The 144,179-nt window shown below is 41.3% G+C and overlaps 1 protein-coding gene across 3 annotated transcripts; it reads right to left on the bottom strand.

Moving 5' to 3' along the window:
* Positions 1 to 56,453: 56,453 nt before the first annotated feature.
* LOC138632083 (BMP/retinoic acid-inducible neural-specific protein 3-like) lies at positions 56,454 to 107,310 on the bottom strand. Of its 3 annotated transcripts, none has more exons than XM_069717361.1 (8): positions 107,187 to 107,310; positions 106,627 to 106,937; positions 88,482 to 88,672; positions 86,506 to 86,690; positions 69,826 to 69,931; positions 69,139 to 69,375; positions 64,566 to 64,788; positions 56,454 to 58,392 (listed from the first exon to the last, which is right to left on the bottom strand). In XM_069717361.1, exons 2-8 carry the CDS (start codon positions 106,878 to 106,880, stop codon positions 57,276 to 57,278), a joined length of 2,313 nt encoding a protein of 770 aa, XP_069573462.1. In that variant the 5' UTR covers positions 106,881 to 106,937; positions 107,187 to 107,310; the 3' UTR covers positions 56,454 to 57,275. The 3 variants fall into 3 exon arrangements, with proteins under 3 accessions (XP_069573462.1, XP_069573464.1, XP_069573463.1); XM_069717363.1 differs by having other exon boundaries at positions 56,454 to 58,344; XM_069717362.1 differs by having other exon boundaries at positions 106,627 to 106,934.
* Positions 107,311 to 144,179: the final 36,869 nt, after the last annotated feature.

Raw genomic sequence — 144,179 nt, 5'->3', positions numbered from 1 at the left:
ATAGCTTCCGTGCCTGGAAAATGAGGTCAATGTTGAAGTGCCTTAAGCTGCAATACCACCGAGGGCCACTAGAGGTTGGCTCCAAAAAGCCTCGGGCTCCAACGACTCCGATTCATCGAGTCTCATATCATTCTAAATCACCACTTTTTTCTACGTGTTATTTCGGTTTTGCTTGCTGAAGTCACTCCTTAATATTTTTCTGTCTGTCCATCTTTTAATGACAAAAAAAAAAGCCTCAATAAGCCACGCTTTTAAGGGCGTGCCTGTTTGATTGACAGGCCTGTGGAGCAGTCAGGTTACGGCTATCGGTGGGCAGGACGTAGTATCGTCGGGCTTCCAATCAGATCGAGTCAGATCCACCGCTGGCTCCTCCCACAGCTCGTCCAAATATGGTCACTTCCTGATCCAGACTGCTCCGAACTGGCAAGATGGTGACGGACAGAATCCGAACCAACGGGTGACATCACTGTTGGTGTCCGCTTGGTTTGGACCCTAAAATGTATGTGTGAGTATATCTTGCTGTGGGACAGGTTATATATTCTTCATATTTTCACATTCTCTAATGGGATCTTGATTTCTTTATGAATTGCTGCATACAAAAATTACTTGGAAAAGTGACTTTGTGTTACTTTACAAGTCTTCTTCACAGATACCAATCTGATAGCAATAGCAATCTACAAAAACGTTTTCCAAATCCTCAAAGGAAAGTTTACGCGAAAACTTGCCCGATTTTTGTCGTTACAAGTTGCACCATTGAGGTTTTTGCACGTTTAATGCAATGTGTGTTAATAATCAAATCTTAAACAGAACCCATCTGAACCGTCGGTACGTCGCGAAATATGTTCACAAATTCAAATCTAAACTTTTACACGTGTAAAGCACCCATCCTGGTAGTGTTCTGCAGAGGGAGACAGATGCATATTAATGAGATAACTAACAGGGTCGCCTGGCTCATTGTCTCTTAATGTATGATTCATAATGACCTAAAGTGACATGGAACCTCGATCTTCTCTGACAGCTAAGGAAGTGGTTGTGGCGTATCCCAGGGAAAGACAGTGAGCCCAGTAACTTGGACAGGGATTGGCAGCGCACACTTCCCAAGGTCGACAGAGCACTAGAGCAACAGCAAAGGCTATTTCATTGTGTTTAGCCACACTGACTACACCGCGTCTCACACAGGCTCTAGGCTGCTTTTAGCGAGCCTGTCCTGCCGCATTCCTTTTGAAGCATTTTTCCAACGCTCTGGCATTTTGTTATTTTCTCTGGGAATTTAATGGTATTTCCTTTTTTTTTTTTTTTTTTTCACGACCACAAGTGTCTTGTGTAGATTAGAAAAGAAGCGCAGGCTAAAAAAAACAACAACTCAAAAAGCCACTCAAGTCTAAAATGTAAGGGGCGAAATTCTCCATCACTTCCAACCATTGTGCTTGTCACTTTGACAGGCCATAATACTTATTAAGCTGACAATGCCATGATGACTTGAGCCTCAAAGAGAGAGAAGAAAAAAAAGAAGCATTTTATAAGAGCCCGAGCTTCGGCATTGGTCAGAGCAGTCATGGAGATAGTGAGACGGAGCTTTTTTCCTGACCTTGTGAGCAGTTTTATGAACAGAGGCGGTGATGAGAGGTGTTTTTTTTTTTGTCAGCATAAAGTCATTGTGCTTGCTGCTGTAACAGGATAATATCCTGACTCTGCACTGTCTGGAATCCACACCCTCTTCCCTGGTAAATTTCATCTCTTTATCCCTTTGGAGGGAAAGGGAGGGGGGTCGGTTGCAGCCCAGAACACACTCCCCGAGGGCGAAGAAAGCGAGGAGGATTACGGGAGCTCCTCGTGCGCACAGCTGTATGTTTGGAAGTTGCTTTTCTCTTATGCTGATAGAGTGAGACAATTTTTGTCTAGAAGTATGACCTTATCCTTTTTGGCACTCGCTTTCCATCAGAGCGGAGAGCACTGATGGAGTGATGGATTCCAAAATGTGCTTTGTGAGGAGGCCACCGGCTGACATCGAGCAGAGGAAAAATAAAAAAAACATGAACGTTGCATCATCTCCTCTATCACTCAAAAGGCATTTGAAGCTCTTAAATCATGCGGCAGTGCACCAAATTGGACTGACAACCACCGGAAAATTGCTGGTGAGCTCTAACTGGATTAACATGTGTAAGAATTGCTCTTTTCCTGCTTGTTTGGCAAAGGCCTCGCGACTAAGAAAAAATGGCTTTCTCTTTTGAAGGGGACCCCGTCTAACAAGGACATTTAAAAAAAAAAAAAAAGTTTTGTTGTGAAATCTACAAAAAAGTACAGTTGTGCCTCTTTCAACTTTTAAGACTCTTCTGTGGACTTATTTGCTGTTAATGAGGCGTAACAGTCAGATCAACCTGGGTAGCGGCTCTCTCTCTCTCCGTGGCTGACAGTGAAAATAACTTGTTCAAACCGCAGTCATTGCACAGCAAGTAGTGGAAATGAAATGTGAAATGATGTTTTACGAGGCTAGATAGCTTTTTGACTTCACAGAGGCAACTCAGGATGATGTGTTTTAGTACTATAGGTCATCAGCTCATATTATTTATGGTGTAGCGTGTCACTAACAGCGTGGAGAAAGTTTTTAATTCCTTCTTCAGGCCACAACATCAGTTTTAGACTGAAGTTACTTGAAAAAAATCATATTACTGAGAGACGTATCCACATGCTACTTTAGCTTTATTCAGCATGTGCAGGAAGCTGAAAGGTGATAAAACGGTTTAAGACTCAAACACGGCTCAGCCGCAATTACGGCATATCGGTCCTGTCCTTTCAGCAAAGCAGGAGGACGACTTGACATGAAGGGAGGCTAACCATTGACTACCATTGGTTAGTTAGCGAACAACATACGATAAGACAACTTTTAGAGCGTCTCAGAGCTCATTTGGTCGAGGCCATCCTTCACTGCGAACCTCCAACCGCTGTATCAACAGAACCTGTACATATAAACCCTTTAATCTCAGTTCAGAACAAAACTGGTGTCGCCTGCTACTCAGTATGTAGATTCCAAATTCTCGACCCTCTTATTTTTTTCTCATCTTTGCCGTTTCATCACTATTAAATATGCAAAAATGTGTAAAAAAAACAACAACAACAACAGCTTTTAAAGCGGACGTGCACAAATGTTGCTGTGGGGCGGCGGATTCTGAGTAGTCGCGAGTTTCAGATAATCTAAATCTTTGTTCTGAACTGGCCCTTCCACGACTGTCAAAAATTAGAACTGTTCTTATCTTTTACTCACGAGAGAAAGAATAACTAAACCAACCCGCGTTCACTGTATCAATCTACAAGTGTGAGTATTATAGTTGTCCGTGCGAGAAACACTAATCAGACAAAGATCTGGAGGAAAAAAAACACCAGCATGCTTCCAGTCCTTTAAGGCTAATTCACAAACAACATATCAGAGTCACACTGGCAATTATTTCCAACCTTAAAGGGGCTGCTGATATATCTCCATGTGTTGTATAATTCATGAAACAGGCCAGTGGTCAAAACACTCTTTTCATTCAATGTTTTCCTGTTATTGGAACCGGCCGGTGAGGAATCATAAGGGTTTCCAACCCGACCAAGTAAATCTACAGTCGGTGTGTCGGCGCCGCTCGCTTCTATCTGACCCTTCCTGGGCAGGTTTAAAGGTCACGTACTTGCAGGGTCACAGTCAGCTCAACTTCACCGCTTCAGTGGACTCCTCATGTCGGCTGCTACAGCCCAAAGCTCTGCATGACACACAGTCAGCAACCCCCCCTCTCTCCTCCCCCCATCCTCCCCCTTCTCTCACTATCCTCACAGCACTCCCCTGCACAGTTAAAAAAAAAAAAAGATGCATGCTTCGAAACACACCTGCCACTTCTGACATCCCGTCTGGAATAAAATGAGCATATTTATCTTACGAGCTGAGTTTATCTCATGCTTGCTGCTACATTCAATTCCGATGTGTCTCTTCTTCCACTCGGAGTGACAAATGAGACGGAAAAATTATTGCGTCCAAAAAACGCACACTCGCTGAAAGCTCTCACGCTGCCGTCCTACGCGGCGGCGGCGGCGGAGACTGACGAGAGCAGAGAAGAGAAGAGAAGAGAAGAGAAGAGATGCTGTATAAAAAATTAAAAAAAAGTGAGAGGTTGAAGTTGTCACAGAACGGTGACATTTTGTGTTGAGCGTCATTATGATAATGAACATTCATTTTCTATCGTCAGCGCCTCTCGGGCACCCTTCCCTTTAATGTACTCCTCTGAAGGTAACGGTCTCTGACAGTCTTATTTATTGCATTGCAACTCAGGGCTATTTGTGGAAATCACTTTAAAAAAATAAATAAAATAAACCAGCTTCACAGAATATCTGTGAAAATCTAAATGAAAGCAGCTTCCCACAATGTATGATTTGGTGTTATGGGAAATAAACTCTTGTGTTGAAAGTAATAACGTCTACCCGTGTCCGCCTGCTCGACCCTGTTTGCCGGCTCTGAATATGCATGATTACATGATTGAAAGATGATGAAACTTGAAAATTAAAAGCAAAAAAAAAAAAAAAAAAAAACTCCATTTGTGCACATCTTAAAAATGAGCTTAAACAGCCTGCTTAATTCTAGCATGAAATAATGTGTTCAGTCACTGATTGCATATCTTCCCATACAAAAGGGCGATCGAGGGCCCACTGCACCTTAACAACCCTGTAATGATCCAAAACCGCTGCAATCTTATAGCACTGATGCATGATAATAATATAATTTAAAAAGCCTGTTGAGTCTCTGTGCACTTGTCTTAACCAAGAACAAATGACAGCTACTTTCATCTCTGGAGCTATAAGAATTCATAGAATTCACACTCAGAGACTTTGAACAAAAGCTGCTCTGCTGTAGCCGAGCGTGCCAAAAGATTTCAAGAAAGATGATTGAATGACTTTCATTTAACGTGTTTTTTTAATTTTTTTTTTTAACTTAAGTGTACAGTATGTGCAAATGTGCCGTCCTCTGAGACCGGCTCGGTAAAAGCTTTTCTCTGTCGCTACATTTTTGTCTTCTTCTGCAAAACTGATCCCACAGCACATTCTTCACCTGCAGACACTCTCACGAAACACACACAGGCACACGTATACTATGTGCATTTGCAACCTGCCACTCACCTGCCTACCCCGGTTGCTCCAGTTTGCCATAGTTGCCATAGCAACCCATACCAAAGACACAACATACATTATTATGTATTTCTTCCCCTGATCACATCATTGACTACGCCACGGCCAGCAGAAAATTCGGTATCTTAGCAACACTTTACAGAGACTTTAAAGAAGAGTGTTGTTTTTATTGATCATATGTCAACATTTTATTTTGTTTCTTCAAAAATGGAGACCAGCTCATCAATTCGGTTTGCTCGGTTCGGCGGCTACTTTTGAGCAAAAACATTTTCCTCGCACTGAGATTAAAGAAAAAAAAAATAAAGTAAGAAAAGCTGAGCACAACACTAAATATCCAGGGTTTGATTTCTTCAAGTTAAGAGCATCAGTGCAGCTGTGGCTGAAAAATGAGAGTTCTGAAAGATGGTGTCAGGGGCTGCACCTGCACAGTGAGCCTGAATAATGCACCCAGACCACGAGGACACCTGCTGTAGCCTGTGCATCTGTGGCATCAAATACACGCACACACACACAAAAGAAAACGCACATACAGATGCACCTTAAACACCACACAGATGTGCGTTAAAGCCTGCGTGCAAACGCACACACGCACCGACCTGCTGTGCCAAGATAAATGCTCTTAATTGGAGTTGAGAGGCAAAACAGCCAATCATCTGTCAGACTGAGAAGGAAAAACAATCTTATTTCTTCATTGCTTCTCTCCGGCTCTCAATTTCCATGATCGAGATGAATGCCATTCTTCATTCAGTATTCATATAGAACCCACACTATTCAAGAAGTGCTGCTGCTACTCTCCGGAGACGGGACTGGTATACGGAGAGAGCAGAGGGTTTATTTGATCAGAACAGACCCTCAACATTAGCAGGTTTCCACGGCGATGTACACATCCCCTGTGCCGTAATGACGCCGGACAAAGTGGAAACAAATAAACAAGCTTATTCTACTCATTTTATGAATCATGTCATCTCAGCCGCAAGAACAAAACATTTAAAAAAAAAAAATCCCCAAAGCAGCCACAGCTTCAATTATTGATAGCTTCCCCTGTTGAGCAGTCATCAGATGGCTGTCAGGCAAAGGTTGAGAGATTGGAGGGAGGGAGGGAGGGAGGCTCTGTCTTACTTTTCTGCTGACAATTTGAAAGCAATTACGTGAGAGACAGCCTCGTTTGAGTGAGTGAAAGGGAATGTGTAAAATCTGCTTCTTATTATACGATTCCTTGGACGGATGCTTCCTGTGATGTATCGGAGTTCGAAGCAGAAGCAGCAGCGAGTATCGGGAAGTGAACCGAGGGTGAGGTGGAGGATGAGAAAAGAATAGCAAAATAGCCCGTGCCATTATTTGTTTTTTGGGCATATTTCTGCACTGAGTTTCTGGCGTCCTGCGTGAGAGAGCATCGCGGAGTCCGACTCATCAATACTGGATGAGCTCTCTCTCTCCGCAGTGTGGGAGCTGTCAGTCTGAGGTAGCACATGCTTCCACTGCCAACAGACAAGAGATTCACCTTACTGTTGCACCTGTGTTCTGTTGTACTGCCATTATCTCAATATCCCTCAGCCAGATCGAATGTGACGTGTCGAATGTGTTGCCGCGCGGAAAGACAGGACTCGGGTTTTATTCAATTATACGTCGGAAGAACGCTCGGCCTCGGGAGGTTTTCACCACAGCTCTCACAACAGTTTGAGTACAAGTTCTCTTTGTGCTAGATGAACGATTCGACAGAACCATCACAGCACAAATAAATAACTGAATTCACAAAGAAATCAAATACTCTCAATTTATAGTTTTTATATCTTGGAAATTTCATTCTTGCCAATAGTTATATAAAAGATTGATACCGATGTAGCAGGCTTGCTCCTTACAGCTGTAATTAATTGCTAAGCTATCATGCTGTTAGCCAGACAGATATGAAAGAGGCATCCATCTAACTCTCAGCAAGAAAGCAGACATAAATTTCTCCCAAAATAATGAACTGTTCCTTTAAAAACACGAACCAAACCAGAATCAGCGCCTGCCGCTTGTAAGCCTCCGCTAACCTAGTTGTAGTGTATTTGCATGTTTGTGCCATATTTGTAAAGGTTTTAAGGCATTTCTGATATATTGTGTTCATAGTGGGAAACAGATGTCATTGTAACCTTGAGCTTTGGCCTTTGATAACCAAAATCGTACCGGTTCCTCGTTGGCACCAAGAGAGAACGAGACAGACGTACGAGAGGGACATTAGATCATGGAGACCTTCAACTTTGACCCTTGAACACCAAACTCTAATCACTTTGTCCGTTAGGTCAAGTGAATGATGGTGCCACATTTGAGGAAATTCCATCTAGGCGTTCCCCAGATATCACCTTAACGTGAATGTGTAGAATCGAGGGCACGGTGGCCGTGAACTTCAAACTTGGGCCCCTCAAAATGTAATCAGCACATCCGTGGCATCAAGTGAGCGTTTTTGCCAGGTTTGAAGAAATTCCCCTCAAGGCATTCTTGAGATGTCGTTTTTACAAGAACGGCACGAACAACCCGAAAAACATAATGCCTCCATGCCTATACGTCCATCTCCGGCGAGGAGGTGTAAAGAAAGAGCACAATAAAAAAAAAAAACTGGCTAATTGTGGTCACGTTTCGGGCCAAACACTTGCATTCTCCGCATTCAGTACTCCGGCTATAAGGTAACCAATTGAATACAGCCAATCCACCAAAGGTGTGGAGGTCCCAGCATGCACTGCTGCCCCGAGAGCACAGCGTTTCTGCTCGGCTGAGCTGATGAGTTTCAGACCGACACCCACTTCTCCTGCAGGTCAACTGCTCTGGAAAAACAGGTGTCGTTCTTCCACTGGGGAGCAACCCTGTGTGTGTGTGTGTGTGTGTGTGTGTGTGTGACCATACATATGTGTGGGCCTGTGAATGCGTATGTACATGCTTCCCCCCCTTAGGAGCGTTGTCGGGAGCAAAAGCTGGAATGTCGTGCAACACCTGGAACCAGGCTTGCTTGACCTCATTTGCGGCGCAGCCTCTCGGATTGGTCAGCCTCCTCTGCATTGTCAATGCGTGTTAAAAAAAAAAAAAAAAAAAAGATGGAGGGAAGCCTTCCGCTCTTTAAATCTTCTATATTTGAATGTGTTTATGATTTTTTTTTTGTGTGTATATTCTTCAGCTGAAGGTAGGTAGGTAGGTAGGTAGTTACTTTATTAATCCCCGAGGGGATTTTTTTTTTTGCTACAGCAGCATACAGAAGCAATAAGATAATAATAGAATAATAGAAAAGCAATAAAATAGCAGTAAAATAGCAGTACAAAATATGAAATATAAATATAAAATATAAAATGCACAGTATATACAGTAGATACAGTACAGTATATATATCTATATATATTATAGACAAACAACCAAGAAACACAGTCAATAGTGTTTATTTTCCTTTTTGCTGGATTTAGGAGCAGCTCCTGTTGTCGAGGAATGCTCTTTGTGTGTGTGTGTGTGTGTGTGTGTGTGTGTGTGTGTGTGTGTGTGTGTGTGTGTGTGTGTGTGTGTGTGTGTGTGTGTGTGTGTGTGTGTGTCTTCTGTGAACTGTTTGTACAAATTAGTACAGCTATTGCAAGAAGATGGACAGGTGATGGTTTTGCAGGAGAGAGATAGATGTCTTCGCAGAAAAAAAAACGATGGAGACAAACAGAGAATCCCTCGAGCACCATTTCTCTATTTCAGCACACAACGAAGACTGGCTGATGTTTCAGAGAGCGCGAGCCAAAACCAACACGGCAACATGCAATTAAGACGGGTAAATTAGGGCATGGTTAACAGCGACAGCATGTCAACACTGCCCGGGATGGGGGGGGGTGTGTGTGCTACGAGTGACATATCAAGGATGTTGGAAACGCATTAATGGGAGGCAATTCGAGGTTGGCCCAAGATATAATTACCGTCCCCACCTCTCCTGTTCAATGAGGCCTGAGGCCTCCTGGGAGAGGCCTATTTCAGGCAGGTAATGGAGAGCCCAGGCCTGGGAGCAGATGATCAAATTGTCTGCAGCAATCTGCTTTTTTTTTTTTTTTGCTCTCCTGATTGTCCCCAAAGACATGAACAGCTGACCCAAGGATTTCCTTACTTTTTATTAGAGCCAAGCCAGCTTTGGGAGCAACCAATCGCAGTTGTTGTATGGTGGTGCTGTGTGTGTGTGTTTGCGCGAAAGGGATCGCGTTGGAGATGGTAGCCCAACTTCACCGTGATTTATGTGTTGTCATGCTAACAGGCCGGTAATGAAGTAGCTCTTGAAAACACATGTTTGGGCTCTGAGGGGCTATCTTTGCTGCTGGGAGAGGAGCACTTAAACAAGATGGACTAAGAGAGAAACAGAGCGGGCATAAATCCATATGATAATCATCAAATTCATGTGTTTTTGTAGGTTGTTTTTTTTTTTTTGTGAGGAGAACATCTTAAGGGTTGCACTCAATCATAAAAAAAAAAAAATCCCTTCATTCAGAGCTGAAAAAAAAAAAGTTCTTCGTCTTCGTTAGTGTCGAAAGTAGGCAATATAGACACCACTTAAATAAAACAGAAACACAGGTGAATCCATTTAAGATAACAAGGACGGCAACCGAGCACACAAGCAGTTACCCACAATCATAAATGCCTAAAACATAAGTGAAGGCCGGTGCAGTATAAAAATGCATACACAGTTTTCAGTATACACAAATGTTTAAAAAGATAGATATATTTTCACATGTAATAAATAAGGAAAGTGACAACTCTTTTTCTCTCTCCTTTGTTCTTCTTTTTGCTGTCTTTGCCTCATTTCGAAGTTTTCAATCTGGATCTTCTTCCGCCTTTTGGACCAAGGCAGTTTGAGAGCCGGTTCGGAGTCGGTGCTTAAGCCCGAACCAGTTCTTTGCGTCTCATCTGCAATAGATGTGATTATCGGCCAGGAAAGTTGGTTCCAGAGAGGCGTCGACACCTGGTTGGTTGAAGACCTAGAGCTGCTTTTATCTTGGGGCTGGAGATGGGATTATCCTGAACAGTGAAGACCAACGAAAAACATGGGGGCATACATTTGTAAAGACGGACATCTTGGTCCTTGGAGGAGACTAACTGTGTCCTTGTTCTTGGGTTCCTTGACGGGAATCCAAAATAAACTTACTGCAATCCACCACTGTTGTTGTTGTGCTGACAAAGCAGAAACGTAAACAGACTGTCATGGAAATCGTAAAGTCCGATGCTGGTCAAAGCTCAGGAGACCGGTGAGATTTATTGACCGACTCGATCGAAGAGAGAGACTGAAAAGTGTGCAGGTGTCGAACCAATCCATCTCCGAGTTCTTCCTCTCCTCGGTCCAGGGGATTTGCCTCCCCTCGAATGTTTTACATTTCCAGAAGAGGAGACGTGCCTGACATCCTTTAAACTTGAAACACCAGACTATCTCTGTCTCTATCCCTAACAGACCAATTCCTCAATGGAAACCCAGAGTTCAGGAGGACGTAGTGACATCATGAGCTTGGGAAACCTGATGAGACAAGGGAGACCCAACGATGAATGAAAATTCCTTCACAGATATATTCAGAGATGCAATGATATGACTCTCTCGCCTTGGGAAAATCAAGCCAGTTCTTAGTGGCGGTTCACAGTTAGTTTACTTTTGAAACCCTTCTACCACCAGCCGAGAACCAGAACTCATTTTGCAGCGGTGGAAAAGGAGGTATGTGTGAGTGTTTCCTTGCGTTTTGCATCTGTGTTTATGTGTAGTCTATCTCTTTACAAGTCCTTGTGATATTGTGTGGTTCTAATTCTTCTTGTTTTAGTGGTGGATATCTTCCCGTACCACCATTGCTCTTCCCGGAGCTTCTTGCTTATTCTTTCCCCATTTTTTCCTTATCTGAAAAAAAAAAAGACAAGTTTTTGTGGTTGTGGCTGCTTGAATAAAATTGACTTGATGATAAGAGATGCTGTATGCTTCTCAAACTACAAGTTGACTTTACCTTCAAAACACGTATGATAAAAGCACTCTCAACCTAGAAAAGTAATAAAAGATGTGAGATAGACAAACACTCAAAATATCGGACTTTAAAAAAAAAAAAACCGCATAAATAGGTACTGAAGCAATGAAGGATTGCATGTCCATAGTTTGGACTCTCATAAGAGATTTCCTTCAAAAACTGATCCTACATTTACTATCATACAACCCGGTTTCCAAAAAAGTTGAGACACTGTGTAGAACGTAAATAAAAAGAGAATGTGATGATTTGCAAATCATGTAAACCCTTATTTAATTGAAAATAGACCAAAGATAACGTATCAACTGTTGAAACTATGAAATTTGATTGTTTTATCAAAAAATATCTGCTCATTTTGAATTTGATGCCATTTACATTTACATTTACACAGCGTCCTAACTTTTTTGGAAATGTGGTTGTACTAGCATCTTCTTTAAATTTATTTTAAAGCTTCCATGCTATATAAATTAGGATTTCAATTTCTTTTTTTTAATTATTATTAACTGGGTCGAGGTGCTGTATAGAAACTGTGAAAGTGCCGTCACGCTCAGTCCACAGAAAAATGGACATAGCCGTTTGGATGAGTCTAGACCTCTCTAACTTTGTGATGTCACAAACTCAAGCATATGTCATATATGTACCCTCAGCACGTCCCGTTCTCCAACCTTTTATGAGAAAAACACTGAGCAATCATTCTATCATGGAGCAAGCAAACTACAATACCAAAGAATACCTGTGGGTGGTCGCTCAGATCATAGTCAGCCAATCAGAGGAGAGCATCATTAATACCAATTTGTATTAAACATACAGACAAAAAAAAAGGTCTGTTCTTGGCAGAGAAATAATACAAAAAAAATACAACTATATTGTGTTTATATTTGGTGCTTTACACATGTCACAAAAACATCTCCTCATGGTTGTGTAGACCACAAATAAAACACCAGCAAAGTGGGACCTTTAAGTTATTTGACAGTCAAGATATCATATTCGACCCTCCCTCCCCGGGGAATGACCGTGACTTTCATATTCGGAGCTCCCAGTTAGTAACACGGGCTTCCTGTTATGATGTGTCGTGTCCGAGCCGAGGACGCAATGACCCCCACGATAACATCAACCACAGCTATTTTGTCTTTTCACCAGAAAGATCTCTGCAGAAGCACAGACGGTATTATTCAATTGTTTAAACCAGCTGAGTAATACTCCCATTGAACTGGGCTGCATGTGTTTACCTTCAAGTATTGACAATTGAACCTAAATTACTGTGAACAAACCAGAATACTGAAAATATATAGTTTTCTTAATTTGTAGCTAATTTTTTAGTCAAAAATTGACCGAGAATCAAACTAATTCGTGAGCTGTCTGTATTTCTTCCACTCCTCTTGGGGAAAACCAAAATCCCTTTTCCATCACAAATCAAGACTTGTAGGGAAATGTGAATGTTCGCTTTGAAGAACACCTAGTGATGCATGTAGTCACTTTATCCTGCAGGGATTTAAAAATCAAGAATCATTGACAATACAATATCTCTCAAACCCACTGATTAGGATGAGAGAATAAAAACAAGGACGACCCCTCCTTTGCCCTCCCACAGCACTACAAGTACTTCAACAAAAAAAAGAAAGAAAGAAAGGACAGAGTAGGGTAGATAAATCCACGCCACACAACTATTACATTGTTTGCTATAATTAAACTCTGGGATCCCCGGCTGATGGTGAAAGAGACTTCAGTCCGTTGAAACATGTCACAAGGTCCCAGCGGGCTGCATGTTTTGTCAGTGATGGTTTATCAATATGGTTGATCTTAATCTTTCACTGGCACGCTGTGGTGTCCGGACCGTTCTGCATCGACCTTTGTGAAACTGGCATTAGAGTGTGAATGAACGACTTCTGGTGTGGAGAGAGATTGTCTTTTAAATCCCCATGGAAATTAACCTCAACGCCAATGTTTTTCTTCCTATATCCACTTTAATGGTTTTTTAATGAAACCGTAAAAGGAAGCCCTTAAATTTAGCAATTACCCGTAAAACTTTAATGTTCAGACAATGAGTCACTTCAGCCGTAGTTTTTTTTGGTATTGCGGTAGTCGAGCGAGTGGCCTTTCAGACACTTGAGGTCACAACTGATTTAAAGCTATACATCCATGAAATAATGTGAAAAACGGATATGGCGGATGATTCGTTTTGATGGAAAACAGTCCATTGAGGGTTTATCATTTTTGGCAAATTTTGGCCGTTTCTGCCCTTAAACCACAACAATGGCGGCCATATTGGAAATGAGCAGCCATTTGGAGGCATTTTATCAAAATCATAAACTCTCTCCCTCGGGGTGAGCCCGCACTTCTTCATCGGGGCCTTGACACCAGAGGTTAGTGAGAGGTGAGTGTCTCTCTATCTTGAGCATATAGAAGAATGGACTCCCGCGTGTCCCCGCCGGCCCTGAATGCTATCAGGTTCATGCATCTATACCTTGAAATTTCTCCCCGTCCAGTGTCCCCTTTCATTCATCATCACCCTTATAATGTCCAGAAGAAATATGCTGCTGTAAGTATCATCATTCATGGATGTCACAGGTTGAGTCCCCCATTTGTTCTGGAGCCATAAAGTTCCTGTAATTCTTGTGGGCAGCCCCTGCAGGCCGAGGAGTTAAGTCTGTAAAAACAAAAAGACAATAGGGTTGGTTGGGGGGGGGGGGGGTAAGAGTGAGATTTTAGTATTCTATTTAGTTTTGGTTCAATAAAAAGGTTATATTGAACAATTCCAGCTGTCCTTTTCAGGTATGTAATAGATGGGGCATAACATCGCATTAAACACACAGCATTTCATGGGATTTTTATCGTTTCATCATAAAGGAACACTTTCCTTCACTGATTTAATTTATTTGGCTCCAAAACAACCCTTTTTTTCCCGTCACAAACAAGAGAGCCCAGTTTCACTTTTTTTCCCCATCAAAGCAAAGCAGAAGAAAATGGAACAAATTAATTACATTTTACCCCAAGAGTAAGTCAGATGTTTTTTCTAAATAAGTAACTGTGAAACCAATCTAGCCCTGAAAAGGGCAATTTTGTAGTAGAAATATGATTTTTTTTTTTAAAATTTTAAAGAGTCATAAATAAACAGGAACATTATTTGTTGATGTATTCTGGTTAAAATGAATTACCCACTCCACTACCTTTGCTGCTCTTACAATTTTTTTGTCTTGATGGTCTGAGATTAATAGTCTCGTGTTATGCTTCTGCCAAAAAGCTCTTTCCTTCCACCTGTATGTGACACAGATTTTAAATTCAAGCTTTACTTTGGAGTTCACACAAGTTAGGTTTTACAAAAGCCTTAACACCTTGCTACGAGTAACATCAATAGGTATTTATCCACTAAAAAACTGCTGGGGTGGGTAAGCTAGTCACCCTGCTAAGACCAGTAATGTGCTCCTCGGCTAACTGCTTTTGGCCGTCGCTAATAACGAACATCATTGAATAACCAAAGAGGAAACATCACCGTGCCTGGACAAGACATTTTCACTGGAATCATCAAAATCTATCTTCCTTTGTACTACAACCAGCTTTGCAACCAAGGACAATACATGTAAAAGACTAATAGATAGGGCTTGTTCCAGTGCTATTGAATGAGAGAATCATTTCAAACTAAATTAGAACCAAAGTGCTGCACACACTCCATATTAATACGTTTAGAAAAGTTAGCGGGCCGATCTTCTTTGTTGAAACTCAATGTGGAACTCTCGAACTGGACGAGCCATAATCTGTTATGATGTGATGCAAGAAAAAAAAAAAACACGTGCAAAGGTCAGAAAAGGAAATTACATTTTGTTTTAATCAATTTGCTCAATCCATGAAAAAATGTTCTATTGTTGTGCATTTGTTCGGAAAATTTCGTCACGCTCTTGGAAAAAAAAAAAAAAAACGCCAAAGTGGCAGCAGACTGACACCAGAATGACTCAGACATCTCTTCTCAACACAAAGTCGGAGACACATTTGGAGCACTTTTTGCACTGGTGGTTGCACTGCCACAAAAATAAGGGCTCTTCTCTTTAATCCCTCCATGGCCATGTCACTTCACACTAAAAATTGAATTCAAAATTCTCTCGCACTGAAAACTGTTGTTACACCCATGAAGTCCACGAGAAATGTTCATCCCTGCCAGCTCATAAACATCCTGTCAAGAATGAACCATACACGTCTCTAAATACACCACGAGGCGACGAGTTTCATCGGCCTGCCTGTGCAATGACGAATCCTCGAATCATCCAGAAGACTGAACCCGTGAAGTCTGCGATACATTCATCATATGAAGAAGTTGTGCTGTTGGCGTCATCAACCTCCAGATGGGCTCAAGTAATGGGCGCTATGTTGTTAGAAGCTGATGGATGTGATAATTAGCTCAGCGTCTCCAAAATGTTGTCTACGGTTGATGCATCGTCGTGTCACTCAGTTGACTGGCCAAAGGTTTCTCCAAGAATAGGACTGAATATCACCTCAGACGTGTCAGGTAATAAATTAGGGACACCGTTTCCCTTATGTTAATTTGTTGACATGACAACAGTCGGCAAGTTGCTCATTGCCTTAATTTGTCGTTCTGTGCAGTTCATTAGTGCTCACGGGTCGTTTTTAATCATCTTGTCAGATACTTAACACACATACAATTGTAATATTTCCATTGTTCGAACCATGTAACAGCTGCCATCAAAAAAATAAAAATTCTACTGGATAAGTAAATATCACATGCGACGCAACATCCAAATTTAGATTTTCAGTTCGAGAAATAAAGCTCCTTTCCACACTTAACTTTTTTTTATTTGTTTTTATTTTTTTATTACAGGGGTCAACTGCTATATATCTGATTTGTTGTTTATGTATTCCAGCTCATATTTTCTGGTGTTTTATCCATTCATGTGAAAAACAGCATAAGCTTCATGATCAGACTTCATTGAGAGTGAGAGATGGAAATATATTCAGAAATTGCATACCACACTTTTAAAGCTGGTGTAGAAACTACGCTTGCATTATATATATATTTTTTTCCTTTTACCTGTCAGGCAAATATGCCAATCATAAATTTGATCTGTTACACAAAATGTGATGCTAGGTAAGTGACTAAAAGATATTGCAGGGAAAGTAATTGGAATGTGCATTTTGTTTTCCATATGCAGCTCTTTTCTCCACAAATAAATACATTTTGAAATATATCACATCATAAATCACAAAGGGTAGTTAAAGCTCAGGCTGGGTCAGGAACTGCACATTGCGAGTGAACTACAGAAAAAAACATTTACGTAACTATTATTCCTCCATTTAAAATCACCTCAGTTTTCCCGTGTCTGTGAAATGTGCCAAACAAATGAACGTTCATTTGATATGATTTAAATACTCTGTAGACTTGCATTTGTATAATCTTTGAAAATTGCATCAGCAAAGCAGGAGCTGAAATACTGCTAGTAACTCAATTATACCAATGTGGCATAGTGGCACTGTCACCTCACAGCGAGTAGGATGTGTATTTATTCCCTCTCAGAAGTATTTGCATGCTGTACTCTTCTTCCTTCACAGTAGCTTGCAAACATTTTTTTTTTTTAAACATGCAAGTGAATCACCGAGAGGTGTGAATTTTAGATGGAAATAACTGTGCAAGCCTCATGATGGTCTGGAAATCTGCACAATCAGTTCCCCTGCCTACATTCCACAAAATAAATAATATACGGCATTTCACCGGTTTTGACCCAACCTGGTATCACGGCAAAGCGTGAAACAGCCACGCTTTGGGCTGTCTACGCGTGAAAGTTACACACTTTATTGTAGTGGACGAATGCATGCTTTGAGCCATGTGATTTACAGGAAAATGAAACGTTTTGCAAAACACATGGTTGGGCGTGTAGTGGTTAGGATTTGGAAAAAGAACAGGGTTGGGGTTAAAAAAACAAAAAACAACTCAAGTACTCAAGTCACCAAGTTCGCTGTCGTGGACGGGCGTGTCTATTTCACACTCTGCCGTGATACTGGGTTGTATGACCACCCCTTGAGTGGAAGAGGGCTTGGTTAGTGGTTAGGATTAAACTGTGATAAAAGTGACCTAATACTACAATGGGTTGCCTTCGTTTGTCCATAGTGGTCAGATAACTCTCAGGGATGTGCGTCAGTTGATTGTCTTAATGCAATTATGTGTAAATTCATTTGGAAATGTCCACTGATAAAACTCAAAGAGGATGTCTGGATTATTATATGGTTGAATGCTTGTTCAGTTTATATTGCTTACATGTACCTATCCAAATAACTCTGTGTTATAGTCAAATTATCAATAAGTCATTTACACTCAGGAAACCTGGGGCCAGTAATATCCCAGCATCAGAGTGCTACTCAGTTTCTGAGGGCTGTAGGTGAAATATAATGAGGCTGCCATGTATTGTCGGTTGTGAATTGCACTTGATCACAACCTGAAGGTAACATTGTTTGAATACGGTAATGCACAAATAATTGAGGGGAATAAGGACTCGCAGCTAAATTCTTGTCAGTGAAAGCAGAGCAGATGAAACTCAAAAAAAATCTGAGGACTTTCTTGTTGTATGTAATGATGCTAACTAAGCTGCTAACTTTGGCCACAGCACAGCTGTTATTAAAAGGGAGTTGAAACAATGTCAATAGTAACTTTAGCTATGACAAGATTAATGTCAGACATGCATTGAAAACTTTTTCTTTGACAATTAGTTCGAAGCAGAAACGAGTTGTGAACACCACATTGGCATGCTATCACCTCTTCAGTTAATTATTTACATATCCAGCAGCTTTGTAGCATCATTATTTATTTTGCACTGTTTATGGTCTTCTTTTTTGGCTGATAAATGCTCCAACAATGTTCACAATCTAGTTGCAAATTGCGTGAATCTGCTCTTTACTGTCTACCTTACTTATTTTTTATTTTTATGTTATTATTTAATGTAGTTTTACCTGGTATTTCGATAGCCTAATGTTGCGTAACGTAACAGAGAAACTTCATCATTTCACTAGATGAGGAACAGATTAGGACACAAAAAAATGCTCCCAAATTTGATCCTAAGGTTTTCATGCTGGTTTTTTGGGTCTTTTTTTTTTTTTAAGGTCAGGAACAAAAAAAGAATGATGCTCTTCCTACTCAAGTAACATTTTCTTATTTTATTCAGAAGCTGTCTGAAAGAATGTGATATGTAGTTCCTTAATTGATTCATTTAGCATAATTTCCTTCCAAGGATGACATTCCTCTATCCTGGTCCCTAATGCATAAATACTGCTCGTACATAAATCCCAAGTACTTAGAACGGTACATTTGGCCGCTGTCTTTCGCCGTTCTTTTTTTAAACCGGTCTACGAGGGATGCTTGAATTACCGGTCAAAAGACATCTTGTCTCTAAATGGAGAGCATGATTTGTAGGGAACAATGTGTTTACTTCTGCCTTGTTTATATTTACAAAAGAAAACTATATTTCTGTGTTTATACAATGTGATGAACAACCACTTTAAGAACGTCAGCAGCTGGGGAGATATCTTTGGCACAGAAACCTGCCGTTGACTTTCTGTACTTCGAAAACTATTAATCACACTGTCAAGAAAGTCCTTTCTGCTGTCGCAAGCATTAACAATTATAAATCCAAGTTTGGTGATTGCTGAAGTTTGCATCTTATTATTATTTTTTTCACATTGATGTGTCTACTAGTCTTATTCCTCGGCGGTATAAACATTAATTCTCGTGTTACGGCAAATTATTTTTATCATCGCTGCCATTGTTACCATCAGTCATGTTAGAGTCTTCCGGTGAAGACGCTGGACCACTTTCGTTACCTGCCGTTCGTTTCACCTGATGCGAGCCATTTTTAGAGTGACTGGAACAGCTCTAATTATAAAGCTGACACAGCTTCACAAACCAGCCGAGACGCGGCAAACGTTTTGATGTTCGTTGCTCATTCTTTGTGAACTCGCTTTGCATTTTCCCGGGTAAAAGCTGGATGTCAGTCTGGCTGTCTGTCAAATTAAGAGAGTCCTGATGTGAAAATTAGGCTGTTGAGTCTGGTGTCGTTCGCAATACTCATGCAACGTTAGGATCTCTGCAGCACTCAGGATTTTCTGATATAATTTTCAAAAATAATATTAACATCGAGGGAACGGCGTCGTCTGTAATCTAATTGCATCGTGTCAATAGTCCGAGGCGAGCGTCGGCGCCCGAGGCCAGAATGACGAATGACTTCCTTCATCATCTTTGCACGTTAGAACGATGAGACCACTCAACAGATCAATGATCAGAAGAATCTTTAAATGTCAGCTCGTAATGTATTAGAATCAAATAACCATTATCATCTCAAGAAAATATGTATCTATTGGTTTTATTAGTATTTGTAGCTAAAAGGATGCAAAATTGGTAACTTTTCGTAATGTGTGCACTAGTATACCCTCAGGACTAATTGAAATACTAAAGATGGACAACTAATATGTTGGGAATATTACAAAAGGGCACTTGAAAAGGAGCCTTGCTAACCAGTGATTGTCCATGACTGACATCCTTATACAAGTCCACATAACACGTGTAATTTTTTATTTTTTTTCAAGTCCATTCACTTTATGGTGGAAATTCATTCATTTGATTAAGAAATAGCCAGTCCTATGAAATGAGAAATTCCTTCACCGACCCAGTGATGATCTGACCTTTTCCTTAGCGACTTGCAAATGGTCAGTAATTACCGTGGCTGACTTGGTGAGTGAAATACGTTCAATTCCATCATTCGGTTAGTGCCGCTCCGAGGCTCACTCCCCGAAGTCAACAATCCATCATGCTGAGACAATCTGGCATGTGCTTGTTACATGTAGCTGACAGCTCAGCGACTATACATGTAAAAGCAGAGAAGCCCTTTTTTCGAAGGCTTTCGAAAAGGTCACATGCTGAAAAACACTATTAGACGCTGAGAGGTATTGTGAATTGTGAATGTCGGGTCATTTGTTTCACATACAGACTGTTAGTGGAAGAATCCTGGGATCGAGATGGTTAATACATTCTTTTGTGTTGTTTACGCCAAATTCTGAGCCGACCATTTGAATGTCGCAACAGAAATCGAGATTGATCGGACCAGGCAACGTTTATCCAACCCTCCATTGACCATATTTTGGTGTGTTCGTGCCCAATAGAGCGTTCAAGCCACATTTCTAATAAAATTCAGGGTTTTTTTTGGTGGTATTTTTCTTGTTTCCCAGCATATTGAATAGATATCAGCTTCTTTAGATATTTCGTGGATGTAATTGTCACAAGGACAGATACAGGAGATCATTCCTGCCCACTGCCATAAGACTTTACAATAACTCACCTCTGGCAAAATCCATCACAGTACAATAACACTGTTGACTGTGTTTATTGGTTGCTTGTATATTATATATATAGATATATACTGTACTGTATGTATATATATACATATATATATATGTTGACTGTGTTTATTGGTTTGTTGTATATAATATATATAGATATATAATGTACTGTATATATACTGTATATACTGTGCATTTTATATTTATATTTTTTACTGCTATTTTATTTGATTGCTTTTCTATTATATTATTCTATTCTATTATTTTATTCTATTGTTTCTATTATTGCTTCTGTATGTATGCTGCTGTGGCGACAAAATTTCCCCTCGGGGATTAATAAAGTATATACCTACCTACCTACCTACCTACCTAATTGGCCATTACCGTTGGACCTCTGACTGTTTCTCGTTTTTTCAGTTTCATCAGCTATACTGACATTTTAAATTATTCTAAAGCCCAGCTGCTGTCATTAACCTGTAATTCAGTTAATTTGGCCAGGAACAAATTTGACTATTAGCAGCACACCACCTTGGAAATGAGTACAATGGGAGCCTATTAATGATCCATGATCCTAGTTCTCAATGGATTTGCCATCAAACAATAGGAACAGACCAACATGTGACTATCATGAATTATATACGATATTTTGCTATGTATGAATTTTCCAAATCCTCCGTCTTCCTCTGAGTTTTGTGTTTTTCTTTCTCTTTCAGTATTGACAGACACTAAATAATTGATTTCTTTATATTTTAAAGTAAAATCAGTCAATGTAGTATTAGAAATTAATATAAAAGTCAATTGTAGCTAGATAGAGAATTTTTTTTTCTACACTCACGAGCACATTTCATCTTTTAGATACTCGAGTCAGTCGAGCAGAAATAAACCGCGCACCTACAGAAAAAAAAGTGTGACTGACATCTTTTGGCACAAGAGGCCTTAACAAGGTGCAAATGGAGGGTTCCCTGTGAAAACCATGCGACTTCCCGGTCAAATGTTTGTCTCTTTTAACAATGGTGATGACCCTTACCTAAAAATGTCTTCAGTGAGGGAAGTCTATAACAAAGAAAGTTGAAAAAAACTTACTTCAAAGAACCATAATATCGACAGCCGAAGCAGTCAGTTTGAGAAAAAGTTGCAATAATCAAATTCAAGTCATTAATCTTAAATTCCACATTTATTTAAAACACTACTGAATGATATTTTGGAGAAACACTCAACCCTGATTTTGGTCTTGACAAAGCCCACACTTTGTGTCATTACTGCAGATTTGCATCAAGAGTACTCAAACACAAGTGGAAATATCTTATTTTTTATGCTTCGGTTTTCATCATGAAAACATCAACTAGACTCACAGATTCAACCCCCATTCAAGCACTCGAGTGAGGATACTCAGAGTGGATGTCAGCACTCATAAATACTATTTTTGACTTTTAATATACTGCAACAAGACAGGACGAACTCATTTCAGCGCTTTACCTTTGTCAGCAATTTTCTCTCCTTCTGTGTTCAGCCATTGTCTTATATGTAAGGAAATAGAGTGAGGTTGGCTGATGCTTTATTCTCTGCCGACAGGGTTTTTTTTTTTTTTTTTTTTTGCATGCCTATCCTCTGGAGAGGGATCTCTCTCTCTCTCCCCCCATCTCACTGGGAGGTGCTTTACAGGCTTTACAACAGAACAGCTCTGCCCTCCAGGGACTCTCAAACAGACACAAATCACTTTAAACACGTCTTTCATATAGACATTCAGTAGAAATGCCGATGCTGCACATCACAACCACTAGCATTCCAATAATAAGTGATGACTTTGAGAATCGCACATAAACATTTTGCTATCAAGTCAAAGTGGGATTAAATGTTCAGACTTTCACTTACAGAAATTAGGCATCGCTTGAAGGTGAAATGCAACATTTTGTGAGCGGCGTTCAGTTCCCTTGGTTCCCTTGGGTCCGTTGGGTCCCTTGGGTCCACTTTAGTTCAGTTTCTGTGTCATACAGAGACTTCCCAATAGCAATACTGCAAATACCAAAAAAAAGAAAAAAAAACCTTCCAGATCGCATCAGTAATTTGGGATTCAGTGTCGTGATTGGAGCTAGAAAGAGAGGGAGATTAATGGAAAGAAATCAAGCTGTAAGCAGTGGGGTAGGGGGTAGGGAGACATAACACTGAGTGCTCTTTATGTTGTAAAGGCTTGCTTAGTTCAATGGTGTTTCTTAATGTCACCACTCTCTTCCTGACCGGAGCTTTAACTAGCACGAATACCGGACTATCAGAATGACCTTTCACAAAATATTACATTTGCAATAATTCAAGCCCACTTGTAGGCAGAGCACCGTTCTTTCTCATGTTTTTTCCTCTCCATCTCTTTATCTTGTTTTTTTTTTTCCCCATCTGGTGATTCATCCCTCTGTATAAACATAGCCTGGTGATCCGTACACCTGTTGTGCTTTAGAGGAAAACGTGTTCGCATGAAATCAGAAATGGCCCAGGCTATCTTGTCTTTGTAATTTACAGCAGTTCGCGTACGTGGTAAAAAAAAAAAAAATCATTTTCAGGTAATAAGTGGAGAGTAGGGTTCACACGGCGGACCTCAATAGGAATAATTTACATTATCATTTTGATACATTTTTCAAGGATATGGCAGCATTTTAGAAAGGAAATATAGGACATGTAGGGTTCAAAGTCTTTTCAAGAAATAGTTTCACAGGAGAATTCCAGTAACATAAAGCTGTATATGAGACTGTATATGTATCCCGACACTAACAAGTCCTCCTCTGTGGAAATCCTCTTTAAAACATATGTTAATCTTTGGCTCTATAATTAGAGGACACCAAAAACTGTTGACTTTAAGGCTACCCTTAATCCCTTTTTCTTTGGAATTACATTAACAAATGTGTTGAATCGACAGCTACAACATGCAAAATAATGCAGACAAACACAATGCTTCCAATTCACAACTTTTGATGTGGCAGTTAAGGGGTAAGTTAAGGCGACCTTAAATTACAATATTAACAATCCTGCATACCGATGGCTTCTGGCTTTCTTATTGTTGGGAAGGAGTGTTTTGGCATTAGTTAAACTGTTTAAAACCCACTTTCACATTGTCAAAACTTTATCTTGTCTATGATGGGAAAACACATTTTTTTTCCAGCATTTTCTTCATCCACATCACACTCGTCCTACTCTAGCTAAAAACAGAATAAACCTGAGGCCTATACTACACTGCTACTATTATACGCTCTCCATTATTTGGCCTAATTGAGCCTGACAAACATGACAGTGGTTATCATTAATTAACGCAGGGTTTTAGTTCTAGCTACGTGCATGTTCACATAAAAGAAACGTGACCAATCACAAACATGGACAAGTGTACTGCCAGCACAGCGCCATATTTTACAAACGAAGAGCAAATGATATTGATAAAAAAAAATACAAAGAAGTTAAACTCACAATCAAGGTTAAAAGCAACACAGTTGCAGCAGGAAAAAAGACAGTGTGAACGTGTTAGTTAAAAGGCTTTGAATCTGACTGCTCCATCACTAAGGCACGAGTACCTCTGACTGTAATTACAATGTTTACCATTAAATTAATGTGTTGCTTGGATGAATTGTTACGGCTCGCATGACACATTTAGCTGTTTTGTTTTAGCTGCAAACCCGGTGGTGTCAAAAAGACTGTGGAGAGAAATAAGAATATAAACATATATCAAAGCTGTAAGCAGGCTTCCTTTCATATCTTATAAGTACAACAAGTGCAAGGATTTAGTATCTGAATTAGTCTCTGTTGATATAAGTACATAAAAGTACAATAAAATGGGATCAAGAACTGACATAAAAATTGTCAGGGGAAGCCAAAGAGTTTTTTGGACTCTGGACTCTCTTCTTCTCCCAAGAGACCCTCGACCTCCACGGGATCTTCTACCTTTGGTTATTTTCCATGGGTATCGATTGGTCAGCAGCTGTGCATCATAAGTTACCATGGAGATGTATTCCAGTAAGAAATTAATCACCGAAATAACCCTGAAAACTCGGGGTTGAACACAAAATCGTACTTTCATTGCTTGCTTTTTAATTTTTAATTTTTTTTTATCTTCCAGAAGACACCAGACGGCCCTGACACCACATGAGAAAGCTTCCTTTTCCCAGCTCCCACAAACCACCAGCAACTACAGATATCAGCTCTTTAATTTTTTATTACTCATTTTTTTTGTGTGTGCGAGAGACTCTGACTTTGGGGTGAGAGTTAAAAAAAAAAGAAAAAAACTGATCAAAAATAAATGGGTAACTTCATTTGACCTACAACCAAAAATAAAAAGTGTTAAACCAACCTAAATACACACGTTTCATGTATAAGATTCCTCTTAGGTCATTACGTAGAACGGATTACAGTTAACAGACGTGCCTCATTAATATTTACCAAGTGGAATTTGTTGCCTTTTGAATAATTTGTTTTTAAAGGGAATCATTTGTGTTTAGCCGAGGAGGTGTTGGTATACAACTAATAACCCGACTTGATTGCTGTAGTGATCCATATTATGGAAAGAACTGCTCAACCAGAGGACAATAACGGGCCATCATTACTGGAAGAGACTTGAAAATCAGTCAGTTGGAATTACAAGTCTCAGAAATTGACAATTAAAAGCAGTTCAGATCGGAGCCCAGATCAATACTTCCCAGAGTTCAAGCAGCAGACGCATCTCAGCATCAGCTGTTGGGAGACCGAGTGAATCTTCATGGTTGAGCTGCTGCGAAGAAACCACTGCTGAAGGAGACTAATATGAAGGAGAGAATTGTTCGGTTCAAGAAACACAAGGAATGGACATTATTTCTTGAAGGTGAACAGATGGTATGTGTATGTTGTTGTTCACCCTGCAAATAATGGAAAAGTTGTGATGGTGTCAAGTCCATTTCTGGTGACTTTGTTATTCAGAATTTGAGGCAACGTGTAACCAGCATTGGCTCCCGACACTGCAGTGACTCCAGACTGTATATAAAAGTAGACGTAGCTTCCGAATCGAAAAGATTAGACTGATGCAAAAGTGCCTTAAACTGCAATACCGCAGAGGGCCACCAGAGGTTGGCTCCAAAAAGACGCCGGCTCCATAGACTCCCATTCAATTTCTCTCATGAAATTCGAAGTCATTAAATGTTTTCCATGAGTTATTTCGGTGTTGTTAGCTAAAGTCGCTCCTTCTTATTAGTTTTCTGAAGGTCCATCTGAAAATAATCCCGTCATTAATTTTGAAATAAGCCTCAAAAAGATGTGTTTGGGGGACGTGTCTGTTTGATTGACAGGCCTGTGGTTCAGTCAGGTTACAACTATCGGTGGGCGGGTCGCAGCATCATTGGGTTTTCAACCAGATCGAGTCAGATCCACCGCCGGCTTCCTCCCCAGCTCGTCCAAATATGGTCACGACCGGCTCCAAACCGCGCCGAACTAGCAAAGATGTCCGAACACAAAATACGAACTCGGGGCTTCATAACGGCCGTTCACAAACCAACCTGTGACATCATCGTTGGTTGTCGCTTAGCAGCGACATGCTATCCCACCTTTAGTTTGACCATTGATCATTTCTTTTTCAAGGGCAATGACCCAATAAACACCTCCAGATGATTTAAGGGCCACTTGACCAAGAAGGAGAAGGAGAGTGAAGGAGTGCTGCGCCAGAAGACCTGACCTCCACAATCACCTGACCTCCACCCAAATGAAACAGTTTTGGGATGAGTTGGACTGCAGAGTGAAAGTAAAGCAGCCAGCATGTGCTCGGTGTAAACTCCTTAAGATTACACTTGTCGAGTTCGGACTCGTCACAAATTAACAGCTACTGAATCCAGAGATCGTGGAAGGTAACACTGTCAGTTCACCAGCACAAAATAGCTATAGGCACCGATGGCTATTCTGAAACCAGCATGCCAGTTATGCTAATTGTCTACCTCCACAGGGTTTTGTAAAGTGACACAATACCTTGCATTTTTCAAAAGGGACCACACTTTAATTAGCACCTTCCTTTTACTAATTTGCAAAGAAAAATAAACGTTTCTCACTTCCTACAGAGACTTGAGTGTTGAACAGTTTCAAGTCGCCGAGAAGTTTTTTTTATAGTCGGACCAAAACTCGTTGGTTCGTCATTTGCAGTATTGTGATTTTCCTTTTTCCTCATTTACTTTATAAAACAGTAGACGAGTGAGCCGTGAAAGCATTTTGTTTAATTCACTTTGAGCGGAGTGGGTGGTCAGAGGTGGACGCTACAGAGACTCCGCTGCTCTTTTATTCTGCTCGATCTCTTACTTGCTTCCACTCTGATTGCTCATTATGCAAAGTGACCCATTCCATCAGGATGTTTGTAAGGCATAACTAAAGTGAATGCAATACTGGTGAAGGCAGAAATTGTAAGTAGCAAACCTGACAAGCATGAACGCATCACCAACTAATGTTTCAGATGTCATTTTTTTTTTAATCTCAATGCAGATGTTAACATTTGCTGCTCCTCAGCAGATTTAAATCATCATCGAACCACCGTCTCTCATTTGCATATTGTACAAGCAGATTTTGAGTGACTTGTTTTTGTCAGAAGCTAAAATATTATTGCCTTCACATCATTTTCATCAGCCATTAAGACGATGACCTTGATGAAGTATGATGCTTCATCCCAGAAAAGCAAAATGAATTACTTTCCCTTCAATTTAGGCCCTTTTTTTTTTTTTTTCTCATCTCAGGACGCACAACAACACGGCAAATAAGCGCAGATGCGCTGTCAGAGCTTTCATTTTCTTGTCATCTCCGATCCCCTGCAGGGAGCTCAGGAGGAGACGCGGCAATTAATGACTTTTTTTGGTCATTTAGACGAGGATGCGGTAGAATTTGTGTTGCTCAGTGGGTTGACAAGTGTGTCTCTGCATGCCGTAGTTACTTTAGCCTATTACTCGTGATATGAGAAAAATAAAATGTAATACCATAGTGACAGCGAAGCCCAGTCAGTTCAAATTTGTCTGCAGGCTGGGCTTTGAAAAAGTGTCGTGTAAGTGGACCGTTACAGTTCTTATCCAGCTGTCGGTAGCAGCGGTTAGAGAGCGACTCAGCACATTTTACTCAAGTACTGGTGCAAGTTTGACGTACTTAAACTTGACTATTCCCATTTTGTGCCAATTTACGCAGCATTATTCTAAAGGGAAGCACAGTATTCGAAGAGACACAGAGCAAATGTTAGCACTGTTTTAAGTCATGTTTCTGGTCACATGATAAATTGAAGTCCAATATTTCGCCTCTCCTTGGAGGATCTGGTCGAGTCTCAACCAACTCCTGAGATATCTGACTCTTCTATGTAAGTAAGTGAATACACAAACAATATCTATCAACAACTTTGTGAACTTCCCATTCTGAATCGTCTCCATCGATGACTGAATCCGTAGCTTTTAGCAGTGAAGTTCGTCTCAGTGACGACCGTGAGAGATGTTGTCAGCTCAGCTGTTTCACAGTACATTACTTCTTCTTTTAATACCACAGAAAGAATCATAATAAATGTTTTATTAGTGCCTCTATAGGCCTGTTTTTAAAGTGAACTGAACATGGCTGGATGGTCTACATGGCCTAAATGAACTACTTAGCTGAGCACAGACTGAATTAGCTATGCTGACAACAACAATGCGTTTGCTGACTGTTGTGTGTGCTGAAATCCCTTTGAGCGGCGATATGTTGACCTGCTGAGGTGCTTAGTCAAGTGCATTTGGAGTGTGATATGTGCACACCCATGCATGAATGGAGATAGCGTCAAGGATAGTCAAGTCACGCCACATCTTCTAATTTGAAGCGATGCGAGTAAAACGTGATTTGTTACGTGTTATGTGCTGCTGTTGCTGGAATCGCAGTTGATGATAGAGAGTGTGAAAATTAAAACGTGAACCATAAAACCAAAAACAAGGAGTTCCCGACTGCTGAGGGTGAATCATCACTGTGAGCCTCAGATTTTTTTTACAGTGCATCAAATTGAATCATCGGATCCATTGTCGATATAAAGATGTTGCTTAAAGAAGTTTGAAGTCAAATTTGAAATGCACTACTTTTACATAAAATGAACTATTGTTACATACATTTTTTTTTTTTGCTTTTAGTTGAGTGAAAGTCTGCCACCATTATTCTCAAAGTAACAGTCGACGCTGACCTTGTCACGTAACCCATACAATTATGAGATATGTGAAATATTCAGCTTCTTTTTCTATGTCGGATACAGTCAAAAGGCTTTCATCAGAAATATGCAGATGGTTTTACAATATGTCAAATCATGCTTTCTATAGATGTGGAAACGACCGAAGGAGCACGTGTGGTCACATCCTGTATGCAGATCATCATTATGGAGGAAGCTGCTGTTTTACTGTAAATGTGATGCTTCTTTGTTCTCTGCTTTAAATTTGAATGTCTGTGTGAAAGAATGCTGTTAAACCCCAAATCACGCAAATGTCCTTTAATGTACGGTGGCCACAGCACTTTGTTCACTCCTTGTAAGTCGGCCCATATGAAACAGTGGAGTGCTCTATAAATATAACCTGTGACTACACTGGAATTTAGGAGAAAGCTTTGGCATCAAAAACAGGTAACGTACTTGTAGATACATTAGCTGTGTAATTTTTTTTTCCTGGTTTCTTCCGTCCCATTTATCAAGGCACCTTCTCGTCTTTTATCTTTCAGCGTACTCCTTTATTTTCTACTTGGTATTAAACACGTCGAACGCTTGCCGTAAGGCAGAAGATAAAGCACGGTGGTGTCTCTTTACAAGTGGTCTCCCCCGAACTGGTTAGAAGTAACACTTGTATTACTCAGTCTCATAAATAAAAGAAATAATCAGAAGGAGGTTCATATAGACTCTGTCAATAATGCAAGAATGTGAACTGCAAATGAAAAGTTAGAGGCTTACAGTAAATATGACACCTTTCAAAACACCACATTCTCTAAAATAATTAGACCCCAAAAGACCATTTCTAAGGTTACTGAGAGGATTTTGTCATCTTTCTCTTGGAAGATAAATCATAATAAAATCGGTAAAAAAAAATTCAGAGTGATTAAAGACGTATAATGCTTCGTGTTTAACTGCAATATCTTATCAAACCACTGAATTATTCTTTGAACAGTTCGGTTGAAAATCAGAGGTGGAAAGTACAAAAAGTAGTGGAGTCATTCAGGTACTATTTTAAATGTACTTTATTTCACCTCACCACAACAGTACCGTATCTTTGGAAGGTAAAGTAATTGCCAAATTAAGATGCTGCATACAAAACAACATCTTATAAAATATGACATATTGTCATGCAGTGGATTAATCGTACTTTTAATTAGCTTCAACTTAACCCTCTAAAAATGAACATGCTGCTTCCATGTTATGGCATCAGTTCATCAGCAGTAATATCATGTGATGCTAAAAATATACATACATTACGCACAATACATACAAAATAAGCACATTTTAGTCTTTATATCATTGAGCATTTACTTAAATTTACACGAACTGATGTTTTATTTCCACTTTAGTCGCACAACTCTGACATTCAGTATTCTAACCTAAAAATAGCTTGACATAGTAAATGTGTTATCCTGTCATCTCTGGTTTGGTCTCTACTAACTCCTTAGGGACATATCCATACAATTTAATTTTATATATACACAGCGCCACAACAGTTGTTTCAGGGCACTAAACATGGTAAAGTCCTTACATCACAACGATTCCCACGAGCAGCTGAGAGGAAGAAAAAAAAAAGCATTGAAGAAGAGGGTGCCCATGTAGGTAAAAGAAAATCATCTTTTCTGGGTTCCTACTTAGCAGTAGTGGTTGTTTTACTGGCTCTGCCTCTTCTCTGCTAAAGGTTTTTGTAGCACTTACGCTTTAAACAGTTGCCTGCTGCTGCTGCTGCTTATGAGAGCAGTGAGACTGCACCAAAGCAATCAAGTTGCGAGGCCAGAGACAATAATGACACTATCACAGTCCACAGAGCTGAAGGGAACTGCAGAGACACTTGGTCATTTTTTTTGACAGAGTAAACCTTCTCATTTTGACTCGAGTAAAAGATCTGAGAACATCTTTCCCTCTTTCTGATGGAAAGTTTCTTTGCCTGAAAAAAACGTGCGCTCTCGTCTGGTGGAAAATGAAACCTAGATTCTTCTGAGTGTCTACAAACAAACTTGGGTTGTACGTTTGTATTCCTGATGTAGACGTACCAGCGCACTGTACTGAACTGTGGCTCTGCACGAATGAAATGGAGTGCATGTTTTATTCATACGGCATATTACATTTCCTCAACATAATGGTGGAGGAAAAAGTACATGCTGTCGACAAAATAACTTCATACCATCGAGCTGGTAATGTTAAAATACTGGCAAATTACATCTACTTGACTGAAGTAGGTGTTCATTTTTTCTGAATTATTTAAAAGTAATATTTACCTGGAGTAGATCACCCAAAAAAAAACGACCCCGGTACAAATGGACATACCAACCCTATTTTTGCGAAATATTTTACATGAAACTTGACTGCAACCAAGATAATGTTCACTGCAATAATTTTTACAATTCAGGAAGCGTGACATGCAGAGATGTCCGTGAGGAGGTCAGGGAGTTTGGTTTGGCATACAAACCACTGGACACTAAAACAGTAGACTCTGGTTTGTGTCCTGCATCCAACATGTTGCCAGGTTTAGGCTACGAAAACAGCTGGTTAAGGTTCGGTCAGGATTATTATTTTGGCAGAATATGTTGAATAAAAAGGTTTTCTGATTAGTGCCTTCCTCATCATCCTACCACTGTAGAAAGTGGTGCAGCTGTTGCATTGAGAGTTTGTGAGGAATAAACATTAAGTGCAACCCAGAGTTCAAATCTGTGCACATAATGTCATGGAAATTCCCTTTTTTTTTTTCTTTTTTTTTTGCACCCTTTAGGTCATTTTCATTCTCAGGCAGAAAACCACCCACAACTTCCTGGTAAGGACAGTATCTTCTGGTAAAAGTTGAAGAAAGTAAGTCTGAAAGTTAATGTTTTTAACTAACACCATCACAAGTATTATTCAAAGAAAAGAGCAGACAAATTCTGAAACTTTTTCTGAACTTGAACTGTTCTCCTTCTGTCGCTCTGGCTCTTCTTTTATCACAGTGGAGTTTCTCTGTAGTGCTGCTGGCTGTAATGTGGACTGTCAATGAAACATTTGAAATTGTTGGAGGCCATTACTTCCAAGTCATTAGTTAAAGGTGGGTGGACTGTGCAGTCTCATGAAATAATCTGCGCGGCTCTGCAAGTCATTCTCCTTGCCGGGGAATGGGTCACTGCAGCACAGTTGTGAGCGATTGCCTTACAAGACAACCATGCGCTAATATGAATTAGTATGAATAGGAAAGAGAGGCGGTACTTGAAATGTAGCAGCGGGAACAAGTAGCTCTGAAGCTCTGAAATAGGTCACTTAGGGGGGGAATAATATTGTACGAAATCTTCATTTCGTGCACATAAAAAAAAAAAAAGTGCAGTTAAGTGCCCAATTCTCTCGAGTTAAACTAAAGATGATCTTTAGTCGGTTCCATAGAAAAGATCGAGTGCACATCCAAAACAGAGAAAAATAAAAACTTTAAAGATGTATTTAACCAAACCGCACTTATGTCAAAATAATTTTATGAATGCAAAGAATCGAGGGATGGTGGCTCGAACACCTGCATGTCCCTGCAGTTAATGTTTTCTAGTCGTGTTTGTTCTCGTGACAGTTTGGACGGTTCATTGTTCCCAAGGCCACAGGTATCAAGCTATGAGTTCACAGGCTTCATAACCACCAAATGAGTGTCACCTGAACTCCATTAACCCTGTTCTGTAAGATGTCTTTGGTGTGTGTCAGTTGGTGGATACATGCTGCTGATGAAACCCAATAACTTAAAAATCTTTAATGTTCGATGTGATTGAGTAAAATGTATTTGTACAGGGACTTTCAAGGACCAAAGTTACAAAGCGAGAGCATAACAGTGTAAAAGAGCACTGAAAATACACAATACATAGTAAGAAATACGTGAAACACAGTAAGTTAAACAACAGAAAGCATAACATGCAGACTTGTGCATGCAAATTACCCGAAAGCCCTTTCACTGCTAGGTGCTATACGGCCTCAAAACCTCGAGAGCTGCAGGTCTGGAAGACCCGCCGGCTGATTGTGACCCTTTAAGGTTAGATAACAGACGCGCTTCTCTTGATTGTGTAGTCAGTCGTGCTGGAGGAGCGGGAGGTCTCATGTTCAAGAGATTGTATGAAATTATGAGTCACGGGGGTCAATTAAACCGTCAAACTTTGTTGACACTGCAACATGGCGAGGAGCGGTAAGGCAGCTTGATTTTGTATAAATAAATGCTCCAGATAAGACCTCGGTTCTCCCACAACAGAATAAATGGCATAACCTGAATTAAAAGAAAAATCCAAAGAACACGTCGTTGTGGCAAAATTATAGCAGTTTCACAATGTTTGGATAGGAACCAGTAATTAGGGATAAATAATTAAATCATCTCACGTCAACTCTCCACCAGACAGGAGGCCACTGCAGAGATGCTGGAAGTGCAGTGATGTGTTCAACCACACACTGCATCGTATCAGCAGTCGTGTTGACAGACAGCAATTTGTTGTTTTATCCTGTGAAGCATGTCACTTCGAACAACAGCTGATTTTGCATTTATGAATGCCTGTTCTTGCCAGGTTTGTCATACACGTCATGTAAAACTAAACCCCGCTGTCAGACAAGAGCACCGTCGTGTAGCCCCTGCCACATTTCAAAGACATTTATTTATGTTTTTTTTGAACAATCGTGAGATTTTTCTACAGTTTCTATGAATAGAAACTAGAATTTGGTAAAACAAATAATATGAACAACTACTCTTTACTCAATAGTGTATTAATAATGGATCAAATACTCAGTGGAGATAAAAGCGCTCACTCAGTTGACCCCACAGAGTTCTCAGCTCTCTTGTCTGCAATGTTTCCAGCAGCAGCAGCAGCAGCTTGAATAAACTCATTGTACACCACCTGGCCAACACAAACAGCAGACGGACGAGGTTAGTGACTAGCTGGTGGACATAGTGGAGCATTTAGCAGCTAAAGGGACAGATATTTCCCTCAGGAGTCGGGGCAGAGACCAGAGCAGAGTGAATAATGGACTTATAATCAGGTGGACACAACCATGACTCCAAATGAATGGTAATGTTGTTCCATATCTGCTGTCTGTAAGGAGAAAAAAGAAAACGCCAACGCCCTTGGTCTTATCAGTGGCAGAAGTAGCCACAAAGTCAATTAATGCAAGTTTGAGGTGGAGATTAGATAACACTTGGATCGGACTTGGAAAAGATCAACAAAAAGGTGAACAAAGCTAAATCTTCGTTGAGGCCCGGGGCGGGAGGTAGGCTGGCTCCGTCAGACTCTCGCTCAAAGCTTCAGTGTTCTGCTGTGATTATAGCCTGGACATCCTGTTCACATTAACATTCCCTCAGCCAATCGGAAGGTCGGACCAATCAGAAACCAGCGTTCACTTAATCTCTTAATGTAGTTGCATCGGTGGGAGAGTTTCGGCCGGTCTTAGCGCGATCGGTTAAAGCTGCTCCGATAGTTTCCAAATTCTCCCGAGGTTCATGTGGCCGTTACATCCTTCTGGGAAAATGATTCCTTGTGCAGCGTACCCAGACCCATTTATCAACACAGTGAATTTGGGTCTGAGAACACCAGGCCAGGCGGGAACGATGGTCTTTTTGGATAATTGTCTCAGGCTTTATGGCCAGTCCAAAACATCAGAACTTACCAACCTCCTTGCACCAGCGCTGAAAGTTGGTGTTGGAGATTAATCCTGAAACACCTGAAGTCAGCAAACCAGACATTCACTACATCTAGCACGGACAGACAAGAATCTGGACAATCCAACATACCGTATATCGCCGTCTCTTGACTTTTACAGTGCGCGTTTCGTAAAGTTTGCATGGCTCTGCAAATTCAGAGAAGTCATAAATATTCAGTGACATCTTGTCTGAACAAATGCTAAACAAAAACACTTTAAGTCACCACAGCGGGACGTAAATCCTCCCTCCCGAAAGTATTCATTTAAAGACTCATAAATTCAGCATTTAGTCAGACAAAAGCAGCCAGTGCGTCACGCTGTGCATTGTGGTAGTGGGGTGGTGGGTGGTGGGGGTGGTGGTGGTGGTGAAGGCAGCACAGCGACAGGCTGTCGCTGTTTCTTTTCCTCCCTAATTGTGGTTTACTAACTGATATGTACAATAGGTGTCTCTTGCTCTGCCTTGCTTTTGTCTTTCAAAGAGGGAGGGCAGAGAGCTCTATCAATCTACTGACGTCTGTGCAAAGCTGTTCAAAGTCTCTTAATGGGAAAAAGAAACAACATCGTGAGGTAACGCGAGTGCTGCACGGGGAAATGCATTTCAATAAAAGCCACAGTTAAATTCTCAATATAACAATTAAACGTTAAAAGTATGTACAGTTGGATGTTTGTTCTGAAGGTGTGACGCGCCGACCCAGCATCACAGCGAAGGGTGAAATAAGACAGGACGCCTGCCTAGGCATGACAGTTACACCTTTTGAAAAGCGTGAAACGTACAAAGGACATTTTTCGGCAGCATTGGCATCGGTCACAGACTGCAATGTGGGACGAGGTTTGACTCCATCAAATGACGTTTTCCATAAATAGTTTTTTGTTTTCTAACCTCAACAATTATGTAAATGTATTTGTCCTTAATCCCAATCATGTAGTTTTGCTAAACATTTTCCAGTAAATCACACGGCTCTAACATGCAGTAGGTCTCATTTTCGTCCACTACGGGAAAACGTGTAACTTTCACGCCTAAACAGCCCAAAGCGTGACTATCTCACGTTTTTGCTGTCGTGGACCAGCGTGTCTATATTTCACGTTTTGCCGTGATACTGGGTTGGCTGCACATAGTCGTGTCAGTGTGGTATTTTGAGCAGTATTTGTATTATTATTATTATTATTATTAAACATCTAACAAGAAGACTTCAAAAGGTGGAGAGGTGTGGAGCTGGGAGGTTTCATGATCTTCCTGGGTCCCCCTCAGGCATAACAGAATAAGAGCCTACACAGGCGAAGCCAGCGTATCATCGTGGCTTTTAAGGAAACCGTCATCTTTCTGATGATTAATCAGGCAGATTTTGCAAGTCTTTGAAATATGCGCAAAAAGGAGCAAAAGAACTGACAGATCCCTGCTTTGCCTTTTTCCCATCAGGGGATCGTAAATTGTTTACAATGAAAAAGGCTCGAGTTTGATTTTGAAGGCGCTTATGTGGGCACGAATTCACACTTTATTAGGGTTTATTCTGAACTCTCGTCTGACGGAGGAACAGAGAAGGAAGGGCCCCGAAGGTTGATTTTCTTCTGACACCTCTTCATCTCTGATCTCAGTGCAGCTCCAGCCTTTGGGGTATCTCTTCGGAGGGCTTTTGCCGCCACGGCAACGAGACAGATGGGCGAAGGGATGCATATAATAATTACAGTTTTTAACTTGTTAGTAATTAAACCCCCATACACCTCAACGCGAGTCTGAGTGGAATAACTGGATTCCGAAGACTCACACTTGAAGAAGCTTTTCTCTTTTTTTTTCTTCGAGTGTGAAGGTGAAGGGGGGAAAATATTCTTCAAACGCTGTTGCAGAATATGTCAGCATTTGAGAGTCAGCACAGCAGTACTCGCTTGGAGAGGGAAATAATTGGCTGCACTGTGCAAAGGCATACACGTCTTTGTCTGTCATCGTCGGTGCAGCCATGGATGTGATAACGCCGGTGAATTGTGCATCTTCCGAACACCCCGGCTCTGTTTAGATGGATGTGCATATGCAATAAATATCCCTTAATGAAAAATCCATAATCAAACATTTTCCCGTTGTCTTTTTTATTTCGTACCCACGTCGCAACTTTTTCCGTTTCATCAACGCTCGTCCTTGTTTGTGTGCGTTACTTACTAATGGCTGCTCAGCGTTTTGATTTGCACGACTGCCATTACACATTTCTATTACGTTAATTAACCGGGATTTCATGCCTCTGAGAGGACATCAAAGGACAATGCCAGAAGAGTAGCCGAACACGGGGAGGGGAGCGGGGGGGTGACAGGTGGTAGTATTTTGATCCCGGCTGGTGAATCGGCCCTTTCCTCACGCGCTTCCTCTGAAGTTGTTTCACGCCTCCATGATGGTTTTCACTTTAGGGGAGAAAAGAGGGAGAATGACTGATAAAAAAAATTCTATGCAAAGCTACAACACAAAGTGTACCTGTGTGTGTGTGTGTGTGTGTGTGTGTGTGTGTGTGTGTGTGTGTGTGTGTGTGTGTGTGTATTCTGTGGAAGCTTTCCGACTCCTGTTTTTGCTTTAGAAGAAAGAAAGAAAGAGACAGATGTTTTGTAGAGAAGACACTAATTTTCAAAACTGTAACTTTTCTGTTTCTTATTACATCAACCTGAAGTATGGATTTAACCAGCCTTCTGCTTCTTCCCGGTAAATCGTCAGTGGATACCATTTTTTACACACACATTAATAATACAAATTACATTAAGCAGTGTGTTGAAGCATCAATAAAGATTTGGCCCCAAAGGTTTCAGTAAAAATAGAATTTATTATTTTCCCACATCGTTCCCATCACTCCTCGATGACACGTACTCACCTAAAACTGCCCGGTGGCTTTCGACAACTTGTCATATATGGAAAGTTCCCACAGCAGCGGCAGGACAGGAAGACACTAATAAGGTGACAAAATACAGAGCCAAGCATTTTTCTAGGGAAAACGCTGTCGCCAAGATTTCATATGGAAAAAGAAAATGAATGTACCGCACTACTCAAACCCTGAATCTTATCTGTCCCCTCAGAATTTTTTTCAGTAGTTATTGCCGCCAAAACTGTTGGATTTCTCTGGGCTTTTTAGAAAGAAAGAAAACAAGTGGGTGTGATAATGCTCTCTATTTGCAGCAAATGCATAATGATTGAGAAAAATGCTGGCGCAGCAATATAATCACCTTCTCTTGACCAATGTGTGTTTTTTCCCCAGTGGTTTATTTCTGAATTAGACTGCTAAGCTACACAGAAAACTGCTCGTGAATGGAATGTGTATTCAATCATTGTAAATAAAAATCACATTCATACCGTTCATTTAAATGTACAACCGTACGAGCAAAGTGTGAAAGCAGATTTTAAAGTGCCAATGTTAAAAGCCAGAGTGGAAACTTTAATTGCTGCTCGGCGGTCGCTGTCGTCGACTTTGAATCCCAGATGGAGTCGGTTGTTTTTGAAACGTGTTCATCAGAACAAAACTGACACTGAAGTTGCTGATCTCTCTCTTTTTTGTTTTTTTGTTCTTGTTGTGTTGAGGTGCTCGGGTGTTGCTAACGAACCCGTTTTCTCTCTCGGCTCAACATCCACGGGAGAATCTTTCCCAAAAAGACGGACTTCAACCCCCGTAACTGTCACTTTTGATTCACAGCAAGTCGCCGAAGAAACAAAGCGCTCTCATTGTTGGGGATCCAGAAGCAGCCGAGGCGGTCCGTACACAGGAAGGGGACTTCAGGGAAAACTTCTCTAAAGGCGATCTGAAACACCTGCACACACTCCTGCACCATCCATTAGATACAAACTAGTCTCAGATGGCCTATTCTCAATTGGATGAGATCATTAGTTTTGCTTGAGCCCCTATCACCACATAGACTTAACTGTTATCTCACCAGGGACTCCCACCTGCAGCCTTGTGCATCGCTTCTGCCTCCCTGCGCCTCCTTTTGCTTCTCACATTTCTCCTCCCGACGATGCCCCGCCATCCATTACCTCACGCTCTTCATCTCGATCACATTTCCTTCTCCTCTCTCTCTCTCTCTTTTAAGAAACACACAATTGTTGTTGTTTTTTCTCTCTCTCTCATCTTCAGCTTTGTTTTTCTTTATTTCCCACTCTCCACCAACTTGCCGCATTCACTCCGTCCACTTTTCCCTCGCTTTATCACCCCCCCCCCCACCTCCTCCTCCCCCCACCCCCCAGCCTTCCCTTTCCGAACCCATCCACTATTTTCTCCTGTCCTCTCCGCCTTGCTAAACAGAGTCCCACATTATCCCCCTCCTGCTTCTATCGGGGGTAGCTAGCCTGTCAGCCCCGAGCCTTAGTTAATCACTCAGGCAGTCGGGCAGCTCGCTGCTAGCTCCCTGGACACTAATAGCAAGACAAGCAGAGAGCAAGAGCAGGGTGGGGAGGGGCGGGTGGACTCATTAGGAATACAGGTATTTAAGGAAATGGTCCATTTCAAATCAAAAGATAATTTGTCTTCCGCTCGAGCAAAGGCTTTTTGTTGGACAGACCCCGGAGTTGTGCGGAGTTGCCGGGTTGCGCTGCCGGCTGTGTGCTGAGGCCGGCTGTTGACATTATCAATTTGAGGGCTTGATAAATACTTCCTGTGTTCGGATGGCATATTTTATCCCCAAAAGAGGAGGTTGGCTTTGCTACCCGAAGGCGTTTTTTTTTGTTTTTTATGCTGACTCCATGTTGCTGCCGCACCGTTGGCACAGGACTCAATAAAGTTGAAACATGACCTCCATTTGCACAATGACATTGCTTCAAATATATATATATTAAAAAAAAAAGGTTGCCGTCAGGCCTCCGAGGTGATCAATGCCTTATAACAAATCCCTCATTACCCATTTTTTTGGGGTTTTCATGGTCAAATCGATAGCGGTGCAAATAAAAAATGCATTCCTAACAGGCAAATGAAACCGCGAGGTGAATGACAATACTTTTTATGCAATAAAACATGTTCCACAAGGCAACTTCTGGCCTCACTTTTTATGGATGTGTTCTCCAATGTTTCGAAGAGTGAACGCCAACAACGTCTGAACTGGGTTATAGAAGTGAAAGTTTTAAGTTCACGATCAGTCGACAGACAGAAACACTTTTACAATAAAACGCACTCCTGCTCACTCTGATCCACTCACTTCAAATACAGGTACTTTGTCCACATTGTGACTTGTTCGCGTTGCCTGAACCCTCTTTATTTTCTCTTTTGGATTTTATTCTAATAGCCAGGCCATCGACTCGATGGGTTTGCTGCAGTTGGATTTGACCACTTTTGCAAGTCTGCCATGCGACGTTGGCCAAACGAATTCTAAAAAAAACACACCACCATCTCAGATTCCTTTGTAACTAGAAGACAGGATCTATTCCGGTGACCTTGCAGTCGTCGTGAGAAAAAAATAAGATAAGGTTGATAATTGTTGTTATGATTAGTCAGAAAATACTTTTACCATTCTGCCCGTTGTAAAAAAGAAGTCTGTACAACAATAAATACATTCATTAATGTATCTTAATCGGAGTCATTAGCATAGGTGTAGTGCTACAGACGCTCTGCTACTTTTTTGTCCAAATGAGGAAATAAAATGTTCTCGATCTGCTTGAAATTCATGAACATGTTTTGAGTGTTTGAAGATCTAAATTCTATATCGTGCAAGAGAACCAATAAAAACAAATGAAACGGTGTATTAATTGATTCACCACGTGAACATAAGGCCTCGTTTTGATCACCGACCCTTTGCGCTGTCAATACAAACGCAACACTTCCTGTGTGATTTCAAATTAAAAGCCATCTAATGGTCTAATCGGACTCAAACCCTTCTAAAAAGGCTTTTATTGTGAAACGTTTGCAGGAATGTTTTATGACTGAAATTGAAGTCACATTTTAGGTCAGTAATTCAGAACAAACTTTAAAAATAGTAGTTTTTAATTGTTAAAATTATTCATTTAAAGCTATATATTTGACTTGGCGCCATAGCAACGGTGGCTACACCTTTGAAACGACCCGAAACTACTGATGCCTAAAGAACTCTCTAAGTATACGAACACCGCGCACAACTTTCAAAAGATGTGAAGATGGAACATGATGTCGTGCTGTGGCTCTCCTTCCATGCACTGTCAAGCTGCTGACCTAATGACGATGTCTTTAAAGCAGCCGACTCGTTAAAATCTCGGGAGACAAAGGGAATTTCCATGTGGCGAACGTTCGGCAAAGGTATCGGTACGCTAAATAAAAACAAAAAATTACCGCCGACTTGTTTGGTTGCTCAGGTGTTTCAGCTGCTGTCTATTATCAATTAAATAGAGGAAGACTTGCTGTATAAAAAAAAAGAAGAAAAAAGAACAGTGTTTCTTTGGGAAGTGGACCCGTCACCATGTTGACATCCCTGCTATTAGAGAAACATTCACAGGTGCAGTGGCTGGCAGTCTCCAGTGTTTACCGAGGAGCATCATTAGCCGGGCATCTCACAGCCTTAAAATGTCATATATCCACAGTAATGAACTGTGAGAGCACGCACTATTCCCAAACTTCCCTGCTGCGGCACCCACATTAATCCAAATGCTCAAACTCCGCAACCGGAGTCCCTCCACTCATTAACAGTGGCAGATATCAAGATAGGAATAATGAGGAAGTGCCCGCAAGTCAGGGCATATATTAAAGAAACAGAAAGTGCAGGAGAGGGAGAGAGAAAGAGGGAATAAATCCTGTCATAAATGGGGAAAATACCCCGGAGAAATGGCCCGGGCTTGGATGACTAACTGCATGCATTCATATTGTTTGGAGACGGTGACAGCTTCTTCTTCTCGTGCCAGAAACATAATCATAACGATGTACAGCTCCATGTGTAGTCAGACAAAAATGTACAATTTCAACAGCTTTCAGACAGTTTGTAAAGAGTTTTCCTAAATAGTCACGCCCCGGCCTTTTCTTCTTTTCATTTTATTTTTTGCTGTTTTACAGTGCGGAAAAAAAACAACAACTGTGTGCTGTCCTCGTTATATGTTCAGAATATCACTTAATACTCTGAAGACCGTCGGCTTCTTGTCCGCAGGTTCATTGACATTAAAGAAAGGCGAAACTAAAACATACAAAAAAAACCAACCCAAAATGAATTCTCTTTAACATGTACGGATTCACACAATGTAAACACATCAACTCAATCTCTAACATTACTTCAAGTTTTTTTTTTTTTTTTTTTACTTATTCTTAGATGAACTTTCACTGGTTTAAGAGCAGTGCGGTCATTAGCAACAGTAATTCAGCAAAACCTCCATCCTAAACTTCACAAAATGCAATATTGTCCAAGAATGATGCTCTGAAGCTGTAGATGAGAACAAAACAACACAATGCAGACCAACGATGCAACCATAAGGCGTGTGATGTATGCAGATGGCGCCGGATTAACTCCCATACAAAAAATGATGACTGCTCTCGGTGCCGTGCTTTTCTTACTTCCTCATTACGGGCCTATAAATTCCTGCTACTGTCCTCCTGTTATTCTTAAAATGATCACAACAAACTACAAAATCCTTTAGAAAACACACAAGATTTCTAACTGAACTGTAACAGAACAAACTCTATAAAAATGCATTTCTGTGAAAGTTCTGGGATACAAATAATAATATGAAGGTTAGAACTGCATATCAATAGTCAGTAGCACTGAATCACACATACAGTAAATAGAGTTGTTCCACCACTCCTCCATGGAAACCAATTTACTTATATATAATTTCATTTGAGCAGATATTTATTAATACAGTATGCGTGCAAACCTACTGAGAATATTGCAGCAACAGTCCAGGACATAAATAAATTACAGCGTTGTGTTCAGAGAATGAAGCCGATGCAAGAAGGGCCGTTCCTTTCAGAGCAAGTAGTTGTATTATTATTACCGGCCTGGTCGTCAGCATTACTCTGCCACTGTCGCTGTTTTATTTTTTTTAGCTGTCATCCAGCAGCGAGTCGGGATGACAAATGTGCTGCATCTTTGTAAAACTTCACAGAGAAATGCTTTGTTTCTACTTGACAAACTGAGATCACTAATCGGTGCACCTTTCGTCCTCGGGCTAGTTTAGCCGACTTAAAACCCACCTGACATGTTCCGCTCAGACGTCTGCAGGTTTTGAACAAGAACGTGCTCAGATCATTTATAAAGATTTATAAAAAACAAAATGTTTTCATATTATAGGGCAATTCGCTCTCAAAATATAAAACTCTTTGTTTATGTGATCTCCATTTCCATGGCAATGCATTGGGGTATGACTGACAACTGGAAAACAATCAGTCGCGTCAGTAGACTCTTACGTAATGTGTGTAATGTTTACCACTCCAGGAAGTAGGCCGACCCCAAGCAACGACCCTGGCAACGGAGACGAGATGTAATCCGTTTTAATGTTTCTCAAACTGAATAAATGCACCATATAGAAACACTAAACTTCTCAGCTAGCTCAGTCTGGTTGTAAGCAAGATACCCGCTGAAAAAAAAATGATCGATGGAGTCATGCATTTTTAAGATTTCACTCTAGCCACCGCTAGGATTTTAAGTGAGCGACAAAAAAAGAGACCCGATTTCGCCAAATGGGTCACATTCACTTATCAAGTAAAAACAACATCATATTGCATATTGTATGAAATACATTTCTAATTCTACATTCCACTGAGAAGACGGTGATATTTTCCAGTGATGAACAGGGTGTGTTGTCATGGTGATTTGAGCACGTTCCAAATTTTACATTTGACCTACATATAATACGTATAATACAACATGCATGAAACATTTTGTTGAAGATATCAAAAGGTAGGTCAGTCACAAACGTGCAGTTTACGCTCAGACCTTTTTTTTCCTGTACATCTTCAGAATCTCTCAGACTCCGTGTGACCTACAGATCTATGAGAAGGAAATGAATGCCTTTCCATCGTGAATAATTATCTATGAATTTCTAAGTGTCATCAGCCACACGGAGCACTTCTTATCACACATCCATCCATCAACAGATGAGCTCACATCAATATTAAATTCCTGCCAAAGCATCACTGCGAAAGTATTGACTGAATATTGTTTTCAATTTGGGAGCATCACAATATATTGCAAGTCATTACACCTCCTCCTCTGTCAAGATAATTCGCCTCACCGCTCTGCTTTATGATAAATATGAAAGCCAAATGGCCGGAGTCCATCTGACTCAGATTTATCGTGAGTCCATCCTGTGCAAAAAAGTTAAGTGCACTCTCTTAAATTTCACTTTGTCACCTTTTACTGGGCTTCAACTTCGACCAAGCAGAACCATATGAATTAAAATACCAGAGTTTCATGTTCTTCTTCTTTCTGGCTGACAAGTTATGGGCCTCCTTTTTTATATTCAAGTTGAGGATTATATTCAGGTCAATACAAAAAACCTGGAGGTGCGACGTTGTAGGTAGTACTTGCAAGTTTTCCGAAAGAACTGACATCAGAACATTGATTTCATACTTAAAAGAAAGAGCAAAAACTAATTGATGAATATGTCATTTGCCAATCTGCTAAATCTACGAACCATTAATTCTCACGGCTGTTTCCCTCGAGTCTTTCTCCTTTTTCTACCTCATCTTTTACAAATAAGGAAACATGTTAATTTTTTTCTCTCCATTCAAATCCTTTTTCAACATGTCTTTGTGTCAGTTCATGCCAGCGATGTCTAATTGTGTCTTTCCATTGACTTTCATGACTTTTTGCACTTATAATTCCGAATTCACAGCTAGATATCCGGTTGCATGTCGAGTAAAAGCCAATTTTCCACACAAAAAAAAGCTATTCCGGGCACGTCTCGAGACGAGATGTGCGCTCTGACGTTTTTTTTTTTCCAGTTCTCGGTGCTAAATCATAAAATTGTGAGTGAAATTTTCATGCTGATGTCATGCTGCTCTACATTGTTTACAGGAAGTGAAGTGCACGTTAGCGGTGACTGGGCAGGACATGGAGCTCAAGTGGTTCAGTACATCTTCCAAACTGTTTGGCCAAAGTTTAATGATGACATCTACTATATATGTGTATTTTGTTACTTTTTCTACTAGTTTTCCCAACATAAGAGTTGAACATTTGGCAATGTTTTCCCCCAGTTGTTAATAAAAACTTGTTGGTAATCATTAAAAAAAACTAACTGTTCCGTGCAGATGAAAGTCGGGTGCAGCAGCAGTGCTGCAGGTGTCGACTTTTGAAGCAGGGTTTGTAGTTTCACCGTCTCTGATCTGCGTGCTTGCTGAGAGGTGAGGGCCGGTGGAAAAATACACAAAGCACAACACAGCATGCTTTCATATAGAAGACGAGTAAGTAAGTAAGTAAGTTGAAAAAGCTAAAGAATCTCGAATTACTGCCCTGAGGTTGTTTGCCTTCACCAAGCAGTCAAGATACAGCTTACATCCGTGTCTGTCCAGACTCATTTAAAATTTATCGTCGAGACTTTGAAGGAATGTGATCAAAATAAATATCAGGTGCATTTTTCTTGCTGTTGTTTTGCAGTACTGTCAAATTCTTTGCGTGGGTTCAAGTGCTCGACCAACAAAGTTGACGGTTGACGATGCGTCAATCAAGGACGTTGCTGCGAAGACGCTTCGGATTCAAAATGTGGATGCTTCTCGCACATTTTACACCCAACAGCATCTCGCTTCCCGTTTCTGAGTTAAGATGTTAAATGTGGTTATTTTTTTGCAGAACATCGCACTGTGGTGAAGTTAACCTTTAACCTTTTGGATATAACATGTCATCTTTTAGTACTATTATAGTTGTGTGAAACTTTGGCATAGTCAGCATTTGAATTCTTGAGTTTTTGGAACAAATGTGTTTGACCTTTGATGTACAAGTGAATAGTTTTTGTTAAATTTGAGGAAATCCTCTGAAGGTCTTTCTGAGATATGGAGTTCATAAGATTGGGACGGAAGACTGGACGGACGTCGCTGTCACCGGTGTGGAGGCGTAAAAATGACCGTCATCCAACACGATCTACGTTCCCCAGCTGCAGATCCCTCATCAATGTGTGTGTCTGTGGAGCTGTTTATTAATAAACTACAATTCCCATTTTTATTGATGTGAAGAAACATGCTTGAAAGAAACTGTTTGTCTCAGTCATGTTTTTTTTTTGTATGGGATTTGCCCGCATTTAGAAATTCAGAAAGGTTCAAATGTTTCAAATTAAAACGTCTGATCGGACATGAAGGCGTCTGACAATTAGAACACTAATAAGATTACAGACAAGATATTTAAATTCAAAGTCAGCAAGATTTATGGAAGAAAGTCTTAATCTCCCAGACAAAGATAAAATGTAATGATATTATTTACTGATCCAGACCCCTGGTACACCATTATGATTGTCGGAGTTGGATGTCATGTCAAAGGCAGGAGAGACTCGCATGCAAACAACGTGCCGAGAAGACCAGAGACGTTAAGCACAAAGTGTTTGGGTTTTCATTCATGTGGTCTGACTGATGCTCAATGACGTGAACTACTTATGCAGGCCGTTCTTACACCCAATCTCGACTCCAATCAGTTTTATCTCCCGGCCGCTCCACACACTGACAACTCGTTCTCTTATCTTCTCGACACTCAATCTCCCGTGTCTCATGTGGCTGCAGCAAAAAAAAAAAAAAAAAAGAAAGAAGACTTTACAGAGAATTTACATCCAGGACGGCGCTCATCAGTTAGCTTGTTTTGATCACTGAGCTGGATTATTGTGATTTGCAGGAGAAATGCAGCCCCGAAAGTGGCTTCAAGTTAAAGTGACATTTTTCTTCTTTCTCTGATTTTAGATCCATCTCAGTTTGACTTTGCTGCCCTGACTCCGTGTGAGTCTGTCTGTACGAACAGAGCGCTCTTGTTGGGTGATTCTACCCGGAGCAGAATTTTTTTTTTTGTAATGTCACAGCGTCTATACTCACTTTCTGTCTCATACTCAAGATTCCTCCATTGTGCCTAGGAACGTATTTAGTAACAATAAATGATGGCAAGATGCTGAGGCAGAGAGCGCACAGGAAGCAGGAGATTTGGTGAGAAGGGGTAATTACCGACAGGGTCTGGCAGCATGCTGAAATTAATTCCTCTATATTTTCATGTTTGGATTTGTGCAGATGGAAAGTGCACATCCCAAAATGGATGGCAATGAAGATGTTATAAAATGCTGGAACGTCAAATATAACCTTTACGTCTTGTAAATTACCTGTTCTTTTTTTCCCCCGCGTTGACGCAGAACCGCCAGATAAAAAAGAACAGACATTTTCAAGAAGAGTTTGATCATTTCTCGTTTTTGTTTTACTTTTTAGAAGAGATTAATTTCTACATGTAAATGCCAACGGGCAAAAAAAAAACGTCTAATTTGGGGAATGCAAATAGTGTGTTGGATGTCTATGAAGTTTGATTTTTCTTCATAAATAAACTCATCATTCTCTTTTTGTTTTGTCTAATCTTTTCATCTAAAACACTGGACGAATTGAGATTCTTCTGTCTTTGAGCGTTTCAGATTGGAGCTGCAGGAGAGGCGTCAGCTTTGATTGGTCTTTGGCCCGGAGTGGAGCAGCTCCGGAGCTGCGGGCCCGCACACACACACACACACACACACACACACACACACACACACACACACACACACACACACACACACACACACACACACACACACACACACACACACACACACACACACACACAGCAGCAGCAGCAGGCAGGTGCAGAAAAAAAAAAAAAAGGCCCTGGTAATTGGCTGGCTAGTGTGGCCAGGCCTCCGGTGGGGCTGGGCTGTGACTCCTGAGGAAGACACACAAAATGAGCTACTGCATCAAAAATTGAGGTTGGCAACCTCCATGCACGTCTGGGCGATTTTTCAAATGAGCATTTCTCGGCCCCAGAGGAAAGCACGGCGCTCCTGCTATCATAAGCAATTGGAATAGAAATGGACACAAAATACTTTTTTTTTTTTTTTTCCTGGCATGCATAAGTAGGTTGGGCAAGAGGGCAAGCTGTGATGTTCAAAGTGTGGTGGGTAAAGAGAGCCGGGAACAAAAAGAGACATGTGTTTTATTTTCTAAAAGAAATGAGGTTAGCATATTTTTCCTTTTAAGCCTTGCATTTCCTCTTCCTGTTCTTTAAAGAGTGAAAGGAGATCAGAGAAATGAGCTTTGAGTCCCTAATAAGAACTATAAGAGCTGCGTGGTGCGTTTTGCTGCCACTGACAGAGCTTTGAAAGCCCAGAGCGGAAATAGCTCTGTTTTCACATCAGAGGTTTTAAAGCTCTTTTTTTTTTTAAAACTTTGATTTGAAATGTTACTCTGGACGTGTGGTTTCAGCTGACTTTAATCCAAAGCAGCTACAGCACAATAACATTGCATTGTTTTTGCATATTTAAAGATTCACTGTTTAGCTTGTGTAGAATGACGAATCTTAAAGACGATAAATCTGAATATATTTGAAGTGGGCTTTCATCAAATTGTTTACAGATTTGATTTAATCCCTCAAAGGTGGGTGTGTTCAAGCAGCCGTGGAGTCTCTGGAGAACCACACTTTCACCCACACCACACAAGCTCATCAAAAAAAGACAAAGACAGCTTCAGTGCTTAGAAATGAAGAAAACAAGTTTTGGTAAAAAAAAAAAAAAAAAAAAAAACTGATATTCAAAACACAACTTGAACAAACACTGAGAGCCAGAAATAATGTTTATGTACAACTAAATAGCAACAGCAAATTCATATGGAAGGAAATGGGAAGTCACAGATTGGTTCACTCTGGACATATCAGTAATATGTGTAATGATCATATATTATATTTATTTCTCACTATTGATACCCAGTCCTGCAGTGCAATATAAATTTGTATGGCCGTGTTCAGGCGCCACCAGCACTTCGTGGTCTGATCGTGTTTTTCTCAGATGCAGAAAAAGCATTCGCTCCACCGCAATCTTTGCTTAACTAAAGTGTCTCAACCTGACTGCAGACATTGAGTCTGAATGCATCGTACAATCTCTGGTATGAGAGTCAAGGGTTTGTGTATCTGTGATCCACTCGAACCGCCTCGTGCCCAATGTGATGCTTCATTCATTAAAATAATACTTTGTGAAGGGTGAATATTATTTCTTGGTTTCAGACGGCCACGCTTTGCCCGTCTTGAAACGTGACTATCACTCAAAACACATCACCCAGCTCATTGCTTCATTGCCGTACACTTTCTCAAATATTTACAGGGTCTTCATTGTTGATTTCCTGAGTTTGACACAAAATTGGAGGTGCGCCCTCTGGTCCGGTCCGCGGCAGACGCACTCGAACCAGCGCTCGCAAAAACATTATATAACTCGGGCGCCGATGACGATCGAGCCGTGAAACTCGGAATACTTTCTCAAAAAGGTCACAGCTTCTTCCTGCTCCTTGCGTGTCCCGCTACTACTTACCGTTCACGTGCAACAGGAGCAGTCTCTGAACTTTTTTTGGGATCGAGCCGCCTACTTATTATCGGAGGCAAGGTAAGTTATCTCAAACTAAACTGTGGCCACTTTATCATGCCGATGTGGAGCAGAGACGGAGATCACGGTGTGTGACCACAACCATCGAATAGATGATGTCACAAGTCATCGGCTGCACTATGATTACTGTGAAAGTTGAGTGAATGGGCGGGAGTTTAAAGTAGTCTGCGTGAGGATGAACATTTGTACGGCCCTTTAATGCAATAACGGCATGAAGTCTACGACCAAAAGACTGAATATTTAGTATTTCCTAGAAAAATGCTTTTCCAGGCCCTCAAATCTCCTGCCAGCAGTTCATGTTTTTTAGGGGGACTTTCTGTCATCAGTCTCAGCAGGTAAAATACATGCTCAGTTGGGTTTAAATCTGGTAAGTGCCTCGGCCAGCCCGAGACCTTTAATGTCTCCATCACTGATAAAAGCCTCGGTCGCGCAGGCGATGTGTTTGGGGTCATTATCTTGTTGCTGGGAGGAACGTTTGAACTTTTCCTTTGCTCGCCTTACAGATGAGTTGTCAGTCATTCTCTGGTCTTCGTGCTGCTGCGTGGCTTCCCGGCTCCAGTTTGCTGAATGATGAAAGGACGGCACGAAGGCCAGGCGCCCACGACCCTTTTTATGTGTCCGGTCGTTAACTCAGTTTTTGCTCAGTTGAAAGTGCGAAGGGAAGCCAACACAGCACGGCTATTTCTGTAAATTAGTCAAATGCATCTGAAGACCGGTAAATGAAAGCTGATAATCACTCCTTTTATTTAACATCTTAGGTTATTGGCAAACAATATCTAATTTCACTCCGCTGCTACTGTAGCTTACTCATGGAGCAGACTGTACTCCGTCTGCTTGCTGGGCAGGTAGCATGAAATGGGTTTTTCAGAAGACAATGGTCTGCCTGAGAGTGCTGTGAGTGAACTAAAACAGTAAAAATTGTGGTCTGTCAGGCTTTTCAGTAACTATGTTTGACTTCTTCACCGGGTTGTTCTGTCCCTCCAGGAAATCACGATCTTGGGATTCTTTTTTCTAATTCAACAGAAGCTGTGCCAAAAAGTATTAACAGCAGACAAAACTGACTTTATTAACAAAAATAACTCCTCGTTTACAATCAGAAAGGCTCCGCTCCTGCTTTCTCATCACCAAATAAAACTCGGTGCACCGGAGGAAACCGGAACAAGAGGAAAAATCGGAAGTGACCGGGTTTGTGGGAAATGTGGACTTCACATTAAAATTGTCTAAATAAATGCTTATTGTCAATGGAAGACATTACACATTACTCTATGCTGCAATATTTGTATACCCATGTGGAGTTGTAAGAGCCTGTACTTTGTTTGCGTGCATACAGTAGGCCTGTGTGTTGAATTAACATGAATTAAACTGCATCTAAAGCTCTTATTTTGACGGCTGATGTAGTCACAAACTATATGTTCTGTAAGCTTAATTTTTTTAAAAATCAAGTATTTTTGATGGCAACAATCACAAAACACTCTTGCTGCTTGGTTTTGGATTCATCACATCTTGTTAGTTAAAAGCTGCTGGCAATTAGAAATAAGGTTGCTGAGATGAGAGTTTGTGAGACTCGAAAAATGACCCTGAATTGATGATCGTCTGTGGGTCCATTCACCTTTCTCACTTATGCAACTTTAAAGGCAACTAGTGGGGCAGGATAAACACAACTGCAGTAGGTAACTTCTCAAAGCTGCAGTTGTCGTCTTTCTCCTCCATTATCCAAAATATTCCATTCTTTTTCCCCCCAAATCTCATGATTTGGGGGAAAAAAACCGCCTCAGATCCAGTTTTCACGTCACGCCTGAACACAACTTGGCGGAGTTGATTGAGGAACACATTTGCATTTGGCCGACCAAATCACTATTTTTATAGACCTCTTTCGCAATTACATATTCTCCGTGTTAATGTTACTTTCAGACGGAATTAGTTCTTTATGTGCTCCGACGCTTGTAGTCCATTAATTTAGTTTTATTGCCGCTAAATTAGATTCACTTACTCCCCCTGGCAAGGAGGCGTAATGTGCATAAAAATAACTTATACCCCTAAACATTTGTTCTCCAAATATTCATTTCAAGCGCACTGTTGGTAGGCCGCACGCATGTCAATAACCTTCAAAGCTCCTTCATGTTTCTGACGCTTATTATGATATGAACTGAATAACTTTTTTCTTTTTCCAATTGGGTTCCTCTAAAAGTCACAGGCTGCCTCCGCCAAGCTAGGACATCATGTATCACCGCCTACTCCGAGTTTCTGAGGGAATCTTTTTCTCTGAGGATCTGGCATTGAGGTAATGATAATATTGTCACCTTCACCCACCGCATTCAGTGCAGACGGCGCTCTTTCCCTTTTATCCTTTAACATTACGCTTTAGTGCCACTATTAAGGCATTATGAGTTTGCAGGAGTGTTTTTTTTTTTTCCTTCTGCGGGAGAACGAGCTCCCGAGGTCACTTTGGGAATTGTGTGTGATTGCAGCTTGTGTGTGGTGAACTATGAAGTGCATTTTTCAAAGAGCCGAGTGGATTGTTCTGCAGTTTGGACCGAGCTGCCTTGAAACAAAACACGTACAGAATTAAACTGAACTCACTGAGTTTCAATAAAAGAAAGACCAACATTTTCTGACATGACAAACTAGATCGACCAAACATTTTGAAAAAGAAAAAGATGGTTCTCAAATTTGCTGCTATATAAATAACTAATAATGCCAAATATAATCACAGTAAACTCTGCTTAAATGTCAACAAGATGTTTGATTTGGTAACGTTTTAAGTCATCTTTACATAACCAAGACAGTATAGTATACTTTTGGAGCCTATCCCGGCTGACTTTGGGCAATTTTGCACATTGGGAAACTTAAAATAAAAAAATAAAAATCTTGCGGGAAATATTCATCGCGCATGTTCTGCACATGGAAAACGTGGTTTTGGACCACTTTCATGGTGTAATGTGTGAAGCCCACGTAGATTCCCATGTGAAAAATCTTGTTGCACAATGTGCTAAAAAAGTGTAAAACGTGATCACGTGTAGAAAACATGAAAAACTTGTTGTTTTTCTACAAGGGGCTTATTTTTCACGCATAGATAAGGAATCTTACTTGGTGAATGTTTTTAAACTGATGTCATTAAACTTAACATTATGAAATCAAATATGATGACCTTACTTGAAGCTACCCTGTCAAGTTTTCGATCACTAAAGGTTCTGTGGAGAAATGGTTTTAGAAGTGGATGCCAGTTTTGTTTGGAAGCTGAATATCCATAAGAAATGTTCCAACAATGGTAAAGTAGACAAAGTCTGTAAACCAGCAGTTGAGAATTTAAAATATTGAACAAAAAACTATTTTGCAAACGTTTTATGAGGAGCGAAATACTTTCAGCACATTTGTGACGCTTTACATTCAGCTTCTCAAACACAAAACAGACTTTTTGTTTGTCTACAGGAAGAAATACGCAGAGCGCTGCCTAAAACGTGTGTTTGTATCGGTAAAGTTTTGCTTTCGGTTAGTAAAAGATAAAAAAGAATATTGCTTGCCAGTACAGCCTATTCATTTTCCGGGGGGGAAGATTTTTCTCTGCGTGAAAGCGTAGCCAAATTACATGAAAATTCAAACATCCCACACCCACAGAAAAGTGTTTGTGAATTTTGATAATTTTCATTAGAAGAATTTTGTATTCGGCTTATTTTCTTCCTCTAATCTTCCAAGCGAGACCCAAGATGAAGAGAAATTATTTTCTTTTGAAGACTGAAGACAAAGCTTTGAACACAATTCAGACTAAAAGTGCCGGAACTTTTCTTATTAAATGTGACCACAGCAGAGTCTCCCTCAGAGCATCGTCTCCGAGGCATGGAGGGGAGCATATATCATGCAGTCTTGGGATTCATTTTTTCTATACTCTCTACATGTCAAATGGAATAAATGTATATTTTATTTTTAATGATGATAAGTGCTGTACAAATTAAGATTTTTCAAAATAAAGAGTTGAAAAATAGGAGCAACAAAGCCAAGAATGGCCTCAAGATATGAAACATGTCTCTGTGCTTTGAATAAAATCGCTTTTAATGTGAACGAGCGGGATCACTGCGTGTCGGCTGAATCATGTTTTATAACCGATTCCAGTTCAAGGCCGAGATCTGACTCTCTTTCAGCACAGACAGAAACATCGCGTCCGAAGCATCACAGGGCTGCTGTCAGTGCGCTGAACGTCTGATGATAGAAATGAGAGTACGGAGACCAAATCAGCAACAAACTCAAAGAAAAAAATCAAGACTTTCTAAAGGCTTTGTAGAGATACTCCCGTGATCGTTTATTTGTTTATTTGCTTTTATTACCGCTTTTATTACCACCTGCCTTAAGCTCGGTGCTCTCATTATGGCTTAGAGGGAATGTTTCATTTTCATAATCTGTTTCCCTGCTCTTGTATAAGAAATCAAAGTGATTTCTTATTTTCTTGCAATGGCCTTAGCTATGTTTCATCTGTTTCAAGTAAAACTGTCCCCAGGCCCACAGGAGGGCCCCCAAATTGCTAAGCTTTGGTAGATGATAGCAGGGTCTGTCAATCAAAAGACCGCTATATATTTAACATCCCACCGTGTCCACTTATGGTTTTGAGTCACAGCTCATTTTGTGTAGGCTAAATAAAAATCTATTGTTTGCTGAAATATTCCAACATAGCATGTTTTATCAAGAATGATGTAGATAATTTCTACCAATCACCAACATCTACTTAACTTAATTGCTTTATTCCCACAGGATCGGGGCATGCTGGGTAATGGCAGGGAGAGGAGTCCAAAGGGGGACTCCGGGGAGTTACCCAGTGGTGTGCTCTTGTCACTTTCATTTCATGTGAGCAATAAGAATGACCACAGTGGCATATTGTCATATTAAATGTTGGGTGAAAATAAAATTGATAGGGCCCCCGCATTAGCTTTTGAAAACGGGCCCCCAGGTGCTTAAAGCCGGCTCTGAATATAACATTTTGATTTCAAGTCAAATAAAAATGTTGCTTCGCTCCAATTTAGCAAAAACAAAAACAAAAACTTTTTTTGGTTGTTGTAATGCGGGGATCATCTCAAACCAAATCACTTTGCAGAAAAATAATGACAAAAAGCAAAAACACCAGACGCTGAGGTGCATGATGGGGCTTACGCTACGTTCCATTAAATCTTGGAAGGGGCAGAAATTCCCGGCTGGCACTGCGTAATTACACCGGGGTTTAGCTCGGATACGAGAAGAAATGAGTGAAACATCTGTGAGATTTAATTTAACCAGCAAATAAGTTTTTCATGCAAATGTTTTTTTGCCAGCTTCACATCCCAGTGTTTTTTTTTTTTTTTAATAAATTCCATTCATCCAGCAATCCATTCTCTGTACTTCTCTTGTTCAGGATCAAAGGATGCCACAGCCTATCCCAGCATGCACTGGGCCATAGCCAACGTTAAAGTGAATACATTTTGTAATTTATCACATTTTCTTCGATTTTTTTTTTTGTTGAGAAAATACAAAAAAAAAAAGTAAATTTTTTAAAAATAAAAAAGATGTCAAAGATGGTAAAAGTAAGTCTGAGCAGTTAGTTTTTCCAACTGTCAGTTATAACGATTTTGGAAAAAACTTGGCTGTTGAGAAATCTTTCACACTCTACTCGCAATTTCCACTTGATCCATTCTTTCATTATTCCAGCAGGAAGGAGTCATTTACATTTTCCCTCTGACATCTCTGGCATAAAACATCACTGCCGTCTAAACGTGTGACGGAGAATACTCCAGGCGACGGCAGCCTCTGAAACCTGCATTTCCACATCGACTGCTTTCATCATAGGAAATGGTTAAACATCAGAGAGGCGTGAGAGAAAGTGCCGCGTGTAGTTACGAAGCCCCCCCGACTGCACCTGGAGGACTTTGCGGAGTGTGATGCTTTTATTTCACGGCTCGGAGTAAGACATAAACCCCTGCAAATTACAACAGACTGGGAACCAGCGGGAGGGGCACCTGAGACAGCGGCCTTTGATGCTGCGTCTTCCCGACCGCCTCAAGCAGCCATCCATCAGCACGAATCCACAGCTCAGAAGTGAAAGTCTTCTTTCATTACTGTGAAACATTATTTGAATTGTTGCCTATGATTAAAAAAACAAAAAAAAGCCAAGCATCAGTTGCAGCTATGAACATCACAAATTACAGACATGTATTAAATTGTTATTGTATGATAATGGATTGTTTCATGTCTTGGATTGGTGTCCAAAGCAGTAAATGACCACTTAATGAGCCGGAGTTCACCGGATTTTATATTTAAACACGAGCTGCCGGTTTAATTTTCTGACCTCTTAACAAAGCAATAGTTAATACTTAAATTGCATACTGACATATTAAATGGGCATCGATTTATTGTATTCAAATTTGAAAGTCTGTATTAATGATGCGAGCATTGTTCATGAATGTTAGGATTTAAATGGCAACAGCAGCTGGCAGTAACATTAATGGTTCTATTGAAGTGGAGCAGCGGTGGCGACGAGCCAGCAAGCACCAAAGGAAAAGAAAGGACAAATTCCCATGACAACTGCATATGATAGTTAAATGTCCTGATTTCTGCTTCCCTTGTTAATCACTCAGGACACTTGGTTGTGTTCTTTTTTTTTTTTTAGATACATAGTGTGTATCTCATTTTAAAGTGGTACATGTCACCAAAAAATGATTTCTTCATCTTACATGTCAGAAATGGGTTTTTTTTTTTGGTGTCAGCAAATGATGTTAAATTTGCGGAGACATTTTGTTTAATGCTAAAATGTGGATAAACCTGCACGTTTGTAGGTTTGGCCTCATGAATTTGGTGCTCCGACAACTACCTTTGAACTTTTAAGCTCCCTTTGAAAAACTGAAGAACAGAAATGGTAAGTCAACAATCCACAAATGAGCAACGTGGTCCAGAACATTTTCACTGCGTGAACTTGAAGGGTCTGGACACCCTCCATATGGAATCATTTGCCCGGCTCTGGCTATTTCACCTAAATACTTTTCTTCTTTTCACCACAAATGCTGTCACGTAAAATCTTCTACTCAGAGTTCCTAAACAACGGCCACTTTTCTTGTGGGATATTCCAGTTTTGTCAGGTGTTCAGGTGTATTTTCTAAAGCTGGAGTGAATCAGACCCATTTTCAGTGTGAACATACAGGTCTGGCTACGCTACATAGAGAATCGTCTGCAGTCTTTTCATCCTACTGGGCGTAGACCTCGGGTTGATTTCAACCAATCAGCATATACCGAAACCAGCCACCTCTGCTACTACCTACGGCCCTTCTCCATCAAATATTCTTTTTGTTCTGAGTGTAACATATTTTAAAAATTGTTTTAATGAGCAGCTTGACGAGGTGCTGAATGTTGGCTGATTTTTTTTTTTTCAGTTGAAAAATATTTACGCTGCCCTCGTCTCTGTCATCAGCCGTCCAATCACAGTGTAGGAAGGGCGGGACAAATGCGGTTAACCACCGACACAGGTCTCTGATTGGTCCGCCCTACTGTGGCGTGCAAACGCTTAATACGAGCCGAGTTTCCAGACTGTTATCACAGCGAATGTGAGCGACGGTCGGTGCATCCGACATGTCGTTGCAGAGAAAACGTGTTATTAATAACCAAAATTAAAGCTGCCCAAACGTAACGGAGTCCTTGTCAGTGATACTATATTATTTATATGACAATGCATGACAAGCACACCATCTATAGACCACACATAAAAATGTATTTTATTTAGTGTATTAACAAATTGTATTATACATTTTATAGACAGTGTTTTTGTAACTTTTGTTTCACAAACAACAGCATTATAAAAATAAAAGCACATGTAACATATATTGTGATGATGGTACTTTTTTTTTTCTCTGCAAATCTGGAGTAATACTGCATCTAATTTTTTTCCACTTGATTTCATTTACTCTTTTCTTACAAAAAACTGTCGTAGAGCTTAAAAAAAATGAGTGACTGTATGGAAAGCTTAAAACGGATGTGAGGTGTAGAAAATAATAAGTACTTGTGTCTATTTTTGCACTTGAAAATAAATGTGATGAGGCAAAAAAATAGAAACAAAAAACAAAACAACATGCTGGTGTTGAGATGTTTGTGAGATGATTACATTGCTTAAGGGTAATAATATATCCGCAAAAAGCTTTTGTTTACGTATGCGAGTGATTCAGGTTTGTGCAAATCTACAAACATCAGCACACTGGCAACATATCAGAGACGGCAGAGGTTTAAATTTATATCATTAACTGTCAAAGTTGTCCTTTTTATCAGAAGAGGGAAAAAAAAAAAGAAAAGCTATGAGGCAAGTATGGTGAAATCCTCCTTACTTCTAAGATGTTATACAAATTTAATAGGAAAAGCTGACATGAGGATCTCTAATACGTCTTGAGATCCATGAAGACGATGGAAAATGTCCCCCGATTGTCCCCTTTGCACGGCTCCAGGATTGCTCTTCACCGTCATCGGGCCCCTGCGCGATAACCGCCCGTCCATCTGTGCTGCCCAGCCGCCGGTCCGCCTATTAGCTACATAATTTGGTTGTTTCGTATTCCATGGAGTTGGGCTGTTTGGCGCTGAACGTCTGCAGCGCCGCCTGGATCCTGGCGACGTCGGTGGTGGAGAGCTTGAGCCGGTGCCGCAGCAGGCAGGAGAACAGGTCCAGAGGCTGGGCTCCGGGCGGCGACAGCCTGTTGACCCGGTCCCGGATCTCCAGCAGCTGCAGCAGGGCCGAGTCCTGCGATCCCTGAGTGTATGGGTAGTCCAGCTGTAAGATCAGGTCCTGGATCGCCTCCGGGTCGAAGTGCATACTGTAGCCGTACACCTGGATGCTGTTGATCTTCATGTAGCCCAGATTGCGCCCCGGTTCCAGGTACTCCAAGGGTTCGTAGTACACGGTTCCATTTCCGCTCGTCGACGGGCCCCTGATCCGGCTCCGTAGGTAAAAGTGGACTGTCTCAAAAAAGGTTTTCCACTTGTTGCCTAAAGTCAAAGTCCAGTTGTAACAGTCATAGGGAAGGTCTAATTTAGTCCTCTCCCAGTCTGGGTAGTTGCTCTGCTCAATGGGCATGATCCAGCTCTCCGAGTGGCTCCCCCCGAACGGATTGATGTAGACTGACAGCATGGGGTCCAGAGTGCTGTTCTTGGTAAGGCAGATCTGCAGAGACATCCCCAGGAGCATGTGGACGTGGTTGGACTTGTACTTGTTGCTCTTGAGCGTCAGCAGCATCCTCTTCCTCCACGACGGGTCGAACCAGTTGTTGAGCCGCACGTCGTTGCTGACGAAGATGCCGTGGATGCCGATGCGGTTGTCGCGCTTCTGCAGGAGGTAGCGCAGCTCCAGGTCCTGCAGGTCGGTCTCGAAGCCGATGTAGTGGTCGGTGGAGTCGGGCACCTCGTTGCGGCACGCGCCCTGGCTCAGCATGTAGCCCTGGTTGCAGGTGGCGCAGCGGGAGCGGTTCTCGTAGGAGCAGGAGGCGCAGGAGGTGCCCTCGCCCACCGTGCAGGGGATGACGCCCTGGCAGGGGGGGTGCTCGTAGGGGCACGAGCAGCTCCGGGTCTCCTCCAGGTACGAGCCGATGTGGTTGTTCTCGCTGCAGTAAATGATGGAGAGGATGTAGTTGAGCCAGTAGCCGAAGGGCCTGCGATGAAGAGACGGAACACAACGTGAGATTCACCGCAGGCATGAATACGAAATACTGCAGATATTTACATCAAATTTTCAATTTTGTTCGGAAGAAAAAATTACTGTCACGTGGGGACTGAGCGAGTTTTAATGTACTTGAAAAATGAAATGGATGATTTTTTCTTTTATGGGGTTCATATTCAGAAACGATGGGTAGAAGTGATCATTTTTGATGAATTGTAATGTTACGGCGGAAAACCTAGTTAAAAATTGTTCAAAAATATTTGCCATTTTTATTATTATTTGTCAATTCTTCTTTATTAATTCACTTTGTCTTTGTAATTTCTTTTCTTTTCTTTTTTTTTTTTATGCTGTCCTTGGTTTTTGTTGGTTAAATTAATTGTATGAATTTAAAAGTCTCAAAAAAGAAATGGATGATTTGAGGTCAAAGCAATAAAATATGAGGAACAAAGGAGGAACAGAGGTTTTTTTTAAGTGAATAGTTTTAGATTTTTTTTTGCCTTTCAAGAATATCATGAGGCTACAATGTGGCCCTTAATAAAAGTTCATATAAAAAATTCCTCTCCTCTCTCCATGTCAAACATCGATACATTTTTGATGATACAACCCCGCAGTGGGAAACATATGTATCGATGTGATTCCTGGAGACCAACTAAACCAACCCGTTATATGAAACGTGGGTCATTATAGCAGTAAGCAGATGGATATGTTTTCAGTGTTTCAATGGCGATATCAAAAGACATGGCTGAGTTCAAGCATCTCATCTGCTTCCTGATGTAAAAGTGTGGGTGAAAGTCAACACTCCCCTCATGCTCACAATCCCTTCATATCCTCCAGAGAGTCTCGCTTTCTGAAGAAATGACCACGTTTAAGATATCTACTGGAATCCCTGAGCAGTTTTATCATATGCTTCTCGAAAGGATATCCTGTCCACATATTTGGTTTCAGTACATTCGTGCCTTTATAGAAGCTGAAATTGCTTCTCTTTCACTCCCTCTTGAATATAGTTGAAAATGTGACTTCATATTTAGCACTAATTGGCGTCCTCGGGTGATTGGCAGGAGTTTCTCCCTTTTCTGAGAAAAGCTAACACGAGAACAACTTTCATCTGATTCTGATGAGCATGTTTTTGTTCTTCCCATTCACACTTTAAAAGCAGGAAGAAAAAGCACAAACAAAAATACAAAACCAGAAAATGTCTCGTGGGAAGTATTATTCAACACTTCTTTATACAAACAAAATGAACAAAGTTTTTTCAAAACCACATATATAACCGTTGGACAGTACCAGTGACGGGCGTTACCGGGCCTTCGTCGTTATGGTAACGATAATAAACGCATGGTTAATGTTTGGAGATGGTCGCAGTTTGGTTATGTTCACCAGAACTACTTGGGTAGATTTTAAGAGAAGATCATGTTTTAGAGGCATTCACACTACCATTTTTTTGGTAAGTGTGCAGTTTGAGACGACACTTGTTAAAATTCACACACTTAAAGTCCTAGTGGCGGCTGGCTTGACCGGTTTGGTCTTAACATACGACACGGTGCTAAAATCTTCAAAACACAAATCCATCGATATCTTTTTTCAGCAGATATCTTGGTTCTAACCAGACTGAGCTAGCTGAGCAGTTTAGTGTTTCTATGTGCTGTATTTATTCAGTTTGAGAAACCATCTCCAGAAAGCAATAAAACGGACAAGAAATCCTGTTGCTGGAGTGGTTGCTAAGGGTCGGACTACTCCCCGGAGAGGTAAACATTGCATACATTACATTCCCTTCCCCTGACGCGACTGATTGTTTTCCAGTTGTTAGTCATACACCATGTATTGCCATGGAAACGATCGCACTAACACAAAGTTTTGTATTTTGAGAGCGAATTGCCCCACAATATGAATACACTGCGATTACATATTTTATTTACATGGTTACTTGTTGTATAATTGCAATATTACAGCCCCCACTCAATATTGCTTAAAGGAAGAACACAAATTGAGACACAGCAATTGTCACTCTTAGTGCCAAGTAATCCGACTTCCTCATTTGCTCCCGTCACAATTAAAACAGCCTCTAGAGGTCGCAATAAACGTAAATGGTTCTGTTATTGGTTGTTATTGCTCCAACTATGAAAAAAAAACCATCACGTTTTTCCTGTACAATTCTATTATTTTAGAAAGAAGCAGATAAAGAATACGTGTCCTCTGGGAAACAAAAGTCGGATTTTAAAAACACCACAAATATGTGATGCTGATATGTTCTTCACTCCAGAGCAAAGATGTGGAGTCACTGAATGGAACCATCGGTAACAAATCTTTTATGTATTACGAGTCACGAAAAAGATTCCTGATTTTCCTTGTGAACAACAGGGCAGATGGACCTCGTGACAAGAATATAATGTTGTAAATCAACCTTTTCAATTGTTCGCTCCCACATCTGTCACCTCCCTGAATTCCTTTTTGTTCTATGGCTTTATGTCGTGAGGCTTCACATTAAGGGGGAATGCGGCAACATAAGCGTGTCACTGCTTTGGTAATTTGGAAGTGCAAAAGCAGGAAAAACGCTCAAAACACTTCATTCCACCGTAATCAAACAAGCAAATATATGTGATAGAAAGAAAAAAGAAGGCTAATACAAATTGAATAAATAAAACTGTGACAGGTTTCTTTCTGGGAATTTATTCAACAGCATTTTGTTTTGTTCCATCCAGTGTACTTACACTTGGAAATGTTAAGCATGAAAAAGTAACTATTATCAACAGAAGTGATTACACATCACTGTATGTTAAAATACTTTTATACACAGGTCAAGTTGTAAGAGCACTTTGTATTTGTGCATCCAGCAGGTCTGTGTGTTGAATCAACATGAATTAAACAGCATCTAAAGCTCTTATTTTGACAGCTGATGTAGTCGTTTGTAACGTATTCTATGTTAATCACAGACTGTCCGTTTTATATGTACGTCACATTCAATAAATCTGGTAGTGCTTAAAAAAATAAAAATGTTCTTCCTCGACCTGCACATTTTTTTTGAATTCCCACAAAACTCACCTAAAACCTAAAAAGCTTTGAGAAAATCCGCCCAGAAAAATCGAACACTCACAAAGCGTGGACATTTTATCACAACGTCTATCGAAGGTTGTGATGTTTGGCAGCTTCAAATCAGTGCTTTGAACGTTTGTATTACAACATCAGCGAGTGGAGTCAGTGTGACGCGGAGGGAAATGGAAAAGCGCAAAGAAAGGACATTTTCTCACATCATAAGATTTCAAAATCGGGTGACATTTTGTCAAAAGACTTAGCCGCCGTAAGGTGTCGACGGTCCTAACAGCGAAAGCCCGGCTCCTCTGGAAACTCATCAGTTGGAGTCGGTTGTGCATATCTCACCTTCAGAGCGGCGGCTGTGCGGCGCAGCGAGAGAGAGGAAGCCGTCTCGCCACCGTGAAGCGCTTTGTGTCAGCAGGACGTGTAAACTGTCACGGAGACGCAGCGTGCCGTTCGGGCCAAAGAGAAGCCGGGTGGTTCGCTCTGCAATCTGTTCATTGTCTGTCAGTTCATCTCACACGGATCAATGCCACATACCGACTCTCTCCGTCTGCCGGAAAACTTTTTTTTTTTTTTTCTCCCCATAGAAGATTTTCTTCCATTAGAGACATATTTATTTTCTTGGTGTATCCACACAAAAAAAAGGAAATAGAGAAAGGGAAAAAAAAACAAAAACAGTTGTTCTGTGCGGCTCCATTACGGCTTTCCCATTCGAAAAAACTGATAAAAAAAACCAAAACCTGCATACTGTAGTTATCTCAAGAAAGTTTCAAAAGAAACTCCAAAATGGATCCGTGCCACACAAAGCAATACAATATTTTTCTATTTACTTTGTCTTCATCTGGCAAAAACCCTGATGCTTCACGATATGAATAATAGCCACGGAGGTGCATGAATATTCTCTTTTGTAGAAAATGGGAAGAAAAAAAAACAAAGCCTCCATGAACTAGGTCATTACACAAGAGGCGTCACGAGATGACTTTGTGGAAAAGAAGATTATTTTTTAAATATTGTTTGGGGGGTTGGATAAGAAGATTTTATTTCTGATTACGTCCGATTTTGTATTACGCAAATGTCTATTCGGGCAGATTTTTAAAAGCAGAATTTATGAAGTGTATCTGAAGATTAAAAGACTTGGATATCGAGAGAAATGCAGTATTTAAACTGAGAAAGATACTGTGATCTTAACTGCACGGCTTTGAACTGTGTTAACATGAACCAACAGCCTCCTCCTCAGATCGTTGAAGAGCACCAGGTTATATCACAGCGGGATCCAAAATATCCACTTTGAGCATTTTTTTTATTTCATCACTCCCACTCCATCTCATTACTGCATTTACCGCTCTCCCAAAATTCACCCCACATAGTGTCCGGCTTAAGTGTTGAGGAAAGATACCGCATATTAGATTCAGTGCACGCGATGCCGATTTCACTGTGTGAATATATAAGTCTGGCGACCCTCCATAGAGAATCGTCTGCAGTTGTTCCATCCCACTGGGCGTAGACCTCGGCTTAAGTTTGACCAATCAGCACGCGCCGAACTGTAACTACCGACGGCCAGAGTCCACTAAAGTGTTTTTAACTAAATACAGTGTATTCATTAAATAGTTTTAATGGTTGCCAGCAGCTTGACGAGGTGCTGAGTGTTTTATTCTGCGACATTTTTTTTTCCAGGTCAGCGAGAGTTATAAAACATTAACAACACTGTCACCAGCCGTCTAATCACAGTGAAGGAGGGGCGGGACAAACGCGGTTTGTCAAAACGGTTTGTTCGATTGGTCAGAGCGGCTGTGCTAGTACCAATACGAGCCGAGTTTCCAGACAGCTACGAAAACTGAAGCTGTGAGCGACCGTCGGCGCAGTCAGGCTAAGTTGCTTCAAAAATCATCACCTGAAAGAAACAGAAATGTAAAATTGTGGCTCCTTTGTCTCGTGTTAAGTGATGAAACTGAAGTAACTTTGATGCCTCTTTTAAATTTGCTTTCCTTGCTCTCCCTCAGTGAACCTTAAAATTCTGAATTGCAGTTCCCAGCGGTCTGCGATGATAAATCGGGGAGACTAACTATCTGTAAAGCCACTTTCCTCCACTGTATTTCACAAATCGTAAGAAAAACAAAACACCTTCCAATAGATATGGAACTGGACCAAATTCAAAGTTAACAGTTGTGGCCATTTCATCCATTATACAGTAACTTCCACAGTGTGCATCAACTGGCAATGTGATGCTGAAACTTAAAATCAAAATAACAAAGGTAACAATACATACTGCACATGTATGTATGGTCTGATAAGATCTTGTAGGTGGATGATATCCTGTTTAAATGAACTGGAATTATTTTCCCTTATTTAGCAGAAAGAGAAGGCAGAAGCATTGTGAGACTGTGGCTCCAGTTTAAATTCACACAGCAGAGGATGAATATTTGGTTTCTCACCTGAAATGGATCCTAAAATAAGCTCCATCAGCTGCGGCAGCAGAATCACATTTCTTTTTCATAAACTCGTCTTCCAGACTATAAGACCGACTTTTTGGTGAAAAAAACACCGAAATAGATGGAAATGATTTACTGAAGATCCAAGGAGAACTTTTTTTGTTTTGTTCTTTCCCAGTATGATTTCATCACAGCCTAGTTAACCAACAGGAACATCTCCCAAACTTAGCATATTCCTTTAAAACACTGGCAAACTTTAATTTCACAGTAGGATAGCTTTGATTTCCTGAATGTAAAGGAGGCCCCGGACTGGGAGTGCAGCCAAAGTCATCAGGTGTGACACTATAGCTCACTTCGGGCGGGACCTCCGTTGAATATCAAAGCGCTGATGTATTGTCTGTATTATTACCATAATGCCTAGTTCAGGGGATAACAAAGCGATGTGCACAGAAGTCGGCTGGAGAAAATAAATGGGCACCGCCGCTCACAGCTTGCTTGAAAGGACTTATGATGTGGCCTGCAGGCTCTGGAATTTTTGCTTATTTTCCACACAGGCACACACACACACACACACACACACACACACACACACACACACACACACACACACACACACACACACACACACACACACACACACACACGCGCGCGCGCGCGCCCGAGTCAACAGAAAGGTCAGCAGGAATACTTATCAGTGTCTCACCTCTCCCTCAGCATAATAATTTTGGGCTGAGTTTGACACCTCTTGCTGAGGGTGAAGAGCTTGTTGACGATGCGTCGGGCTTTGCTCAGGAGCTGCTGCGCGCCGAGCTCCAGCTGCTTGTAGCGCTGGTGGACAGCGGGCTCTATCTTCCAGAAGTACTGGATGGCGGACGTGTTCAGGGCGTAGAACGTGGGCAGCCTCCGAACGAAGTTCTGAAACTCCTCTGAAAGGCAGAGAGAGAGAGAGAGAGAGAAATGAGATGAGAGAGGCGAAACCATCCATTTCCTTCTCCGGCGTGGTCCAAAACAAAACAAAAACCTCTCACCCCTCTCCAACTATATTTGTCTAATTTAGTCGGACCAAATGAGAGAGTCACTGGGCGGAGGCCACAAGGGCTTCGAGAGCTGCGGGGCAAACTGGAAGTGATATTGTTTGACGAATATGCTAATAGAGAAAGGCAGAGCTAAATACAAGGAGAGGGTGGGATTTTTCTTTTCTTTTTTCTTTCATTAATGAACAGCCAGCAGCTTTTCCCCGGCTTATTTGGCAAGTCTGCCGGAGAGAAATAAGGATGGACACGGGAGTTCAGAGGATAATATCTGTCAGTAACCTCAGAGCTACTTGTTTGCCGCGTGCACAATCCCCAGTAAACAGATGCCATTTCCGGGTCATTCAATAACAATATCATCTTCGGCCATAATCGTGATTGGTGTTATGGAAAATCGAAGCGTGCGCAAGGCTGATTAGAAAATGACCGTACTTCTGTTTTGTAATTAGTTAACGTTACGTTGATAATGAAATATCTGATTAGAAAACCAATTAAGTGTCAATGGCTTCCCCAGTGATTATGCAAGGTGTATTACATGTCCCTGTGAAATTAATAAGTTGCTTAAACAGGTTGTAATAAAATATATTAAAGGCTATTTGGGGGTTCGCTTTTCATGGCTTAGATTTTTTTTTTTTTAAATTAGAGATTGTCCTGAGGAGAAGACGGATTACACGCTACAGCTTCCACATTTTTCCACTTAATTACACGAAATCAGTAGATTGCTGCCTTTGTATTCATTTTTCTTATATATTGTAAAAATAAATTTGAAGGATAAGTTCATTGTTAACATCACATCACAGGACAAGACCAAAAAACCAAAACCTTCCCCGTCTGTGTTCATTATAACATCCATTACTTTTTATCATGGAGCTCTGAGTCATAGAGGAAATACCATACGTGTTAGGCTGTGGGTACACACGTCTTTCAACGGCTTTCATCATCTCCATTTCTTTGAAATATTGAAACGTCATTCCTCGCGACATAAAACAAAATTACAAAAAACTCAATGGGTGAATGCATATCTGACAAGCCAATGCAAATAAAAGTGACAGTGAAAAATATATTAGTAAAATTACAACTAAAAATAAAAGAAAGAAATTACACCTTCAGCAGATTACACCCAAAAATGTTGATGTTTAAAAAAAAAAATAAAAAAAAGACATAACATGGTATAAAAAAAAAATGCTGCAAGCGCTTGAACTTGGTGATAACTATCTTAAATAGACCAGGCTATGATTTCCTCCAGGTGTCAGGATGCATGAAATTTATTATTTGTGATTATCGCCAACTGATTGTGTGTATTTCATTGTCAACTTTTTCATAATCAAAAACTAGCAAAAAAATGAAACCTTTACCCCTAATTGTTCAGATTTATTTCATACTGTGTATCTCTGCATCTGGACTAGCAAAAAAAACATACTGTATGTTTTGGATACTTGCAAGTCAATAAAAGTAAATAAATACAAGAGATCACCAAATATTAAAATCATGGTGTCTGGGTGAGGGTGGACACATCCGGTGCCATCTGAACCAGACCATTATCTTATCACCGAGACAACAATATCTCATCCCTGGAAACTGGCTCTTTATAACCACCATTATTATCTTGTCAGCCACTGAGACTCAAGAAGGAAACAGCGCTTCCCTTTTGTATCCCTTTAAAAATAGAAGTCGCTGTCAGATTTGGGCGAAGCATAAGTACAGACGCTGTGTTGGCATTATTAAAACATCACGGCGAGGTTGGCGGGTAACCATAGGAACCGGGGAGGTTACTCCTTAAATTGATAAATTATGAGGGTACAATTAATAAATGATGTGTTTTAGTAGCGGGGGTTAATTTGCAACATCTTGGAATATATTTTGGACCAAGACCTCTTGGATTCGTTGTTTCACCCTGAGACTCTCTCCGAACAAAAAAGGTCACCAGGGAAATAAATCAGCGCCTCTATTAAGACTCACGATATTGATCCAGCTATAGCATATATAATATCTTGATTAAACCATATTCCACTCGGAGGGAGGCCAAAGCAAATCATGTCTGCCATCAGACTGACTGTAGAAACCTCATTTTACAATCAGAGTTATGATTATTAATCTCTCTCTCCGCTACCGATGTCAGTTGTTCTCTATTAGATCAACGACACAAGTAGGTCCACGGGGGTTTTGCGTCCAACTTTATTTTTATTTATTTAATACAGCCCCCATGCCGCCGCGGCTCTCGGGGCACCACGCTGCTTAAAGTTATTGCCGACTGTGCGGTAATCAAGTTGCCCGGAGTACAGGTTAAAACACTCAGCCAGCGAGGTGCGTGGAAAACATCTTCAGGTGGAGCTGGAAACCGCCGAAGCAGCGCGATGCCCTTCGAGCCGGTTGGTGCAGCTTGGTTTGACTAACGGCACGGAAACGCAGGGACGCAGCCATGTTGGAGGAGGCCGTAAAATATATGTGGCACACAACACTAAGAGGGAATCAACATTTGACTGTTGTCTCTATTATTTTGTCTTATTTATTATTTAAGGCAAGCTACTATAGATTAATAGAATACAAGTTTTAACTAATAGATATTTCCTTTTAACTTCCCCTGGTGATAACTTTTAATAAGACAATTATTTCTTTTGTATCATAACTTTTCTGAATTTGTATGCTTGATTATGCAAATGACCATTAGCTAATTCATTTTGATTTGCATACATTTTCAGAACAAAAGTCGGAGCACTACAGTCGAGGTTCAAATTCCCCGTTTAATTTCTGCTGTCATTGGAGTTAAAGGTTTCTCACTGGGAAAATTATGTTTTGTCACTCCATGAATGAGAAACTTCTGTCAACAATCATTAAAAAGCCATCATTGCCTTGTTTTTGGGGAATAACATGTCATTAATCAGTAAGTGTATGTTAATTGTTTTTGGTGAATTTTGGAGCTCTAACTTTGCAAAAAGACTAAATCATTTTGGATGTTTTCTTTTAGTCTAAGAAAAGACATGTTATGGAAGCAAATTTCGCCCAAAACTTCAAAATTGACTCGTGCATGAAAAAACATAAACAAAAACATGAGTTTTCTAGCTTTGTGTAAATTTGTTGATTCTACTTGGTTTTTTCCCGTGTTAATCGGTTCAGTAAGGTTAAGTGATGAAACGGCAATAACTGCGTACTTTATCATCAGACAAATGATAGCTGGTGGAGTTTGTCTGAGGGCTGTGACAGCTCCTCTGGACGCTACTGACGAGGCTTCATGTGACTGAATTACTATTCACCCAGTCACATCTGTAAATACTCCGCTTTCATTTTCTGGACACTGAAAATTTGAAACCTGCAATTTCCACACACACACACACACACACACACACACACACACACACACACACACACACACACACACACACACACACACACACACACACACACACACACACACACATACAATCAAATGGCAGAAAAAGGTGGTCGTTTGAATGCCGGAGAAGATGGTTTGGATGTTTTTGACACCCTCCACTGTGGGATGTCAGATTTGTGAAGTCTCTGAGATGTTTCGGTGTTGGTTCTCCTGAGTTTAGTTCTCCCTTTGATATCTCTGGCTGTTTTTAGGCCAGTGGAGGGCAAACGTTGCTAATCAATAGGCAGCACTGCTTTACGGCCCGCGTTGGATTTACAGGATTTTTTTGCATCAATGAAGTGATGCGGTACCTTCATTTGTCTAGCATTTAATTTAGCTGATTGTTTATGGACACGTTTGTCCTACAAACACTTTAAGTGAATTTGCGGAAATTGAACAAAACCAGTGATTAAAAGACATATTTGATGACATTTTCAGCCATGGACTGCAAAAACATTTTGATGATGTTTCTCACGATCGAGTGTTTTGACCGAGAGAGATCGAGTGGGATAACGACACAGATTAGCTTTTTGGTGTTCAAATTTTAGAGGTTCTGATTGCGTCTGTGAAAATCCATCAAACTGAAATTGTTTCAATGAATAGAGATGAAATACTCTTCTCAGTTGTTTTCATTTTATGTATGCAATTTTGCAAGATGCTGCTCTAAAAATTGCTCCTCTGTGTTGTGATGGATTCCCATTACATGGACTGGATGTAATTTTCCCTTTTTGTTCATGGCCTGTCTGACTTTGTTTTCTTTACCGATCAGCCCCTATAACAATAGGGTGTAATTTGCTGTCAGCAGGAGGGCCACCGCCATTGAATGAATGAAAAAACAAAAAAAAAGAAGAAAGAAAAGAAAGGAAAACACTGACCTGACTCCTCGAAGTCTTGGTTGGCCAAATTCCAGGAATCTCGGATTTGCAGCAAACTGGCTTCCATGGCCCTCAGTTCCACCTCAGGGCAATTACACTGTGGATAGTCGACGGCACACTGGCACCAGCAGTCACTGTCGCGGCACACAAACTGGCCCTCCTCATTACAGCCAATGTAGCTGAGAGCCGCCTGCACAAACCTGGCCCTCAGATACTCTGGCAGTACGGCCTGGAGGCCTGACGCGAGGACAAAAAACAGGACAAGAATGTCACATGGATGAATGAAGAGCGAGCGGTAAATGCTTTCGGTTTATGCAGAAGATGTCTTTAGAAAGCTGTTGTACGCTAGATCTGTAAAATCACGGAAGGCTGGCACTCATTTTCTTTTTCTTTGTCACCACGCTTGACATACGCTTGGCGTCACATGCAATATGCTGAGATTCACTTAAAGTTGTGTTTTTACTGTTCTGCTGCTTTTGTTCTGAATCATTACTGCCTGGGATTCAGTTCAGAAATCCGCGAGCATGCATGAAAAAATAAATAAATAAATAAATAAAAAAAAGCAAAAAGAGTGATTGAAGCTAAATTCATTGTGACAATCTCGTGCTGCAGTTATAAGCCTGCCAGAGAACAGACACTGTGACAATTCCATCCGAAATTGGGGGAGTTCAATTATGGATGGCCAACCTTGCAAATGAATCTTGTTTTCAGGGCTCTGAACCAAAACGGAGCTGACAGAGTCGAGGTTGTCATAGTTACTGCATCCGAGAGGGCCCGTCCTTGTTTCGGTCACCTAAAGGGAAGAAAACAGAGGCACATAACAATAATCCATACTGAGAAAGAAAGCAAGCCACTAATGGCATTAAATATTACAGACAGACAGACAGACAGACAGAGGAAAACAAAGGAATGGGGAAAGAGGGCACGTGACCGAATGCCACACAGAATAAGATTAACAGTCGTTCCCTCAACAGTCTCTCACAAAATATATGACACGTTATTTAGCCCTTCTCCATTGTACAAATCAAATTTAGGATAATGACTTTGAGCTAGTGGGCTGGAAATTGGTTGATAAGGATCCCTGGTGGAAAGCATAATGAGTAAGTTGTGGTGTCATCTGTCAAATTCATCTCTACGTTGCGTTTACCCATTACGATGCCCACCAACACTCATAACACGCCAAAATCCATTGTATTGCCGGTGTAAGCGTGTCCTCTTCAATTATACATGCACCAGAGGATTTGTGTAATATTGTTTGGGGCAAAGTTTTACATGAGGTAAGCGCTGCTGCTGCAGGACTACACAGGCTGAGATGGGTTGTGAGGTTTGGCAGCACACCACTAGACTGGATATAAAAGTGTTCGTAGCTTCCGGGTCTGAAAAATGAGGCTGATTTGGAAGCGCCACTAGAGGTCGGATCCAAAACCAAAACTCCGGCTCCATAGATTCACACGCAACTGGTCTCCAAAAAGTCAATGCATTTTTTCCATTAATTATCTCGGTGCTGTTGGCTAAAGTCGCTCCTTTTTATTTGTTTTCTGGCGATTCATCTGAAAATAATCCCGTCATTAGTTTGAAAATAAGCTTCCAGAGAGCCGGGTTTCTGGGGGTGTGTCTGTTGGATTGGTGGGCGGGACGTAGTATCGCCCGGTTACCGATGGAGAGTCAAATCCACAGCTCGCTTCCACCCACTTCGTCCTAATATGGTCACTTCCTGCTCCAAACCGCGCCGAACTAACAAGAGGGTGACGGCCAAAATCAGGACCGGAGGCTTCATAACGGCCGTTCACAAACCGACGGGCGACGTCGCTGCTGCTTGCAGCGCACTCATCACAGTAAACATCCTCCAAATGCGGCTCATCTAATTCAGACTTTGAGGATAGAAAGATAAACAGCTTCTTTTTTTCATTTAAATATTTTATAGCAAAATGACATGAATTTCAGATGTTCCAAACACAAACATTAGCTCCGATGTAGCTGGAGGATTGATTTATTAATTATGAATAAAGTAACCTTAAGTACTCTTTTTTTTTTTTTTTTTTTACAAGATGCGGGGCCATGCAGGAGGCTCTGAGAGACCGTGAGCACAGCAGGGCTTTGAGCTAAATGAAAATGTCAGCATGCTCACAATGACAATGCTAACATGCTAACGCTTGCCAACTGGCACACGAAAAGATACAGCTGGGAATGTCACTGCCGGTATTTGGTCAAAGCACCATCACGTAGCACGACGATGCCGCTAAATAGAAAAGTCTGGGCACCAAAGTCAGTAGATTTCATCTTGAGGGGGGGGACACGATCCGATCGTTTTCTTCTAAAAACGATGAAGGCCCCCTAAATTTCACTGAAACTTTATCCAGCCGCGCTACGACGGCTAAATAACAAAATAACGAGGCAACAGCGACAAAGAATACGTGTGAATAACCTCGAAAGCACCTTCAAGTTTCAGTTTTAAGACCTCTTTGCTCTCACATCGACGGATCAATTACGAATCATTTCTGGAGGACGTCGGCAACAATCGAGTTAAATGAAGTGAAATGTGCGAGCTGAAATGAAGGTTGTGTTCTGGGTGATTAGAATCATCATTCTGTCACTTACAGAAACGCAGCGAGAAGCAAAGGGCTGATTGGGAGTTTGTTTTCAAAAATCAATACAATAATCAACTAGAAGGGCCCTCGGAGTGCACAGACCTCCGCCAAGGCCAACAATGCACTCTTCTATGCAAATCTGCCACTGCTGGGTGTATTTACAATCGTGGCGATTGTTACAGTTCTCCCCTCTGAAATCTCCAGGGACCAAATTTTCTCTCCCCCAACTGGTCGAGGCAGATGGCCGCCCACATCTGAGCCCGGTTTTGTCGGAGGTTAAAAGAGACTTTTTCCTCCCCTCTGTTGGAGTTTTTTTTCTTTTCTCCGAGCTGAAATGGCAACTGTCGAATTGTTGGGTTCCTCTGTTTAATGTCGTGAAGTTCTGTTGTAAGGACTTTACCGTGTGCCTTGAAATAACCTGCGTTGTTCATTGGTGCCATGTAAATAAAAATGGAATTGCATTGAAAAGAACATATGCATCCCAGAAAATGTTTGCTGGTAACCCCTTGAATGCGGATTGTAATATGGAGTCATCATATTTCTGGCATGGCCTATGTTTTTTTTTTTTGTCACGTTTGAACTTTTTCTCAATAAACGTGAAAAATAATGCGTGGATCTAGCCTCCGTGGTTCACTTTAAAATTAACGGCTTCTACAAACTTCCACCAAGTTTTATGAAAATAGAGGTAATTGTGTTTGTAAGATATCAACATTCCGTAGTTACATAGTGAAGACCGTCAAAGCACGATCACGGACAGCATCATTTTTTGGACTCTAGTTTCTCTTATTTCATTATTCTCTTGTTTTTAATAATCGCTGACACACAATGCAAAGCTCTGTCAAAGGTGTAAAATGCGAGTGTTCATGGTGTAACAGAACTTCTAGGTGCTCCCACGGGGGAGCTGACAAGAGAACTATAGGATGATATTGTCAGCAGGAGTGATTTCCTTCAGTCATCGCCAAATGGAGTGGACTTTTTTTGTCCCTTCTTTTTCCCCCAATTCCCTTGAAATAAGCGCAGTTTGCTCAATGGCAGTCTGACAGTTCGGTGACTGAACGAAGGCAGCGGGGAAGGTTTTCGCCACAGAAAATTCACTCAGTGGAAACTGATATGGCTGTGTGGGTGTAAAAGTCTTCATAAGAGAATAAATTACACCCCAAATAGGCTACTGGCAGTTTGAGGATATTGAATTACAGCAGCTTGAAGGGAGTAACACAAGTTTTTTTTCATGGTCCCTGGGGGACTCTTGTACAAATCAAGGAAACGGTACAGTGACATGAAGTGAGCTGCCAAACAAGTTGGCGGATTTTGTTGGTTTGGCTCTGACAGGGAGGTCATTCACAAACTAAGTCTACGGAGGATACGACCACCTCGTTCGCACCCCGGCGGTGCGTCATGTCTGTATTGTCTGGATATCGCACAAACTAGTGATAAAAAAAACTCTTTCAAGTTTGAGGATTCATATTTAAATATAAAACAGCTCTGACAGATGCAAAAATCACTGGAAACAAGATGTGACAGCGTTGGGACGTGCCAGCTGGAGGCGGTGAGGAAATTTTGATTCAACACCTGTTCCAAGTCGGGTTAATAGACTCGAGATCAGGTTCAAGCACGTAAGGAGGAGGAAAAAGAAAACATCAAGACAATTCTTTACGAATGTGAAGTGGGCAAAGGGGCTGAGTGTTCATTGGAGGACAGATGTACAAACAAAGACCCCGTGGACAGTTAAGTAGTGAGTTGTGTGTGCAAGGATCGTCTAGATTGTCAGAACGCCGCTGTTTGTCTGAATAAACAGTCTGTGTAGTCATCATCGCTGGGTCCTTTTTGTCTGCAATGGAGAGCCAAATAAAATAACTTTGCTTGGTAAAATACATGAAAACTGCACCTGTGATCGGTAATCGGGGGCTTTACATCTCGTCTGTGACAGAAAGCTAAATTGCTGTAACTCTTTAACAACATAATGGAAAGAAGAAGCAATGTTGTTTTTGTAACAGATGTGATTATGAGCAGGGTCCAGCTCTAATGCAACATTTAGAAAAAACAAGAACTAAATGACAGCAGGTCTAACAGAGTGTGGAAGATTAGACAATAACTCTCGTCTTGTATCTGTTGCTTCGCTTGTATTTACTTACAAACGAGTGGAGTGAGCTAGTCCTCGCCCCGTTTTTAATATTTTACAATTTTTATACATTTTTTTAACCCCCCCCCCCCTCCTGTGCGCCAAGAGGAAACGATTCTCAGGGACAAATGAGGCTTTTCAAGCTGTTTAGGCAGATAACTGATCCACTGCTCCACTCGTGCTGAATGCGTTTATTTCTTTTCACCGGGTGGATCATCTATTAAAAGTCACCACTGATTCTCTGCTGCAAGACAAAAAGCTAACTATTTTGATGGAGACTGCTTCCATTTTCTGGTCCCATTAGGCCGTTGTCTGCTGTCAAAATTAATCACAGACTCATGCGTTAAGGTACATTGTAGACAAATGGGTTTTAAAACGAGGTAACTAAGTGCAAGCATGTGGAGCGGACTGATTAGAGGAGTGTCATTCCTTTTGTACATCGAATACGGTGAAAATCTCGCCAAACTAAAGTCTTTTTCACATAAAGTTACTACTAATTATTGTGGATAAAAAGGCCGAGGATTTCCACTGTTCGTTTGAAAGGGGCCCTGTGGTGACATTGTACTTTTAAAACTTCAGCATTATTTGGTAAAGTGGTCTGGGTCTGAGTCCGCAGGTTCATGCAAACTCAGGTGAGATCTGTCATCACCGACCCCCTCCACGATTGGAGAGTAAAACCTTTCAGTTGCTTGTTTCTTAATGTACTCGGTTCCTTAGAAAAAAAAACATGGTGTGGTGTTTTTTTTCATGCAGGCTAATCCACTCACAGTCGAGCATGAGTGTATCTAATATTTTCATAGAAGAACATGAAAATATCTCTAGAAGAGGAGAACATACTTTTTTGATGATGCTGCAGGTTTAATACGACTTGTTTGTAAAAAGAACAAAAGAAGTGACACGAATTGGTAAATACAGAAAGGAGCTGCTACCATTCATTCAAAAGTGCACAACGTAATGAAGTTTTTAACATTAGTTCAATAAGGAAGATCTGTAACCTCGCGTCACGGTTTATCTCCAACTCTGTGAATTAATCCTGCTGCGCTATCTTGTGCGTCACTTCCGATTTCCCTCGCTGTCAAATCACTCATTCGTGATCTTGTTGTCACCATTTTTGCCCAGTGAGCTCTCTGCCCAATCAGTCACTCCACAGGTGAAAACAATCCTTCAATGATTCAGCGGGGTTAATGGATGTGAACTTGAAGAGGGAAGCCAAAGCTGTGACAACAAATGCTGTGATGCAGCCCAGGGTGGTCACACATGAGAACATTTCCTCAGAAAAAACAGTGACATACAGCCTTTAATAATCACCCTGACGATGGAAAGTAGGCTAAATTAAGCAGAAAATTTACTTAAAGGTCAGAGAGACTTGTTTTTTTACAGAGTATGAGGTGAAAAGGACACACTGAATAAACCCAATACAAAATATTATTTACAAATTGGATGAAGTGACTGCTGAATCCTCTGAAGATGGGTAGAAAACAAAAAACAAACCTGGGAGCCCAAAAAAAGTTAAAGGGAAAAACAGAGTAACTTTTGGGACGTGCATAAAAAAAGATTTCACAACTTCTGCCGCGAGTCTCGAAAGATGCAACCGGATCCACGCCTTCAAAGACACAACGCCAGATTTGTTGCTGACAGAAACAGAGACACGCATAAAAAAAAACACAGCGTAGCATCTCGGCTGTCCTTTGAGCTCGTAGTTAGATTGTTCACAATCTCGACTCAATCATCCTTGACAAAAGCTTGATTTAGCGCATACATGTATTCGGGCTCTGCGGGCAGCAAAGATAAACTGCCAACCTGAAGGGAAATCCATCTCCCTCGCTGTCACTGGCGAATTATTGCCAAACACCATGACGGTGTCTTCTTTTAATATTTTCCCAAAGGTCCAATAAGAGCAACCACATCTCCTTGCTAGATTAATGACAGCAACCGTGGTATCCAGCCAGGAGGGAAAAAAAGGAAGATTTTTGCCGCTGTGGGCAGGAAAAGTTGTCTGTCTTTTGAAAACTACTTTTGACAACTACAAAGTTAAAGAGGAACAGCGTGTACAGAGAGACATGAGGTGGAATAAATGCTGGGAGCTCTGTATCTACAGTGCAGCCGGTGCCTCTGCCTGTAGCCCACTAAAACAACCCTTAACCCAGCAAAAAGGTTTGTGGTTTTTTTCAAGCTACACTTACAGGAACATCATCTTTTGAATACAAAGACATCCTCACTTTACCCAGGAGAGAAATACAGAGCTAGAAAAACAGTGAGAAGGACAGACACCGACTTCCATTCTTGTTTTTTATTATTGATGTGTTAACACAATTAATTAAAAACCGAGCAGCCTCCGTAGGGACCCGCAGATTAATTTCCAACACAGACAGATGTCCAACTTAAAGGGGAAAATTGACCAAATGCAAATCTAAAGATGGCTTTTCTATGCATAGCAATGAGACCATCTGCAAAAAGAACCCAGTGGAGCAGAGCATGTGTGCACAGTCAGCCTTCTCTATTAGAAAGTGACCCCGAGAAGAAAAAAAAAATACATCATCCGGTTTTTTTTGTTTTTTTTTATTTCACTACTTTCAAGACTTCATTCAGATTTTTTTGCTTAAAGGGAGAAAACAAGTTATTCTAAAAATATGATATGCAAATGACACGGATCAGTTGGCAGGGGAATTATTAATGTGCCATAATTGAGAACAAGATAATTGTGCTGACTGTTGGAATAACTAACAGCTGCATTTAATGGAACATTTAATTGCACTTAAAGGGTTTCCTAGAATAAGCAGTTTGCGATGCTCATACATGCTGCGGACGTGACTTGTTTATCTAATCACGATGAGTTTAACTTTGTCCTCTAGGCAGGCCTTTTGATGTCTGTTGAAATTCTCCTTTTGGAATTTATTAAGCCTGAAAACATCCCTTGTGTAAATTCAGAAAATATATATATATATTTTTGTTTGTCTCTAGGGCTGACATTAATATTACCGTGGTAATTGGAGTATTTCTTATCAAAATATGGCAAATCTTTCATTAAAAAAAAAAAAAAATAGAGAACTAAAACACAACATAACATGATCACATCCTCATCATACAATCCCAGTGGAATTTAAATGACAATACTGAAATTTCACCCTGTAGCAGAAGTGATTCACAAACATAAGTAATAATTTGCAACCTGTTGAAAAACAAGTCACGGCAGCAGAGCGGTATAACAGACACTTGTCAGATTTTACAAGCTCATGCTGAAATGATTCCACTCCTACAAAAAACTAAAGCCTGGTTCAATGTTCCATTAAGCTGTGAATTCTGACCTTTTTAAAGTAACTTTTCTCCTGCTGCATCTGCCTGTTTTGCACCAATTAGAGCTGAGTACAGACTTCACCAACCTGCAGCCTTTTTCAGGTGGCAAGTAAACACTCATCGGATCAGTGCAACATTTCACAAGTAGGAATCATCACACACTCAGTGGCCACTTCGTTAGATTCACCTGGACAATGCACACAACTCTGCCATGATTCCACTTTTACAAACTTCATAGTGTTCGCTTTTTGTTGACTCTTTTGGAAATGTGCCAGTTGAATTCTGTTTATCATTGCAGTCATATGATGTTTGACTGGACTGCATTAGGTTGAGAAGTGTTTCTAAAATTCTTTGGCCAGGATATTAACATAATATCATGATGTTACATTTTACACCGTTTAACGAGGAGGAAGAGCTGAACACACGACACCGAGGCAGATAGTCAAAGCAAAAGTGAGCTTTACTGTCAAAGACCAAGCACTGAAACAGGCAAAAGTCATCTGAGGAAAACTTACGAAAAGGAATTTTGCGTTCAAATTGAACTTGTAGTTACAACACAGGAAGCTGGGCGCACCACTTGCTTGGCGTTTAAGTTGTTAAGTCGTAAAAACACAGTTGCCAGATAACAGCCGCACGGACGGTGTCTAGAAGCCACCGAGGCTAACAATTTATCAAGCTAACAGGCGGACAACGTAATGCAGGAAATGCAAAGACACGGAGGAAAAAGATGAGGCCGTCGAGAAGATAAACATTTTACAAGTTACAAAGACAAACTCGACATGACTAAAATTACAATATACTCGCTTAATATCCAACAAAAAAAAAATATATTTCTACGGCGTCTGGCATTTCCGTAAACGTCAGAAAACACGTCACAACTTGTGACCTCAAAGGTTGATATACATTTTAGACACACGACAAGACAGGAAGTGAAAGAAACAAGACAGAAGAGGTGAGGGAGTTCAAATTGAAACAGGAAACCGCACTTTAACTAACTTTAACTAATATTAAACGTCTAACCTACTTATTTCCAACAGTGTCACAAACACTAGAGGAATTCTGAAAGAGCTGCATTACAAAAAAAAAAAAAAAAAATACTAAATTTAAGAAAGTAATAACCAGGAAATCAGCTACAGATAGAAAATTAACAGAATATTCCTGGTTGCAGTAAAATGTTTGACAACCACAAGCTTCGGTGCTCATTAGCAAAGATTATCCAAGTTTCTGGAACTGTATTAGAAGTATAAACATCATTCTTTCCAAATATATTTTCCTGTGCATTGTATCTGAAATCTCCCATAGGTACTTAACTGAGTCGAGATGTGCATATGCAATGCATATGCGATTCATATATTTTTTTTTACCATTCGGTGAAGCTGCATGAAACTGTTGACAGTTGTTGTGTCCCCGCCCCCTTCTTGTTTATTCATGATTTTCCTTTTAATTTGACTGTATTGTCAAGCAAGCAAGCACTCCCAAGCGAGCCCCTGAAGGCATCCTTCTCAACTCCACCTCGCACTGTGTCTATAAAAACGTAGCCGTCTGCCGGCGCACATATTAGTTGCGGGGAGCAGTGCAGCTTGTAAAGTCGACACCGCTCCCCTCTGAGACGGCACGGCGGCCCGGCAACACAAGTGCAGCGGCTCAGAACGAATCATTTGAACTTTTCTTTTTTTCCCGAGCAGGTGAGACCCAGAGCCGGTAAGTTGGCATCGTAACCGGATTGAACGCTTGCACTGCTGCTGGTTTTACTCAGCGTCTGCAGCGGAGGGAGATGTATAAGTTGAGCTCGGGTTTATTTTCTCCTGCAGAGAGGTTACGCAACACCTGTAGAAAAAAAAGGCGCCTCAATTTCTCCCTCACGTTCAAATGCGTTTTATTGGCTACGGCAGTAGAGTGTTGGTGCCAAAGCAAGTATATGATGCAGCAACCGGACCCAGCTACTATCATAATGAAAAGCAACAACATGTAGGTTAATTATTCAGTAGGAAGGATACAATATATTTTCTCTCGCAAATCTGAATTAGCAGGATTATATACAGTTGTAACTGCTGGATAACCAATTGAATGAAGTGAACTTGATAAAAAGAAATTAGCCTATAAGATGGCCTTTAAATACCTGTTTTATCCAAATCAGATTATGTCTCGCACAATTTGTAGATGGATGATAGCCTATGTGCTATTGGTGCGGAGCGACGGCAGGCCAATGCAGCACTTAGCCTGTTAACATGGTCCACTGATACAGATGGCTCTGAGGCACATTCATTATTTAGAAATGTAAGGCTTTAATATTATTATAAGACCAGTTAGACGAGAGCATTTCACTGATGAAGATTCATCACTGCTGCGAAATCCCTCGTATGAATAATTCCACAAAACTGCATAAAATGTCACTTAGCGAGCTTGTGTTGTCAGATGTTTGAGCAACAATGGACTTTAAATGGCTGCACTTTCTGCTTGCTGAAAGAAAAGGAAAAAAAAATGTACAAGACAGCATTAATGTTTCATGAAAATCATCACTCATCTCAAAATTGCTTCATTCGCTGCACCTTCAAGAGTCGTCATTCGCTTAATCACCGCGGCACAGGAGACGCACAAATCCACATTTGCATCTGAGATACGTTTCCGCCTGTTTATTCAGTCTTTGAGGATTTCAATGCATGTTTTAAGACCACTTTGTTGCACTGGCTTACACTCTAATGTCAACGAGAGAGGGATAAGCTTATAAAGTATAAGCAAGAAAAAAGGGGGAAGAAGAGGGAAAATAGCATCAGAATGAGATTATTGTGTGCCTCCAGACAGGAGGGGGGAAAAAAGAAAAAAGAAGCCCCTGAAAAGCCACAGGGGAGCAGAGAAGGGACCTTTGGTAGAAAGAAAGTGCAATTTAACACTGTATGTGGTGTTATGTTCACTGAGGGAAACCAAGCTACGCTATTTTACAGGAAGTACCAGTCACTTAAAGAGGGGCAGAGGGAGCGAATTTGATTTGGTGCGTTTTGTTATTTGTCTCCCCAGGCTTCACTTCTTCTAAACCAGCCGCAGTTTAAAACAAGAAATAGCTGAAAGAGCATGAAATTCTTAAAAAATCTTGACATCAAAAGTCAGATATCAGACTCGAGCAGAGAGCTATCGTGCACTCTATTTATATCACACTATTATCAGAAGCCTCTTTATGTGCAACATATCAAGGGTGGGAAACTTGTTAAAATTTAAAGGGGTTGAAGACGTGGTGAGATGAGAAAATGTGGGACATTTATCATCCGTCTTGATAATGAAGATGCAAAAAGAGTCGAATGAATAATTCATCCGCGCTAGTGATAAGAGGGCAAGGTACTTTTTTTTTATCAAATGTATTTGTTTTATTAGTTTTTGTTTTGTTTATCCTGTCATCAAAAACTGCCCCGAACTTCGAGGAGCCGTGTTCTCCGTAAACTGTTGCTCCGCCATCTGATTCGGGACGCTTCAGCCTCAACTTGTGTTCTCTCGCTCTCTGCTCGGACGAATGAAGCGTAACGCGACGTTACCGACTCGAAGCGTAGGCTGGCGCCGCAAAATGGGTCAAACGTTCCTTATCGCTCCTCCTCCCCTTGTCAACGATATTATCCTTTCCACTTTGCTTTAATGAATCTTCAATACAGAGCGGCCCGTGCTGCAAATAAAAAGTAAGCGCGACGATTGATGCAGCTTATTTTTACCCCCTGTACATGCTGGCACCTCCATCCCTGGACTAAAAAGGCCCTTCTGTCCTCCTCTCATCTCCGCTCAGTCGCATCTGACACCTTAACTCATACCACAAAATGTTTGACAAATGACGGAGGCTCTCAAAGGAAATTACTGAAATGGAAGGGCTGATTCATCACACTGTGTAACAGCGGAGACTGTTTTTTTTTTTTTTTCGCACTCCTATCTCATTTTCCCCGTCTTTGATTATTTTCCAGCGGCGCTGTGTTCAGTCCTACAGGCCTTCAGGCCAGGCATTTCTACCATTTAAATATGTTATCTATTTAAACCAGGGGACCAGTGCTCTTCTTGAAGGCAGCTTTGTTTTGGCATCCGTCTTCATCGGGGTGAGGTAATAACCCATGTTTGGAATTAAAGGCTGCTGGCGCTGTGAATATTTTACATCAGTCACCTGAAAATGTCTCGCAAACAAACGCACACCCAGAGGGCTTTTTCTTTATTCATCTCAATCAGAGGGGTTTTTAGCAGCACTTTGTTTCAGCGGTGGCTGCCAAATCAGCTCGACGTCTTCTTGCCAATTCACTTTAGAGAATGTACAGTTGCGTCTCTGATGGACTGTATGGTGGGGCATCGCTAAGGACAAGTCAATGAAAAAGGGGCCCGGCTCTCGGGACAAGAAGACGAGGCAATTTGTGTATTTTTTTTTTTAAGCGGCAGCTGCACAGTCAGAATGAAGGAAATAGGCCGTCATGTTTCTGTCTTGGAGCTCCCGTTGGCGCCGTGCTGCTCACTGACAACTACTTAAGGTTTGTTTACCACCTGGGACACGAAGTGACATCCACCTTTCCCAACAAAGTACAAAGCAGCCAAGCAGATTAATGTAAAATGTAGACCAGGAATCAAAAGAACATCAAAACATTTTGGCTGGTGAAAAATCTGTCCTGCGTGACCTAAATGCATCCTGGGAAATTGAATATCTGAGTATCGGAGGGTTGTTTGTAAAACACATGATCATTCTTAACTTTTGAACGATTGGTTTGACATTATGAATGAATTGTCAAATCGATCGTTCGAAAATCATTTGAAATCTCAGCAGATGCAGATGATGAAATAGCTGCTATACAGCATTCACACTAGTTTTTTTTAAACTGGTCTTGTTATACTTTATCATGTAATTTTCGGAGGGTACACCTTCACAGGAGCAGATAATAATATAGTATTGGTTGAAAAACAATGCAAAGTCTTTCAACAAATAAATAATTTGAATGTCAAATTCGGCGTGAGTCATTGTCAAACAAAAAAAAATGCCAAAGGTGCTAGCGCTGCCCCTCCCAATGTGAGGATTTGTTGTTCATTTTCTGTTTTCTTATCATTGCAATATGGTCTGTTAGTCAGAACAAGTCATTTGAATACGTCACCTTGGGCTCTACACAAAATAGTTCATCGAAAAAATGTTTATGTCACTAAAAAATGAATGCTTTTGTTTTCTCTCCCATTGTTATGATTCTCAGTAAAAAAAAAAAAATCTAAGACTTCTTCTATGCACACAAAAGCTTAATTTCTCTCAAACGTATTCAAATCTGTGAGTAAGCCTTCACCTTTGACGAGCTTCATCTACTTGACAGGTGTAACAAATCATAAGGCTGGATAAAATGCTTGAATATTGCATAAGAGCATTTCTCGACAACAAAACGGTCCCTTCTAAAATGTGCAGTGTTATCATACAACACAATGCCACAGATGCCACTAGTTTTGAGAGAACGTGCAGTTCTGACCGTCCACCAGAGCCGCTGCCAGCGATGTGAATGTTTGTTTTACTCCTTTAATATAAACCGACTTCCACTGTCGTTTCCAAGAATTTGTCGGCGCATCCAAACAGACTATGTGTAACCACGCCAGCCGAGGACCGCCACATCTGGTCGTGAGTGGGCAAACGCTCTCCTTCCATGGCATGTGGCACTTTGAAGTGCTCTCTTCATGGATGAATTCTGGTTTACCACTACTGGTGGGTAGATTCAATGAACAATAAACACAGGCGCATTTTAGAGATGGAAATTTCAACGTACAGAGATACTGTGACGAGATCCCGAGGCCCACAGTTGTGGCGTTGGTCCACCGCCATCGCTTTCGTGTTTCAGATTGATAATTCACGGCCCGCTGTTCCAAGGATCTGTGCAAAAATTACTGGAAGCTAAAAAAAAAAAAAAACATCCCGGTTCTTGCGTCTCACCCGTTGAGCCGGTTTGGGATTCTCAAGATTGGCTTACGGGACAGCGTGCTCCAATTCCTGCCAAGATCAAGCAATTTCGCAACTTCACCGTTGAAAAGGATTGGAGTAGCACACCGCAGTTTACAACCAACAACCTGAGGAGCTCTCTGCGAAGGAGATGTGTCACATCACACGAGGCAAATTCTGGTTTCCTGGCCCCTCCACAACCCCCCCCCCCCAAAAAAAAGAGGAATATCTGTGAAGAAAAAAATGATAATTGAAGAATATAAAACTGCCCGTTAGAGTGGCCTTTTACGGTGGCGAGCACATCTGTGCAACATTCATGCTGTTTAATCGGCGTCACATCTGTCAGGTGGATGAATTATCTTGAATTGCAACAAAAGAAAATGTTTCAGAAGAAAAGTCTTTGAAGTTTTACTTCAACTCCTGAAGAATGGGAGCGGAAACAAAAGTGTTTACATTCAGTTCAACATAATACATTGCTATGGTGACAAAGATATTAACACGAATATAACATGAGAATAATGGTAGTGCATTTTGTAAAAATCTGTACCCTGTTTGTGAAGTCTTTGACCTTTGCATTGGTCATATGATGACACCTGGATCAACTACTTTTACTGACGAAGACTAGGTTCAAGTTTTCCAAATGCATGCGAGTAAAGTTTTTAAATTGAGTTTGGTTTTACTTTTCTTTTTTTAAATCAACTGAATGTACTACTTCATTTCAGTGTTCACTTTGTCGTCCCTCTGTACTTTCTTACCGTTGAGTGCTCCCTCATGTAATCCCAATTGAATTTCATTTTAGATTATGTCACATTAGCTCATTATTTCAAGACAATACATGTTAAAATATAAATATACAAATGTTAGAGCCAAGACCCGTGGATCCGTATAATTCAGAGGTGTCCGCTTCAGTTGCCATCTCTGCAGAAACCGGTGTAATCACATGACAAACACACCAAAGAGCCTGACGGTAGTCTCAGATCGGTGTTTTTGCAGGTTGCAGTTATTACCGACATTGTTTGACGTTAATCTCTTGTTTACCCCGAGCAAGAGTAAACATTAAAGCCACGTGAGGGAACAGACTCCTCGGAAAGCAGAGCGAAATCTATGCGAAGGGCAAACTCAGCCGATTCAATTGTGTCAGCTTGATAACAACTGACAGAGTGATGAATGAACACCCCCCGAAGGCATTAAAGCAGTGAGAGATGCATGGTGATATTTACATCATAAGTACATCTTGATATGCACGGCATGCTGTTCCCTATACAAGCTCGTGAATACACACATGAAAGAGCAAGAAGGAGGGAAGCAAACAATGCCGCTCGCTTCATCTCCTCTCTTGCTTGAACTCTCTCCTGCTCATCCAGCGTGCCTGTTTACTCAAATGTCACATCAAAACACCTTAAAGCGCTTCCAACACAATGCTGGCGAGGAAACGTGCATAGTTATAATCAAACCAGCTAAATAATGTCAGTCAATTATTCATTTTAACTGCTGGAAAGCAAGTTATTTTCTTTTACGAATAACGACATATTTGACTTAAATAGTCAGTAAGTGTGACCGTGATGATCTTACTTCACCCAAAATCCTGATCTTTCCCCAAATCTATCGAGAAACTTTCACGCCTAACCCGAGACAAATCCTAACTTCTAGAGCATCACGTCGGAAAATTGTGAGAGTTTTGAAACAGTGATTTGTTTTTCAGTCGCTCAGGAAATTGAATAAAACTGAAATGCATAGTATTTAAAGTAAATTTTAAAGCACCCCTTCTTTCAAATAGGGTATTTATTTTTTAAGTTTGAAGCCATTGTTGTTTAAGTTCATCAAATATAGAAAAAAACAGAGAACTAAAATATTCCCAGCTATTTCTGTATGTTTGATATGTTTCTTATCATCATAAAGTAAGTATTTTTTTCCTAGACTCCCAATTTTTCAACAATTCTCACAATTTACAGCAAACAAATTGAATAAAACTCCAGAAATTTAATCATTTTTGGGAAAAATATGCCAAAAAAGTTGTTTATCGCAGCAATCACAAAAAAACAACAAACAATGATGGATTGAGGCAAAACTCTCGTCGCCAACAAAGCTATTAAACACTTGTAGCAACAGAATCTATTGCATGCTGTGTTGTTGAGAAAACATTAGCTAATGAACTTTTAAGCAAACGGAAATAAATGTATTTGATCCATTTAACTGATTGGAATATTTCCAATCTGACATCTGGATGGTCGTATATGAGCCCTGATGAATTCATGAAGCCTATCTTGGCAATGAGGAGCGGAAATGAGGAAAAGGAAATGTTTGATTTTTTTTTTTTTTTGTAAAAGGGTGTTGGCATCCACTGCGGTAGAATACACTTAGTTCAACTGTTTTGTGAAGTAAATCTATTAAGTATTAAAGAGGTTGTATCATTCAGAGCATTCTCTCTGTATAATTTTACTTTGAAGCACTGTGGAAATATCAAAATGGCTGCCACGGGATTTTGCCTAGAACATGAGGTGAGCTGTTCCAGTGCATTCCCTCTTAATGGTCCATTAATTAAAAATTGTAACAAAAGGAGGTGACGTTAATAGGCCATGAAGAGATCTTTGAAATATGTTTTAATAATGATATTCTGCATTTGAAAAAGGCCAAGACCGTGACCATCGAGGATGTATTCAAGGGTAATAAACTGCATACAGTAATTGGTAATGTGTGATAAGTGCTTGGCAGGTACGGACCATTGTACAGAGTGGTTTTCTTCATTTTTTCCAATAATAAATCACAGAAAAATAAACATGTGCAATTATCATAAAAAAAAAAAAAAAAAAAAAGCAGCACAACAGTAAGAATCTGTTGGGTGTTTTTCTTTACAACATTTTATCGGGTGGAAGAACTGAACCACCAATATGAGTCAGTATCTCTGGTAAAGGTGATATACTGTTCTCATTATATCGTACTTTATATAAACAATAGTTTCATGTCAGTCAGTAAATTAACAGTAAAAGTTTGTAGTGTCTAAAATAAAAAAAATATAGTGGATGTAGTTAATTTGGAGATTGAACCCACAAAGCCCCCCCCCCCAAAAAAAAAATACTGGACTGTGATTGGCTAACAATAATAGCTCCATTTGTTAAAACGAGCTAAATCTTGCTCATTCTAGGGTTTCTATTGAAATGCCCATACTAGCCATGATTAAATTTAAGTCTTTACTGAAGGGACTTAATCAAGACCACTCGTATTAGAAAAATACAATAATTACATTTATCCACTGAAACAAAATCTAATTGGAACAATGACCTCTTGAAAGGGCTGTAATCATGTAATCATATGTGGTAAAAAAAAAAAAAAAAAAAAAAAATCGAACCGTGGCGGCAGTTTAAAGCTTTTGGCAAATCATCTGATTCCATTATTGTGTTAGTCAGTAGCCCGAAGAGAAGCAGGGTTGTTGTTGTTTTTGTTTTTTTTACCTTGATGGCAGTGGAGGCGATCTGGATGTGGTGCAGCTTGTGCAGGGTGCTCTCCCTGTCGATGAAGTAGGAGGCGGCCAGCTGGTGCAGAGCTTCCAGCGTCACAGCTGTGCCATTGGATTCAGTCACTTCAGATGTCCGACTCAACTTCCGCTTGTCCACAAAGATCATCAGTGACTCTTCCCCTACGAAAAAACACACGCACGGCGACACGTACACCGACTTAATTATTAGTGACTCATCCCCCTGCGAACACGCAAAGCATTCTCAGCGGCGGTAAATATTAACTCATGAACACCTTCCAGCGCTTATTATAGCAGCACATGAGCGGGTAAACAATACTTCTGAAGGTGGAGAGCTGCTTAGGAACCCGACAACTTCGGCTAATTTTACACTACACTCAAACCTGTGATAAATCTGTAGTTATAAGGCACAAATTGAGATGCTTTATAGAACAATAAAAAGCCTTCAGAGGAGCGTATTGACAGGTGGTGAAAGGATCGATCGATTAAAAACAAAAGTGGTTCTAATTTGGAGAGACACTAGTACTGACATCCATTACGTTACCACTGGGGATGGATAAAGGTTAATACTTCTCTCTATCACAATGCAAAACAAGTATCTAAATCAAAACAGCCATTGCCGTCCATTATGCTGAAGTAGCATGTGGGGATTTGTCTGGGGACACGTTTCCGATACAAATCCGGTTCCAAGAATCATAAAGTTAGACTTTTCTGTAATTCTGTTGCATTTTCTGTTGTTGTTTTTTTGGTCTCTTTCCTGATATCGACACACACTTTTTAGACTAGCCTTCGGAAACACTTGTAAAATTAGGTAAAATGTAAATTCATGTTTCGAAATGCAACATAAAACACCATTGGAGTTTTTTATTAGCACTACGATGCAGTTATTTTTTTTTTTTTTATACAGATCTCTACAATTGGTGGTAACACGCCAGGAAATGAAGCAATGCGCCCATAAAAGGAGTGAACGAAACTGTGATCTAACACGGATGTAAACAACGTAGGATTTAAAATACTTCTTTCAAAAAAAAATAATCAGCATGGCACATTATTTATAATGAAGGAACCGGACTCATCATCAAATACAACCAGACTCCACAGGAACCATTTCACAGAGGCTAAAGGTAACGCTGCAGGTTATGTTGGTCATAACGGCTGCATTTCTTTCTTTCGTGTTTGTAACATAATGTGCGAGCTCGTCTTTTGCAATCTATTTAAATAGTGTTGATATTCATGGCTTCTGAATGTTTATGCACAAGAGACAAAAGATGAAAAGAGCCAACAGAGGAGCTGGGAGGAGATTGTGCAGCAGATAGCCACGGGAGCTTTGTTGCACATTACAGCACTCTGGCTAACTTAGATCTATTGTTATGGAAACGGGGTTCATTGACGTCTTCGTCAAACAACCACAAAGACAGATTTTGAATGTTGAGTCTGAGACAAGCTTAAACAACCGCAAACTGTGCCACACTCATAGCTCAGCCAATATTTAGTCAAATATTTAGTTGTATGGACACAAGAAAGATGTTTTAGAGAAACAAATATGTTTGACTTAAAAACTAATAACTGCTGTTTTCTCCTTTTTTTAAATTTGACTTTTGTATGGCAATTCCCTCATTAAATGGTCTAAAGCAAAAAGGATTAACTGGCAGAGAAGGTGGCAGTGGCAAGATTTTGACTTAGGACACTGTGGTTGCTTATGTTTCAACAAAATAGTAAAAGATACAAGAGCCACAGAAACTGATTTCTGAAATTAAATCAGAAAATAAAACTACATTAGTCCTTTCTAATTTGGTTTTAGAGACACATCACCCCCCACGGGCTGCGTGTTCGTCCCGGGTCCAGCCTACCTGTCCTCCCAGAATCTCACCTTTTAATTCCTCGTTTCTCCCCGGTGTTAAAATCGGTCAAACAAAAAGCCAAGAGAAATCACAGCGCATGCACTTTACTTACCTCCCAGTGTAGCGGAGAGCAGGAAGTGGGTTCCATATTTCCTGATAATGTTGTCGGTGATGGCGTTAAGACTGGGCCTCCTGCCCAGCTGCCTAATGGTCTGGAGGAACTCGGGGTCCAGCGGCAAGGAAAAGCCATTGTTCTCCTGTCTCTCCAGGGCCAAGCTGTTCACCTTCCAACGGCCAAACTCCCTGCAATGTCACACAAACACACGCTCGGTGTAAGAGAAGGACCTCGCAACACGTGAAATGCCGCACGCAGGCTCATTTGAGAAATGAAACCAAATGTCCTGCGTACTTCTGACCAGTGGAGGTCTTTATTTTCCATTGTTGTCAAAGAGTAACAGGGATCTGGGAGCTGCTTTTGAGACATTTCTCTCAGACACAATGCGGAGACTAAATCCACTGCACCGATCTGAACAATACTTTCTGCTTCTTGAAATGAAGGAAAATAAGAGTCTGTTGTTGTCATTTGAGGGGAGGCAGAACACAGCTCGCCCCTCGCGATGCGGCTCAGATTCAAAACTGTCCCCTCGCTGGGCATAAAATACGATGTATGCATGACCTCTAAGTGACACTCTTTAAAGATGAATGGTATCATGCTGGCGCTACCTCCGGCTCAGAGAATTGCTTTTGCGCCACAGTGAAAAACATTGTGTTTCGCCACCGATTTTAAATAATAGCGCAATCTTTACTCATCTCAAGTCACTTTTTTTCTTTTGGAGGCGCTTGTAATCATGGTTGGAGTCTTGCTACTTTCGGAGGGGGGTGGGGAAGGGGGTGGGGGGGGGGACTCTTTTTCAGAAGGGAGCGAGCTTCATCTGTAGTCGTTTGATATTCAGCCTGGCTTTGGAGCATGCCAGCTGCCTTTATCTACCAAGTGCAGACTGAGTGCTGCTGCTTGATGCGTAGATTAGTGCTTTTAAAATGCAGCCGGTAATAAACACGATTCTCCCCCGCCCTAGAGGGAGGTGGGAGGGGCAGAGGGAGGGGGGGGGTGACCTGCGAGGACCTGTCAATCAGGTAGATGACTTTTCTTTTGAGAAATGAGCTGCAAATGAACTATTTCATGTATATTTGAATGTATTCTTGCCAAGCAAAAGCAGCCCTAGGAGAGATTGTCATGTAAAATTAAACCTCCTCATTTTATATGCTTTCTGTATGTCCTCTCAATAATACAAAGGTACAGCTACCCTTCCTGTGACTGAAATGATGTGCTGGGAAATGTTTTTACGGAACTTTAAGTTACAAATAAATGAGAGAAAATTAGATGAAGTCGCTCATTAAGCTTTCTACTGCACGATAATAAAGAAGTCTACAAATGACCAGGCGATGAGTTACTTGTCTTCCTTCTTTTGGTTTTGTGAAAACAGAACAAAAAAATTATATATATATATATATATTTTTTTTTTAATGAACTACAGTGGAGGGTTGGTTGTGATTCGATTTTATAGTCACTGCCTTTTACGACCAGATGTTAAATCTAGGATATAAACAAACAACAGCCATCAGTCAGAAACACCGGAGACACGAGACAATGCTGTTGATTTGATTACAGCTAATTAAGAGAGACTATACAAAGACATTTTATTCCACACTGTAATGTTCAGTTTTTCTCAGCCTTTCAACCATTTGATTAGCTTGAGATGATCGTGTAGACTGGAAAACGCCACAACGAGGCACTTTTCTGACTAAATGGGAGCCACCTCTAATCAGTGCTTTCTATAATTGACGTATCATTTTATTCAACATCTTTCACAACATTTTAGCCTCTGTGTGCTTAAAAGGTTGTTTGTGGCAGAAAGCAGACTGACTATTATTTGCAACGTCCACACGGTTTGAGTCACCTGAACCTTTATCACGTTTTTATTCCATCTCTGTTCCCTTATTTCCTGTCATCTGTCTACTTTTGACTCGAGCCCCAAAAAACACTTACACTGACGATCAATATGTCTAGAAACAAAAGATTTGTCGAGTGTTCATTTCCTCTTTACTTACTAATATTGGCGAACCCTGTTGCCGTGGCGCCACAGTGACACTGACGCGCTCTTTTTCGGTTTTGGACAGTGACGTTCCGCCCCTCAAAAACAAAATTTTGTCACGAGCCGTTGCTTCATTGCCGTAGACTTTCTAGAGCTGTTTTTTTTTTTTTTTTTTTTTAGGTCTCCATGCCGATTTTCTGGGTTCTGACACAAACTTTGACGGACCAGCGCTCACAAAAACGTACGTAGCTCAGAACATTATGATGATCAAACATTGGAATTTGTAACACGTACTCATTTAGGGTCGCAGCTTCCTCGTGCACCGCGCATGTCACCGTGGTGCGCTACGTTGGCACGCACCAGCAGCAGTCTCCGAAACGTATTGGTCCACCCTCGCACACAAACAGAGCACTAACATCCCGACTTTCAAATCCCTCAAGACGTGGAGAAACATTATGATTGGAAATGTCTTTCTGTCCACCTGACGACTTAAAAGTCCAATATTCATTCTCCTTTTAGCTCCATGTTTGGTCTCCACCAACTCCTAGCAGAATATCTCTCTTTAGTGGCTCGGTGGGTTGCTCAATTAGCTTGATATTGTTTTATAATACTATAATCATATGTATATTTCTCCGGCTCTTAAAGAATAACAGGATTTATCCAAGCTTGTTTACTGAAAACGGCGTCTCGCTGCTGCTCAAAAGGGTTAATGAGGTCACTGAGACTGAACATGTAGTATATGTTGCTACTGTGAACACCAACACTGCTGTATGGTAAAAAGCTCAACTGAGTTGGTAATAATGTTCTGTGAGTTGATTCGTGAAGGTTAAATGAGCTTTTCTATGGTTATACATTGATTCGTCAGGGATTTCACTCAAGGAGACAAAATCGAATGCAAAACGTGAGATGTCTTTTCAGGAGCACAAAGTGATACTGCAGCTTCTTCACTGTTTTACAGAGCGATGCCGACAACCGCAGCGAGCGCGCCCGGAACAACCAGCTTACATGGTTTCTAAGAGGCCTCTCTTGAACAGTTTTCTCTGAATACCGGGTCCCTGCTTTACGAAAGACCAAATGGAAACTTCCTCTTCACACACTCCCTACAGTCCACAGACACACACACACAAACACACAAACCAACTCGTGCAACCACGACTCAGTGCACGTGCATTCACACAGCCTGCAGCTGCCAACACTGAAACAAAGCTGCCCTTGCCGCAACAACTTTGGTATCGCCCAGAATATCACATAGCCCCCACGGGTGCGGCCCCACTGCCAATCAATTTCCTACCAATAACAATGACCCCCCCCGAGAAAAACAGAAAACAGAAAACAGCTCATTAAGGCCCGTTTCATGTCGGTGTTTCTCTATAACGAGCGGCCATTAGTGTTTCCTTCCGTCCGCTGGGGCCCGGCTCGAGAAGCGAGCGGCTGAGAGAGAAAAGGGGAGAGCTTAACCGTGATCGACACGCTGCCTTTCGCTATTCTGCTCGCTGATGGGCATTTACCGACGGTGTCACAACTGAGCTGGCGGAGTAGAGCGCTCCCACACGGAAGGTCTGCTGGTCAACCTCGGCTTTAGCACGTCGCGCGCATACACGCGGGATGATATCATGGAAGACTGCAGGTTTATTTCACCCTTAACTCCTCTCAGTGAGATTCTGATTGACTGGAATATCCTATCACACACACACACACACACACACACACACACACACACACACACACACACACACACACACACACACACACACACACACACACACGGCGGCGGGTTTGTTTCACCCGCAGCTCTGTGCACATCTACCTGTCAGCCCCCCGACTGAGCGAGCCAAAGCGCCGCGTGCACCAATATGTGAAGAGCTGCCGGAGCTACTTTCGGAGTCATACCCTGCTACCTGTCCATCACAACGCAGGTGTCTCAGATCCATCACAGAGTACAGGCTGCCCGAGGGCATTTCTCAGCGACCAATCAGGGAATCAAGCCAGCGGATAACCTGCTGATGTGGCTGAAACGCACCACTGAGAATACCCAATGCAGGTTCCAGGCGGATCAGTATGTCTGTGGCAGGCAAAATCTTCGCCCGAGGAATGTTAAAGTGGGAAATTACCGGAAGAAAACGAAAGCGTTTCGAACGCACGCCCAAAGAAAAACCAGCCCGCTCTCGTTTCCCAGGGTTTCAAACGCGGCTCGACGTTGGCGTCTCAGAGATATGCATAAGGCGCCCTTTGGCATGAGTGCGGTGGCCACGTGATTGAAATATAGGAAGTCGGGCGATGGAGTGTAAAGAGCGGGAAAGTCAGCGGAAAGGAAGGTCAATGTGGTTGGATGGATCAAAACGCTGGACTTTCATGCAGGAGACAGGAGTTCTTGTCAATGTGAGAAAGTTATTGTGGATTCAAGTCATGTATTTAGTAAGTATTTACCTGACGTGATGAATGCAACATACTCATTTTAACCCGAACCGTGATCTTTTCCAAGGTCGAACCAAGTAGTTTTGGCACCTAAACCTGAGCATCACATTTAACCAAAAGCATGATTTTTTTTTTTCCAACACCTAACCACAAGGTTTTGTTGCCTGAACCTCTGGTACCTTGTGCGTATCCATAAGATGCCCTGGGAATGAGAAAAGGTTGACACAACCGTGTTTTAAAACCAAAACAGGCTCTAGTTTTGTATTGTCAAAGATCAAAGGAGTCACATTTGTAGTCGATTCTTTTTCAAATTTCTTTAAAAATTGAAATACAAAAATGGTACAGCTATCAGAATTTGGGGGGAAAATCATACAAAGTCAATCTGAAAGTATTTCAAAGGACCTGTTCTTTTGACGTCCGTTCATCTGTTACTTGGACTGAAAATTAATAAAGACTCACTAAGTTCCCCAATCGTTCCAACACACGCTCGCAAATTTCAAACTAGCGAAGAGATCTATTTTGTTGTTATTCAAATATGATTATTTAAAATCACTCTTTGTGCCTGCAAGATAATTAGACCTGCATAAATGAGGCTCATAGCTTGACACTTCCTCTGGTGTCTCTTTCAAGCAAACTATAGTGAGCTAAGAAAGAAAGACAGAAAGAAAGAAATAAAGATAGACAGACACAAATAATTAACTTAACTTGTCTTTGTAGGTGTTCTGACTGGTTGCATTTATCCACTGTTTCCAACAGCGGGCCGATTACTGCTGAAGACAGTTTTCTTCTCATTTCGATATTTTCCTCAGCTACTGAATAACGACTTTACAGGAGTTACACAACTGTGGATTTAAACCGTGATGGCTACACAATGGAGAAAAATGTGGACTGCAATCCAGCCATTATATTTTCCTTTTAATAAATAGTATTTATTAAATGTTGAGTCATGTCAGCGGCATAAAGAGCTTTAATAAATGCTTGTTTTCACCTCTGAATTAATGTAGTGCCAAGCATTTATTTAAATCACATGTTTGCCATAAATTGCAGACAAGTTCTGTCACATATGTGCTCTAAAACTATTTTTTTCTGACACATGAGCCGATGTTTATATACAGATTATTTGTTATCCTGCTTAAATTCTGTTCACTGGCAATGTCAGATCAAAAACGGTAATACTCACACACTCACACTTGTGGTTATGTTTTGACAGTAAAAGCACTTTGGTTTAATTTTTTGAAATATTTCAGTGCATGCGGTTTGCCCAGTTTCTTCATGGCAGACGTGTGTTGTAAAGGTGGATATTGTCAGGAAAACAAATGAAGTGTAGTTTCTGATTTAAAATGAAAGATGCTTAATATCAGCATTTTGTGAGTTGATAGAATTGTATTACTAATATTCCCACATTGTCAATAATATCTTCTCACCATTACATGTCGTTTGAAAGGTATTTGTTGTTGCAAATTAGAATAACTGTAAAACATGGGGTTAATCTGGAAATTCATTGACCGACCATGACGAGATTAGTCTGGAATTTTTAATAAAAAAGCAAACTATAAGGTATTTTGAATAATGAAAGCTCTTGGAGGACCGTTCTATATTGGAGAAAAACAAGGGGAAAGAAATCCTTATATTTATTGATAATTATATGTATTTCTCTATTCTTATCCAAAAATCACTGAAAAAAACAGCAACAAAAAGCCTCTCAATGCACAACGTTTACCTTGCTGTTATAGACAAACATTGGCTCATCATCAATAAGGGCTAAATGAGAACACATTGTTGTGTTTTGTAGCTAGGTTACCCCAGATACCAAAATAACCCGCTGTGCAAAACAGTTGGTTGATGTAGATTCAAAGTTATTTCAAGGACCTCCCCAAAGAGAATAGTGCAAAATGAGAGAAAAGTCCTTCACGCTTCATTCAGTAAGATAAACCAAATTACATTTATTTGGAAGACCTTGTAGAGAAACCGCAACTGCAACCGCTCAGCAGTTTTTAACGCTATAGTTTTAGTTTTTTTTTTTGTATTTAGCTTTCTTCTTTTCTGCAAGTTTTTTGTTTTTTTTTTTACATTTAATCTGATGTGACATTGATCCTTTTCAATATGCATGCGTCATTAGCAACAGGGAAATGATTTGAGGAAATTAAGAATCACAAATAAAGAGGCTTTTCTTTTGAGTGGCATCAAAAAGGAATTCGACACATGGCGGTCGCATAGCGAGCGCTTTCCTAAAAGGCACCTTCATAGTGGTGCACATCAACATTGTTAATTGAGCTCGTGATGATCCTGTTTTAACAAGAGAGCCGGAGAGTGAAATGAGAGTGGGATTGAGATGGGACAGAAGAAGACAGACCTTCCTCTCCGTGCGTTTTAGTCATCGGCGCACCGCGAGAGACAAACTCGGAAAGAAAGCAGGATCAAGACAGAGAAAGAGGAAGAGAGTGTAATGATGTAGTTAGTGGCTGCTGGTTGTCAACGCTCTACAGAATTGTCACCAACAGTTTTTTCCAACATCAAACAAACATCAGACCATTAATTTGTGAAAATCCCATTAAACCTGCTGAGAGGTCGTATAAACAAGGCGACATACTGTGTCACGCACATTTTTCGCATTTCTACGCCTTTGATGCCACTCAGTGCTGCTCAACTACACATTTCAAACACTTGACTACCAGCTAAGAGCGTGACCGTCATCGTGGACATTCTGAAACTCCTGCAGAGGAACAGGATGACTTGAATTTAAGATGCAAATTGATGCAAAGGCAAGCAACCGAGGCCTTGAGAGGTTGAAGACGATTCCGACTTAATGGACATCTCATCCAGTGACTAATTACCTGTCAAATCAACTTTATATAAATATTGTAACTACATAGCTGTGACTGACTAGATTTTCATGTCACAATGAGCATGATGAAAATAGAAAGGACGACCCAAGTGGAGACGCAAAACCGGGCTTGCAAGAACAGTTCATCGCTCTTTTTATTAAACTGAAACTACAGGCAGGACGGCCGGTATACAGGACGAACCGGGTCATCGCGACGACGAGAGCAGAACGTCATAGAGAACAAGAACGAGACAGCAATCGACCAGAAAAAGATGGCGGGAATGAAAGATGATGGCAGGTTGGTGTGGGCACAGGGAGGAAAAGTCATGCCGCGTTCAAATAGGGTCGTGTTTACTGTGCATACGAGAAGAGTCCACATGAACGGCGCCCTTCCGGTGGTATTCGCAAATTTGTCGAGGATCCCCGAGTTCACGAGTTGTGACATGTTTGCTGACGTTTAGAGAAATGTCAGAGGCCATGGAAGTTCATTTTTCGAAGCTAATACATTCTAATTTTAGTCATGTGGAGTTTGTCTTTGTATCTTAGTTAACAGCCCACGTCTGAGGAAAATGTTGATCTTCCCAGCAGCCTCATCGTCCTTCTCTGTGCCTTTGCATTTCCTGCATTACGCTACCTCCCCGTTAGCTCGCTAAACTATTAGCCTATGTGGCTTCTAGACGCCGTCCACGTCGCCGTCGTTTACCAACTTTTGTTTTTAAAGGCTTAACCACTTAACCACTTCCCGTGATGTAACCATGAGCTCAACAAGTTCCATTTGAAAGCAGCATCAGAGGACTGTGGGCAGATTGAAAGTGGCAGGAGAGAGAGAGGAAGTGCTGAAAACAATCAGGGCTCAGGCAGGAATTGTCATATTTTTCTTTCTATGTTTTACTATTCCAAATTAATACTGAACAGATGGAATAAAGGGGTTAAGACAGACTAAAGTCACTGGTTATTACTCTTCAATCAGGAGTGCCTAGCACCCTCATACTGAAGAAGACTCAAGATATCCCAAGACCTTTTTGTTATGAATTAAACATATGACAGTGTAATGCATTAATTAGTAAGCTGCAGAGGTGCTGCTATTAAGATGTTTTTTGTTTTTTTGTTTAAGCCTTTGGACAACCAGAAAAAGATTCCACTGCTTCCAATTTTAATGCTGTAAGATAATCATTTGCTCGCTGGAACCATAAATCTAGCGAGAGTGGTAGCCATCTTCTCAGCTAACTGTGCATAAAATGTGAATAAACATGTTTCCCAAAATGTTTACCCATTTTTTTTTTTTTTTTTTTTAAAGTATTTGGTTGACTGTTTCCAGGTCAGACACTTTGCATGCCCGGTCATCAACCTTGACCTATTCTGCTTCTCAAAAGTAAACTGTCAATTTTAGCAAACTACCTTGAAAGCATAACTGTAAACCATTTGATCTCATCACAAAACAACCAATTACTCTCATTTCTCTGGCTCTCTTTCAAAGAAATAAAACCAATATCTATGACTGTTTTTACAGGTGTACATTGTAGCCTCGATAACCTAACACTTCTCACTAGTTGCTGATACACTCGTGCCAATACCAATTTGCTGCTGCAGCCCCCGCCAGGTATTGTTGAATAAGATTAAATGTGTGTGTGTGTGTGTGTGTGTGTGTGTGTGTGTGTGTGTGTGTGTGTGTGTGTGTGTGTGTGTGTGTGTGTGTGTGTGTGTGTGTGTGTGTGTTGAGAGGAATCATCTGTTTTGCTCAAGCCATGCTTATCCTCAAAATTCTGAGGATAAGACAAAAACTCTATAACTCCATCTCGGAGGGAATTTCTATGTCGTCTGTGCCTCCGCATAAGACTAGTCTAGTTAGTTTGGCACATTTTCACCCCCTACATTATGCAGCCTTGACAGAAATAGTTCAGTACCTCGGGCCTACTACCTGCTGCCTTGACACTCTGTCTACAAGCTTCTTTAAAGATGTTTTAAATGCACGGCATCAGATGCACTGCAGCGAGTCAAGATAGCTCGCTTCAGTAAGACATATTTCCACGGGCCCTTAATATTGCACTTATTAAACCTCTTTTTTTTTTTTTTAAAGAAGAAACTATTCTGGATGCCTCAGACACATTTTCCTTCGCAACTTAACACTTTCATAGTGCAAAACAATTTATTTGACTGTTTTCTCAATCTGAAGAATATCTCCCGCACCATTACACCGAAGCTGCACTTGTTTAAGTTGTAAACGACATTCATCCGAGTGGGGACGTGTCAAAACCTTTGGTTTTGGTGTTAATGGATTTCAGTGTTGCGTTTAACCCAGTTGACCATATTACACTGCTCAACAGAAAGTAGAAGCGGGTGACACAGTGTTAAATGGGTTCAAATGAAATATAAGAAATAGGGACCACCTCGTGTCAACTGGGAGTAATGGATCTGTGCATGTGGAGTTTTTAACATCTGCATGCTCCCCCTTGCTGAGATCAACAAATATTTTAACATCTCTGATCATAATTATGCAGACGACACACAACTATACATAAAAGTATCACCCCGAGACTGCAGTTCCTTGAATTTGCTGAGTAACCATTGGAAAAAAATTGATGGGTGGATGTGTGAGAATTTCCTAGAATTGAAAAAAAAGGGTTATTCTTGGAAATAATTGATTTTGGCTCCAAAAAGGAAAGCATGAAAGTCAGTGTTCACCTTGTGTCCATAACATCTACAAATCAAGCCAGATATCCTGGTATAGTTTTGGACTCTGATCCCAAATTTCAACAGCCAGATTTGGACAATTACAAAAATCAGCCTACTTTCTTATCACCTTGAAAACAGCAAGAATGAAAGGATTTATTTCCAAAAAGCAGACTAGACTATTGTAATAGTGTCTTCACAGGGCTTAGTAAAAAAAAAAAAAATCAACCAGACAGCTAAAGCTCATTCACAATGCTGCTGCCAGAGCCCTCACCACCAAGAAAGTCAAGTACATTACACCAGTTCTTAAATCACTGCACTGGCTCGCTTTGTGTCAAAGGATAGATTTTAAAATCCTATTACTCGTCTATGAAGCACTAAATGGTCTTGAGGCCTGAATACATTTCTGATTTACTTGTACGTAACAAATCCTCAAGACCCCTCAGGGACGAGTTTATTCAGTGTTCCCAGAACCAGAACCAGGCAAAGTAAAGCAGTTTATTTTAGATTCTGTGTGCTTTACCACCTGTGGGACAAAACTCCTGAATACCCGCGATCTGCTTAAACTGTCAGCTCATGTAAGTCAGGGTTTAAAACATTGTTTGGCAAGGTTTTCCTGGTAAATAAAAAATGTAACCACAATTAATGTCTTGTACTTTTATGCCGCTATAAAGCACTTTATTTATTTATTGTCTACTAAATGCAATTTTAATGTGTTTGTAGGTCTCTGTGAAGTACTTAGAATTTCCCTGTGTCTGAATGGTGCATATTAATAAATTTGCCTTGGCTGAGATTCTTTGGGAACCTCCTCCCTCCCCCTTCCCTTTTCTGTCAAATATGAAAACTATTTCAGTGGTCACTTTCTTAATGTAAATATATCTGACCTAACTGCTTACTTGATTTGATTTCCCAACCAAAACCTATTTTACTTTCCACCTTCTTTAAAGAACCAGTTGTATGAAATAGCAGCTGTCTCTTTCTTTTTTTGCTCCCTTTTCACAAACCCTTAGCAATTATATGTTTTCTTATAAGAAAAGGAAAACATTCAATTTGACCATTTTACCTCATTACAGCCAATTGAAGCTATTCAAACAGACCAATTTGGTGACAGTGCGAAGGAAACAGCTAAAACACTGTAGGAAGGTGAATTCTATTAAAAAAAAAAAAATTGCAATATTGATTTGTGGCTTGCTTGAATATTGCTACAACTCTGATAAAAGAAAGGAAAGGGCACGGCAGAGAGAGCGCGATGGTGATTTACAGGAGGGTGGGCTGCTTATCGCAATTTGTCATAACACCGTTGACAAGAGAGCGCTCTTCACACACACAACGAGCAATGTCGGGAATCATGTCGTCTGCATCAGCATGCAAATACTCTTAACACACACTTTGCATACACTCGACCTCACAGCCACACCAAGAAGTGAAACAGATCGTAGAAGAGGCCCAACAGTTGCAGCAATTCCTGCTCTTCGTTCTGTCGACAACACGCCTACATGGGCTTTTGAAAAGCATCCTCACATTCTGCAGCTCTGCATCTTCCCCTCGACGCATAAACACACCACGAATGGACATTTTCAAACGAAACCAACTGTCTCCCGTGAACTGTGCGTCTAAGTGTTTAAGTTCAACCCTTTCACGATTTATACAGAAAATCTTGTGGCACTTCAGGTTAATGCGACGCTCTTTCCAAAACGGCGTTTTCCCCACGACGTGTCCTTGAATCAAAATGTAGCGCACAGTTGTGACTTTTAATTTTTCTTTTCTTTTCAGAGCAGGTGCAGGTTAAGACTTCTGATTTGAGAGTTTCTGAGTACACTGCAATCATACCACACAGTGTTGGTCAAAATCATTATGGCTTCACACTGTGGTGGCTCACAACAGCGATGGCAACCCATGGTTTGACTTGAATGGTTGCAGGACTTGTTTGCCAAGAATCTTTAAAAAAGAAAATGTCCCCTCCTTCTTCATGTCTTTGTGAAGAGATGGAGAACACAACAAAAAAATGTGTTATTGATGATACTTGCTTGGGTTTCTACTTCACCCTTTTTCCATTTCTTATGATTGAACGGTTGACATTTAGAGGTGATCGAGTGAATTCGTAAGGTTTCGAGATCATTCGGCTGTGGAAGTACCTCCTGAGACTGGTTTACAGACTTTAGCCCAAATAGCTCCAGCCATCCGTTCAAAATTTACTGAAACACTCACACCGAGTCTCTCTTTCATAAACACTTCTCCCATGGACTTCTGGCCCTGATAACGCCCTCATCACACACTTGTCAGAAGCCATAAGCTCTGCGCTGGATGAAGTCCTCGTCACTGCCATCGCTGCTGGTGATCGGGGAAAGAGGAGGCCGCTCTGGCTTCTGTCCCGAAGACACATTCAACCTCTGAGTGGGGGACGACAGACTGACTCGTCTCCCATCGAACCAGCTGCTCAGGCATTCATGCATGAAAGCGAAATGTATCTCGCTGTAGACTTTGGACGTGTTCAGCAAAGTGTTTGCAAAAATAAAACTGCTTGACCCACAGTAAATTCAAGACACTAATATATTGATTATAAACAAACGAGACCAGCGCAGTGCATTGCGGTGTCAACCCCAAGGTCGGATTTGATTTGGTGACGTCTGTCGGGGAAAAGTGGAGCGGCAGAAAGGGAAGTGCTGGAGTGTGTTCTGAATTTAAAGAAACACAGAATCAACAATAAATGAAGCATGAAATGAACCAACTGTGTCCAATTGTCTACTTTTTTTGTACTAAGTACCACAAAGCAGAATAGTCAGAGACATAGCTCAGATTTTGAATTCCCTTTAATTTGTAATTTCCTTTGAAGGAGGCTCTCACTATGTTGCTGCTAAATACAGGATTGTAAGGTTATATCCCTTTAAAAACTCATGCAAATTGTATAATTCTGGCCCGTTATGCAATCTCCATCTCTCATCGCCGTTAAAACTTAAACATTTGATTTGTTTTCTTATCTTTTAGAGAATTGCTCAGCGATCTTGATGCTCTCATCCAACTGACTATATACTTCTTGATGACTGTGTGAGACAGAGAAAGTGAGATATCACAGTTCACCTGTCTGCTCATCTTCTGTTACTGTGGAGTCAACCAAGCAGTCACTGGCCCTGCCCTTGAGCCCTTGAGGCCCCCCCCCCCACCCCCGACCCTCCAATGACTGCTCCAAACCCATGCAGCTGTGAAGGACCCTGCTCCCCCAGGAGGAACGCCGTCAAAGTCTCTTGGAGAATTGATTCTTGCACTAATGTCTAAAAAAAAAAGAAAAAAGAAACACCTGACATCAGGCTACGTCGGCCAACATCATCAACCCTGCAGCGTCTACGTCTCAAGCCAGATTAGATAGATTTTCTATATCCTGGCTTCATATCTAAGATCATAGCTTTTCCTTCTCCCTCTTATGAGATTCTTTCTCTTGGGTCTCTTGTGGCGAATCGACGACCAATTGACTGATAACACCGGTCGAAAGTTTGAGTACAGCAACGTGGAATTCTTTACAAAGTATGTGAACTTTCAAAGACCTTTAACTGCCATCTATCTTTGAATATTACACGTGCAGATATTAGGAGAATTGTACATTTATTTTCAACAAGATATGTTTTAATGGAATTACCAAAATGAAAAACGTGCCGCGCGCCAAGCAGGTTTAGTCTGTAACATGTGTAACTGGTGTAACTTTTTTATGTCTAATGTATTTAATGTTTACGCAATGTGTTCAGTGTGTGTGTGAGGATAAAATTGCCTTTATTTCTTCATTACTGGCATCAAATCATCAAATTAGTAATGCACTAGCATACGCATGTCATTTCTTTAAAAACCTTGGCGTTACTGATGGTGCTTGGATACGGCAGAGCCGCACCGTCACATTTTCACCGGTTGCAACTGGTATCAGCAAACTGAAGTTTAGCTTGGTTCTTTATATATTTTAACTTTTGGTCACATTTCTTTACCTTTTGCGTGTAGTTTGATCGTAGAGTACACGAGCGGGAAGATGATCTGAACCGCGAATCCGCAAGCAAAAACCTGGACTTTGATATTCTGTCTTATGTCTTTGTATGAAAGCAGATCCTTTGATTTGACAAAGAAAATGTTCATATCAAAAAGGCTTTTAAGAGTTTTATATCATCCCACGCCCATTGGTATTTTCCGTGGTATGGTTTCCTTTAGTATTTCAGTGCATTACGGCATTCAATCCTCAACGCTTTCTTCTCTTATCTTCTTTCTTCCATTCTCTTCATTGCTTTTTCATTGCAGTTGTACACCCCAATTATTCCATCCCATTTCATAATCTCTTTTAATGTGCCTCCCATTCAAAACACAATGGCAAAGTCATAAACACGAGGCAGATAAAGCACAACAGCTGAAGGCAAATGACAGGTATTGTAACATCATGCCTATCCTCTCCACAAACATGTCTGCATATAATTGAAACACTAATCACTCCATAATTACGAGAAATGACTCTTTATGTCAAATGGAGTCGATGTAATAGCCGGTGGGCTGACAGGAAGAAAAGAGAGGAGAAAACACGGGAGATGAGGCGTGATAGAAAAGTTATGGCCCATGAAGAAGAAGAAGGGAGGAGGTGACATTTTGACTAATATGCTACCGTCTGTGGATGTGGCTCGACGACACAAAGAAATCATGAAGTAGGAGCTTCTAACATTCCCGGAGAACACAGCGAGCTTTTCAATTATTAAAACGAAACATGCTTTTTTTGGGGTTCATTTTACACTCACTTTCCACCTCTGAACGTGTACGTTACTGCACCAAAGTTGTCTAGAAATTAATCTCACGCTATCTGTGAACAAGAGGTGCAGTCCAAAAAACAAATACTAATGATGGTCTAAATTCAGCCTTTTTTGTAAATATAACAAGGTGCATCTGGCCGACCAAAGGTAACGAGGAAGCACGCTGACAGCTTTCAGAATAAAACAAAAGCCACAAAGCTGTTTGAGCTCTGAGCTTTTGCCAGGAGAACAGAAAGAATCAGAGAATGAATAGGTGTTTTAAAACTACCATTATGCCAAACATAACAAGTAATATTGTTAAGTGCCTGCGTGCCCGTTTTCCACTGCTTTTTGAAATTCCCTGAATCCATTAATTTATCACTCCCTGTTATTGCGTTTCATCAGGACCTTGAAAATTTAAAAAAAGAGAAAAGGTATTTCACTCAAAGGATTTGCAGTCTGAAAATCACATTTGTTACAATATTTCACATTACACCGCTGCGACAGGAAGCTATAAATCTTGTCGCTTTTTAATCAGCTCTATAAAGCAGTACAGACAGAAGATGGAAAAAAAAAAAATGTAAAAATTAAACACTTTACAGCTTCTACTCTGGATATTACTCAATTACATTTTTTTTTTAATTTTTTTTTTTTAAATCATACAAAATTTGAAATAATGACTGCAAAGCTGTTCCGGTGCAGCGACCGGCCAGCAGGGGGAGATAAAGCTACGGTTCCTCTACAGTGTTCCCCTTCTGTACTCCCGACTCCTCCAGTTCTCCTCGTCTCCCTTGCCCCCTGATGGAAAAGGCCAACTGAGCTCTGGAGAATATTTATGAGCGAGGGAGAGCAATTGGTTTGAGATCATTCAATGAGGGAGAGAAGGGAGGGAAGGGAAAGAGAAAATGTGAGATAGAGATGGAGATAGAGGCAGAGACAAGGGTTAGAATTTAATATTTATATTTAATTTTCTTTTGACCTGGTGGATAATTAAGACTAATTTCTTAGTTATTTTGCATCTATATTTATGAGTCTGTACCGAATCAGTTATCGAGGAAAAGGAACGTTTTGGCTGCTCCTTAGTTTCACGTTGGGGCCAGTTTGAGATTTTAGGCTCGGATTACGATGAACGGCGGTGATGATTCAAGAGGCAATAAACAGGACTTTTACTGACCCATAAAGGTCTGCAAAGTGTTCGGGATGAGCAGAGCAGCGTCGCTGATCAATACAAATGACTCACAGATTACTTTACCGACATTTTTTGGGGGGGGCTTATTGTGAACCAAAAAAAATACCCTACAAAGCTCATTTTAATTTGAAGGCACTTGTGATCTCTTCAGTTCTCAGCATCCTCGACTGCTTGGCGATGGATGACAGCGACTGGCAGCGCGAGATATTTAAAGCCTGAAAAAGAAGTGTTTTCTCAAGCCAAGGTAAAAAGCAAGGAACATTATTTCAAACGGGGCTGATATTTCACCTTTTTGCTCTAATTAGCCAGCTTATTTTTTCAGAGGAAACTGAGAAAGGCCACAGTAGCCCGAGGGGTGGGGGGCATTTAGATATGTCAAGTTTGCATTTTTCATATATTTGCTGATAGAGGTCAATAAAAGTCACACTGCAGGGTTACAGAAAAAGGGCTTAAAGCTGCAGTTTCTTGGAAACAAAAGTGAGGTTTCAGTGACGTGGATGCAAATATATGTCAGATTTGCATGCCTTGGTTGGGCGGGGGGCGCGAGGAGGGGGGGGGCAAAAGGATCAGGAGGACAAAGAAACGAGTATGAAGACATCCTGAGAGACGGTAAGAAAAGACGCCTGCAGAGAGAGGCAGCGAGCGAGGAAATGATGGATGCGGGGAAGCCGGCAGCGCTACATTCTCTATCTTTGCTTGGCATTGTCACCCCTGTCAGCTGCTAAATGCCAGTGTCAGTCAACCCCTCTGTTCATCTGGCAACAGCGGCGGACACTCCCGACATCACTCTCATCAGAGTGTCAAAAGACTTACCTGGCAAACGCAGCCAACAAAAAAAACAAAAACACAGACCGGCAGGAACTCACACACACACACACACACACACACACACACACACACACACACACACACACACACACACACACACACACACACACACACACACACACACACACACACACACACACACACACACACACACACACACACACACACACACACACCGTACAGGATCCTCAAAAGAAGTTTGTTGTTGTTGTTGTTGTTGTTGTTGTTGGCTTTTCATCAAAATTAGAACACCCACGTTTGATTTTGGCTAAAAGGAATAAAGGCATTTTCTTAATGAGAAATTTCCCACAGGAAAGTATGCACACACACAAAAAAAAACCCACTCATTTTGCCAGTTCTGTGAACTAAATACATATGAACAAGACCATGTGTGCACGTCACACTGCCTTTACCAACCGACTGAAGGATTCGTTTATCAGTCTCGCTTTCTGTGTGGAAATTTAAACGCCTCAGAAGCGTTTCAGAAGCAACTTGGGGAAAGACCAGCACAAACACAGACACCCTCACTCGTATCAACACAGACAACTAGCAAATGAAGCCAGCTGGATTACGTTCAGTGTTCACGGCTGCTGCTGCTGCTGCTGCATTCTTTTCTTACGTTCATACATGAAATTCTTCACTAGTAACTTCGGAGGAATGTGTAAAAAAAGACAAACTTGTCGTCTTTTTCTTTTGACACGTAAGAAATGGAATTCATTGAGGTATGTCCACATCGAGCACTATTTCATACCGAATGTTTTGTGCATACGTGGAAGTTTGCATCTCGGAAATACTCCCTTTAATTCCACTCTTGTCTCCTAAAAAAAAAAAAAAAAGACTAAGAAAAATGACATCATAGCAAAGCTTTCAAACAACACCCTGCTGCTTCTAAGCACACACCAACTGTACTTCACACCGCACACTTCTGAAGCCATCCTGTCTAACCCACTGTCACACATCAACTGGCTCAGTCAGATATCTGTTATGTCCCACTGCTTTGCCCAAAAACCCTCCTGCGGTATCTCCGCTTTTGGAGTTTCCACTGATATTGCACCATTCAGAGAGTTTTGTATCGTACTCAAACCATATGTCTCTCTGCTGCCCACAAAAAAAAAAACAGAAAGGAAAAGAGGAAGCAGTTGATCGCACCCAAAGAGGCTTGTCATCCCAAACAGAATGCACGCAGGGCTTTTGGTTTCCATTTAAACTCCTCTAAGTATTTGTCTCAATGCCACCTACAGTTTTACGACCTACGAAATCAGCATCCTTTATAGTGTTCACAAAAGTGTATTGTGATCTCTTTGCTTTTCTAAAGCGCTTTGCCTCCTACCAAAGGCACAATAATCAAGGCTGAAGTAATTTGCACAGCCTCTTTGCACTAGGTCAGGTTTTTTGTTTGGTTCCCACTCAGACCACACAAACAACCTTCCTCTCTCACGCGTTCCAGCTGTGCAGATTCTGCAGTCATCCCTGACGCCGCTGTTCCTCACCTGTATATCTTGTACTTGGTGGTGAATCCTTGCTGGTAGCGCTCCGTGAAATCAGAAAACTCCTGCGAGTTGTGAAAGGGACCCTTGTCCGACAGGAGCCAGCCCAGGGGCCCAGTGGAGCCACTGAAGCCCGCCCCGGCAGAGTCTGCCCCACTGGCCCCCGCCGACAACCAGCTCTGGAGCAGGCTTAGCGTTAACCACTTCCATAGAAACATGAGGGCCGTCAGTCTAATGGAGATGCACGGGCCACTCATGCTGCTTCCCCCGGCCCCGGTGACTCCTCATTCTCCCTGCACTCCCGATGAGTCCTGCTGGAAAGGAGGGAGGAAGAGGAAGAGGGAGAGAGGAGTTGAGGCGAGGTGCACACAGAGCACAGTGAGGTTGTCATTTGACTTTGGCCTCAGAAATCCTTGCAAAGAGACAGCATTTTTAATCAAAAAGTACATTTATTGAAGCAATAAAGCCAATAGAAATTTAAAAAAAATATATAATCTTTTAATTATATATATATATATATGAATATGACATTTAGTTATAGTTTTAACGTAGTGCTTTCTTACCTTATTCTGTAAGTGTTGAGGTCTGTCACTGGTCGCGATTAGTTTCCGCAAAATCCCCTGATAGGAGCGTGAAGTTGGGCTCGGCTGGGCGCACAGACGGGGCGGCATCGGTAAATGACTTTTCTTTTTTGGTCGGGAGGGATTATCGCCACGAATGCAAACAGAAACACAGTTAGGGGCAGCAGCGCAACTTGAGCAAGAGAGAGGATGGCATCCAAACACCCCTTTACAGTGCGCTCTCCTCCTTTTTTGAACGGACGCTTATAATATTTCCAGCTGGAGGAGCCTCCGACGTTGCGCAGTACAGTAAGGTCCACTCCAACGGAATGAGACGCGGCGGACGCGACGTCTTCCACGGGGTCAAATCTTCCAGTAGTGCGTAAAAACACACTGGTAGAATTTGGATTGACGCACAGGAAAAGGCTGCTGTCCTCTTAACTCATTTCTGCCCTCGATTGGAGAGGACGCGCTCAGGGCGCATGCAGGACGCGCGGAGAGGTGCTGCTGATGGACTCCCAGCGCACGAAATGTGTGAATGGCACTCGGGGGGCGCGCGCGCTCTCTCTCTCTCTCTCTCTCTCTCGCTCTCCTCCCTCCCTCCCTCCCTCCGTCCCTCCTTCCAGTCCCGTACCACCGCAATTTCATTTATTCCAGCAGCGAGCACACTCCCGGTTGGCTGGGACGTAACTGGAGGAAGTGAGAGTAGGCGGTGTTAAAAAAAAAAAAAAAAAGACAAGAAAAGGGGAGGTAGGGGGGGGGGGACAGAGGATGCTCCTATGTGTTGGGAGTCAGATGCCTCATTTTACGAAAACAGATAGAAGTCACCTGCATTTCAGATTCATAGACAGGGAACAAAAGGACAAAACAGGCGGAAATCAGGGTAACACGTCAACTTCAATTTGCAGTGAATTCACGTCTTATTACGAAAAAGAGCCACAGGAATAGTTATCACGAAGGAACCTGATGTGACAAAGGATCATATTCTGCCTCTCTACTTGCCATAGAATCAACACTAGATTTGAGATTGTTAAAATGGATGTTATCTCCGTGTACATGCATCCCGAAAAAAAAGTTTGAATTATCTGATTAATCACTTTAATGACGGTTGTGGTGGCGATGATCATCATCATGATGATGATGGGGGGAGGAGGAGGAGGAGGAGGAGGAGAGGGGGTGTTCAGCCCCCTGCAGTTATTCTCGTTATCTGCTTTTGCCCTCTTCCTCCCTCTCCTCTTCTCCTGCAGAATAATCATCACTTTCACCATCAGCAAACTTAATTAGATCGGCTCTATCCGCGCGCCCGAGCGTCGGACACCGAGCGCGGATCAAGAGAGAGAGAGAGAGAGAGAGAGAGAGAGAGCGGAGGGAGGGATATGTGCTGCCTTTCAGCTTTTTCTGTCGACGTTCAAAGGGAGGTTTTTATACAGGGATTGGATTAGAGAAATGAACACCATTGAGTCACGAGATTCACTGGCTCCCGAACTCAAAGAGAAGCTGAAATCCCGTGGCACAGCCACTTGCAGAATCCGGAGTAAAAAGAATGAGTTGATTTGTCACAGTTTCATCATCATGTTTGGGATTGGGTGCCTTTTCTTTCTGACCCTGCCTCGCAGCCATGACGACTTGTGAAGGACAACTACCGAATAGGAGCAGGCAGTCTTCGGTCCACGGTGTCGGTTCTGGATAGAGGGTTTCATTTTTTTTTTTTTTTTTGTACTTGTTTTTAAACTCCACTGCAGCTGACCATTTCAAGTCTGCCTGCAAGTACAGGCTAAACTTTTTATTTTTTTAAGTTTTAAATAAAAGATGATTTTGTTTTTTTGTTTTTTGTGGGGTGTCACAGCTCATTACTTCCAAGGATTCACACTGTTTTTTAGGCCGTTGGAGTTCGACCACTGTTTTCCGGTTTCAGAGGCCAAGAACTCACAATTTCAAATAAATGATTCATCAACTTGAATTTCCTTGTGTACACGAGTAGATACCATGGTAGTAAACATATCTACTCTCCGTGTGCACTCCGAAAGTGAGCTTGTTTATTTCTTCTTCTTTTTGTAGGAGAGAAATGGGCAAGGCAACATAATTGATTGTCAATGGATGGAGCATAAAGCTGTCCGTGCGGGCCAGATATAAGGCCAGTGCGCAAAGAAAGAAGAAAAAAAAAAAATCAAAGACAATGTCACAATGTCACAGCAAAGTGCTCATTAAAGCTCCAGAAAGGTACACGTGACGTGTAGGTCACAGTGGGTGAGCAGTGACCTATAACAAGGAGTCATCCTTAGACTCTTTCAGGCCAGAGTAACCAAATATTACAAAAGTGGAGCCTTGGCAACTGCATTCAGTCAGATGGCCTTCAGCAGAGGTTTTTAAAATGTGTAAACCATGAAGAAATACTACAAGGAATTGTCTGTGTACTGTACGCACCAGAGAGCAATGCAATTTTTTATAATATATTCCTTTTCTCTGACCTCGGGGTTGTTTTAACTCCACTGCCCCTAAAGGAAAATATTTTTAGCCGGGAAGCAAGCAGGTAAAATGCAGAGAAACATAAGCCAGAACTGGCAGAAAACATGCATTGCAAACTGCTTAGACTTTAAGTGGTAGAAAGTAACAAGTTCGCCTAAAGCTGCACTGGTTCATATTTTTGGATGAACAAAAGCTGAAATGACTCTTGAAAGAGAAAATACGTAGGGACAAACCCACAACAAATTACCACAAAACCCAACTCTACTAAGCATTTTCATGTCTTACAGCACATCGAGGTACTGTGGTATTTCCCTCAGGAGTTGGTGGAGACCAGACCACAGCTAAAAGAAGAATATTGGACTTGATCAATGGTCAGAAACTGAACTTCTAAATGAGCGCTAATCTTTGCGTCTGCTAGATGTGTAAATAGCCAATCATATTTGCTAACACTTTTTTTTTATAAGTGGACGTCGCTTTAGGGTCAGAAAAATTAAGGCTGAAGCGGAATTTCTTTAAGCTTCAATATCCCAGAGTGATGCTAAAGCTCTGGCTCCGTAGACTCCCAATTCAAATTCTCTCACGAAATTAAAAGTCAATACTTTTTCCCCCGCAAGTTAGTTTGGTTTTTGCAAGCTCAGCTCACTGCTTCTTATTCGTTTTTCTTCATCTGAAAGTAATCCCGTCATTTATTGGAAAATAAGCCTCAAAAAGCAGATTTCTTTTTTTTTGGAGGGGGGGGGTTCTGTTTGATTGACAGTCTTTCAGTGGGACGGGACCAGATCAAGTCAGATCCACCGATCACTCCTCTCCAGCTCGTCCAAATACGGTCAATATCCAAACTCGATGCTTCATAACGGCCGTTCACAAACCGACGGGTGAGGATACTGTTGTTGGATGCTTGGTTGTCACTGATAATAGGTCTGGAAACCCTGTCAGTGTGAAGGTTCGCTGAGCCCTCCTGAAGGTCGGACTAATAAGCAACAAGAAGTAGGCGTGGCTTAGCGTGATGACACAGAATTCAAGCTTCTGTCTTTTTTCGAAATGTAGTTCCACCAACGATGGCCGGTAGAGCCGGACGAAAGAGACATAAACAGTTGTAGCAACACTGGCAAATATATAGGAAGTGAAGTCAATGGTACTTGTATTCTTAAATTTACTTTACAAAGTATGCGATGGTCGTTTACTGCCGTGGCGATGCACTCTGTTCAGGTACGATCTCTGTTGTTTACAGCTCGGTGAGTTTTTGTCGTAAAACATACATCGTGCGGTGGTCAATGCCGATTGGTTAAAGGCTTGCTCCGACAGTTTCGAAATGAAACCGAGGCCCATTAGGATGCAACCGAAACAATCCCCGATGGAGCGTAAACAAAGTGAACTCGGGCTGTGGTAATTCCAGGCGAGGACAGTTCGTCCCCGGCCGGCGAGAAAAAGACCCCGTGCAGCTCATTATTCATCTGCGTTTACCCCGCGGCGGTACGGCCGTTCACTTTTCACATTCTCACATGTTGGGCAGGTTCCAGATTCTTCCTCCATCCACATAACTGTCGGCGCATCTCCAAGCAGACAGGAGAAGGTACGGACCCTCCCTCCCTCCCTCCCCCCCCTCTCCAAACTAACATTCCTCTTTGAGTTAAGCAACAGAGCGCACCACTGAGCCGGCAAGCTGTCCGGCAGTCATTACACACAGCCAAATAATAGCAACCTGCAAATAGTGTGGGGTCGTCAAACAGCTGGCACACGCACACGCACACGCAGACCTCGAACCGGGGGTCTCATCGCCCATGCGAGTCTTGTGTAAACTCCACGAGCGGCGGAGAGGCGACCGAGACAGTCGCATTTACTCAGCGCTGAGACGGATAGTCATTAGGGGAGGTAAACATTCACTTAAGCCTGAGCGTGCTCATTGATGCCACTCAAGGGGTCTTCGTGAGGAGTGATCAGGGAGCAGAGTGAAGCTGAGGTTTTAATTAGCCCTGAAAACCTGACGGCCTGTTGTCAGGGCTTCGTCACAGCGCTCTTGGCTTTTACCGCTCTGCTCCCGACGAGCGATCGAACGATCGAGACACAACTGGCGCGGAGCGCCGCCCCGAGCGCCGACGCCGCATCTTCAAAGTCATCTACGAGACCCGACGAAGACGGCGCATCTTTTTGTTGTTGTTTTTGTTGGGGTGGAGCGACGCTAAATGGGACAGGGTGACACTTCACCGTCTTCGCGTCTCTATCAAGTCATAAATTGCCACCAGTCACTTGTGATGAAAGAGAATCGTCTTCAGTTAATGTTGTCCAGAGAACAGAACTCAGTGGAGCGCACATAATGCCGTGATTAAAGAAGCCAATAGACTGACGAAGCTTTCATCAGAATCTGGATTACTAATTGCTCATTTGGGTCACCTGAACTCGGCACTAATCAACTCCGTAAAACCTCCTCCCTCTTGTCTGGTCTTCTGGTTGTATCATCATCATCATCATGCTTCTTTTTTTTTTCTTTTGTAGGGAATAAAAATAAGAGGAGGAATCTTTTTGTTGTTGTTGTATTTTCAGTATAATGTTGAAATTCTGAGACAAAAGTCTAAAATATTTTAACTTTATTCTCCACTTTACTGACTATATTCTCAACATTTTGCATGGATTCTCAAAATTATGTTTTCTCAGCTTTTAGACTTACTTCTGAAAATGCAAAAATTTAAAAAGATAGATCCGCTCATTTTTTTTTAATGTATTCCTTAATTTGGCCCTAAAACTCTGTCGTACAGGACCACATTACTATTTAACATGTTTTTGTAAATGCCGCTAATTAAGCGCGTGGTTCAGTTTGAGGTCTTTGCGTTGTTCTCTGACGGTGAGACACATTTTTGTTCGTACGTTGAAGAGAGTCAGTAACAAACCGGGCCGGTAGATCGTGGCCATGACATCATTGTACTCATTTTCTTTTTTGCTTTCGTGTCATTCATGCACTTTTCTTTTTCTTAATTCGCTAAAACCTTTCCCGTATTCATACATTTTTTAACATTCTAGAAATTTAAGTTCTACCTCTTCTTTTTAAACGCGTATTCTCTTGCTCCCACGTTGGCTAGTTAAACGTGTAAATTCCATAAATTGAACGGAAAAGTACAAATTTGCATCCCGCTGTGTGAAAACACAAACACTGAGAATCTGCAGATTCCATCCTCGCCTGTCATCGGCTGCGAGATAAAGCAGCTGTTTCATGAAACCTTGCGAAAGTCACCACGGCAACCGTAGTCGCACCACACCTCGTATGCGAGCTTGTTTCTATTTACGCATGCACACGTCGATGTGCGATTTATTTTCGGTGCCAATTTCTACTGGAAACGCTGCAGAACACCGTGTGCGGTGCGATGCGTTTGCATTTCATAATAAAGACATTTTAAAGTGTTTATGATGAGATGTGCAATATTCTTGGACAAGTACAGTTTATTGTGACAATTTTAACTGTTTTATTATACTACAAAATGAACATATTGTTTTATGTCTCTGTATATGGGTGTCAATGAAAGTTATTTGTACATGACTGCATTGAGAAGATGTCTCATATCATCCCTATAAATGAATGTACATAGTAATACTATGACTCTGGGCGATATATATTCACGTGTGTGTGTGTGTGTACTGTGTTTTTATTCCTGTCGATTGTTTTCAGCTGAGCCCGTTTCCGTTGCGACGTCACGTTAAAAGTTTCACGTTTCATTTTTTTTCACCGCCATTTAATGTTATCTTCTCTTACGTCACATGTTTACTGTTAAAAACGGATACGACGCGTTCATCAAAAATCTGCAGCGAGATGGAAAGAGAAAGCGAGAATTAATAAAGTGTGTCAGTCTATCCACAGAAGGAGGAAGCTCATACCTCTTCATACCTTACAGCCTCCCCAGATGCTCGGCGTCTCCCTGTTGTTGCCGCTCTTATTGAACGATTCTGACATTCACATATTCAGTCATGAATGCAGCGACAGCCGGTGTGTGCGTTTGTGTGTGTGTGTGTGTGTGTGTGTGTGTGTGTGTGTGTGTGTGTGTGTGTGTGTGTGTGTGTGTGTGTGTGTGTGTGTGTGTGTGTGTGTGTGCATATGATATGATAAGGAGCCCGTGTGAAATCATTCCCCACTGTCAAGCCTGGTAGACTTTTCACCTCATCAGGGAGTTGAGTTCATTTGCAGCAGCAAAATTGTTATTTTGCAAATGTGGCCACTCCAGTTGAAAAACCATTAACTCCAGAAATTGAAATGTATACCGTGTTGCATAGTAAAGAGTAAACATTATTGCATTTTTATTGAGTGGGGAAAAAACACAGGCCGAACAAGCAGATGGCTAGTATGTTGAGTTTACCAGATGACTGTGCTTACAGCAATTATGCTATACTCTTGCTTTCTTGTCAGTTATGTTGGATATAATGGAGTCGCAGGTATACACGCAGCCAGCCAACTTTTTAAATTATGTCGCGTCAGCAACTAAATTGTGTGCAAAGAGGAGGTGTAAAGAACCGAGAGTACCGACACTTCTGATTCAACGTGGAAATTCTTAGTATAACTAATAAAAAAAAATACAAACATTAGCTAACAGAAGGGTCAGCAAACACGAAAGCTTCAACAGCGGGTGAGATATGCATCGAATGACTAATCCTTTGCAGGGATGTGGAAACATGAAAAAAACTCCTCCTTCACACAGTTGTTATCCGGCCGTGGACCGGAGCATTAATTATCAACAAGTCAGTGACTCATAACACTCCCTTATGTAATGTGCTGGCAGTTCATTTCTCTTTACAGAACTGATTGTTTTTAAAGTGTGAGATGCAGCCTTGCATTGAAAATCTTTTCTGAAATGTTTGGCATAGGGAGTCGTTCTGGTTAGCGACTGTGGGAAGATTGTAAACTGAAAATGAGTGGTGGTGATCATTAATTTTTGTTGCGGGGAATTGCCGTTTAAATCGTAAGCACTCAGAAAGAAAAAAAAGAAAAACGGAAAGATGCAATAGCTTATGTCACTACGGTTAAAAAAAAAAAAAAGAAGACATCCATCACCAGGTAATCACGATGACCGAACAGATGTTCCCATTGACCTGATTAAATGACCGTTCACAATTGTCGAAGATAATGTTTACTGGCTGAACGATGATCTTAAAGTGGTGCATATACAGTACAGACATATAAATAAACACCAAAGACAGGTACAAATTGTTACTTATCTCCCTAAAGTAGCACAATAGCTCACTTTTTTTTCTTTTTTTTTTTTTTAGCTTAGCCTACCAGTTTTATTTTTGTCCAGCTGGGCTGAATGTGGTTAAGGGTCTCATAAAACATGGTAAGAATGCTTATCTGACCAAACAGATTGCTTGGCTGGCACTACCCATTGTATAAACCTTGTTAGCGTTATGCCCCCCTTTTTTTTTTTTTTTTTCTTCTTCCTGTTTGTACTTCTTAAGAGTTATATCTCCTTGATGCTGGTCTGATTTTGCAGGGGGGGGAGGGGGAACGATTCATTCCCTCCAGGGGAAAGAAAAGCAAACAATCCACCAGTGATAGAGAGACTTTTTACTGAATAAAACCCAGTGTTAGTAGGACATTGTCTCGGTTTATAGAGAACATAGGTCAGTGATAGAAAGTGCCCAGCCTCTGCCTGTGGCGGCCGGCTGCTGATAAATGGACCTCGGCCGACGGCCGTCTGGGCTGCAGCGTCCGGTCGTAAAACCCCAGAGCTCTAATGTGATCGTCTTCATGCGACGCACATCTCGTATACCGGCCTGATTTCTCCGCCGCAGTAAAGTGTGACCGTCGTCAAAATATGCAAATTGCCCAAACGGCTTAGTAAATGTTAGCCTTTTAAAGCCCGGATCACACGTCAGCTGCAGAGCAGCGCTCGGACAGCGGGCGAGGATGCACTTTTGGAGATACTTACTACGCACAAATACAGGCGATACGAGCATCCAGTTACTCATTTTTTTGCGGACTATCGTTGGAGACCATGAACGGCTGTAGATTCTTACATGGTGCTTAAATCTTTCAAATATAGATCGCGCAATCGCTTCAAGACAAAGCAATGCGCCGACAGCGCCTCTGACCACAACTCGTTTGAGCTCCAACGCGCCCATCGGCTCTAAGAAGGCTCCACCTACGAGGGCGGATCAAAAAGGTTCTGGGGACGGCTCCCGTCGCGCATAAACGGTCCTGCAGCACCGTGACGTGCACGGAGAGCACCGAGGAAGCTGTGACTTGCACGAGTAAGTCCTCGAAGTTCCAACCGCTTGATCAAAATCTGCACTGTTCACGCGCAACAGGAGCAGTCTCTTTCTTATCCACCACTCACTCCTACATTTGCTGTTTCAACAACAGGACGGGAAAATGACAACAGCATCGGTCTGAAACTGGGAAAAAGTTTTTCTCGCGCTTGGTCGAAGCCAGTGGTGCGTTAATTTACTGTGAGTATAAGGGAGCATAGACGGGAACATGTTCCAACACAAACGGATGCACAAAGCACTTGTGACACTGAAGGACAATATAAAGATGACAGCGTGGCAGATTATCATCGTGTGTACGATGCGGGTCCGTTTCCTACGACAAGACTTCTCTCCTTAGCGGCTACTTAAAAAAAAAATCCTCTGTAATAATTGCAAACCCCCGCCTCCCCCCTCCTTCCTCCACCCGCCACCCCCGAGGTGCAGTTACACCCGGCTCTCTGGGAGACGAACACGGCCATTTTAATTAAGCTGCAAAGCACCACCCGTTCAAACCCTGCTCTTCACTTTGCGCTCAGATTATCGGCTGTTAAATTAGCAAAAGTGGGTTCGGGACACGACCTAAAGGCACATCGCACCAGATGCTTTACACCGTGAGCTTGGATCGTTAAAATACAGCATCTGTTGGTTGAACAAAGTCCCTTTAAACACACTTGAAGTGACCATCTCGTGTTTACAAAAAATGAACTCAGTACTCAGTACCACCGAATACTTTCAGCACCGGGGAACAAATATTTGCTCATGACATAAAGAACAAGCAGCTTTGCCTCTCTTGGTAACGACCGCAGTGAATGCAGATGGAGCAACTTTTTTACTGTAGGGTCTTATTAGTTTTTTCACTAATAAGTATTTTGTATTTATAGCCTTTGAAATGTTGGAACCAATGCACTTCCACGAAGGGCAGGAAGACAGCAGCGGTGGCACTTTTTCCACGTGCCTGCAATGAGCTGCCGGGCCATTATAGCACCGTGATTGGAGAAAATCTCGGGATATAATGAGGTAAATATTGGACTTTTGAATAGTTGGATTGTTCCGCACAAGATGTTTGCAGTAATTTTAATGGTCATTGTTTGCCCACAGTGGAGCTCAAATAACCTTGTAAAGGGTCACTGATGTTCAGGAGAGAAGCTGCGCCAGGCAAACTTGTTTTGTTATAATGACATGCAAACTTCATCTGTAGAGAAAAAGAAGATTTTCATTTTTAAGGATAAATTAACAACTGGAGAGCTTTGAATCTCTCTTCTCTTCTCTTCTCTTCTCTTCTCTTCTCTTCTCTTCTCTTCTCTTCTCTTCTCTCTCTTCTCTTCTCTTCTCTTCTCTTCTCTTCTCTAACTAACTCTGTAGTCACCCCAGAAAAATGAAATAATTTTAAGATTCCCGAGACCATTACCTTAACAAATTGTGGATATTGCTCTGTATTTTGCTGCAGGGTATATTTGAGATCATATGCTGGCTGAGGTGGAGAATGTATTCGAAGCTTAACAGTGGAAATGCGGTCTTGAAAAAAAAGTTGTATCACAAAAATAGCATCCCCATTTTCTTGTGTCCTGCTCCAAGTTGTCTCGCTCAATGTTTATCATTTAAAGTGTTGTGTATTTCACTGTTTTCATGTTGTGACTATCTGTTTGGAAAGACAAATCCCTCGCAGGGTGATATTCACGAATAGATTTGAATGCCGCCTCTCTCATATGGCACAACATAATATCATTATATCAGAGACCATATGTCCCTGCAATACTGGAAATTACACAGCAGTGAGATTTTCAACAGCAGACAACAGACTGCGGAGAAATTTAATGGAATGACTGCAGATGGACGAACAGTTAAGAGCTAATGCAGCAGTGAGATGGGCCGAGCTGGTTAAATATAGTGTATTCAGTGTGTGTGTGTGGCAGTTTGTGTGACAGACTGTGTGTGTGTGTGTGTGTGTGTGTGTGTGTGTGTGTGTGTGTGTGTGTGTGTGTGTGTGTGTGTGTGTGTGTGTGTGTGTGTGTGTGTGTGTGTTTGGCTGTGAGGCACGGCCAGATGCTGTTTTGGGACATGATCTCAAGAGAATAAAAGGCTTGGCTCTCTAAGACCTCATCAGCTGCCATCAATGCTGGGACAGTGGAGGGAAAACCAAATTACATGTGATCACAAACACTTACCGAATAAATGGACTGTTGTGATCTGAGGGTGTTGCTGGAAAATGACTGACACGGGGGGAGACTGCGGGGGTACCTGAGCTGTCACAACTAAGGCCAGCCGGATGCAAAAAAAAAAGAAAAAAAGAAGAGAATTACAAGAAGTGTAAAATAAATTTAAAAAAAGTGGTTAGAAAAATGTATTTGCCACATACACTGGGATATGGAGGATTAGGAAAGCACCTCAAGTCCTTTTGTGAAATAGAATCTAATTTGCAGTTAATTTAAAGTATTCATCACTATAAATGGTATCGTGTCTATGTGCGAATGTTATTTTAAGAGAAGCAAATGCTTTTCTAAAAGTAAAATGGACATTTGTTTAGCTTTTTTGTGATATTCAGCCACCGAAGGTCGTATTTTCCATGCATTTTCATTTTTATGCTGCATCATTACACACAAAGCAGACACTGGCCATATCTTTCCATCGGGTGATTAGTCGTGTTTAAAAATGCATAAAGAATGTGCACTTTGAATTTCTTTTTTTTTTCCGTTTGGTCTTCACCACATTGACCTTCCCAGCATTAGGCTTTATTTTCTAAGGTCCTGTGGGCCTTGCAGGAAGGGTAAGAAGAAATGTTATTTCAGAAGACTAAAAGTGCCCAACTCTCTCTTTTAATACTATTATTTAAATTTCTCTTACTTTGACTTTCATGGGAACGTCTGAAAGTCCTAGTTTCATCCACAATATTAATCCGAAAAGAGCAATTCAGGCAAGCATCACGATTAAGGATTTATTCCTTATTTTCTACAAAATAAGGAATAAAATGCCGTTGTGCTCCCGAATAAACCAATTAAGTACAATAATACAAAAGGTATCACCACCGCAAGAGCCCGTGAAGTAAAGTTTCCTGCCTTTTCGGTTTGTTAGCCGACGCTTCTCCACAGTGTGACCAGCAGATGTTTTGACACTCTTCCAGCTCCTTCTGCTGCCTTGATATTCTCACAAGGATTCTCCCCTGGTTTTATTTTTAACTGTCATGAATAAATTAATTACTTGAGAAGGAGCAACAAATGAAGCTCCTCTGTAAAAATAATGGCATCACACCACGCCGTACTGCTTTGCCCCAGTGCAGCACTTTCAAGATCACACACACACACACACACACACACACACACACACACACACACACACACACACACACACACACACACACACACACACACACACACACACACACACACACACACACACACACACACACACACACACACCTGCTCATAAATCTCTTTCCCAGAGGGACCTAGTGTTTCTAATTGCGGTCATGTAACTTGTGTGTAGCTATGTTGTTTAGCCTGAAAATCATCGGTGCGTTGCACACAACAATGTCAGCACCATTGCTTCCACATTTATGTCCAAAGGCAACAACTGCTTTAAAATGTACAAATTAGTTAAACGGTCGAGGCCTTTGATAAAGTTGAATCTGCCACCTTGGGACTTGCCAGCTAAAAACTCAATTGTCCAGTTTGCTATGCCATTTTAAAGCATGTTCTTCTATATTTTGTGAATAATTGTGGGGGAAAAAACCCCGACAGATTCTACGCTGATGACGCGGCTATCTTTTGCTCTTTCCAATCGATAGAAAAAAATCTTTGAGTTTCTGTAGTCTGCTTTTAATGTCGTTCAGCTATTATTCACTCAGAAAAGTATTATATATCCATTGGCCGTAGATTTACCACCGAGTAATTGAAATATAAACACAGATGGAGATGGTTTTGAGATGCACTGACTTCAACGTTGAAAGTCCATCCATCTCTCGAAGTTAATAACACGTCAAAGGCAAAAGCATTTATTTTAGAGCAAGCTAGAATGTGTACACTTATAATAGAAACAGCAGATATTCAGCCCAAATCAAAGATAAGGAAAAAAAAAAAGTACTTAGACAGCCAGTACTGGCTTCACAGACAGTGTTTAATATGTCATTTTCAGTGCTCTGGCAGGGACACTGTAAGACTGTGATTTTCTCCTGGCCAAAATAATCTTTCAGCGGGAGGCTGCCATGCTTCAGGATTATTGTCCTGTTGAAAGACCCACTTCTGTTCAATATTTTTTGGCGGATTTCTCCCAAGTTTGCAGCAAACATTTCTCTGTACACCTCAGAGTTCATAATACCAGCAATAAAAAACACATTCACCTACACAATTGTAAGGAGAAAAAAAAAAAAAGAAGAGCCCCAGACTTTAACGTTTTTGGCCTCCGTGCTGTACTGTAGCTATATAGTGCAAACTGGAAATTCTTCCTCCAGCTTTTTCTCCACAATAACTTCAGTTTGGTTTGATTTTGCACTCCCTCAAAAATCACACACATCTCCAGAAGCTGCTTCCTTTGTCTTTCTGTGCGTGTTCTTTTGAACATTTCCTCCCTGCTGTTTTATTCGCCGAGCAGAATCCTTTCTGCCTTATCACTTTGACTCTGCTTCGAATGGTCTGAACTCAGCTGGAGCAGGTAACTCTCGCCGATCTCCGAAAAGATCCTTTGTATTTCTTCGCCTGTTTTTTCTTGATTTTACTGCAACATTTTGCCTCACCAATCTCAGTCACAAGTCCTCCAATTTTGTTTGCTCCAGTATACCTATTTATGGAGGACTGCAGAACAAATAGTGGCCTTCTTAGTGCAAACACATGGCAAATGACGTTTGTGTGACGACCATAAATTGTCCAAATACTCTTGAATTGCCATTTAGCTGGGAGTATGCCTTCACAGCTGAGAGTCTGAGACAGTCTGTATTGTAGGAGACAATATTTCTTATGTGACTCTGAAGTCACACAGACATTACACATTCGCCATTGTTCGCCGTCCCATTTTGACACAATCGAATACGATTCCAGCTGAGCTGCTGCGTTTATCTGTTCCCTGATCAGTTCAACCAGTGAACGATCTGTTGGTGAAAGAGTATTGAACCGTATGGGTGAGAGAGAGGCTCGGGTATCACCTTTTTTTCTGTCAGAAATGTGGCTCAGTCATGTCTTTGTGTTAGGCGTCAAGGCTATACGTGGAGGCGGACGTATTTAGCTGTGAAGTTACCGACTGGTTTGCATCGGAGTCAGTCGGCATCTTTTCCGTTTGGTGCCAGTACTTCCACGTAAGGACAGTACTGGCTTTTTGAAAGAAAAAGACTTTGTACTGCAAAAGAGAATTAGATTGTTTTTGAATGGACGTCGGTTAGAGCCAAGCATTTGCGTAGAGCCGGCATCCAGCGACCTTTGGAGGCGGATTCAAGGCGCCATCAAAACATTTTAAGACTGTTCCTGTTATGTTTCAAACGGACTGCAGGGGAAGCAATAGCTTTCCTGATTAAGTAATTCAAGTTACGTCGCTTCATCAACATTAGTACCTGCGTTTTCATGACCCCTGGTACGTGAGCATTTCTGATTTTACTATGGACCTGAAATTCGAGCATTAAATGTTGTATCAAACTCAAGAAATCAGCGACAGAAACCCTCAAAATGCTTTAAAAAAAAAAAGCCAACAGCAATGGAGCAATGAGACAGACGAGGTATTTTGAGTAGAATTTCAGTTTCAAGAGGGCCAGAAATTGAGTGTCCCAAGACCGAAGGAGGAGCGTCCATGAATGAATCCCCCAGGGTCACACTGGCAGTGTTCTCCCGGGACGTCCCGATGCCTCAGAGGAAAAACAATCGTTCCCTCCGAAGCTAGCCAGCCGGACAGAGCTTCCTGAAAATGTTTCTGTTCAAAAAAGGAGGTTATGGCTGAAGGGAGAACATTGTGGAGGAGATCCAGCGTTAATTACAGACAGTGTTTGATGTACTTGCAGAACGGGACTTCCATGGAGCGTTCAAGAGCGCTGGGAGCAGTGAAGCACTACAGGGGATCTGGGCCAGATTTAAATCAGGTATGTTTACGGGCACAATCTCACAACTTTTTCATTGCACCTCATATTTGTTACCTAATTTAAGTGCATCTGTTGTGATTTTACTGGCATTTCTGACAGTTACCACATCGCTCAAGGTGCATTATGACTTGCAAGTAGCCCAGAAAAACAAATATGTAATGCATCAGATTTGTGATCTGGCCTTACTGATGCATATATGTGGCTTACTAAAATAGTTCTCGTGGCACGTATGTGTTGACTTTTTTTTAATGTCTTCTTTTCTTACTGTGAGTACTTTGAAGAACTAAGAACTGTTTATGCAACTTAACTTAAGTCGTCGATACTTTGTTGAATGTTTTAATGAGCTTTTGTTGTTTATATTGTTTGCTGAAACAATGTTTTAACAGTGTTAACAATGTTTTAATACTCTTAGTCTGATGGCTCTTTACAAAAAAAAACAACATTTGAATCTTAACCAGACTTTGAGGAATTGAAAAAGGAAGGCAGAAAGTAAATGTACTGAAAGAGTTTGTGTCATTTACAGCAATCATATCCAAGGTTCTCAGGAAATTGGACAATGATGAAGGGTGAATTTAGTAGCTTAGACTACTCTTTCAAAGCATCCACATGAGCGAGGCATTGCCCCCTCCCTTTCCCTCCCTCCGTCCTGCCTCTAGCAGTTATTGCTTACGCTTCATCGCGGGATACGATATGCTTCCGTCAGCACCAACTTTGCCATCTTTTACACTGCATAAACACTTATAAAGCAGATTTGATTGAATTTGCGTTTCATTATTGAGGAGTGCATTATGAATTCATCCTCTACCACTCACGGGCACTTAGCCACCCTTGACACAAAAATCTTATAAGACACAGTCCATTCGCTGAAGGATTGTTCAGTAAATTAACCAAATCCCCCACTGCAGAAGTGTCAGGTAATGATTTCCCTAATTACACTTTAATTCAATTTTGTACTATATTGACACCCTTCAGTGCATCTCCGACTCTCAGCCTGTCTTCCGGCATTACTCTCTCCTCCCTAAAGAGGCAGGGAGCGGCTCACAACTGATGTCTCCCCTTCATGCTCGGTTTGTGGCTCCTGCAGAGACCTTCTGTTGTAAATGAGGACTTCCTTGAAGGAATTGACCAAGTTCGAGGATCATTGTTTTAATTGTGAACGTGTCCCAGCTTGATTTGTCTCCTTAGTTGCTCCGCCGTAACATTGTAAAAACATTTTTATCACCGCTACTTATTCCTTCGGGTCATGCCGGTAGAGCTTGTATGTTTTTTTTATTGCCAGTAAACACTGACTCTTTTATTTGCAGTCACCTGTTCCAAACTGAGTCGCTTAATAGTTTAGCATCTACTGACGTTAATATCTGCACATACTGACAAATGACTTTCTGTACTGGTTTGCATTTATGTTTTGAAGAATTTACATAGCTGGTTTTTGCCCTCAATGTTGCTAAATATGACATCAAGTAAAAGTGTTATACATTAGCAGACAATGAAACCAAAAATAGTACTGCTTAAAAAAAAAAAAAAAAAGGAGGATATGTTGATTTTGGTGTGTTGCCAGAAGTAAAAGTTGAATCGTGTTGAAATATGATCCTGGGAGTCTAGTTGAAGTAATAGCAGTGATAGATGTGATTAAAGGCTTCCCATATGTGTTTACATCTACTCTCAGATGATTCACTTCATTAAACGTCTAATGGATTGTTTTACTTAACTGATTAAATCATTTAGCTGCATTGTTAGCTTATTGGCAGGTACATCCCAGCATGCATTGCACTGAGGATACATTTTCCAGTATACTCTCCTTTTTTTGCCCTCATATGAAAAAGAGCTACACGATGAAGGCCGAGAGGAGTGGAACCATGAATACAATACCGATTTTAATTAACTTTAACACAATTAATTGGCAGAAGAAATCATTATTTTATGCGATAAGGTTTTTTTGGCGTCTCAATTTTATGGCGGTACCAAAAATCTTCTCTGACATGTTTTATTTTGGGTTATTGTATTGATTGGTTTATTGAAGACTTGTGTATGTGTTAGTCATTTTATTATTTGATCCGTATATATCGAACTTGTTTTTGCCTGAAACAATATGGAATTTCTCTCTAATGCAATGTACCAGCCCCTTCCCCTTTCCTGAAAAACTCCTTCCTTGGAAAAACAATAAATTACATGACAAAACACAGCGATATTGAAGTTAATGGTGCGACCGCATTTCAGAGCCAGAGCTAATGTTATTCTGAACCCACCTCGTTACAGACGACGTTGCCGGATCAGAGTGGGTTAAAATAAACACTTTGAGTTTACTTCGGATATGCAACCACCCATCCATTCTTTGCACAGTGAGTATACAGTTTTCTCTAACCTCTACTGTTTGCTAATGCAAACAAAAGCACTCCCACTACTTTAAAAAAAACTTTTACAAACTATTATAAATTGCATTGGCTCGTGCAGAAGACCTCCAACATTTGGTTGCTTGGAATTTAAGATCTTACGATTCAGCTAACATAACCTCCATGCTCGTAAAAACTATGGGTTATTTATGTTTGCCAGTTTGTGTCAGTGTGTGTTTGCCCTCCGCAGTAGATCCCGGTATGTACGCTTACAAATCTCAGAAAAAAACGGTCCTCATGTTTGACACGGAAAGGCACCGAGGTCTCCCGCTGAAGCTGCGTTATACGAGTCCTAATAAAGTCAAACTGCGGGCCGATCTCGGAGAAGCGTCACATTTACATACAGAATGGGAAGAAGAGCGACGCATCCTAACAAACGCTTGCCGACATAATCACATGCATGATGTTGTGCGCTCACACATTTTCTCAATAACGGGAAATATGTTTTCCTCACCCACATTATTGTTTGTTTGGGGGTTTTTTTTGGGGGGGGGGATTAGCATAACTTCCCTCAGTAAGTTTCCAGTGGATTTCCCTGAGACACAGAGGCAGAGCGAAGAAACAAAAACAGGGTGGGAAAAAAACAGAAAAAAACAGAAAAAGCAGCATGCTGAGCGGGGAGACGGATGGAACAGGTGCAAATATTGCACACAAAGAGGCTAAACAGAGAAGCCAGTGTCAAGCACATGGAGGCGTTTGTGCGAGAGAAATTTTTTAGAGGGCTAAAAACAGTGGTGGCACTTAGACTCCACATCCATCACGGAGGAGACTGCTGTGTTTGTCTAAAGGATAGGGCTGCGCGGGTGTGAGCAGACTGCAAAGTTAGCCGGCTAGGTGGCTGGCCAGGAGAAGAAAATCTTGTGGATTACACACTCACTCACACACACACACACACACACACACACACACACACGCACACACACACACACACACACACACACACACACACACACACACTCACACACACACTCACACACTCACCAGTGTGCATGAGGCTTTCCAACACGGTGGATAAAACTGTTGAGACCCAAAAAAATGACTCGAAGCACCGACACTTTGAGACGTTTGGAGCACATTAGAAACAAAAGTAGAACGCAGCAGTAAAAAAAACAATAGAACACCAGTGTGTTGAGTTTCATACTGCAGACTGTGATATTTAACAGCTGACAAGATGTGTACTGACATCTAAAATTGATAGTCACTTTTTGTGTATTCAATTAAGACTTACTTACGACTCATTTGAGACAGCAAATAGGCTCAGATTATATTATTTGGAAACCAAATCATTACGAGCGAATCGTATTACGCTGCATTTGCCGAGTCGTTAAACGTTTGCACTGATTGTATCTGCAAAAGCTCGCAATCGGTAGGTTTTATTAGTCTTCCTCCGTTCTACACTTGTGGCACCCTAAACAGGATTCATCCATCGATTTTTAATTTTGTTTTAAAGGCTCCGTTTAGGTGACTGTCTTTCAGTCTGTCAGAGTGAAGAGTCAGCAATTTCTATGTGCAAACTGAACGAAGACCGCCTCCCGCTCACAAAGAAATGCTTCGGGTTGGCTTCGCCCCTTTTGTCGTTGAATTACAGCCCTGCAGGCCTGCCGTAGACGGACCGCGTGTTATTACGTTGTAACACGCCCAAAAAAAATAAAAACAGACAAAAAATGGCAACGATAGAAACACCAGGAGTAGAGGAGCCACACTGATCCTACACAACACTAAAAGCACTAACAGGTGAGGCATCATGTACAACACAACAACCCAGTAATACCTTTCACGAGGATTATAATGTTCAGTTGTTATTCAATTGATTGAGAGATATCTATTTATTCATTTGGTCATTTTGGAGACTGTAATTTGTGGTGCTGTTGAACAGTACTGGGTTATACTGAGAGCTGTTCCCATTACTACTAATTCATATAAATGGGAGAGACAACTGAACATTATAATCCTCATGAAGGGAGGATTTATTGCCGGGCTGGTAAGTATTATACTTTTATGCTTCAACTGTCAGTGGTTTTAATGTTATCCCAGCTGGAAATGATGCAATGTAATAGTCATGTTTTCAGTGGGAAGTGTTTTTTTGTGGGTTTTTTCCAATAATGTTCTTCTTTAAAACATCTCAAAAAGTATCCAGACCACAAAACATCCCGGGAACATTAGAAGAAGAAAAAAACCCTCCTGCTGAAAATGGTGAATAGTGTGAAGAGAAATAGGAAAGAGGCGCCATCAGGGTTGAAGGTGGACCAGAAATAACAGCGAGCTTTCTTTCAAATGATCTCACAAGGTGAAAAGAACTGATTCCTTTTTCTGTTGGTCTAGTTTTTGGTCCACTTTAAGAGGACTGTGTTTGGTTTGTTTCAAAGAGACTGGATGTGAAAACAACCTCAGTATCTCTGGTTAAAAAAACAAATGTCCCAGGTGGTCTTTGATGGATTTCTCCAATTTACCTTCTCAGATTTCAATAGATTTATTATTTTTGTTTTAATTTAGAAAATGGGTGACAGAAAATCAATTATTCCCGTTGCTGTAAATCATGCTTTTTTTGTTTTCTGTTATTCTATACATTATTGTACTATACACAACTGATGGTCTTTGTAATCAGTTGTGTGTAGAATATAGTCAATACCTTGTCTGACATCATAATGGCCCATAATCTCTAGTGTCACAGTCTCTAAAGCCTGTAATCTCTAGAACACTCTGTTGTGTCGTGGGCGGAAGAATAAATTCAGTTTTTACATCCAAGCTCAAGCTGTCGATTCTACTTTCCAGAAGGTCTCTGAAATGTCATCGACTTCCGCGCTGTACGTCTGAGCGCTGACTGACTGAGCGCTGACTGACTGTTGTCGTTACAAGATCATTTGCGAACCTTCGCTCGGTAGCGAAGGTTCACGCTTCTCTGGATCTGTTCACGAGTTGCCACTACCAACATTTCAAAAGACAAATAGTTTTCAAACTGCACACGGGAGTCCCGCCCAGCCAGCCTGACAGACATATCAGGATTTTTACATCTCGTCTTTATCCTGTGAATCTATATTTGCATCTGCTAATAGTTTCTTCTTTTATTAATCAGAATAAAATTTCGGAGATCATCTACATTTGAAAGCCGATTTAAATAACTTTATAAGACATTTAAGCATCCTGACACGTGGTAAGCAAATTCATTTCATTTGGCCTCAGAGAAAAAACATCACTGATGATTAAAATCATCTTTTCTTTTTCATAAATGTTTTTGGGTTTCTTCTGTTTGTCACAATTGCAAAAAGATTAGTCTGAGGTCTTTACACTGCTGCAAAATAAAAAGAGGTTTCTCTGAGTGTTTGAGTTTACAAAGTGTGTCCCTTTGACACTAGAGACTACGGTTCACAGTCCATCTCGGCATATGGGGCTCTTCTCTGGATCAAGTAGTTTGCTTTGTCTCGGTCCTCTCAGCGAGGGCGCTCCCTCAGTAAAAGTTTGGAAAGCACTGGTGGTGCCAGATAAAACAAAAGTAAAAAAAAAGTCAAATCTAAATATTCGCCTCCTGAAAGATGACATTTCAACTTTAAGCTCATAAATCAAAGAGAGAATTGTAATTACGGGCGTGAGGAGACGATTATCTCGCCCCAACACAGACCGAGTCACCCCTGACCCGACAACGTTTGGAGTTTGAAAACAATAAACAAAAATCGAGCTAAATAACCATTTTCAGTGCGCCATAATGAATCAAATCGAATTAAAATCTAACGTGCTCAGGTCTGCCTTAGTTTGCCTTTCCGTGCCGTCAGAACGCCCATGGCAGGATTGAACAGGGTTTGCTGTTTGCATGTCGTGTCGTGTCGTGCTGCTACGCATAATCACTGCGTGGATCTGGTGTCACATTAGGGGTTCTCGATGTCCGGCGGCCGGCAGAAAACCTTCACCTGACTTTGCTGCTCTTCCCGATCATGTCGGCCTCAAAACAACCAGAATAAAAAAGGAGGTGGGAAACACCCGAAGCAATTTTCTCGCACAACGAGCTGGTTAGTAAACTAGATAAAAGTTTGAATTTCTCTAGTGAGCTTATTATTAACCTTTGTAAGGTTGACATTGTGGCAACACATAGCGATAGCTGAAACGAGTCTCAACCTTCATCAATATTCGGGACAGAAAAATAGTTCAGTCGCCCTGAAAATATTCTTTTTTAAGTCTTTATATGTCTTGAGTGATCAGACAGGCTTTTTGAACGGATTTATCATCTTAAAAAACCCAAAGTCTGCTCTGACCATGAAATAATGCAATATGCTTTGACTCTTAACCATTGGATTATATTGGTTATATTTTCCTGGTTTGACAAAACCGAATGTTGTCAGCTAATGTTTTATTTATTGTCTCCACAATTCGGAGAAGAAACATTTCTTTTTAAATCCTTCCCATCACCTTCCTTCTGTCTGCACCTCTAATTCATTTTTTAATCCAGCTTTGCCTGCGTGGAGACATTTGCATCTGACTGTAATGTCATTACCTTCAAGTGTTATTTTGCTAAAAAAATAACAGAGAAGGAATCCTCATCACGGCGCTTACAGGAGCTCTTCAGGATGGAGGGGAGACTATATGCCTTCTTGACATTCGGCGAATAATCTACTCTCCGCCAACGGAGCGTCCTCGCTGGATAACAAAATGCCACGCGTGTCAAATTGGTGAGAAAATGACTGCCCAGCAGAGTACAACAGGCTAACAGCCAACACCGCCACCAGGTTTCTATCAGCAGTCCCATCAAAAGACACCTCCCCGCCTGGCTGAGCAGGTCGAGCGCCAACACTTCTGTCACCTTCGAGGGGCTCTCGGAGAGCGACGGGAGGAAGAGAAACCGCGAGCCTCTCTAATGATGGACGCGGTTGAAGCCCTGCATAATGTTAAAGTCATTTCGCAGCATATGCCAGGGAAAATTACAGCTGCCTACTGTGGAGACAGGAGCAGCATGTCAACCACATCTTACACAAAACGGGGGAATAGATCGCATGCATCTAATGGGAAGATTTACTTGTGGTTATTCTTTTTTTCCTTTATGCACATTAAATTTTGCAGCTACAGAATCGGCTCGGTTGTTGTTTGGAGACTTTATCTGCCTATTCCGACTCTACACTAATGCCTCGTCATTTTTTTACAGTTATAATCTTGATGATTTTTTTAGGTCGCGATCTAATCGCTGAGTGAGGTAAGACGACGGCGGGCCAGCCCGTCGCTCGCTGCTTTTAAGGGACTACGAACTGAAAGAGCTCGTCGTCGGTCGTGACGATCCCGGGGAAAAAAAAAATCGCAAGCGGTGACTTTTTCCAATCGCTCAGCGGTGGTTGATCTGCAGAGTTCAACTCTTCAACAGGCTCGCTCTTCAACTCACTACGTGTGCGTGTCAAGTGGCATACACTAAGAAGGGAGCCATCGGGAGTACGTTCACACACCGGGAGCAACTCAGGGTTCAGTGTCTTGCCGAAGGACACTTTGGCACGTGGACAGGAGGAGCCGGGGATCGAACCACCGACCTTCTGACTAGTGCGCAACCCACTCTACCAATCAAAGCCACAGTCTTTTAGTATGTCCGAAAAAGATTTAGTATGCCCCGATATTTGGTTATTTAGGATGTTTAACGTAGTACGCCGAAAGTACCAGGATGCATGTTGTTTTTTTTGCAGTGTGCAAGCCAGCGTGTTACTCTGTTCTGACCCACAATCCTTTGCACAGCGGAAGAAGATATGTCACATCGACTGAGCCGCTGTGGCGCTGATGCCCCGCCCACAAAAGGAGGGAGAAGAAGAAGAAGAGGCTGCTGCCAAAGACAGTGAGATTGGACAGATATTGAGATTGTTGCTTTATATCTATTCGGCAAAAGTACTTTCGAGAGACGAAAAAAATAAAAAAGTAACAGGATCTTTCCTGTGACATTAAATAAATAGGTTCCTGTTCTCTCTGTTCCTCGTCTGGATGTTTCGCCCAGGTGTTTTCACCATTAGTGTTGCATGAGAAGAACAACTATCGAGGGAAGAGACTTAATAGGCTCTTTGTCTAACTCCATTCTTTGTTTTCCTCCCAAGTTTCTTGTTGTTTTTAAGTGTTTCTGCTTTTTGACTCATCATTTCTACAAATAACCAAATAAATGCTGCACAATCCCCTCAAGGAAAAGTACGCCGTGTTTGTTTTATAAATCGAGTGCAGTTATTATCTATTTTATTATCTATTTTTCCTGTGCTCTTATCGCTTAATACTGGTAGAGCAGTGCTAAATAATAATGGGTAAATTATGATGATCACAAAGCTAAAAAAAAAAATCCAAGGAATCTCAAGGAATAATTCATTTGACATGGATTTCCATTCACATGGTAGATGTAGTCAGTGATTTTCGTTTTTTTAGGATTCCTACTCGCTTCTATAGGACTCATAGAAAATGTGTTTTCTATGCACATGGGGCCTCACACACCACACAGTTGTTCATTTTAATGGTCAGATATCGGTCCATCGGGTCCAAAACGATTTAAACAATTCTGCGTCATTTTTTGGACTTGACTAAAACATCAGGGCCACTCCTGTGAACACAAATGTCGGTCACTGAGTGTATGAGTGACTGAGGAAGCGACTCAGTGATCGCAGTTCCACCATCGGTCAGCTGAATGCCACTTGACGCTCTTTTAATGTCGCCACTGGTTGGCTGAAAGAACGCCATTTGAGTCTCCGTCCGCAGACTGAACGCCGCAACTTCCTGTATCGGTTTAAAATGAAAAGTCCTCGTTTTAAAATAAAAGCCCGCTGGCGTTGTATTTCCTGTCTCGCAACATACCGGGCTTTGACCTCGTCTTGTTTTATGCCGTTTGTGGATGTGTTCAGACAAAAAATGTCTCAGGAAGCATAAATACTTTAACTGCATAAGAGCCTACACGAAAGCAACTTTCATTGAAATGAATTGTCTGCATCCAGTTCTGTCAACATATTTATGGTAAACAATCCCAACCTGTAATGAAAGGGAGGTTTCACTGTTCTTCCCATCAATTTGACATGGTGTGAATGCATCATCGTTCCCCGGCGATACTGGAAAGCAGCACGGCAAATTTTATTTGTACGTCTTTGCAAAATAAGACGTGTTACTATTTGGGGAAGCAGAGACTATTCTCAGGTTACAGCTGCAGCTCACTTTGAGTTGTTGCTACCTTGAATCACGATGAAATGGGTACCAGGAGGAGAAAAGGTGTTGCTTCTCATTTGTTCGAGGCAGGGTTTTATACGATTGTACACTGCAGTAGACGTGATATCAGCCAATTCAGACTCCGGTTTTCTGTTTTCTTGAAGATAAGAGTTGTCAAAGTAGTTGAAAAACGGCCGGTGCCAGAAATTTGTACCTCAAAGCAGACGAAGATCTGAATTCTGCAGAAAAAAAAAAAAGTTAGCAAATTCCTGTTTAGTTTCGTTTGTGTGTGACTGTGAATCGGCCTCCGAGCACTTTCTAAACAAAGGTGACCTGTAACTCGGGTACTGTGCCTGAATGCCTCCTGTGTGGACACACAAGTGCGCCAGAGCTTCTGCTGCTGCTCACTAATGTGCTGCTCACACTATGCCCTCTACACACACACACACACACACACACACACACACACACACACACACACACACACACACACACACACACGAGTTGTGAGATAGATAGGTAAATTCTTCCACCACATCAACGTACGAGTTGCTTCAACGCGAGTGCTTTTCCCCGACCTTGTCTGCTTCCACCCTGGAGGCGAGATCCCGCCTCTGACACACTATCCTCCGGTGGTTTGACTTCTTCTACACGAGACCTATATAAAACTGCAGAAATAGATAGGTTGGCAAACTTTGTCCTCCGTCTTCAAGTGCTGCATCGGTGCCTCCGTTTAATGAAATATAGATACCGTTTTCCAATATATCCACCTCATGAAGTGCAGCTTGATGAAACAGTAATCTTCTTTAGAGAGCATTCAATGAAATTATATACCTTTGTCAATGGAGCAGCTACTTCACCCCCTCCCCCCCTTCTTTTTATTATTGCATTGTTCTCCACATCAAACAACGCATTTTATTTGGTTTCCGCCAGTATTTCCTTCGCTGTCGTTTCTCTTCATATAAAATGAAATCAAGATGTCATGTCTTTTGCTGCAGTCATTACTTTGTAAACTTTTGGTCTTCCAAAAAAAAGGAAATAAAAGTTCCTCTCAGCTGCATTTATACATCTCATATTTTATGAGGATTTTTTTTTTCCATCTGTCTTGGATTCATGCCCTGGCAAAAAAAAATATATATATATATATATATATATATATATATATATGTATCCTGCCTTTTCTCAGTTTCCATTTGTTTGTAAGTGCTAGTTTCAATATTTGAAGGTACATGAATTCAATGAGAATGACTCGGTTCACTCGAAGACGGAAAAGCATTTGAAGTCGAAATTCAAATCATCCTTCACAGAAATGCACCGAGTGCAGTGAATGGAGAATTTCATGCTCAGGCACGTCGGCAGAAAGTCTGTGAAAAGGGACCGACAGCCTTGACACAGAGAGAGCTTTGACACTTTGAACAGACAGAGGATGTAACGGCATGAAAGGTCAATTATCGTCCTGTAAACTCAAATCAAGTTACTTTTATTTGTGTCACGCAATTAGAAACGACAGGAGTCGACCGTAAGTGCTCGTCCGGTCGAGGCCGACGGATCAATGTGGACACGTTAGAGAAAGAAACAGTTAGACGCAAGAGGAAAAACACATAACTTGATGAGTTATGTGGTAGAGTATATCAATACATTTAGAGGTGTCTTTTTTGATGGTTTACACCCATTTTCCTTCAGGAAATGTGCAAGTAATAAATAATCCCAAAAAAAGAAGTGAAATAACTACGAGGAGCTAGTGGCCATGACACTAATTTTGCAGTTTTAGATTCAGTGTTCAGCATGACGGTATTGGTCTTCATTCGATCTTACGTGGATGCTTTGGACTCCCGTAACGAGTCGAGTGTTTTGCGCTGCGTGCATGTCGCTCTCCGGGCCTTCTGAGTCTTCGCGGAGATGTTTCAAAATGTTTCAACCGGCCCCGGCCGCCGTTTTTTCCCCAGCCAAATCCATTTCATCCTCTCTGCAAGCTCGGTTACAGACAGATAGATCCTTTCATCCCCCCCCCCTCCCAAAAGAGGCGCCCCTGCGTTTCAGTGTAACAGCGTGACAGACAAAAGCTTGGGGGGATGCCCGTGGCCTGCCCGCAGTCTCATCTCCGATCCATAATCTCGCCTGCCTCTGCCGTTTCAGATTACCTCGGTGGGAATCAGCGGTGCTTGGGCCGTGCTGGAGAACCGCTGGCAGCAATGGCAGCAGCATACTGTAGGTAATGACACTGTCTGCGTACGAGATAGACATACTCTTATTGTGCGTGTGTGTGTGTGTGTGGGGGGGGGGTGGGGTCAAGGTGAGTGAAAGGTTATCGTGTTTCCATGCGGATGAGGGGCTCCAGTCCGGCGTTCGTGGATGTAATCCGCACTTCCAAAGAGAAAGGGATTACCGGAGTTGAAAGGATCGTGAACAAAATATTTTTTTTTAAAAGAGGGCTATTAATGCCACCGTATGCACAGAGAGTTCGAGTTGGATTGAAAGAAATATCATCGCCGTCACAGCGTGTGGACTGAATCTGACTGAGAAGGATGTCACACAACGACTGAAGTTCCTCGTCTGTTTCCTTTTTCCCTGCTTCTCTACCGCCTCTTCATCTTCCTTCTGCTTTGTCTCCTTTTTAGTTCATTCTTCCCCTTTTCTCCTTATTTACTCCCCTCTCCTCCTCCTCCTCCTCCTCCTCCTCCTCCTCTCCTCCCTACCGCTCCTTCTCCTGCTTTTGCCTTCTTAAAGTATCTCTGCCTTAACCCCTGTTCTCCTCCTCCTCCTCCTTCTTCTCCTGGTCGTCCTTTCCCACCAGTCTCATCCCTCTGAGTGGCTTCTTTTTTTTCTTTCTTTCTCCTTCACATTTGTCTCCTTTATCCTCTTTCCTTCCTCATCCTCCTTATGATTTCTTTGTGTCTTTCTCTCCTTCTCTTCTCCTCTTCTTCCATGTTCTTTTTCAGCTTTTTTTTTTTTTTTTGTATTGGTCTGTCTTTCTCTTCCTGTTCCATTTATCCTGCTTCCTTCTCTTTTCCTTTTTCTTTTTGGACCACTAACCCTCCATTTCCTACCACATTATTATCAATATTAGTATCATTGTTGTTGATGGTGTTCGTTAGCATTTATGGGAAAGAATTGAATTGGCTCCTTCGCCGTCCCAGGTATAGCAGTTGTGTAGAAAAACAATACTTTATTTCTCTTATTTTGGCATGGAAATATTACAAATTAAAGGAGCAATTGCGAATTCTGTGCCAATATTCAATCTCTTATCAGCAGGTTCTTTCTACGTCTCACTCCCTCTGCTAACAATTAGGTGTCATGCGATAAAAGCCAGCAGCTACCGAGTGTGTTTGTTTACCTCAAAATGCCATTAAAGTGTCAATCACGTTCATGTAGCAATAACAGATTGGCGAACATTGAAACCTATAGTATCATAATAGAGGACGGGTTGATTAAATAACCGCCCGACGACACTTCCTACAGTCTGCTTGCTCATTTATTTTTAGAGGTCCCTGCCGAGTTGAACACACCGAAGCAATAATCTTGGCCGGAGCCTGCGCCGTATAAATCAAGAGCGCTGCAAAGCCATAACAGATATTACAGTTTTTTTTTTTATATGTATGGGGTTTTGCGTGTGTGTTTCTTCAAAATTAATATTTCACAAAATGAATATGTTGTCTGTTCGGCTGTGCATCCCTCCGCGAGAGGATAAATCCTGCCGATGCGCCGCTATGATTCATGCCCTCGTTGTTGTTTTTCCACGTGAAGTTGATTTAGTCAGGAGTTATGGGTCATTGAGGAGGGAGGGCACTGTACTAAGGTTTGGAATGATGGCATATGAAAAAAGACCCGCCCGACAGCTGCTGACAAACTACTTCCCCCGGCCCCGTTTGTTATTAATGAACGGCTAACAAGACGAATGTACAGCGAGGGCGAAAAAAAACGTGCACCTCGATAGTCGGGACTTCCCAGCACTCCTCTTTTACCCTCTAAATCGTCCCGGCATTCCTCATTCACTACCTAGTTTATTGACAGTGGGGGAGGGGGTATTTATTCTGCGAGGCTGGCTATGGTAATGCACGGTGCCTTAAAACATGCTTTAGCGATACCAATCCTTCACTAAGAATGATCTCTAAAAGGACTCGAAAAAAACAACCTGTGATGCAGAGGGTGACTGAGAAATACAGAATCTTGCAGGTGCAGAGCCGTAAGAAGTAAATGGAATAGAAATGACTGGCAGCGACTGTGTGTTACCGCTCTAGCACATCTCCTGTGCATTCATTCCTCTTTAGTGCCACGTGTAGTCACTTGTTTATTGCAGGCAGCAGAATGGAACTGGTATTCTCTTTCAGACATTTTCTTTCTGACGCACACCGTAAGCCTTTCCGAAGGACGACGGTCTCAGGGTTGGAACAGCAGTTGTGCGGGCTGCTTTACTAACTAAACACACCTGAGCTCAAGCGTCGGTAAACGAGTTGTGTATCCTGAAGCAGACATAATGGGCCTGGCAGCGAAACTTTTTAAAAAAAGGCTCATTTTTGGCTAATCTTGAAAGGTTACAGATTAGGAACCACGCGGGCACATAGATTTATAGATTTAACAGAAAGGAATGCATCAGACGCACATTAGATGCGATTTAGGCAGATTTTGGCAAAGACAACGAGACGTTACCTCTGTAGCAATTTGGCGCTGATTGTGAATGAAACGCAGCTCAGCAGACAGATGAGTGGATCTACTGATCAGGAGATCGACAAAGAAAAAGGGAACTCCCTGAGGGTGACCACAAATTCGACAGTGGGTCTGACTCGATCTGATTGGAGACCTGAGGACACTACGTCCCGCCCACCGATAGCCATAACCGGACTATCAAACAAGCCCCAAAACACATCTTTTTGAAGTTTAGTTTATAATCAATGACGGGATTATTTTCAGATGGACACTAATCCGGAAGGGTGAATTCAGCGAATGACATACAGAATTTTTTGGGGGGGTATTTTATTGACTGAGAATTTCATAAGAGAAGTTGAATGGGAGTGGATGGAAACAGGCGCTTTTTTGGAGCCGACCTCTAGTGGCACTCGGTGGTATTACAGTTTAAGGCACCTCTGCATTGGCGTCATTGTTCGGAGCGGGAAGCTACGAACACTTTTACATACAGTCTATGATGAAACACAAAGTCAAACAACCATCACCGAAATTAACTTTTTTTTTTATTTTTTAAAGCAGCAACACTGTTGGTTTTAAGGAGGACCATGTTGCATCACCAAAACACAACACGGACCGGCCACAGTGGCTGAGCTTTGCAAGGACAATGGGAGTCAGTGATATTTGACTGCTGTTTACACTTTGTTTGCGGTCAGAGCAGAACTGGTTTGGACCGCCACCACCAGCATTAACACGTTTTTCCTTATTATACACAGACTGCATGTTACCACAGGCTGTAAGTGGTTTTAGTGATCGGCACTCAGCTCAACAAGAACTTTTTAATTCATTATAGAAAAGAAAGATTTTTTTTTTTAAAGCAGACGAGTATTCAATCTTTGGAAATTTCCTGCATGCATCCTTCATATTTAAGCCTCTTCGCTGTAATCTTAACTGGGTTCGAAATAGAACTGTAAAATCTGAACGGTATTCAACACTCAAGGTAGCAATGCAGCGAGATTTCGCATTATCTCCCTCCGTAGGAAAGCAGCAGTTCATGCTGCTGCAAAAGGATTCTGCCGGTGATTATGAGTAGACAGCCTGAGGCTGTCTGAGTGTGTTTGTGTATGAGGTCGTAGAGAAAGCAGAGGGAGAATGAACAGGGTCGCCATGACACCAACTTCCCATACAGTAATATTCTAGCAGATGCACAGAAGGAGCCTGACAGCGAAGTGTTGGTAACTTTAATCACGGAGTAGATGAGGACATAACCTGCAAAGATTTAATACTTAAACATTCCTTCTTCTCTCAGTCTATGATCTGTGTCATCTCCATCTGCAAGTAGCTTAATTGTTTTCCAGCTGTGATTGTCTCCTCGGAGGGGCATTGCATCTTGGGAAATAAGAGTCCATCAACAGTATACTTAAATATGCCTCTATGCTTAATATATTTATTTAAGTATATTAAATTGTTTGGGATTCTGTTGTCATTTCACAATATAAATACAGTGCAATACGTTCAAGTATAGTTAGTATGTAATAGTGACATACTCATTTTTTTTCAGCCCTTGGGAGCCGATGGGACGCTGCCGAGGGCAGAAACCAGATTATGCTTTCATAACACGATTTACTCCTTTTTGACTCTGAAGCTTTAGAAATGAAGTGGGGTTTGTTCGCCTGAACACATACAGCAAACGGACATATACCCGGGGCAGAAATCCCCCTACAAATTTCATTCACACCTGGCCATTATCTCATGTCCTAGAGGGAGAAAGACCTAATTAGAAAGAGTGCAGGGGTCCTCATGAAGTCCAGAAAGGTTACAGCAGTTTGCTTTGTAATCACACAGATCGAGAGTGTACCTACTCTCAGGCATGTGCCTTAATATCAAACCAATTTTGAAATGATTTACCTGCAAGGGAAGTAAACAATTTAGCAGTGGCTGCTACTGACGGGGCTAAAAAAAAAAAAAGAAGAAAAAAAAAGCTGATTTTGCAAGAAGGAATGTAACTTGGGTAAACTCGATTAAAAAGAATGTACAGGAGGCATTTTTCCCCGCTTCCCCTCCCCGTCTATTGTTATCATTGTTCCCTCATTCTCCAAATCCTCTGTGCCTGATATTACCAATAATAATTCAGCCAAGAGAATCCATATTGCTGTTAGCTATTATTAAAAAGCTGGATTACCCCGTAGAACCCCACAGTAATTTCTCTTTCTCTGTCTCGATTCTGTCTCCGAAATCAATTGCCAGCAATCACAGCAGCAAGAAAGACGGGTTGCCTCGTCTATTTCTAACCTTCCCTGAATCTGAAACACTCACACAAACAAACATCCAGGACTCCCTGGCTGGTGGAGTTGCAAAAATCCACATATCCATATGTAGTGGCACACTGGCTCGCAGCAACAAACTTACTTCCTGTGATCGAACAGAAAACATGTAGCAACCAACTGGAAGAAAGACGCTCATGTGCAGGAAGTGCTTTTAGGAAGAAAATACCAACCACAAATATTCATATCGCTCAGGATGAACAGTAAGGAGTAAGAAGACGGAGGTGCTTTTCTGGCTATACCAACAAAAGTATGATGGATAAGGAAATCAAACTCACTCAAACATTTGAGATGTATTTTTTACCTGCAGACCTCTGGTAAGGTATTGAAGTTGGTGCGGATAATCAATCAAAGAGACAACAGTCCCTATTGCAATCGCACAGCCGTTGGTTTCCTGTTGCAAGATGTAGAAAACTACAAGCTGCGGGCCTTAAACTTCATCAAAGTATCACACGTAGGGCAATTTTCACAAGCGAACCTCAGCTATTTGGACCGTTTGATTTCCGAAGGGCGAGGGAATAGTTTTGTTTTCGAACCGTCTGTTTTGCAGACGTCGCCTCTGCAAAGTAGTGTCGGCTAGTTCAAAACAGAAATAAATGATTGTGGAAATACATGCAATGGTGATTTTTCTTTTAGTCCAATGTCAGTAAAAGATGTGCTCACGTAGCAGCTGCAGCACGGTTAGGGTTAGGAAATGATGAAGGTTACAGTTACGGGAAGGGGAAAGCTAATTTTAGATCTGTAACAAAATGCAATCTCCCGTCTTCGGCGTGAGAGTGACACAACCTTCACACCCTCACGTTCTGCCCGGCTGCGTAACGGTTGCACCGCTTCCTGCCTCGGCACCCCCCCGAAAACCACTGGCACGGGACGTAGAGCCGGAGGTGTGAAAACGTCCGATATGGAGACAATGCCTGGCACGCATTCATGAGTTTATTCAATTATTTTGAGACGACAAAATAACTGAATTTGCAGCAATGTATTTAGGACAGACTTTGCTGTCACTTTTAAGTATATTTTTGGAGTACATAAAAAAAGAAAAAAAAGTTAGAAGTCATTGTACATTTCATAAACTGCAATAATTAGTCAAATTGTTCTCACTTGGCAATGTTTTGCTGAATAAATAAAACAAAAATATTGTTTCATCTGTGGAAAACTACTGACTGAATCCATTTTAATTAGATTGACTGGCAACGTTTTGACGGCGACATCTGTATGTATTACCGGTTGTTCGCTTTGTCCCAAACCTGAACTCAACCTGTTGTTTCATGCAGGAAGGTACCCTCGCAGTAAAAATACAAAGACAAACAGTGTTTTATTTCCTCAGCTACATCGATTGTTTGTGCCTGAGGTGAAAGCAAAGACACCCAATTGATTTGAAAATGATACGAATCCAAAAACTTCGGCGTTTAGTGACCAGCGAGCCAATCGGCGATAATCACACAGCTGAAGAAGATTTGGACAACACAACCGAAGAATGGTTCACTTCACAATGTGGCGTCAAAAAAAAACATTTTTCCAAATGGCGGCACACAATAGTAAATCCACACGGGTATAATAAGGGAAGCAAAACAGACTGATGCTTAAAACATGCAAATAGTAATCCCGTCTAAATTCATGCTTGTTATGACTCACTATATATCTATGTAAATATACGGACACACACACACACACACACACACACACACACACACACACACACACACACACACACACACACACACACACACACACACACACACAAGCATACAGGCACAGTTATGGCGATCACACCTCATCGTGATTCACGGTGTCCTTTATGGATCACCACCAAAGGCAGGTGACGACATCGCAGCCCTCTAGATGTACTAAACACATGTGAATTCGGTGGCCTGTGTGGCGGGGAGGGGGGGGCAACACTTAAAGACTTGTCAGCTGGGTCGCAGTATCTCTGCACGCGTAGTGACGCGGCGAGGGCGTCGGAGGCGTTCTGTCGGCGTCTTTGTGCCGCAGAGTGGAGATTCGCCAAAGCAAAGTAATAAATTACTCTGGCAAGATTTCAGTTCTGCATAAGTCAGGAGGAGTCACCACGGGGGAAACAGATTGTAGATTGTTTTGTGTGCAGAGAGAGAATGGTGTGGGGTGGGGTGGGGGTGGGGGGGGTAGTGGCATTAAGATGAATGCATCTGCCCGCTTTACAAAATGCCTTTGAATTTCCAAGTGCGCTGTAAGCTATAACGTAAATGTGAGATGCATTATGTTCAATGCTGTACGTACGCTCGGTGGGATTAAGCAGTGATTTGCCTGTTTTGTCAGCAGGTGGAAATATGACGTACCACGTGACACTCGGGGAGAATGGAGGTGAGCTCTTTTGACACTCGTTCAGACGTGGCACACGCGGGCAGCTGTTTATGATTAATGTCATTACGCGGCGCCCTCGTGGGGGGAAAGAAGCGCCTGGTGGCTCCGACCGGCAGCGAGGAAACAGAACCAACTGCCATCTGCAAGAGCATTTAGTAAACAAAGAAGAGTGAGACATCGCGGAGCAACTCAACAAATGTACTCTTCAAAAAAGATTGTCATATACATGCAATATCAATCTATGTACCAATATGTCTTTCTATCTATATATAAATTTATCTGTGTATCTATATATCTAAGCATCTATATATCTATGTAACTGTATCCATATATCTACAAATCTATTCATCTATGCATCTATATATATATATATATATCATGGTATCTATATATTCATACATATATATATATATATTACATTATATCTATGTATTCATATATATACATATATACACACACTCATATGTACCTATTTATCTATGTAGCTATATATCTATATATCTATATATGTATCTATAGATCAGTATATCCATGTATGTAAATATGTTTACTTGTATCTATCTATAATAACAAATTTGGTTAAACAGCTGTGAAATTAATTTAAACCCACTACACTAGCTTTTTTTGTATTGCAGAGCAGAGCAGTGAGGGAACAAAATGTCCAAATCAATATTAATCAACTAAAACCTGTCAGCTCTATCTTACTAAAATTCAACAAATACATCTGACAGTTGTGTTTACATTGCTTTTTTTTTTTTTTGTCAGAGAGAAAAGCAATCAAACAGGCGCATTAATAGATTTGTCCCGTTGATAGTCAACTTAACTGCAGAAAACTTTCCCTACGTTTTATCACTGCCCTCGACTCTTTCAGAGCCGGTAGAAATAATGCATCCCATTCTGCACCATATATTATTTCACACCGTGCTGCCTGGCATGATATTATAGGTCTGCTGTATTTCTGTTCTATCTGAGAGTCAGTAACTTTCCCCCGAGGTGAACCCAAATCCAAGAAATGCCTCTGATAAGACATTCAGAAATGTTAACTACTCCAGAAGTTGACCTTCAGATCGTATTGTTATTCAGGATTTGGGTTTCAGGTGAGGCTTCATGGTTTCTGAAGAGCAAAGGGATTGTGCAAGCAGATCTGAGACCCGGAGAATATGATGATTATGGAGCTTTTACAGCAGCCATTGAAGGTAAAACTAATTGTATTTGGCTTAGCTGTGAAGTCTCTGAAGCACAGAGGGCCTCACACACTCAGACCAGGTGGTGCAGCTTTGGGATCTGGCAACATGTCAGAACTTTCATGTAAAATGTTCAATAGGATTTCTTTGCATATGTCCAGGACAGGCAGTAGATAAAAGGGGCATCAAATAGAAGGTTTGACTGGTGTTTCCAGAACTAAAAGCTTCTAATGTTTGGACTTTACCTCGTCAAAACAGTCCCGTACTTCTGTATATCAACTTAATATACAAAATAAAATGTGACAGTGATGAAAGTAATGCAAGTTTTTTTTTTTTTTTTTTTATACAAAAAGTCAAATGACTTCTCATTCAGTGACATAAGTGCTCCGTGGGACGTCGACAGAATACTTTGGAACAGTTCATTCTTGTCAGCTTATTGTCAAACAGGCTCAACTCAAGTTCGCCGAGTTGCTTGTTGAGAGTTTTCGACTGCTTTGTTAAAAAGAAATTGTGAACATTTTGTGCCTGATTGATGTAGTATTGTGGGAAAAGTACACAGGAAACTCAGCTGAAGATGCCCTTTTTCAACTACATCCAGTTGTCAGAAAGCATACATATATTTAAACTTTATATATATCATTTTTTTTATCCTGAGGAGAAGAAAAAAAAAATCCATCTGCTGATGAAGTCCGTGTTATGCGTTAAGACCTTGAGACGAGATTGCTTTGCCTATTTTCTTTCCGTTAGAATGACCTGTCGAGCTCAACTTTTCCACCTACATGGACGAGAAGTCCTTGAGATGCCCAGAGTAATGAAAAGTTTGAACATTTGCAGATTCAAGACTGCGGGGCCAAGAAGTGCTGATGAAGGCATTTTAGTCAAAGGTTCCAAAACAAGCGAGTTATTTAAAACATTTATTTTGTATCACCACAGCTGCTATTATATCTCTGAGTAATATGTCGGACTTGTTTCCAATCACTCTTTCCAAGAACTCAATAAAAATCAGAGTTTGGGGAGTATTGAATACATACAATGATGTTACATATGTAGAAAATATGAGTAACTGTATTTAGTTTGAGCTACAAGTGAATTAGGTGTTAGTTGCATTCTTAAAAGCGACAGATGACTAAAAGGATTGTTGCATTACTCACTACATTTTAAATCTGGGGCTTTCGGGGAATTTAAAGATGCCTTTTACATTTCAAAGTGCAAAATCCTACCTGTCCACACAGTCTGACTCACTGCATGTAACGCAGGTATAAACCTGTCGATGACAGACCATTTCAGTCTGCATTCTCCACCTCCCATTTCCGCAGAAAACAACAACAACAACAACAACAACAACAATCCTCGAGCTGCACGTACACACTGAAAAAAGGCAATGACGAAGATTTGAATCGCTTTTAGCCTTTAGCTCGCCTCCCAAACACACAAAGATTTACACCGAAATAACCTCACCTGACGCCAGTTTACAAAAGCGACATCAGGGCATCTGAAATAACCCCCAGAAGACCGGGAGAAATAATCTGTGAGAGTGATAAGAGTGATAGGTTTCCTGAGTGAGAGTGGTAACACAACAAGTTTGTTTGAAGTGGAGTGCACACCCCTTAATAACAATACTACTTGGAGACATAACTCTCATTTCTACCACTATCGCTGATAAATACGTATGAATAAGTTGGTAAACTCTCTCAAAACCTCAAAGTTACAAACAAAACACGACACAAACACTGTGTGAAGTAACATATGTGTACATTGTAAGTAATTCATAAAATGGCACTCAGTTACAGTTACTAGTTAAACTAAGGGGGAGGGGGGTCACTCAAACACACTTCACTATACTATATATGGATTTACTAAAGGTGAGCATTTTAAATCCATCTTTAACGTTAGTTTTGACTGTTTTTAAGTAAACGCATCTTGTGAATTGTTTCTCATAACCGTCAGTTTTTCAAATCTTTTGATAGGATCCATGTATTTACTTTCTTCAAAGCGCGTAACAGACCATTAGTGGTGTCATATTTTGTTTTAATTTTACACATTCTAATCTTTTTAATGTCCAAGATAATTGTGATTAGTGTTCCAGACTGTCTCGTGTTTATCGTTTCGCATTGGAGATGATATGTCCCTTCAGGTTTGCCGTGGAGGTAAAGCGACTCCCGCCTCTGGTTGAAAGAAGGTGAACACAAAATAAAGAGAGAAGCCGTGGGCTGAATGAGATGTCTGGTCTCCCGACTTCTCTTATTACAGTATTATAAGTGCTC

This window comes from Brachyistius frenatus, unplaced genomic scaffold, assembly GCF_029030835.1.
Source record: "Brachyistius frenatus isolate BFR_SWC_R1_liver_20210118 unplaced genomic scaffold, ASM2903083v1 Contig_173, whole genome shotgun sequence".
NCBI classification, from domain to species: Eukaryota; Metazoa; Chordata; class Actinopteri; family Embiotocidae; genus Brachyistius; species Brachyistius frenatus.
The sequence above is the reverse complement of the archived record's forward strand: the minus strand, read 5'-3'. Positions and strand labels throughout refer to the sequence as shown.

Bases quoted from the DNA above. Each gene is read 5' to 3' on its own strand.
- LOC138632083 (XM_069717361.1), bottom strand. From the start codon at position 106,880: ATGAGTGGCCCGTGCATCTCCATTAGACTGACGGCCCTCATGTTTCTA. The intron at 64,789-69,138 runs GTCAGTGTTTTC...TCTGCCTTTCAG, and splicing joins CCAAGACTTCGAGGAGTCAG to AGGAGTTTCAGAACTTCGTT. The intron at 58,393-64,565 runs GTGAGACACTGA...TCTTCATCGCAG, and splicing joins ATTATTATGCTGAGGGAGAG to GCCCTTCGGCTACTGGCTCA.